We start from the raw sequence: 118,738 nt of genomic DNA, 5'->3' as shown, positions 1-118,738 counted from the left end.
AATCAAAAACATAAAAGATATTTATAGCAAAAACCATAAAAATATGAAAAGAGAAAGAGGACACTAGGAAATGGAAAGACCTTCCATACTCATGAATAGATGAAATCAATATCATGAAAATGGCCATACTGCCAAAAATGCTACACAAATCCAGTTCCATCCCCATCAAAAGCTCAATGCTGTTATTTACCAAGACAGAGAATACACTCCAAAAATTCATATGGAACAACAAAAGACCTACAATAGCCAAAGGAATTTTAGGTAAAAAAAAAAAAAAAAAAAAGCAAATGGTGGTGGTATCGCAATGCCAGGCTTCAAACTCTACTACTGAGCCATAATAAAAGCAGCTTGATACTAGCAAAAAAAAATTAAACCCAAAGATCAATAGAATATTGTTGAGAAGACCCAGACATAAAGCCCTACACTTATCTGATATTTAATAAAGGAGCCAAAGACATACAGTGGGGAGAAAATAGTCTCTTCAACAATGGGTTTGGAAAAACTAGGCAGCCATATGCAAAAAACTAAAGGCGGATCTCTGTTTGTCACCATGCACTAATATCAATTCAGAGTGAATCAAAGACCTCAGTGTCAGATCCAAAACAGAAACTACTACAAGCGAGAATAGGAAAGACACGAGAACTTATAGGTAGAAACTTCTTGAAGAGAGTCCCAGGGGCACAACAGATAGTGGAGACTTGACAAGTGGGATCACATCAAAGTAAAATGTTTCTGCACAGTTAAGGACATAGTTACTAAACTAGGAAGACAGCCAGCCAACTGGGAAAAGATGTGTATCAGCAATCTATCAGACAAAAGCCTAATGTCTAATATATACAAGAAGCTTAAGAAACTAACCTCTCTTACACCTAATAAACCACTAAAGGAAAGACTTCTCAGAAGAAGTTAAAAAAAAAAATGGCAAAGAAACCTGACGAAATGCTCAGCATTCTTGACCATAAAGAAAATGTAAGTCAAATGCAAAACCACTCTGAGATAGCCTATCCCAGTAAGACTGGTCAACTTTGTAAATGAAAACAACAACAAATGTTGGCAGGGATGGGGGAAAAAGGAACCCTACTGCCCTGTTGGTGGGAAGTAAACTAATACAACTACTCTGGAGAGCAATCTGAAGGTTCCTCAGGAAGCTAAACATATATATCTTTCTTATGACCCAGCCATAACCACTCCTGGGCACCTACCCTGAACATCATGAACCAGGGATATGATAAAGACACCTGCACATCCATGTTCATTGCCACACTATTCACACTAGCCAAGATATGTAAACAGCCCAGATGCCCCACAATAGGTGAGTGGATCCAAAAAAAAATCAAACAAAAAACAAAACAAAAACCCTATACACAATGGGATTTTACACAGCCATTAGATCTAGAATAAAATAATGTCATTTGCAGGGAAATGGATGGAACTAGAACAAATCATGTTAAGCCAAACTCAAAACAAACAGCCCATGTTCTCTAATGTGGAAATTAGATCTAAAATGCACTGGGATATGACAAATTATACAGGATTCTAGATAGACACACAGGGAGATCAAAAGAGGATATTCTTAGGAAAAAAATCACAAAGGTGTAATGTCAAATACTTATGTAAATAATATACATACTGAAATGAACTCCCAAAATATGAAGACCGCTTTTTTAAAGACCGCTTTTTAACGTTTGATTATTCTGTCTTTATGTATGGTATATTCAAGTGTACATCTTCAGAAGGGTTGGGGGAGGGCACAGAAGTCTACGCAGTCAGGTGGCTCACAGCTACTCATGAGGCTGAGACCTAAGGATTGTGGTTCAAAGCCATCCTAGGCAGGAAAGTCTATGAGACTCTTACCACCAATAAACCACTCTGAAAATCAGAAGTGGCACTGTAGTTCAAGTAGTAGAGCACTAGCCTTGAGCTGAAGAGCTGAGGGACAGCACCCAGGCCCAGAGTTCAAGCCCATGACCAAACAAAAAACAACAAACTATAGAAATGGTGAAAAGTGCAGCAGTGGAGTATACTGGACATTGATGAAAGTGACCTATACAATTCATAGGTGGAGACAGGAGGGAGGGACTGGGAGAGAATGAGGGAACAGAAGATACTAACTCATGTAATTGTGATTCCATTGTACATCACTATAATAACAATAAAGTAAATTTAAAGAAGTCATATATATATACTAGACCCCATAGCTGGAACAGGTGTCATGGAAGGCCGAGGCCAGCTAGGTTGGTTCTTGCTGGGCTCACAGCCTTGCCCACTCTGCAGTCCTGTGATTTTTTTTTTTTTTGTCCTCCCTCTGGTGTTTTCCCCTTCTCAGCACTGTCAGGGTACAAATGTGCATGGAACAACGTGGCTTTGTATTATCTTTCTCTGTAGTTACTGCTTGCTTTCTGGGCACCTGCACCCTGGTGATGGGGCATAGGCAGCCGTGATGTCCACAGAGGCTGTCCTGTTACATCCTTGGCCAGATTTGGCCTTGGTGAGCAGTCCTGGAGCAGAGGAGGTCTTGGGCTGTCTCTGGTTGGATTCTGCAATTTCCACTCAGATTCATGCATTGGGCACTGTGAATTAGATTATGGGACCATCTCTTATGCACCCACTGGCCTCAGCTCCAGGAACCTGAAGCTGGGATGGAGTTTCACAAAGTATACACAGCTAAAAGCAAGGACCAAGAGCAGCATCCACAGTGCCTGGTCCTGGGCCTGTGCATTTCTGCAGAAAACGGGAGAGCACTTATCTTCTTGGGCTCCACAGCCGCCACTATGGCTCCTCCAGGCAGGGATCTTGCAAAGAGCCCTAGGCTCCTGCAGCCCCAGGGTTGGGCTCTGAGAGTACCAAGCAAGACTTGCAGGCGCCACCTGCTGGGCATAGCACGCGCACAAGGCTCAGCTCGGCCCAGATGGCAGGAAGCCTCTGGCTGTCCTTCCTGTTCCCAGTACTCTTCCCACTTCTGAGTTCTTCCAGTATCTCAGTGTAGACCCTCTCTAACTGCAGTCGAGACCCTGTCCACTGCTCCAAGCATACATCCTGCAGCCTCCTGAAGAGACAGCTCCTGGAGGTGGTACATGAGGACTCCCTACATCCATCCACCCATGCATCTCTCTGTGCATGCATCCATCCACCCATGCATCCATGCATCCATCAATGGGTCCATAATGCGCAGCACCCAACCCTTGCTCCAGTGCAGCCACAGTTCTCATGGTAAGTCAGCTAAGCCTGCATCCTTATTGCCACATTTCAGATGAGACTGAGGAGTGATGAGGTGTTCTACCCCAGAGCATTGGAGACCTGCAGATCCCAGGCCTGCCTCCAGGCTTTGAACGTGGACAGACACGTTGAGTGGACCTTTTCCTGGTCCCTTTTGCCTGAGTGTGGATGTCCCCTTTCAACTTCACATTTTACACAAAACGTAGCTCAAAGTGGATCTCAGCCCCATGTACAAAATGAAAACTTGTACCAGGCTTCTAGAATATTCATAAGACATTTGTGACCTCGGTTAGGAAAGGAGGTTTTTTGATACCAAAGCGTACGTATGAAAGAAAAAAAATCATAATACAAACAAAATGCCTAAAGTTTCTTACACATGAAGCCCAATATAGAGGCTAGGAGGAAATACTTAAAAATCACATATTTGACAAAGGACATATTTCAGAATGTATAAAGAACTCAAGAATAAAAGAAATAGCCCATTTTAATGGGAAAAATATTTGAACAGATATTCTTTAAGGAAGAAACAGGCTTGCAATAACACATGAGCAGATGCTACCCATGGAAGTCTTGGAACGGCATGGATGAGAACCCCAAGGCCAACCAAGCATCCTTAACTACTCAGACATAAGGGATCAGCCAAATAATTGACCGTGCATTGGGCAGAGGTATAGCATCCATATAGCCAGTGGCTCATGACTGTAATCCCAGCTACTTAGGAAGTGGAGATCTCAGTTCAAAGTGGAGATCTTGGCCAAGCAGGAAAGTCCATGAAAGTCTTCAATAAATCAACAGAGCCATAAGTGGAGCTGTGGCTCAAGAGGTTGAGCACCAGCCTTAAGTGAAAAAGCTAAGGAACAACCCTCAGGGCCTGAGTTCAAGCCCCAGTATTGTCACACACACGTGCATGTGCATACACACAAACACACACACAAAGTGTGCAAAAGTATATTATCACAACTCAGCCCCCTGAGGAGTGCTGGAGGCCCCAGGGGGTGGAGGCAGTTTACATTTGAAACAGTTTCTGCTGAATTAGCATTAATTCCCCCCCCCCCCCCCCCATGAAATGGAAACATCTTAAGTGGTTCCATTGTGAATTGGAGATGGCCCCTGGCACTTAGCACAGCACCTCTCACAGCAGATTCTCATCAGGGATTTGCAGGAAGACTTGGAGGCATGAATGAATGAATAAATGAAGAAAAGCAGAGCTGGATGGAGCCTTTGTCCCCACCCAGTGAGGCCAGGCCCACCTGTACACATCTGACCTGCTCTGGGAACACGTGATGATTCTTCAAGTGGACAGAACCTGCAGGTAAGGTATAAGCAGAGGCTCTGGCAACTAGAGCAAGTGCTCTGCAGACACCCAAGCAGCCCCTCATGGAGGCTGGAAGGAGAGCATGATGTCTAGGTCTAGGTCACCCAAGAAACATGGATGTTGACTGAAGTCCTGGCTTCGCCAGTGCCAGTGTGTGAGCTTGGAGGGGCTCCCCAGCCTGGACAGGCGTGAATGCACTGGCCTGAGTGAGGAGGGAGGAGGATCCTACTGGAGGACTGAGGGGCTGGTGGGATGGAGCATGGGGAGGTGGGGACAGGGCAGGGTGTGTGCTCACTCACTCTTAGACTGCCCACTCATCAGCCACTGCTCCAGCCCACCGCCCTAGCCTGTGTGTGAGTTTGACTTCTAGGTGTGTGAGGTGCTGACTTTACTTGTGATCACAGAGGAACTGAGTTCACAGGAGGTAGAAGGCGATGGGTCCCCAAGGGCCTGGGTGTGGGGAGGTAGGTGGGGGGGGGAGAAAACTGGCTTCTGCTCTTCTGGTCTTGGTTCTTCATCTGTGGGTAGGAATTTATGATCTGCCCATGGCATGGATTTGGCCTTTGGTGGCCAGGGCATGTCAGGGAGGCATAGAGGGACACAAGGGACACTGTGGAAACGGGAGGAAGAAGCCCCAATTGTAGTCTTGGCATCCAGAGGGATTTTTTTTGGGGGGGTGTGCCAATACTGGGACATGAACTCAAGGCCTGGGCACTGTCCCTGAGCTTTTGTGCTCAAGGCCAATGCTTTTTACCACTTGAGGCACAGTTCTACTTCACACTTTTTGGTGGTTCATTGAAGGTAATAAGAGTCTCATGGACTTTCCTTTCCTGCTTCGAACCTCTATCTTCAGATCTTGGCCTCTTGAGTAGCTAGGATTGCAGGCATGACCAGCAATGCTTGGCTTTCAAAGCTATGCTTATGTGAGCAGGTGTATTCCAGGGCCTCCCCTGAACTCAACTGATAATATAAATTATTACGTTGCATCAAATATTTATTGCACAAAGATTGTTAAGAACATTTTAAAGTACCACCCATCATGCCTGACACCTATTTGAACAGGTGTTTCCATTTTCCCATAGCTGGGCTCGTGTCTGTCAGTGGAATTTGGTGCTCCACCCGCCTGGTACCCAGGTGCTCTGCTGGGCTTCAGTGGGCTCCCGTTAGCTTTCAGTGTGCACTGCTTCTCACTGGCCTCAGAGATGGACTCTTTGCCTTCTGTGTCCGTGTTCCACATCAGGCTATAACTTTGCTCAAAGCACTTGTCCTTTTTAAATTTTTTTTATTTTAAAAAATTTATTATGTGATTACCTAAATTGAACAAATTTCGTAATGTTGTGGGATAGTGATGGTTAAAGTCACAAACACATTTTAACCTTCACAAGGTGAATTGGCATGATCATGGTCTCGAAAGCTTGTGAACTCTACAAATTTTGACAATACAACTATTCCTTCCAAATAGAGTAATATGTGCATTTCTTTCCTTTGGCTTAGTGTAAGCTGTTCCCTCTTTCTCTCTCATTCCCTCCCTCCCATTGCTGCCCTTGAGTTGCCGAGTTCATTTTCATCGATGTCCAGTGTAGCTGATGGGCCCCTATGTTGTGTTTTTCCCCTATTTCCCTCTGATTCTGTGCCCTCCTCCTAGCTTCCCTCAGAGTGCAATGTATATACCATATATGAGGTCAAGAACATGGAGTCATCTAGAACTGATACGACAAATTAAGTAGAGGTTCTTTGTTTCTGGAGTCCTGTTTACTTTGTCATATCTCATTGCATTTTGCATTTAATATCCACATATCAGGGAGACCATGTGCTGTTTGCTGATCTTGGCTTACCTCGCTCAACATGATTTGTTCTAGTTCCATCCATTTCCCTGCAAATGCCATTAATCTGTCCTTTCTAATGGCTGCATAATATTCCATTGTATATAGGTACTACAATTTTTTGATTCATTCATCCGTAGTGAAGCATCTGGGTTGTTTCTATAGCACTTGTCCTATTGTGAGTGCTATTTCCTTGGTCCTCAGTGAAGGGTGCTGGGTGGGAGGGGATGAATATTTTTGCAGCTCTTGAAGCAGAGCTGAACATGGATTATGTCCAGGGTTGATGAACAGCTGGTACCTGGGGACTGTGAGGGAGCTGGGAACCTGGGGAAGCCTCTGGGCTCACTGGACCAGGCCAGTCCTGAAAAAGAGGCTGTCCCAAGAGAATAGCTTCCTGTCCATTTCCTGGGCTGACCTCAGCCCAGGCTGGGAAGAAGGAGACGCCCAGAAAGCAGCCAGCAGCATCAACAATAGCTGTAATTCAGTGAGTGCAGTTGTGGCTGCTGGGAAAATCCACTTGCCATTACTATGCATTAGAAGGAGCCGTGGGGTTCAACTTCGTTATTTGTATATGTATTCCAGCAGATGCTGGACCCAACCCAGGGTATTGTGGAGAGGGCAGAGGAAGCAGATGGGCCTCAGCTGTCCACGTGGCCCAACAATCAAACAGGCCAAGGTAGCTAGACTCCCTGCACATCAGAGTTCACAGAGAAGCTGGCCCAGCGTGGCAGTATACACCTGTAATCCCTGTGCTCAAGGAGCTGAGGCAGCAGAATCACAAACTGCGTACCAGCCTGGGCTACATCTTCAGACCTTGTCTCAACATTAAAAAGGAAAAACTCAAGCATCTTAAAGAAGGACTTGAGCCCAGCCCCAGGGACTAATAGCCAGCCTTGACCGAGGACTCCAGACTGGTGTATCTTGTTGAGGATGCTGTAGTTTGAGATCAGCTGAGTGTGACACCCCCTCACACACACACACACACACACATACACACACACACACACGGTTTGTGTGTGCATAGGAAGGTTGGTCCTCAGTGTGACAGGGTGGGGGTGTCAGGGACCTGGTGGGGGGATTCAGTACTAAGTGCTTCTCTGGGAGTGGTTCATGTTGTCTCCTGAGGTACTGGTTAGTTTCTGAGCGTGGTTGTTAGAAGACAGTGATTCTGACCTCTGAATGTCTCCCTGGCTTCCTGCCTCACCGTGATGGCCTCTAGCAATGCCCTGGCCGCTGTGACCTCAATAGCCATGAGGCCCCCACTGGAGGCCAAATCAATGGGATAGCCTAGTCCTCTAGCCTCCAAGCCTGTGGTACTGGAGTTTGAACTCAAGGCCTCATGCTTGTGTGACAGGTGCTCTACCGCCTGAACCATGCCTCCAGCCCTGTTTTGCTTTAGCTATTGTTCAGAAAAGGTGGTGAGTTTTTGCTCCTTGGCCAACCTCAGTCCATGATCCTCCCACTTAGCTGTGATGGCAGATGTATACCACGATACCCAGCTTACTGATTGAGATGGCGTCTCTCGGATGTTTTGCCAGGGCTGGCCTCAAACCTCATCCAGCTCTCTGCCTTTGGAGTAGCTGGGATTTTAGGTATGAGCCACTGTGGGCCAGGAAACTCATAAACTTCCCTGCTTTGGTTCTTTTGTTACAGCAATGAAAAGTGCACAGAGAACATTTTGGGGCAATCTGAGGCTAGAGAGAAAACGGAGGCCACTGTGAGTCACCAGTGCTACAGGTGTGTGTAATGGAGGGTGGGAAAGATCTTGGTAAGTGCTGAGCTGAAGCTTGCGGGGCACAGCCTCCCCCAAGCCCATCAGTTCCCTGGTGAGCGGGGCTCTCTGACTCCCGGCCCAGTGCCTGCTTTTCCCTTTGCAAGCAGGGGCCGCCCTCAGCACCTGAGGGTCCCGGCTGCCTTCAGGACCCTGTCTGGGCCAGGATGCCACAGGGGGCTGGGCCCTCTGGGTATCTTGGCTACTCCTGGGCCATCTTTAGTCTTTACATCAGAGTGCACAGCTCCGATGAGATGGGGTTGCGTGGCAGGGTGCATGGCTGCAGACTGGGGGTGCACATCTAAGCTGTATGTCTGCTTCTGCAGGAGGGGAGGTGAACTAGCCCTAGGCCTTGCTGCACAGAGTACCCCAGCATACCCTAGAATACCCCCATAGCATCCCAGAATATCCCAGCACCCCACAGAACACCCCAGCATCCCCTAGAATGCCCCAGAGCTTCTGAGCACACTCCAGAACACCCCAGCACAGGCGCATGACCTCTTCTGTCTCTAAAACCCATCTCTGCCCTGGTATCAGATGTCAGAAAGCCCACACCCCTTATGTCTGCTGTCTTGTGAGGACCCCTAATACCTTGGGAAAGAAGGTAGGGCTGCACCTCCATTTGGAGGATGGTGAGGGGGTCCCCAGGGCCAAGTGGAATTTGGAACTCAGTGCTCACTCTCACTCTGCTCTGCAGGGGACGGTGACCTGCCTGCCTGCATGCATGTATGTATGCATACCTGCATGACTACCACTTCCCCTTCCCTTGTAAGGAGTACACACAAACATCACACACACACACGCGTGTACACTCAGACATAACATGTATGCACTCAAAGGCACATGCATACATGCACATAAATGTGCAGATACATGTACTCAGAAATGTATGCATGCACTCATGCACACACAGATACACACTATACTCATGAACATATGTGCATGCACCACTACAGCCACAGAAGTTAGGAAGGTGCCAGAGCCAAACTCAGGATGCCTGAAGAGGCTTTAGATCATCCACTCCAACCTTTTTGCTGCCAACAGGGAAAGTGCCAAGGGGCAAAGCAGAGCCCAAGATCCCACCTGTGGGGATCTTGGCCAGGTGCCTGGACACCCAGGTTTGTTCTGTTCCCACAGTCTATGAATCCCCCAAACGGGGCAAGGCAGGGGCAGCTCAGGAGACAGAGGGCCTTTGTCAGAGGGAAGGATCTCCAGCTCCTGTGGAGGGGGTAAGAGGAGGCGTAAGCTGGCCCTCCCCTTCTGTACCTGGAGTAGCCCTATCTGGGTTGCTGCTAGGGTGTGTGTGTAGGGGCAGATATAGGCTGCAGGGGGGAGGGGTAAGGGGGAGGAGGACTAGGTGTGGGCTGCAGGGGGGAGGGGGGAGAGAAAGGCCAGTTGTAGGCTGCAGGGATGGGGGGGGGAGAAGGGCCAGGTGTGGGCTGCAGGAATGGGGGGGAGAAGGGCCAGGTGTGGGCTGCAGGGGTGTGGGGGGGAAGGGCCAGGTGTGGGCTGCAGGGGTGTGGGATGGAGGGGAAGGGCCGGGTGTGGGTTGCAGGGGTGTGGGATGGAGGGGAAGGGCCGGGTGTGGGTTGCAGGGGTGGAGGTGCAGGGGCAGAAGGGCCTGGGTGGGCGGGCCGCCTCTTGCTGTTGGAGACAGGCCGGTGCCCTGGCCAGGAGGCGGTGGCCCTGGAGATGCAGCTGGGGTTCAGGGCCCCTACCGCCCACTGCGCTCGGCTCCTCCCCGGGCAGCGCCCCGCCCGGCTCCCCAACGGGGCGGACCCAGGCGGGCCCTGGGCGGGACCCGGAGGGAGGCGCGGCCGCCGGCCAGGTGCCCGGGCCCAGGCCGCCTCGGAGCAGCGCCCGTCCCTGCGCCCCAGGACGCGAGACCCCGACAAGGTGACCGAGGGCGGACCCTGCTTGGACCCCTGTTCCCGCACCCCGTCCCCATACCCCTTCCTCGTTCCTGCACCCCGTCCCCGCGCCCCGTCCACGTGCCCTGTCCACGCGCCCCATCCCCATCCCCGCGCCCCGTCCTGGGAAGTTAGCGCCTGCCGCGCGCGGCACAGCCGCCTCCACCCGCACCCGGGCTCCCCGTTACTATGGGGCGCAGGTCGGAGCCCCCAACCCTTTAAAAACAAATGCTTGGATGGAGATAGTGTGGCTAGAGATTTTCTTAAGGGAAGTTTGCGTCTTCCGACTCTTGCCAAACCCAGCCAGAAGGGAGACAAGGCAGAGTGGGGGGTGGAGGTAGTTCGAGCCCCTGGCCTCCATCTCCCAGGCCTCCCTCCCTCACCTGTCCCTGGCCTCCACCTCTTGGGCCTCCATCTCCCCCCCTTCCCCAGCCTCCACCTTCCCCACCTTGCTCAGGGCTGAGCTCCCTGGTGATTGCCTCCCTGAGGGAGGAGGGGAGAATGGTTGGCGGGGACCCCTCAATTTGCTCTGGCTCTAAGGGGTGCAGAAAGGGCATCACCCTCCCCCTCCTTAGGCTGGGGAGGGCTCAGCTCCGCGGGGAGATGCACGGGGTGGGGGGATGATGGAGAAAGCCCCTTCCTCCAGGGGTAGAGAAGAAGTGGGGTGAATCTGGGGTACCAGTAGAAGGAGGTGGGAGGTGCAGGACCGTGGAAAGGAGACTCAGGTTAAGTCGGTGGTGGTCAGTGCTGGTGGAGTTTGCCAGTGTTGGACTCATCCTTCTGGACCATAGGACTTCTTCTGCACCTCCATGTCCACTTTCATCTGCAGGAACTCCCCCCGCCCTTCCCAGGGTTCTCCTGAGTGCAGGGCACAAGGAGAGACAGAGCAGGCACCTCTAGTACAGTGGGCGCCTCCTGGAGGAGTCAAATTCCCTTAGGAAGTTGGGCCCAGAACCCGCCAGCTCCCCTGCAGGTAGCCTTAGCGCTGACCTGGCACAAACGGGGCTCCCTGGACTGGGGGACATGAGCAATAGAGCACTTTCTGGCTACCAGGCCCCTGCCTTTTCAGGAAGGTCACTGAAAAGTAGGACCAGACAGGGCCCAACACCACTCTACTGAGTCCCTTCCGGCCCTCTGAGCCAGGATCCTGGGTGCTTTTCCAGCCAGAAGGTGGGCTTTCTGTACCCTTCCTCCACTTCCTGTCAGGCCAAGGAGAGTGGGTGCTGAGCATGGTGCCCAGGGCTATCCTGACCTGTTCCCCAGGATTGCTTTTGGAAACGCTGGTCTGCTTGGCTTGGTTCTCTCAATGCCATGTGGAGGTCACAGCTCAGGCAAAGAATTTGCTTTGCTTGCCTCAGTTTCCTCGCACACAACTCAGGGAGGAGAGAATCTGTATTTCTCTGCGTGCGTGCATGCGTGTGTGTGTGTGTGTGTGTGTGTGTGTGTGTGTGTGTGTGTGTGTGTTGGTATGAGGGCTTGAATTTAGAGCTTAGGTGCTGACACTGACCCTTTTCACTCAAGGCTGGTGCTCTACCATGTGAGTCAACAGCTCAACTTTTGGCTTTTGGGTGGGATTTTCCTGCCCAGGCTGTCTTTGAACTCTGGTCCATAGATTTCAGCCTCCTGAGTAGCTGGGGTTACAGGGAGGAGCCTCTGCCACTCAGAGCTGTATGGTTTTCTGAGAGATCCAAAGGAATCTGTGTTCTGAAAGACAAACCTGAGATGACTCTTTTGTGTGTGTGTGTGTGTGTGTGTGTGTGTGTGTGTGTGAGAGAGAGAGAGAGAGAGAGAGAGAGAGAGAGAGAGAGAGAGACAGACAGACAGACAGACAGACAGACAGACAGACACAGACAGACAGACAAACAGACAGGCAGGCAGGCAGGCAGGCAGACAGACAGACAGACAGACAGACAGACAGACAGAGTCAGAGAACACCTGGCTTCTCAGTTGGGTTGTGACCCCTCCAATTAACCAGCAAATAAAAAGCAGAAGTGGAGCTGTGGCTCAAGTGGTAGAGCACCAGCCTTGAATGAAAAAGCTCTGGGACAGTACCCAGACTCTGAGCTCAAGCCCTGATACATGCACACACAAATCAGGCCTTCATGAGAACAGGGCTTTTGTGCACGCCTCAGTTTCTGTGTAAGGAGAAGGCCACCCTATGGTGCAGGGAGGGGACAGGGCAGGAGGCATACAGTGTCACCCAAAGCTGGGCAGAAGGGAAGCAGTGCAGGAATGCAGATAGCTCCTCAGCCCTGCCCTGGTGCTGCCTACCCTGCTCAGGAGGAGGTCTTCAAACTCAGCCAGGACTTGAGGGTCCCGCTGCTGGTGGGCTCTATTCCCTAGTGGAGGACCCCGCTGGCTTTCAGTTGTTGGTGGGCTCAGTGCGGATCCCACAGAGGCCTGCGGTGGCGGGAGGAGGGGGTGGTTGTCAGGCTAGGATAAGCTTTGGTGGGAGCTGTATTCTCTGCTTCATCTTCCACAGCCTTTCTTGTATCTAAAATATATATATATATATGTATAATATATATAATATATATTTATTGTCAGTCCTAGGGCTTGAACGCAGGACCTTGAATGCTGTCCTTGAACTTTTTTGCTCAAGGCTTGCCTTCTACCACTTTGAGCCACAGCTCCACCTCCGGTTTTCTGGTAGTTAATCGGAGATAAGAGTCTCACAGACTTTCCTGCCTGAAATGGCTTTGAACCCCTATCTTCAAATCTTAGCCTCCTGAATAGCTAGGATTACAGGTGTGAACCTCTGGCGCCCGGCTTTCTGATATATTTTTAATTATGTTTAAAATCTGGCTTGTCAGCTCTTCTCCATGTTAGGAAGTAGGTTGTGTTAGGTAAGTGTGTTAAGGTACAGAGTAAATAGATCGGTCCACTCCACCCTTACTCATTGTCCAGGCTCTGAGAAGGACAAGGGTTTAAGGATGACTGGTGGAGGCAGAGCTGTTACTGATCCTGGCTAGATTCAAGTTAGTCAGAGCCAGGTCTCTGCTCCCCGCTGCCCCTCCCAGGTCTGCATGGCTAGGAAGGGATGAGGCTCCCTGGACTTCAGGACCAGAGAAGCAGTTCCTGGGCCAAGCACATGGCTGTCCCAGGAAGCAATGGAAGAGTCCCGGGGAATCCATGGGGGACTGCCCTGCCACTGGCCCCAAACTTCTTTTTCCATGCATTTATGGATTGCCAAAATAAGGGTTGGCGTGCACTTGCTGAGTCTCAGAGTTACAGGAGGGTATTGGAGAAGTTGGGCCTTGAAGGATGGGTAAGAGTTTTCAAAGCTGCTTGGGAAAGTTGAAGAAGGAGTCAGGGCAGGTAAGGAGCAATGATAATGCTTTTACTGAAAAACTAAGCTGGTGGTGCCTTCTCCTGTGTGTCTGAGATAGTGCTTCCTGCTGCACCCCTTCCCCTACCCCAGCCCTGTGTGGGCGTGCTTCTGGAATGAGGGAGGCCGCGACCTGAGCCATGGGTGGGGTCAGTGCATTCCGGTGCCTGCCCTTCTTATCATCGCCACCATCACTAGGACTCGGCTGGGTGACTGGGCCTCAGCTGTGGAAAAGTACCCATGTGAGTCAGTGCTCCTTAGTACCTGGTGACACCAGCAACTGGGGACCTGGGCCACTGTTTGAGGCTCCATTTTGGCTCCTCATCTGGACATTGATGAGATGATACAGCATAATAAGGGAGGCACCTGTAGATGAGAGAGAAAATCACAGATGCGGAGTGTCTCCCAATGCGGGACCCGAAGTTTCGCTCCCTCCCCGCTCAGCATCTTTAAGTGAGGTTTTTATCAGGACAAGTGTTCTGCCTCCTGACCTTGATGTAAGCCCAGAACCATCCCAGTGTTCCTGATGGTGTGGACTGGAGCCTCAAGCAGGGGCATTTTGTCTGGATGAACGTCACCTCTTAAGATTGTGTGTGTGTGTGTGTGCGCGCGTGCGCATGCGTGCACGCACAGTGTCTCGTGGACTTTCCTGTCCAGGCCAGCTTTGAACCGTGATCCTCAGATCTCAGCTTCCTGAGTGATTGGGATTACAGGTGTGAGCACCAGCACCCAGCTTGGGACAGGGGTTCTTTGAGTGTGGTGGGCATGGACCATGTGTTAATGAGGATCAGTGGATATGATCAAGTGGAGGAGGAAAACACAAGGCCCGCTGGTCCTTGCTGAGGGCCACGGCCAAGTTCTGGGCCATCCAGGCCTGGGGTTATGTAAGAAGGTGGGGATGGGAGGCAGGCCTGTGGTCTGGGCTCCCCCTGGGGTCAGTGGCTTCCAGGGCAGGGCAGTGTGGTGACAGATCCAGGGTCCCTGCCCAGCATGCAGTTTTGCCCCTACATTTGCCTTGCTCCCTGTCCTGGGAGTGGGGGACACAGGAAGTGAATCAGCTTAGAGATATGGCAAGCTGCTTGTTCTGTTTATATTCTTATTAATCCACGTCCACCGACCCAGTTCTGGCCTGTTGCTTCATGCTAGGGTGCGGGGTTGCTGAAGAATTTTGGAGAGAAGTCACCGTTCTGAGTCTAGGTTGGAATATTCCAGAAGGATCGGTTAGAAGAATTCATTCTTGGTTCTAGTGTAGGATATTGTGCTGTCCCCTGGGCCCGGTGTGTGCTATGGGGGACAGAAGGGGGACAGTTAATACCCAGAAGCTTCCTGTGGGAGAGGTAGATGTGCCGTGGTATTTTGCTTTGCTTTGTTGGCTGTTTTGTTATGGTGGTAAAATAGATAAAACATAAAATTTAGCCTTTGAACAGGTTTTCCAAGTGTAACTCATTGTCATAAAGCATACTTCTGTAAGAACTGCCATGTGGTGTCTTCTCAGTTTCCCCAAGCTGAGCCTGGTACCCCAAACACTAACTCACCCGGCAGCCCTGCTAACTAGCACTGTGCTCAGTCTCTGACCTTGACTCTATCTCTGACCAATCTCTGACCATGACTCCATCTCTGAACTTGACTCCATCTCTGAATTGGATTCTGTCTCTGAACTTGACTCTGTCTCTGAGCTTGACTCGTCTCTGAACTCAGGTGCCCTGTCATAGTCTGTATCAGTTATGAACAGAGACTTGCATTCGTTTAATCACACCCTAAAACTTGAGCGCATGGAACTTGGCCAGTGACTTTATAGTTAAAGCTTGGGTGGCAATGGGGTGTGGCAGAGAGGGGTGGATGTGTGTCACAGGGCATGGTGGCCCAAGGCTGGCATATCAATCTTGCTGTGACTGACATCCTAGAGCAAACAACTTTGTTGTAGGCCAGTTCTTCACTTACAGGGGGTTTGGGAGCTTACCAACATTCCTGGCTTTATACACTTAGAAGCCATTAGCCATGCCCTCACCTCTTCTCCTAGGGTGACAGTTAAAAATGTCCCCAGACATTATCCCCTGGGAGAATTCTTCTCATTGAAATCCATTGCTGCTGGGGGTCACGGCTTCCTGGAGGAAATGGCATCCATCTGGACTCCAGAAGACAGAAGGGAGGAAACTGAGGGAAGTGGGTAGAGAGGTGCTGGACAGCTTCCGGTCCCTGAGCAGGAAGGCACATCTCACCTCTGAGACAACTTGCAGGTCACTGGGACATCTTCAGGCTGGCTGGCAGTCCTGCAGACTCCAGCCTCTGTCCTGGGACCAGTTGCCCTGAGCCTGTGTGAGGCCGCACACATGGTGATGGGAGAGTGGGGTGGGACAAACTGTTCATCTCCTGGTGGCTGGGAAGCAAAGGGAGGGCCTGTGGGGTGCAAGGTCTATGGGCCCCACTTAAGGATGTGTCCCCATGCAGCCAGATGGCTTGTGGTTGGCAGAATGGACAGGGAAGGGGCAGAACTCAGCACACAGGAAGGTGGAGACAATGGGGAAGTAAGAAAGGAAGTCCGTCGGAGGCCCAGGGACACCTGACCCATGGAATCTTCAGAGTCTGGCCAAGGCCACCATGGGTGACGGCTGCTGAAAGGAAGGGACAGACAGGGCCTTCCTGCATACTTGCGCCCACAAAGCTGGACATGCTGTCTCTGTCAGAGAGGCGGCCTGGGGACCTGAGCTGGGGGGGGACAGGGGAACTGGCCATGGACTCTGGGTCTTGCATTCCTGTGGGGGATTATGGCTCCTTCAGGGCTGTCTCCTGAGTGCAAAAAAGGTAGCAGAAAGCACAAGGATCACCACCACCGACTGAGTCTCCCCTGGAGGCTCCACCCAGGTCCTGCAGCCCAACTCATTATCTTAATTATGCAGTCAATTTGTTTATCCACTTTTCCCAGGTCCCTCCCTCCCCTTAGCCCTTTTCCACCATGGCAGCTGGGCTTTCTGGGCAGGAAGGGGTGGGGGTTGGGGGGCAATGAGGATGAGAAGCCTTCAAACCCCACCCCCTTGCCACCTACTGACTGCAAAGTCTTCCTTCTTGGCCCTACCAGGTTCTAGGTGGACCTAGTCAGCATCCAAGGCCAGTGTGGGGCCAGCCCGTGGCCTTCTGGAAGCTCAAGAAGGTTGAGTTACTATCTTCACCTCCAGGCTCTATTCTGTGTGTTTTTCAGGGGGCTGATTTAGAGGGATCTACTCCTTGGATTTTTTTTTTTTTTGAAGAATGCATTTTGCTTCAGCCCTTAGGGAAACACTGGTGTTCAATGCTGGAAGTCTGACCTCATGTCATGTTAGCCACTGGGCTTTGTAATCTTTGGCTGCATTCAAACATGGTGAAATGTGTCACTAGTTAGCAGGATAATACGGTCAGTCCATCCTCACTATCAGAGGGGAGAATTAATTTTGCAGTGTATCCCATAGCCTGGGGCCAGCAGAAGAAGGCAGGGTGCCCTTAGTTGCACAGCTATTGGATGCTTATTTTTTTGGAGGGGGGGCTCCGGTCGTGGGGCCTGTACTCTGGGCCTGGGCGCTGTCCCTCAGCTCTTCAGCTCAAGGCTAGTGCTCTACCACTTGAGCCACAGTGCCATTTCCGGCTTTTTTCTTTTTGCTTATGTGGTGCTGAGGAATCAAACCCAGGGCCTCTGGCATGCAAGGCATTCGCTCTACCACTGAGCCACCTTCCCAGCCCTATTGGATGCTTATTGAAACCTACTGGGCACCAAGCACTGATGCACACAGGGCAGATACACTGGAAAGGCCTCTGCTTAAGCAGGGACCTCAGAGGAAAGCTGGGGAACTACACAGGATTTGAAGGCAGCACCACCTCAATTTTAGAGGAAAATGAGGATTAGAAAGTTCTTGCATCCAGAAGGAGCTGACTTCAAGGGACAGGGTGGGTAAAAGCTTAAGTCCTTTAGGGTGGGGGGGGGCGAGGGGGAGGTCCCTGTCCACTAGACCTGGCCCCTTATGCCAGGCCATGCCCCTTACCCAGGGCCCCGCCCCTACCCAGGGCTTTGCCCACAGGGTACCTTTCACCAGACCACCAGCCCTGCTCACCACAGGCTGCGCCCACCAGGCCCAAATTGGCAGTGGGGCCATCTGCCCTGCCCCCACTAGACCTGACCCCCCCCCCAGTGACCTCCCCTTCCCTCTGCCAGTTCCACCTCCCAGCTCCTTGCCTCCACATCTTTCCTCCTGGCCTGTGTAGTGTGATCTTTGGGTAATGATTACTTAAAATGGCTAATCCACTAGTTTATTGGTTGACGGTCACTGCACCCCTCCTTCCACTAGGCCTCCCTCCCCCCTAGGCCCAATGGATAAAGCTTGGTTAATGATCACCAAGGAAAACTGGGATGCAAATAGTCAGAGGAGAGCGGGGAAGGTGATTTCCCTGCACCCTCTGGAGTCCCCCTCCAAATCAGAATACATCTGGGAGTACTGCTTCCTGTACCCCCACCCCCACCAAACCATGCCCCCTCCCCATCTCCTGTCTGTCTGGAGCAGGGCCAGCCAGTCACCTGTCTACTGCCTGCCTGCGGGCTCCCAGCTCCCCCAGGAGACACTGCTTCCTCTCTGCCAAATACAGCCTTCACCTTCTTATGATCTGCTTCAAACTCTGCCTCCTCCACTGCCTTTCCCTGCCCTGCCTGCCCTTCTCGAACTCCTCAGAGGCACTGGGTAGGTCTTCTTTGAGGGAGAGGATGGGTTGAACAGTACTGGGGTTTTGAACTCAGGACCTTGTGCTTGAGATGTCTTTTCTGCCCCCCCCCCTCCCCGCCATGTCTGGGAGTGAGTGAAGCCCAGCCCTGCCATCTAGAGAGGCTTAGAGCACCAGCACAGGACCAGAGAGGGGAGGGGAGAGGAGGGCAAGGTGGAATTTGCCAGTAGGGAGGTAGGGGGGTGAGGGGGTGGTGGTGGTATAAAAATCTTCCACCTTCCTCCAGTCTCAACCACTCAAGGTAGTGACTAGAATGAGCCCCTGGACCTTCAATTTGATGGCTTTTCCAGATGTGTGGTAGGCTGCAGGATGTAGGCCTGGCTACCCTGAATAGGGGACCAGCAAGCAGGTTGGAGACATGCGCAGGAAGGTGTAGACATGTACTTCCTTCTCAGAGAAGTTACAAGGAAGCCCCATGTTTGCACCTCCTGGTTGACAGGCACAGGGTCGGAGGATCCTCACTGCGCCTGCTTGCTCCTGTTGTTGTTTTGGAGCATGACCACAGCCACCTCGTACTCATTATGGATCTCCTCTTGTGTCGAGGAAGTAGATAGAAGCTGGGGAAAGCAATCACTGAATTGGTTGGCCTGCTTCTGGCTACTTATTGAAAGCACTTTGGCCAACACTTGAGGGGCTGGGGATAGCTTTGTCAGTAAATACAAGCAGTAAAATGTAACAGTTTGATATGGCTGGTATTACTGCATGATTTGCTCAGCCCTGCAACCTGCTTTCTTTGACTGACAGCTATCCTGGATGCTGTTCTGCATTGGTTACTGCAGGTCTGTAACATTTTTACCAGCTCCACGGTGCAGAATTGCATGGAGCAAAGTCACTTCCCCAGCTGGCTTGGATCCTTTCCTGCTTTTCTCTGCTGTGTGCTCTGTCCAGATGTGTAGTGCTTGCCTGCCTGTAAATATTTACAGCAGCCTCCTCTCCACCCCCCAAAACCATTCAATTCCTTCACTGAGCTCTAATGTCATAGCAACCTGGCGCCAGCCAGTGGCTGGTCCTGAAAGAGCTTGAGAGAAATTATCCTTTTCTTGGCAGGTTTTGTTTTGGGGGTGGGTGGGGGAAAAGCAATACTGAGATTTGAACTCAGGGTCTTGTGCTTGCTCTGCCCGGCTCTGTACTGCTTTTCCCTTTCATCTGGCTGGCTCCCAAGCCCTGCCCACAACTTCTGCAACCAACTTCCATCTTCAAAAATGGAGGCCCAACCTCCATCTCTTCCCCCCCACCCCCAACACACAATTCCTTCCATGCCAAACCCACAAGAAATTGAGGCTCTGGGTGAATCTCCACCATCACACACACCCTGTTTTGCCCCATCTGTCCCTCATCCTGGGGTTCTCTGTCCTGTGTTTTTCTCTCTCAGGGGCTCTTTGGACTCTAAATATCACCTCCCTGTGGCCCTCACAGCTATCTGAAGCCTTAACTTTCCTCCTGAGATGGAGTCTCATATATTTTTTTTTTTGTTATTGTTGTTGGTTGTGGGGCTTGAACTCAGAGCCTGGACTCTGTCCTTGAGCCTCTTTGAGCGTAAGGCTAGCGCTCTACCACTTGAACCACTGTATTACTTCTGGCTTACTGGCAGTTACTTGGAAATGAGTCTCACGGACTTTACTGCCTGGCCTGGCTTCAAACCTGAATTCTTAGATCTCAGCTTCCTGAGTAGCTAGGATTACAGATGTGAGCCACCGGTGCCTGACCACAGTCTCATATTTTTAAATTGCAAAACTCAACTGGACACTGCCTTGTTTTCCCGACTTCCAACACTAGAGCCATTTCCCAGCTCATGGGAAATAGTGGTCGGGACGCGGGGTGCTCTGAGCCTGTGGCTAGAACCACCTGGTTCTCTCTCCTGTGATCAGCCGGACAAACATCAGGCTTGGGGTGTCCAGCGGAAGTGACAGGGCCAGGGGAGGGGATTTGTAGCTTCTGATGGATTCATTAGGAGAAAGAACCAGAAATCTTAGCGTGGGCCAGAGTTGTTTATTTGCCCTACTTTTTTTCTTAGTAGATTTTATTTAGAGAAGTTGTAGGTTTACAGAAAAGTTTTGCAAAACTTACAGAGAGCTCGAAACCCTCCCTCAGCACTCTGCCTCCAGTTCCCTCTGTGGTTACCATTTGGGGTTGGTGTCCTATCTTGTTAAAATTGAGGAGTGTTTGTTTGGTATTGGTCCTGGTTTTTGTCCCTTAGCTTTTTCACTCAAGGCTGGTGCTCTGCTACTTGACCAACACTTCCACATCTGGCTTTTTTGGCTTTTTGGTGATGAATTGGAGATAAGTCATCTGGACTTTCCTACTTAGGCTAGCTTTGAACCAGGATCCTCTGATCTCAGCCTCCTGAGTAGCTAGGATGACTAGATTTAAGTTTCTTATGTCAAGTGTCATCTCACAGGAATCTAAACTGTAGCTCTCAAAATGACTACCCCTGAAGATGCATAGAATGAAGTCAATCTAGTCTGACCATTTCTGTCCACCAAGTGGCTGGCTACGGGCTGTGTTCCAGGCAGAAAATGGGTGTGCGTGACTCACAAGGTACTTCTGAGGCAGGGTATAGACCAGGGTCCAGAGAACCAGAGAGCGTGGAGGAGCAGAGCCTGAAGCACTGATATGTGAGCCTGTGCAGCTCCAGGGTCCATGGAGGGAGAGCAAGCCGGTGAGTGTTCATCCTGGAGGAAGCAGAGTGTGGCGGGCCTGAAAGGCAGCAGAGACTGGATGGGAAGAGGACCTGAAGCTTGGGGTTAGGCCCAACGCCTGGCCAGGATGAAGTGATACCAGGGAAAGGTTGTGGGTATCTGTGTTCTGCCTGGGTGGCCCACAGTGACTGCTGGGTGAGGAGATTCCCCAGAGAAGGGCCAGGCCACCAGCCTGTTGAGCCGGCTTCTCCATCTGCAGATACCAGGCCCTGCCCAGCGGGCTGGGCCAGGTTCCAAGGCTGGCAGCAGGAAGGAACTGACATAAAGGAGAATGCCCTGCATTCATGGATGGGCACACCTGATTAGGGAGCCTGCTGCTACCCCTGCTTTGCCCTGCCAGGACTCCTCAGGGTGCCCCGGCACCTGGGTGTGGTTTTTACTTTGGCTGGTGGTACTTGTACATAACACTGAGCATTGGATGCAAGCTGTGGCCAGTCTTCAGTGACATCTGTGCGCATGTACAAGTGCGCATGTGCAAGTGCATGCGCGCGTGTGCGCACCCCCCCCACACACACACGAGGCCCATGCTTGCATCTCCATGGACCTCAGGTTAGGGACCCTCATCCTTGGAGCTACTGCAGCCCCTGGACCCTCTCCTGAATGGGTTTTGTGTGGTCCCGGCGCTGTGCTGGTCTACATCATGCTATTACCTCGAGGCATGTGTATAGCATTTAAGAGTTGATACTGTTCAATTTGGCCTCTCATAGAACTGCCCCAGCCCTGACCAATCAGATATTAATGCCGAAGATGAAAAACTGGTATACTTACTCGGCCAGGCCAAGTTCATCCCTCTGGGCTGCAAACTGCTTTAAGTCCAAGTCTTACCCTAAGTCCCTCCTGCCATACTTCTGCAGAGCCATCTCCAAGTTCAGCCTATCCAGGGTGCTTGTTAAGGTAAAAATGGATCAGGAGGGGCTTTGGGACGGCTGGCAGCCTTGGACCCTCGAGTCCCTTAGCCATATGGTGCCAAAGCCAGTACAGGTGACCTGTGACATTTGGTGTGTGTGTGTGTGTGTGTGTGTGTGTGTGTGTGTGTGTGTGTGTGTGTGTGTGTGTGTGTGTGTGTGTGTGTGTGTGTGTGCCAGTACAGGTGACCTGTGACATTTGGTGTGTGTGTGTGTGTGTGTGTGTGTGTGTGTGCGCGTGCGTGCTGGTACTGAGGATTAGACTCTGGTACTCAAGAGTCTAAAGCTCTCACTTGGCTTTTTTCACTGAAGTCTGGTGCTCTACCACTTGAGCCACAGCTCTGATTCTGGCTTTTTGGTGGCAAATGGAAGATAAAAGTCTCATAGATGTTCTTGCCTGGGCTGGCTTCTGCCATTATCAGGTCTCAGCTTCCTGAATAGCTAGGATTACAGGCATGAGCCACTAGTGCCAGGCCCCGTACATGTATTTTTTTCCGACTGTGGCCAGTAAGCAGTAAGCCTTTGATCATAATGCAGTCACGTAACAAGATCTACATAATAGGCAGAACCAATATCCCAAAGTGATGCTCACCTTGATGCCATGCCTCATTCTGGTTACATTGTGTTCTGTTGTTTCCCTGCGCTATTCTATTTTTAAACACTAGTCATGGCTCAGTGAATTAGCTTTGTGATGGTGAGACAGATTGTGAGCTGCAGTTTGGATAATACTAAGAAGAACCCTGGTCACTGTGCCAGGGCTGCCTGAAGGTGTTTGGAATTGTGCCGTGTCGGGCTTCTGACCCTGGCTGCAGCCAGACTGCTGGACATTTGGCCAAGGCATGGACTCCACTGCCCCAGCTCACTGCCTGTCTTTCTCTCCCTCTGGTGGACTCAGGCCTTGATCCGGCAGAGTGGGGCCGCTGGTCTTTCTGGTTCTGTGGCAGGGTGGTGTCCCATGGTTGCCTAGCAACCCTGTTTAATGTTGGCTTTGCCAGGTCCTGGCTGAGTGACCTTGTACAAGTCCTTTTCTATCTGGAACATTCATCTACAAGATAGGAGGAAGGGAGGGAGAACTACTTTGTGCTGTTCAGTGTAGGAAGGTTTTCATAGCTGTTATAATTTTCTTAGTGAAAAGTTTGAAGAAAAGAAAAGTTTTGTATTAAAACAGCCATAAGCTGGGCACTGGTATTTCACCCTTGTCATCCTAGCTACTCCTGAGGCTGAGATCTAAAGATGGATTGGGGTTCAAAGCCAGCCAGGGCAGGAAAGTCTGGATTGGCTTTCAAGTTGGGACCCTCAGATCTCAGCCTCCTGAGTAGCTAGGATGACAAGTGTGAACCCTGATGCCTGGCTTCAGTTCTCTTTTATAAGGGTGCTAACCCCACTCTTTCATGTCATGTAGGTTCCAGCAAAATCCTTAGGGATTTTGAAGGAGAAAACATTGCAGTTAAAGCAATCACCATACTAGGATGACTAGCTCTTGCCAGTGCTCTTGGGGTGAAGGTCTACCATATGGTGGGTTGAAAAGAAGCCCTATCTTCTGCCATCCTCTGTGGGCCTGTGTCTGATACTGAATAATGACTTACTGGATGCAGCTGGTGTTGGCAAAGGCTGACCTGATGTCTTCATGTTGACCTCTTCTAGGGAATCCAGGATGCCCAAGCCCTGAGGAGGCCTGGAGAGAGGCAGGGGCTGTCCCCCACCAGCCTGGCCCACCTGTCATCAAGATGCTGAGCCTGAAGCTCCCCAGGCTGTTTAGCATCGAGCAGGTGCCCCAGGTAGGTGCTTGGTTCCTTCTGGTCACCTCGAGGATGTGTCGAGGGCTTGCTCTGTGCCATGGGGTGGGGTGGGGGAGGCTGTGGGCAGCCTATCTGCTCTGCACAGGTCTTTTCTCCTTGTGCCCTCCCCTCCCTGATCTCCTTCTGGAAGCCTGTTTTGTTTCCTGTTTCATGAAGTCTGGAAAAGGCAGCGATCCTGGTACTCTTGAAGTCGCCCTTTCCTGTGGCATCTGTCTTCTTTTCCAAGGCAAAAATCCTTAGCTGGATCACAGATTCACACTGCCAAGAGGGGGCTGACAGCAGCTGGCTGGGCAGAGAGGTTTTTAGGGCCTCCTGTGGAATGTGGAAAGCAGGCCCCGTTCAGCTACCTCAACATGGCTTTGTTGGAAGCCTCACAGGAGGCCTCCTATTCCAGGTCAGGTGACAGGAAGGGCAGTCCCCTTCGATGTACTTCCAGGCCTCGGTAGCCATCCTGGGGTATGTGGGACCCACAGCCTGATTCCTCAGCCCAAGGAGACATCCTGGATATGTACTGTGATAAGCTGGGCACCCATTTCCTTGCAAAGAACAGATCCCTGGATCCATAGCTTCCTAAATTTGCATCCTTCCTTTGGGCTGAGGTGGAGTTATGTTCTTATGGTGAGAAGTCCCTGGGAGGTGACGACAGGACAGGAGAGAGCCCCTCCTCCTCAGCTCATTGCCACACATTTACAATTCCCCACAAGGAAAACAGTTCACCAAACTTAACATCAGGAGTGAAGTTCAGAGCCAGGTGCCGGTGGCTCACTCCTGTAATCCTAGCTATTCAAGAGGCTGAGATCTGAGGATCATGGTTCCAAGTCAGGCAGAAAAGTCCTTGAGACTATCATCTACAATTAACCACCAAAAAGCCAGAAGTGAAGGAGATATAGTTCAAGTGTAGAGTGCCAGCCTTGAGAAAGAAAAAAGCTAAGGTACAGTGCCCTGGCCCTGAGTTCATGAGTTCAAGCCCCCAGTACTGGCAGACACATGCACAAAAGGAATGGCAGTTGAAGAAGAGACATCTGCCCAGCCCTAACCTCAGCCTGCAATGAAGTTCTTGGAGAAAGTGGTCCAGGAGAAAAGGGGCACCACTTAGACTCAAGAGTAGGGATGAGACGAGGAAGGAGGCTGCCCCACCCCCAGTGTGGGCCAGGCTGGGATCTGAGCACATTGCTGGGGATGCAGCTCAGGAGAGAGAGATTCACACCCATTAGTAGTCACTGTGGTGTGCAGTCACTGGGATTCTGAAGGTTGGGACCAGCAGTGCCTGCACAGGCATGGGCTGCCCTTGACTGTGTCTTCTCTGCTTGTGCTCATAAATGATAGGACAGCAGTATCCTTCTGGGTGACAGGACACTGGCCCAAGGCAGAGGCCACATCAAAACAGCGCCTCTGCTGGCCCCGAGGGGAGTTTCACCGGGTGATTTGCTGGGGGAGATACAGGGGCAGGGGGAAGAAGAGAGGTATTTTTGAATTAACTAGCTGCAAACAGAGAAAAGATTAAAATGCACAATTTACTAGTGGTCTTGAGCATGTAGATGTGATACTTTCTGTCCTGAGCACTGTGAGTGCTGATCCTTGGTTTGCGGACTGAGCTCAGACAAAATACTCTTGGCAAGCTGGGCGCAATGGTAGTTCACACTTGTAATCCTAGCTACTCGGGAAGCTGAGATCTGAGGATCATGGTTCAAAACCAGCCTGGACAAGAAAGTCTGGAAGGGGGCTGGGAAAGTGGCTCAGTGGTAGAGTGCTTGCCTCGCATGCATGAGGCCCTGGGTTCAATTCCTCAGCACCACATAAATAGAAAAAGCTGGAAGTGGCACTGTGGCTCAAGTGGTAGAGCACTTGCCTTGAGCTAAAGAACTGAGGGACCCAGAGTTCAAGCCCCTGACAGACTTAAAAAAAAAGTCTGGAAGAAAACTAGAAGTGGTGCGGTGGCTCAAAGTGGTAGAGTGCTAGCCTTGAGCAAATATGCTCAGGGACAGTGCCCACGCCCTGAGTTTCAAGCCCCATGACTGACAAAAAAAAAAAAAAAGATTCTGCATCATGAATCCATTTGGCCTATATTCTTACTTGTACTCTCCTTGCTTGCTTGTGTTGAGTTTTGCATTCTTTCCTTTTTTCTTTTTCACACTCTATTTTCCCCTTGCATTTGTTTTATAATTGCTGTGAGTGATGTATGTTATCTCTGAGAGTTTAGAGGTTATTTCAGTTTTTGTGACATGAACAGCTGTACCTTAAGATAAGGCTAATACGTTTACCCCTGGTCCCTTGGTGATAGTTTAAATATTTCACTTCACATTTCATAGCTGCCAACAGGGGTGGTGGGAAGTGGAGGCCTGGGCAGGTGGAAGTCCTGCCATCTTCTGGCCACACCACATGGTACAGAGGGCCACCAAAGCTACCACACAACGGGAAGGGGAACAGCTGTGTTGGTTTGGGATCCTTAGAAACAGACTCAGCTCTAAAATTTTACATGCAGAAAGTTAACGGAGGCACCTTCTCAAACACAACATCTGTGAGGAAGTGAGGGGAACGAGGAGGGTAATGGAGATGTTGGATGGCAAGATGGCTGGACAGTGATTGTTCTTTCTGAGCAGTCCTGAATGAGAAAGGGGGGCCAGGAAACACAAAACAAGCAAAGCTCTTGATTGTATCTAGCTACACTCAACAAAATGCCAAAGATAAGTGAATTTAATTACTGCAATCATATCTTGAGTGTTATGTGGAGGATAAAAGATATCAGGAAGAGTCATAGGGCAAAAACATACATAATTCATAATTTATCGTGTTGATGCTGTAAAGTTTATTTATTTATTTCTGGTTGGTCGTGGGGCTTGAACTCTGGGCTTGGGCGCTGTCCCCGTGCTCTTCAGCTCAAGGCGAGCGCTCTACTGCTTGAACCACAGTGGCACTTTGGGTTTTCTAGTGGTTTATTGAAGATAAGAGTCTCGCCATGCTGTTGTGTTGCTCAAGTTCTTAGACAGGAAATTAAGAAATTAATTCAATTAGAGGAAACTCTGGCTAAGTTTGTGGTCAGTCCTGTTGAGGTAGAGCAGTAAGAATTACCGAAAGCATCATTAAATCCACACTTAGAACCAGAAGGGAATAAATAAATGTAACAGACTTTACCAGCCAAGTTCAAATGCTATAATGAGGCTGCAACAAGCAAGGATAATTATATAAAGCAAACGCAAAGAAAAAAAACATTAAAAATGTTTATTTCATGTGTCCCCATCTCATACAGTTGGCTATACTTTCTCAGGGTAATATCTGAGTTACTACAGCGATTGATTATTTTGCTTAAGTAAAGATAGAGTCCATATGAGGTGAGAGGACTGAGATTTGAGGCCAACCTGGGCAGAAAAGTTAGCAAGATGCCATCTCAATCACTAAGCCAGGTGTAGCGGTAGACTTTTGCCCTCCCAGCTATACAAGAAGCATTGGTAGGAGAATGTTGTTTATCTATCCCTCGGCAAAAAGTAAAACCCCATCTGAAAAATAACCTCATACCAGAAGGGTTGAGGCATAGCTAAAGCAGAGGGGCAGCACCTGCCTAACTAGTGGAGGTAAGCCCTTGAGTGCACACCTCCAGAGCCACCTCCCTTGCATACAATATGCATCTTATAAAGAAAACAGAAAATGGCAGGATTTTTGCTAGTTGAATAATAAAAATTATAGTTCAATCTACAGTGAACTTCATGAAAAAAAATCTCTGCAGAAATATTGATGTCAGGATTATGCATACATAAATCCCTTTTCTGCCTCGGTTGGCTTTGAACCATGATCCTCAGATCTCAGTCTCTGCAGGAGCTAGGATTACAGGTGTGAGCCACCGGCACCTGGCTGCCAACAACGTCTTCTAACAATGAGATCAGTGTTGCTTGCTCCCTATTGGCAATGAGGTGTATCTCAGTATCTTCTGCTTCACTGATTTTGTCTAGCCACTATGAACCTTGTCTGAACTGGACCCAAATTCTTAGCAGCTCTCCTTTGGCACTCACATTGGGTGACAAGGGTAATTTGATGTCAAGTGCAATGGGCATTTTTGCAAGATGTCTCATTTTAGGGAAGAGCTGAAAAGCAGCATGCATACTTTAGAATTATCTGAAAGAAAGCCATCAACGCTAGTTGGCCATCCACACCCTGTGCTGCCACCCCGAGCACTAGATTGTTGTTTTTATGACATTTGCTTCTTTGCTTTTCCTGCTTTGCTAATCTGTTCATCTACTGGGGTTTATTCTTTCCTCTCTGTTCTTGTTTTATTTATTTTCTTTTTCAGAGAGTAGGATGTACTGAAGCGTATCTTAAAGTGCTGGTTTAGTAGTTATGAATCCTTTAGCTCTGGTTTATCATGGAATGCTCTTTTTAAAAAAATGTACTGTATTTGTATTACAGTGGTGATGTACAGAGGTGTCACATACATAAGTCAGGTGATAAGTGCATTTCCTTTCATGCAGGGCATCTGTTCCCTCATTCTCTCCTAGCCTCTCTCTCTCATCTCCACCCATGAATTGCATAATTCACTTTCATCAATGTCCAGTGAGCTCCACTGCTGCATTTTTTCACCCTTAGAGTTCTGTGCTCTCACCTCAACCCTCCCAAAGATATATGTGTGAATACACCGTATATAAGGTAAAGAATACAGAATCATCAGAAAAAGAAAATAAAATTACAAAAAGGCTTTTGTTTCCATATCTTAGGAGTTTGTTTCAGTATGTGTATTATTTTATATAACTATGAAGAGGTGCTTAGGCTTTGCACCTTTGTGGTTCTCTCCTAAGACTATCCTCTTTTGGTCTCACTGTATGTGAGCATCTAGAATCCTGTGTAATTTGTCATGCCCCAGTGTGTTTTAGAGCTCACTTCCATATATCAGAACATGCACCATTTGTCTCTCTGCTCCTTGGCTTACCTTACTTAACATGATTTGTTCTAGTTCCATCCATTTCCCTGCAAATGACATTATCTTATTCTTTCTAATGGCTGTGTAAAATTCCATTGTATATAGGTACCACATTTTTTAGATCTACTCATTTAGGCTATTTCTATATCTCGGCTATTGTAAGTAATTGGGCAATAAATGCGGATTTGCAGGTGTCCTGGTTCATGATATTTAGGGTAGATGGCTAGGAGAATAGCCATGGGGAGATCTATGTTTAGTTTTTTGAGGAACCTCCAGACTGCTTTCCAGAGTGGTTACATTCCCACCAGCAGTGCAGTAGGGTTTCTTTTCCCCCACATCCCCACCAGCATTTGTTGTTTGAATTCAAAATGTTGGTCAATATAACTGGGGTGAGATGGAATCTCAGCATTGTTTCGATTTGCATTATGGACTGCTTTTATTTTTCCTTCAATTACGGAAGGGTAGCGTCAGTGAGTATAGTGATCTAGCTTGGTAATCATCTTTCAGGACTTGAATTATATCTTTCCATGCTCTCCTTGCATTTAGTGTTTGCTGAGAAATCTGCTGTTACTTTAATGGATCTGCCATTGTAAGTTACGTGTCTCTCCTCTTTTGCAGTTCTCAATATTGTTTCTTTATTTGATGTAATTAATGTTTTAGCTGTAATATATCTGAAGTGTTTGGAGTTCTGTAAGTGCCTGCCACACAGATAACTCTCTCAAGGTTGTGGAATTTTTCTGCTATTATTTTATTGAATAGGTTTTCTAAACCTTTAGCTGATATTTCTTCTCCTTCTATATCCACGATTGTAAGGTTTGATCTCGTGGTAACATCTAAGAGGCCTTGTAGATTCCCTTCATATCTTTTAAGTGTCTTCTTTGTTTTGGGGTTTTTTTTTTGAATTGTGGTTGAATTCTGCCCTCAAAGTTTTTTATTGTTTGTCTAACAAAGGATCAAATATTTAGGGGTTTAAAGGAAAGCTAAAAAGACAGTGGTATAGCACGAGATCGTACGCTCATCCTCGATGCAAAAGAAAAAAGATATGGGCAGGGAATGTGACTTAGTGATAGAGTGTTTGCCTAGCATGCATGAATCCCTTGGTTCAACTCCTCAGTACAACATAAACAGAAAAGTCTGGAAGTGGTAGATTGCTAGCCTTAAGCAAAAAACTCAGGGAGAGCACCCAGGCCCTGAGTTAAAACCCCCAGGATTGGCGAATAAAAAAAGATAATTATTTTGAATAATATTATTTTTCCTCTCTGCACCTCTCTGCACTTTCCCTGTGTAGACACTGTCGGACTGGATGAGGACCCACCTCTCATGTCCGCTCTTGAACTCAGTTGCCTCTTGGGAGATCTAAATCCAGGTGCAGTTGCATTCTGAGGGTTTGTAGGGTCAGGGCTCCAGTGTATGAATTTGAGGAGGAAGAAGCTGAGGCTTGGAGAAGCCCATGAGCCACCACAACCCAGGACATGAGCCATTCTATCACTCCAGAGACTCCTTGGCAGCTGCGAGGAACAGCAACATGAGCAGATGCATCCTGGCTCTGCGCCTGGCTTTCACCTTCACTTCTGCTGCTAGCGACTTAGCTAAGTGGCCTGACCTCCGCAGGACTCAGATCCCTTTTTTGCAAAGTATAGATAATGGACGCCTCTTCTTTACAGCGTGGTGCTCAGGATTCAGTGGGATTTGGACACTAATAGTACTTGCAGTCTACCTGTCCCCCTTCTTACCTTCCCCTGCACCTGCTGTCAAATTCTGCTGCTTACCAACCGGCAGAAATACTCTATTATTTTCCCTGGATGACTTTTAGTTTAATAGCCAGCAAAAACCAAAGAGTTTCAATTGCTGTGGTGGAATTCCAGGCATCAACCAGCAGGTGTGCAGGAGCTTTGCTCTGCCAGGCAGCCTGTCACAGGCTGAGCCTGTGGTGGGCACGAAAGACGGAGCCTGGCTGATGATCCCTTCCACCTAGAGTGCCGGCTTTCTTGCTGCTTAATGATAGGCTGCCCCAGATTTGATTTTCTCTCACTCCAAACTGCCCAGCCTGCGACCAGGAGTGCAAAGTGGGGTCTACAAATCAACCCCACTGTGCAAATAAGCAGGTACCTGCTAACGTTGGGGCACCTAGAGCTGAATTCTGGTTTCCCAGTGCTCGGGAGATGGTTGCCATTTGCCTTTGGGGTTTGAGCTGTTTTTCATGTGTGTCATTGTCGGGTGAGATGTGACTGTTGTTTGTGCAAGGTAATTTGTGCCGAGAACGTGGCTGTGACTGGCGGGGCAGGAGGAATAGACTTCATCTCCTTTTGCTCTGCTCGGAGCTCCTTAGACAGAGCAAACTAGATCTAAGTACTGGCAATTTGAGTTCGTAAACAGAGGTTTTGTAAAATGAAGGTTTATGTTGGAGGAAAGGCACCGGGCCATCTTTGTTATTGTTTTGTCTAGTGTGTATGTGTGTGCACACGTGCGTGTGAGCACACGTGTGCCAATCTTGGGCGCTGTCCCTCAGCTTTTGTGCTCAAGGCTAGCACTATACCACTTGAACCACTCCCAGGCTTGATTTTTTTGGTTTTTGGTGGTTTTTTTTGTGATTAATTGGAGATGAGAGTCTCACAAACTTTCCTGTCTGGGCTGGCTTTGAACCCCAATCCTCAGATCTCAGTCTGCTGAGTAGCAGGATTACAGCTGTGAGCACCAGTGCCTAGCTTCTTTTATGCACACAGGCAGTGTGAGGTGCCACACAGCACACCAGTGAACCAGCACATAGGCTGCTTCTGCACAATGAAGACAGAAACAGCCCCAAATGCCACCATCATGGTACAACCATGGCAGGAGTGGAGTTTCCACCCCATTTTTCTTCACCTAGTGTCTTACCTGAGCAATCCAATTTTCTTGCTGGGGGTGTTTTGGGGTGGACTGGCAGAGTAGGCTGCCAGGGTGGAGAGTCAGAGGTCACCGCCCTAGCTGGGACCAGTCTCTTGCTGCCTCAGTCCAAGCTGACAGCATCATGGGTCCGTGTCATCAAAGGCCTTTGTGAAGCATCTTGTGCATATACCTGGCCCCCGGGGCCTTCTTCTGCAGAGCTCGCCCCCTCTCCCACAGCCCCTGACATCTGGGGCTCACTGGCTCAGACAGACAACATCTATGTTATACAACCACAAAGGCATCTGAACACCGGGCTGTGGGCCCCAGGCAGAGGGGGCAACATTCATGCCGGGAGTGAATGAGCTGGGAATGCCAAGGCAGGCTGGGTTCCCTCCTCTGGCTGGCTGGAGACAGACTGCTCGGAGGACAGCAGGCTACAAAAGCTCCTCGAAGGGAAGAAGAGAGGTGAGGTGGGGTGGGGGTGGGAGGCTCCACGTTCCCCAGACCTCCGGCCACCTGCGGCTTACCCAGGGCCCTCTGGCATCTCCTTGCAGGTGTTTCATGAGCAGGGCATTCTCTTCGGCTACCGACACCCGCAGAGTTCTGCCACTGCCTGCATCCTCAGCCTCTTCCAAATGAACAATGAGACGCTCAACATCTGGACTCACTTGCTGCCTTTCTGGTAACCTCCTGCCCCACCCACCCCACCAGTCCCTCCCTCCCTCCTACCCCCAGATGAGGGTGGGGGAGGGAGCCCTGTGGTACTGCACTGGGATTGAGGGGTGTCCCTGCATGGGTGCTTGTGAGCATACTGTAGAGGGGGAGTGGTTGGGTCTGCCGGGGTAGGGTTGCCAAAGGTCTCCGGATTTTCATGGCTTCCTCTGGGTTGACAGCCTGCTCTCTCCCTTCCCCTTTGAGGCATGGCAGGCCTTTAGAGGCCCTGGCGACAAAGCCACCAGATCACTACACCTCTCTTCCTGCATCACCCACCCCGTGGAAGAGATAAAAGCTAGGGGGTGGAGTGGGGTGATTCTTTTAGGGAAGCTCAACAATTCCAGGGGCTATCGCCTGGGCAGGTTGGCATTGAAGTTCTGCTCAAGAAGGCCACTGGCTGTGTTAAATTTTGTTAACATAAAAAGTCTGCTTGCGGGGCTTAGTAGTAGAGTGCTTGCCTAGCATGCATGAAGCCCTGGGTTCAATTCCTCAGTACCACATACACAGAAAAGGCCGCAAGTGATGCTGTGATGCAAGTAGTGGAATGCTAGCCTTGAGTGCAGAGAGGCTCAGGGACAGAGCCCAGGCTCTGCATTCAAGGCCCACGACTGCCTAGTATGGCAGTACATACCTGTAATCCCAGCACTAGGGAAGCTGAGGCAGGAGAACTGATTGTTGAGAGACAGCTTGGACAATATGGCTACATCTTGTACAAATAGTTTAAGCTGTGGGGTCCAGTGATGTCCTCCAGCCTTTGGTGAGAAAAGGAGCAGTTCGTAGCCGGACCCCATATACATGGGGGTCATAGGTTGGAAGATCTGAGACAGAACTGGAGAAGCTCTGACTGCTCCAGACTCTTACTTCTGAGGAGGCCGTGAGCGTCTCCATCCTCGGAGTTCCGGAAGCTAGTGGAGACTGAGTGAGCACTGGAAAGATGCGTTAGGAGAGACGCCAGCATGGTGGCTCGGGAGGGGACTGGATTCGATGAACCTAAAGGCTCTGCCCCACGCTGCCTGCCCACTCCCAGCTCACTGCCACTCGGGTCAGACCAGGCTCCTCATGCCATCTCGGCATGTGGCATTTTTACCATCCTGAGAACTGGGGATTGACGATCACCGCAGTGGAGGTGGAGGTGATGGGCAGAGGTCCGGGGAGGCTGAGGCCCACACTGGGTTCCAGGTTCTTCATGTGGAGGTTTGTGACCATGCTGTGGATGACAGACATCCAGAATGACAGCTACTCGTGGCCCGTGCTCGTGTACATGTGCACCAGCTGCGTGTACCCGCTGGCATCCAGCTGCGCCCACACCTTCAGCTCCATGTCCAAGAACGCCCGGCACATCTGCTACTTCCTAGACTACGGTGCTGTCAACCTTTTCAGCCTGGGTAGGTGGATCCAGAGCAGCCCTGGGACCTGCCTTGTGTCCTGCCCACTGGCCCTCGGTCAGTGCACCAGAGGCTTTGCTGGGTTTGCAGAAGAGTCATGAGGACCCCCTGGGCCCTGTGGGGACCTCATCCTCCATGACACCAGGGCCCATGTCCAGCTTCCTCAGGGCCCTGTCAAGAGCTTGTCTATTATGGGCTGGTAGAGTCAGCAGCCTGGGCTGTGGGCACTGTCTGCCAATTTCTAAGGTGTAAATGCTCCTTTGGGGCCGCCCTCCAGTTCCCAGCATGAGGTCACAGGGTGCAGAGGTTGGCAGGGGTGTGCCACGATGTAGTAGTTGCACGGAAGTCTTAAGACTGCTGTCGTGATTTGGTTCATCGCAAGGTCATGGAGGGTTCATTTGTAACCGTGGCTGGGTTTAATGTAGGCTTACAAGAACTCTGAAACTTTTCACAGTCAACTCTTACAGGCCAGGACGGGATAATCTTGCACTTGGGGCTGGCCCGTCCCACCTGGTAGAACAGGATGGGGGTCACAAACAACCCACTGAAGTGTGAGGAACCAGCTTGGGGACAGTCTTTCCCAGGGTGTCTCCGGTGCCTGGGCCCAGCTCTGTTCCTGAAGCCAGTCTTCCTCTCCCAGGCTCAGCCATTGCATACTCGGCCTACACGTTCCCAGACGGGCTGGTCCGCACCACCTTCCATGAGTATTACGTGGCCTTGGCTGTGCTGAACACCATCCTGAGCACCGGCCTTTCCTGCTACTCCAGGTACTGGGGTGTTGAGCTTGGGCAGGACGGGAGGAAGGTGAGCCAGGCTTGGGACTCTATGTGAGGTCTGCAGAAGAGGCAAGCTTGGTGTAAAGCTTCCCGGGAGCCTGGGACTCAGTTTCCCCTACTGACAGATACCATGGGTGTCATCTGTTCAACCACGTACCATCTTCTGCTTGGAAAAAAATCCCACGTTTGGTCAAATGCTCTGAAATTCTTCTTTTTCAGTAGTCCTGGGGTTTGAACTCAGGGCCTTACACTTCCTAGGCTGGCACTCTACCACAGAGACATGCCTCTCTCCCTGTTTGTTTCTTCACTGGTTATTGTAAATAACCACACATGCACCTGGACTATGATCCACCTATTTTAGGCTTCCCTGGGAACACAGGTTCATAATCACCACCTCCAGCCTCCCTCCATGGAGTCAGAGACTCGGAAATTTTTCTGCCCAGGATGGTCTGGCACCAGGATCCTCCCGATCTTGGCCTCTTACACAACTTGGGATGGCAGGAAAATGCCACTGTGCCCAGCTACGCATTAGGAAAGAGTCTTGAGAACTTTTCTGCCTGGGCTGACCTTGAACCACAATCCTCCTGTTTTCCAAGTAGCTAGGATTACAGGTGAAGGCCATTGGTGCTCAGCCTTAATTCCTTTTGAGTAAAAGTGTCCTGAACTTTGGCCTGGACAAGTCAACTTTCTGGCTGTATCTAGCCCAGTCCCTCACCTTCCTGGAACTTGAACTTGGGTCTTGACATTGACCTCTGAGAAGGGGAACAAGGGCAGTATGCCTGGCACACGCATGGCAGGGTTGTGATGTGTAGGCAGAGATGTTGCCAGTAAATAAGATGTGCTCTTCCAAGTGCTTGGTGGGCATATTCAGATGTCTGCCTCCACCTCAAGGTCAATGAGTTGAGTCACTGTCTCAGCTTCCTACTGTTCATCCTTTCACTCAGGAAAACGTGGGGCGTGGGTGATAGGTTTTGTGGGACTGAGGAGCAGTTGGGAAGTTTCACAAACCTGACAAACTGGTTTTGGGGAGGAGAGTGAACCTTAAACAGCTCTGGGAACGCTGGCCCCAACCTGCCTATAGCCACCCAGAGGAAACAGAAGAGGGGAGAAGAGGAAAGGTTTACATGAGAGTAGATTCCAGGCCTAGGTGGCACAGTGCTGGAGTTTGTGAAGCTTTGTCCTCAGGCTCACAAGGACCAGACACTACTCTGTCTGTTTGGCAACCCAGGACCACGAGGCCCTGGTGTCTGGAATTGAGGCTTAGGGAGCTGGACTGGTGAAGGAGCAGAGGAATTAATGGGTGTGGAAGAAACATCTTGGAATGCAAAGTCTTGGATATTTGCTACTTTCTGTTAAGTCCTGTGAATCACCTGTAAGCCACCAGGGTTGCTGGAGGCCTCCCTGATTGGGCAGGGATGGAAAGTATTCTGAGTTTGGCATGCCTGGTGCATTTTGACAAATTTGTTTGACAGCTGGGCCAGGAATCTCCTGCATGCCTACAATTGGGGGCTCCCCTACCTTGACAATCAAAGAGGTTATTTCTGTTTATGTGTAGAGCACCCCTGTGGCTGTTTGTCCATCCAACCATCCATCATCCATCTACCCACCTCCATCCATCAATTATCCATCTATCATCTACCTGGTCCATCCAACCATCCATTAATCATCCATCCTTTTACCTCCATCCATCCATCAATCATCCATCCACCCATCTATCCATCCATCCATCCATCCATCCATCTATCCATCTATCCATCTACCTTCACCCACCCATCCATCCATCCATCCATCATCTACCTCTATCTGTCCATCAGTCATCCATCTGTCAATATCCATCATCTATCTAATCATCCACTCACCCCTTATCCATCCATCCATTATCTACCCATCATCTACCTCCATCCACTTACCCATTCATCATCCATCCCTATCAACTTCCACCCATCACTTATCCATCCATCTATCCATCCATGCACCAATTATCTATCAATTACCTACCTACCCAATCACTCCATCCATCATCCATACACACACACACACACACACACACACACACACACACACACACACACACACACACACACACACACACACACACACACACACACACACACACACACACACACACACCCAACATTCCTCACAGGTCTACCAGGCTCCAGGTACCAAATGAAGGGTGGGAATTAAAAGAGTGAATTGCTACCCTGGCCCTCAGATTCCAGAGCCCTTTCCTAGAGGGTGTGGCAGGACATAAGTGCAAGCAGGTGATGCCAATGCAGAACAACTCCTGCTTAGACTCACAGGGACCTGGGAAGTGGTCTCAGGAGAAGATAGGGAGATGTAGGCATCCACTGTAGTGGCCTCCTGGGTGGAGTGAGCAGTCTGGACAAGGGTGACCATGCCTGTATATGAGATGCTCTCAAAGAGCCAGGAGCTGCTAGAAAATGTGTAAGGCAGCAGGAGAGCAGCCCAAGGGTTGACTGGGGTGTTGGAGTATCCTGTAGTCCTCTAAGTACCACCCTTTGCTCATGAAAAACAGTAATCTCCCTCTCCTCATCCCTACCACTAGAAGAGAATTCCCTGGGCTTGACTTCTGCCCTGTCCATGCTCCACACTGAGGAAGGGGTTGTTCCATGCTGTGACTTGAGAGGGGAGTCCAGAAGAGCTCATATCCTCTCTTGTGTGGTGGGTGACCCTGGCCTTGGCCTCTGTGTCCGTCGTCCTGAAGCCCAGCAAGGCATCCTCGCTCCCTTAGCCATGCTGTCTCCACATTGCCTGTCAGCATGTGCCATCTGTCTGGCACCTGGGTTGCTGAGTGAAACATCCTGGTCATTGCTGTCAGGAGAAAGATTGACCTTCATCCAGGTAGAGAGTGGACTTCCTGAGAGAGTCATGTCAGAGGGCGAAAAGGGTCCCAGCTGGCACAGTGTGGGCTGGGGGCTGGCACTGGAGGAGAGGCTCAGTGATGTGGTTCCTAAATACTGGATTTGGGGGAGCCTGAGCCACCTGGGCCTTGGGCTGGCATGTGGAAATGCAAGGTCACTGCCCCACACAATCACAAAACAACACACACATGCACATTCGTGCGTGCACATGCATACACACATACACCTGCACTCATACAGTGCACACCTGTGCACTTCTAGTAAGAATTCCCTTTCCAAGTGGCCTGTAGTTTCTGTCAATAGATCCAGAACCCCCTTTCTAATCTGTCCAGCTTGTTGCAGATTTACCGAAGTGACTCGCTGTTAAGGGGGCTTCTCTCCAAGTCCAGCTTTCCTCACTCTGGTTCTGGCAGAGAGCTCCTAGCTCCCTGTCACCTTGCTGGGCCTTTACACACAGCCCGGCCTGTTGCTCCGCCCTGGCCCCTGGCTCCTGGACTCTCTGGCTGTGGCGACATCTTGTGGCTGGATGCTGAAGTGGGTCCTGGTTGTGGCAGCCTCGTTAATGTCTCTTCTGCCTTTTTTGCCTCTGTTGGCTGTTTTGCCTCTGTTGCTGTCTCTCTCCTGTTCTGCTTTTCTCTCCTTTCCTCCCCCATGTAGACTCGGCTTTGCAGCTGGGAAGGCTGGTCTCTTTTCCCCTGGGGAAGCACTTTTTCAGGCTGGGCGACATGTTGTATGCATTGCAGAAAGCCTGTGCTTTGGAAGATGGCCCTCGCTGGCCAGAGCCAGGTCTCTTCGTGTGCAAGCAGCCACCAGGACAGCACATATAAGAGTGAGCTTCTGTCCCTGGAAATGGCAGGTGGTGTCTGTGCATGGGGGCTGCTGCAGGTGGCTGCATCCATCAGCTAGACCAGGAGAGTGGAGGCAGAGAGCATGGAGGCAGGTCCTGGGGCAGAGGCAAGGCCATCCCTTCCTGCTCCTACCTAGCTGTGAGGTGCGAATGGGCTGCTCCACATGTACTGTCTTCAAAGCTGTCCTGTTAGCTGGGCTTCAACCAGTGTCAAACTCCTGGGCCTTGTGTCATCAAAGCCACCACCTGGCAAGGAAGGACAGCCACTGGGCTTCACGGCTGAGGATGCTGAAGTGACCTATCCAGGCCTATTGGGTGTGAGGGGAAAGGCAGAGGCGGGATCCAAACACATGTTTTCCTCCCTGTAAAATCCAGAACCACACTGCCTTGCCTGTGTCTGGCTGGATGGTTTAATCAAGGCTGTGGGAGGGACAGGTGGAGGACCTGCAACTCCTCCCTTGAGCCTTGCTCTGCCTGTACACACACCCTGTCCATTTGTCCTGACAGATGGAGAGGGAAGAAGCAGCAGCTGTGTTCACCCCAGAGCCCATAGCAGCCCCACTTCCACAGCAGCCTCCTCTTTACAGCAGCGTCTGTTCCCCAGCTGCCTCCCGTTCTGGTTACCAGGTCTTCCCACAGGCTGGCTTTCCCTGGTGACTGGGCAAAGCACCCTAGTTTGGATACTGGCCCTCAAACCTATGTCTGGTCTGTGTTTGGGGGTCTTTGAACCTGACCAGACCTGACTTCTGCCCTTCAGGAAGTTCTCCATCTGTCCAGCTGTGAGTCTTGGCCAGCTCCCTTGCTGAGGGTTGTAGACCAAGGCAGGTGCACAGTTAGGTGCCTGTCCCAGCGACTTGAGCAACCTGGCCAGGACAGGATCCTGAGCTGGAGCAGCAGATGGGGTTTGCAGGAGAGAGGGCTGGCTTGGGCCAGATGTGGTGGTACAAGGCTGTAATCCCAGCACTTAGGAAGTAGAGGCAAGAAGATCTTGAAGTTGAGGCCAGCATGGAGTATGTAGTGAGACCAGTCAGGAAGCAAAGAAGGAAGGAAAGAGAGTACAACCTGCCTCAAGCTGGGCCTCTGGCGTGCTGAGGGTGGAGCCAGCCCTGCGTACTGCACCACTGATGTGGGTGCTGTCCCTGACACATGGGGTAGCATCTGGCAGTTCCACTAGGCGTGTGAGGCCTTCCTTGAGCCTGGACCTCCATTCAGAACGGTAGCATCTTTGTGGGGCGTCTCCTGGTCCATCTGTGTCCTCCTGGTGTTCACTTTGCCATCCATGCTACTTGGCTCCCATGCCCTCAGCTGCTGCCCTCCTCTAGCCCAGCGGGGTACCACAGTGCCCTGTGCTGAAGTCCCTGCCTCTCTTTGCCAGGCTTCTCAGTGCTGGCTCCCTGTGCCCCTGAGTGGGAGGTAGATGGGGAAGTAAGAGGAAAGGCCCCAGCTTTCCTTGTTTCCCCAGCTGGCATCTCTGTGTGGACATGATGGTTAGTTGGTCCCCATCTCTGGGGAGTATGCTCCCTGGGGTCCATACTCCCCCCAGCCCCCTGTTCCCATGATTACTGTATCTCAAAAGCTCCTTGCAAGGGCTCAGGCACTTGGTCCTTGCAATTTCTGCCCAGCATGCATCCCCCTGAATTAGTCTGGGCAATGTTTCTTCTCCTGGCGCCAGGACCTGGTTCTCCAGGCATCAAGAGTCTGGCCATTTCCCCAGGGCAGGGGAGTGGAAGAGGCAGGCTGGGCAGGCTGCTGGCCATGGGAGATTGTGGGAAAGTGCTTGTCCTCTGTTGTTCCCAGCGTGTGCATGTACACAGATGTGTATATGTATATATGTGCGTGTGCATGTGCATGCACATATAACTTCCTGCAACTTACCTCACTTCTGTTTCTCTCACTTACAGGTTCCTTGAGATCCAGAAACCCCGGCTCTGCAAGCTACTTCGCATCCTGGCCTTTGCATTTCCCTATACCTGGGACTCCCTCCCCATCCTCTACCGGGTAAGGACAAGGACAGGGCTTGGAGGATGGTGCTGGGCACATAGGGGTCAGGCCCAGGTGCTGCCTGATGGCACCAGCAAGGTGGTTAGAGACAGGGTGGACTCAGAAGCCCCGGAAGGGAGAACACTCAGCGGGCTGGGCAGGGTGGGCAGCATGGAGCTCCATGGTATGCTCTGGAGACAGATCCCTAGTGCACACTGCTCATTATTGGGCCAGGACAGTCACACCCCCCCCCCCCCAGGGCTGTGAGAACTGCCTGGAGTGACAAGGTCACATTGTGCAGCATCAATCCACCAACCCACATGTTGCACTGAAGAAGATGTGAAGGAAAGTCATGAAAGATAGGTGGGGGCCTGTGGCAGTGGCTCACACCTGTAATCCTAGCTACACAGGAGGTTGAGATCTGAGATCTGAGAGCTGTGTGTGTGTGTGTGTGTGTGTGTGTGTGTGTGTGTGTGTGTGTGTGTGTGTGTGTGTGTGTGTGTGTGTGTGTGTGTGTGTGTGTGTGTGTGTGTGTGTACCAGTACTGGGGCTTGAGCTCAGGGCTTAGGTGCTGTCCCTTAGCTTTTTTGCTCAAGCTGGTGCTCTACCACTTAAAACACAGCTCTACTTCTGGCTTTTTGCTGGTTAATTGGAGATGAGTCTCACAGGTTTTCCTGCCTGGCTCTGAGCAAACTCCCACTCCAGGCCTCAGACCTGTGGTAGAGTTGGTATCCATGTACCGAGCTGGGGGGTGGGGGTATGCATACTGAGAAAGGAGGGGCTTGGTGAAGCCTGCCCTTTTCTCAACACTTCTGTTTCCTTCCCCCCACTCCACAGCTCTTCCTGTTCCCGGGGGAGAGTGCCCAAAATGAAGCTGTCTTGTACCACCAGAAGCACATGCTCATGACTCTCCTGGCCTCTTTCTTCTATTCTGCACACCTGCCAGAGCGCCTGGCCCCAGGTCGCTTTGACTACATTGGTGAGGCGGGGTGGTAGGGTGTATGTGGGTGGTTCCTGGTGGGGGAGAGGGCTCCTGGTGGGGGAGGGGCTGGCTGGTGGCTGGTGGTGGCAGGGTGGCCAGGAAGAGCAGGCAGAGGCTCTCCTGAGGACTTCTCCCCTGGCATGTGAGGACAGGGTATGTTGGCAGAGGCCAGGAGGTACTCCTAGTGCACCTAGGGGAGGAGGGAGAGCCAGGGGAAGAGAGAGCCAGTGGGGGAGCCAGGGGGCCATGCACTCCGGAGCACTCTGATGCGCTCCCTAGGTTAGAACCCCAATCATTGTTATTTAAAGGCTATCTTCTTGGTCACATTCTGACAAATTGGGAGTAGGACTTCAGCAAGCATGGCCCTGTGGCTTTCGCCTAGAATCCTTGCTTCTTAGGAGGTTGAGAATGGGAAGACCATGGTTCAAGGCCAGCAGGGGCAGCAAAGTCAGAGAATCCCTTCCACCCTAAACTCAGGTCATGGGCCTATGATCTTAGCACTTACAGGAAGCTTAAAGCAGGGGAGGGAATCACTGCTAAAGTGTACACCTGGGCAGGAAGTGAGACCCTCTCTCAAAATAGCCAGTGAAAAAGCAGGACTAGAGGTATAGCTCTGTGGTAGAATACCCATTTAGTAAGCACAAGGCACTGAGTTCAAACTCCTGTATTACAAAGAATATAGGAATTTTGCAGAGATATAGTATGGCCCGTAATGTGGAAGGCTTCTTTATCCTACATCTGGTTATCACCCAATATGATCTCTCAGCCTGGGATCTTGGGCTTTTCTCACAGCCACAAAACCCTCACGTCCCTGCTTGCTCCCAACCCCTCTGTGGACGAAGAGTGAGCTGGGTCCAACATGTCACGTGATATAATGACCATGTCACGTGACACATTGAACATGTCAGTGTAGATAGAAGAGTCAAGAGTCATGTAATATCTGAAAACGAATACTTCGAGTGTTAAGTGTAATGTAAATGTTTAGTAACTAGATACTTTTCATTGCTTGTTTAATTGGCAGTTTGTTAAATGAGTCTCTTCCCTCTATGGCTTTGCCTGTTCTGAGCATTTTGTTTGAGCTGTACTGGGGCTTGAACTCATGATTTTCGCTAAGCTTCCCCCCCTGCACCCCCCTCGCTCAAGCCTGGCACACCTCCAGTTCTAGCTCTTTCTTTCTTTTTTTTCTGGTTAATTGGAGATGAGTCTCATGGATTTGTCTGTCTGGGCTAGTTTTGAACCATGATGCTTAGATCTCAGCCTCTTGAGTAGCTAGGATTACAGGCGTGTACTCGGTTCCTTTCTTTTTGGATGGTGACCTCCAAGGCCTTCTCTGTCTTTGACGCAGGGCACAGTCACCAGCTGTTTCACGTGTGTGCAATCCTGGCCACACACATGCAGATGGAAGCCATCCTGCTGGACAAGAACCTAAGGAAGGAGTGGCTCCTGGCTTCCTCCAGGCCTCTCTCCTTCCCACAGATAGCTGGAGCTCTGCTTCTGTGTGTCATCTTCTGCCTCAGCAACATAATTTATTTCTCAGCTGCTCTGTATCGGAATCCCGAGCCAGAATTACATACAAAAGAAACATGATTCAGCCGTACGCTGTCTATGGCATGCACTACAGTGAACTGGCAACACCCCAGCCACCAAAAACTGTGCCTTACAATGGCAAAAATGTGGTCCTTGTGATTGATGCCTTGGTAGTTGTTTTTTTTTCCAGTTGTGGGGCTTCAACTCTGGGCCTGGATGCTGTCCCTGAGCTCTTCAGCTCAAGGCAAGCACGCTACTACTTGAGCCAGAGCGCCACTTCTGGTTTTCTGGTGGTTAATTGGAGATAAAAGTCCCACGGACTTACCTGCCTGGGCTGGCTTTGAATTGCCATCCTCAGATCTCAACCTCCTGAGTAGCTAGGATTACAGGTATGAGCCACCAGCACCCGGCTGCCTTGGTAGTTTTGAAGTGGGTTTGTGCTAAGCAGGTGTTTAGGGGGAGAGATTTCTCTAGGTGTGCACTGATTCTGTAAATGTAATTTTAAAGGGGAACTGGGTTCAGGTTGTCTTGGACAGACAGATGTTACTATTTCAATAAGGGTTAAATTGATCTGAAACAGTTTAAGGGTGCTGTCATTGGGGGTTTTATACTACTCTTTAGAAGTAGAAATGGATGGCTGGGAATGTGGCTTAGTGGTAGAGTGCTTGCCCAGTATGCATGAAGCCCTGGCTTTGATTCCTCAGCACTAGATAAACAGAAAAGGCCAGAAGTAGTGCTATGGCTCAAGTGGTTAGAATGCTAGCCTTGAGCAAAAAGAAGCTCAGGGACAGTGCCCAAGCCCTGAGTTCAAGCCCCAGGACTGACCAAAAAAAAAAAAAAAAAAAGAGGGGCTGGGAAGGTGGCTCAGTGATAGAGCGCTTACCTTGCATGACTGAGGCTCTGGGTTGGATTCCTCAGCACCACAGAAGCAAAAAAGAAAAAAGCCAGAAGTGGCGCTGTGGCTCAAGTGGTAGAGCACTAGCCTTGAGCTGAAGAGCTGAGGGACAGCGCCCAGGCCCAGAGTTCAGGCCCCACGACCAGACTCCCCCCCCCCAAAAAAAAGAAATGAATGCAGCCAAGTTTCCCCCAAGAGCTTTCCTAGGAGCCTGGATTCTGCTTCAGGAGACTTGAGAAAGCACACGTGGGGGATCTCAAGCCTGGGGAAGGGGAAGTGCTGGGTACACATTCAGAATGATGGGCCTCCTGCCTAGGGAAGGGAAAGAGCAGGGCAGGCTTCCATTCACAGTTCACTCTGTCTTCAAAGTGCCCCTCCCGTATCATTATGGATTTTGAATTTCTAGTCAGATAGATAAATAGATAGATAGATAGATAGATAAGATAGCCAGGTGTCAACGGCACATTCCTGTAATCCTAGTTACTCAGGAGGCTGAGATCTGAGGATTGCAATTCAAAGCCAACCAGGGCAGGAAAGTCCATGAGACTCAATCTCCAATGAACCACCAAAAAGCTGGAAGTGGAGCTGTAGTTCAAGTGGTAGAGTGTCAACCTTGAGTGCAAAAGCCATCCAAGAATGTGAGGCCCAGAGTTCAAGTTCCAGTCTCACCAAAATGGTGGAAAGGGAAGAAAGGAAGGAAAGGAGGGAGGATGAAGAAAAAGGAGGAAGAAAAAAGGAGGCAGGGAGGGAGGAAGGAAGGAAGGAAAAGGGAAGGAAGGAAGGAGGGAACAAAGGAAGAACAGTGCTGCTACCACAACTTGACATCTTCCATCACAGGCTGGTTGATTGTCAGCCTGATTTCCTCACCCAGCCCTGGTGGCACACACCACTGCCACATGTCTGACGTATTCCTCTGGCGCCCACTAATGTCCACTTTTCCTCAACTGAGAGAAACAACAGCGAAGATTATTTATTATCCTGTGTTTGTCTTGTTTCACTTGTCACAAGGCCAACGCACTCCTGTACTGGTGGGAGACACCGGCCCATGCATTTTAGTGCTTGGCCAGTGGAAGATGGATATCCTTGGAGGAAGCAGGGATGCGGGACTGAACAAACCTGGAATGGTCTCTCTTGTGGGACCAGCTTTTGGGCTGGACAGACAGCAGTCGTGACAAATAAATTCAGCCACAGTAAGGGCCATGCGGGTGGCTGGCTGAGTCCATGGCAGCCTGGAGAGCTGACTTGGGAGAAGAGGCTGGATGGCTGGGAGAGAAGCCAGGCTGGTTGGTGTGGGAGGAAGGTGACAGTAAGCAACAAGGTCCTAAGGCCAGCAGGTGCTGGTCCCACTGGAGGATTAGGAATCCGGCCACTTGCTCCTGTGGTGTTTAGCCCTAGAAGACATAGAGATGATTCAACTGCTGAAGAATTCTGGAATTTTCCTGAAATTCCTTTCTGAATAATTGCAGAAGGGCTGCCCTGGATCCCTTTGTAACTGTGTGGGAAGCTTTAACTCAGTCATGTGTGCTTCCGGCAAGACAGTGGTCACTCTGTGGTCTCAAGTCAGCAGGTCTCTGCAAGTTTACTTTTGCTTCTTCCCAAGCACAGAACAGAAGGACCTCAAAAAATAATTTTCAGCTTAAAGTTTGCTCACATAACATTGCTGAAACTTGGTGGCACTTAACAGCCAAAGGCAGATGGGGGTGGGGGAAATATCAGAGGCCCCAGGTGATTATTTTTCTAAGACAAGAGCTCCACATATAGCCTAGGCTAGCCTCAAACTCGTGATCCCCCAATCTCAGAGTGGAATGCTACTCAGCAAAGAAAAGGAAGAGACATTCTGGAAAGACTGTAGGGTCAGAGCAGCAGTTGTCAAAGCCCGGAAGGAGGGAAGGTGACTGATAGGATCCACACAAGGACATAGTTTTTTATTTTTTCCATGCTAGAAATATTTGTGAGCTGGGTGCCGGTGGCTCACACAGTAATCCTAACTACTCAGGATGCTGAGATCTGAGACTGAGGATCCAGCCCTGGCAGGAAAGTCCATGAGAAAACCAGAAGTGGATTGCTAGCCTTGGGCAAAAAAAGCTCAGGGGCAGTGAGCAGGCCCTGAGTTCAAGTCCCACAACCACCACCAACAAATGTCATTTCAGTTCACAATAGAAAAGAACATGATTGAAAAAAAAGCATATATTTGTATTGAGACATATGAATATAAGAAGGTGTGTGACCCACTTGGAATATGGAATAAGGTTTTTTTGTTCCCACTAGGTGGGGTTCAAGTTTTATTATTTAGACCCCTGTGGTTTACTCCCACTAAAAAATCCAAACTAAAAGAAGGGTCCTGAAATCACCTCTATGGGTCAATAGTCCTCCAAATGAAATCTAGGAACTTCTGGAGTCTATGAATATTCTTCCAATTGTTCCATGTGCTGGGTCAAAATGCAAGACACACAACTGTGTCAGCCTTCCTTCCACTGAAACTTTCTTTTTTTTTTTAGCCAGTCCTGGGGCTTGAACTCAGGGCCTGAGCACTGTCCCTAAGCTTCTTTGGCTCAAGGCTAGCACTGTACCACATGAGCCATAGTGCCACTTTCAGCTTTTTCTGTTTATGTGGGCTTTATGCATGCTAGGCAAGCACTCTACTGCCAAGCCGCATTCCCAGCCCGTTGAAACATTTTTTATTGATTTGAGTCAAAAATTTACAATACCAGATTTTCTTTGGGGGGTGGGGTGGGGAGGATAAGGGAGTTATGAATAATCTGAAAGAATCCAATAAAACACCTCAAAAGTGTGTGTGTGTGTGTGTGTGTGTGTGTAAAGGCCAAACCTTTTCCAAGTTCTACTCCCTGCCAACGTGTCCCTTCCCCGAATCCCATCTCTAATTCTACAGGGAACTACAAATCTTTTGCCGCTTTGGGAGCACTTGGCCATTTTGCAATAGAGAAAAGTCATTATGCGTGGTGCTGGTGGCTGGCTCCCTAGTGAAAGTAATCCTAGCTACTCAGGAGGCTGAGCTCTGAGGATCCCTGTTCGAAACCAGCCTGGGCAGGAAAGTCCGGGAGACTCTCATCGCCAATAAACTACTCAGAGAAGTTGGAAGTGGTGCTTGAGCAAAAGAGCTCAGGGACATTGCCCAGGCCCTGAGTTCAAGCCCCACCACCACCACCGACAACAACAACAACAACAACAACAGTAACAACAGGAATGGGAGGGAAGGCGGGATCCTCTGGAGGCTGCCGGGGATTCTCAGGGGGGCGAGAAGTGATGAAACAGTCCAAGAACGTGCTCCAGAGCTATAACACGGCTTCCAGGGAGCGACTAGGGACGGATCGGAGCCCTCGGCGTCCCCGCCGGGATTCCAGGGCTTGGCTCCGCTGTCTCCCATCACTCGCGTCACTCGGGTTTCCGACATCTCCCGTTAGCCCCGCCCCCACGGTCGCCTAGGAGACCAGCGCCCTTTTCCGGGTCTGCTCGCGCCTCCTCCAAGGCCCCGCCCCTCCCCGAGGGCGGGCGCTGATTGGTCCGTTTGAATTGCGCCGGGCGGGCGCTCACCTGGGCTAGCAGCGTCGCCGCCGGGCTTTTCCGGAGCTCAGCGCCTCAGCCGTAGACCCGCATCCCGCGGCGTTGCGGTCCCTCGTCAGCCCTCCTGGCCCAGCCTGGCGTCCTGTCCCGCGTGTGCATTGGGCCCGCCTTGAGCCTGCTGCCATGAAGCCAGCGTGAGTACCGGGCGTCCGGCCGGCGGGGGGGGTCCCAGAGGGGGGCGGGGGTTCAGCGGGGGTGGGACCCCGGGCTGGCAGGGGTCAGGGGTCGCGGGAGGCCCCAGGCCGGCGGGGAGACTCGGGGGTCGCGGGGAGGGACAGGGGTTACGGAGGATCCCAGGCCGGTGAGGGATTCAGGAGACCCGAGGGGTCGCGGGGGACCCTAGGCTGGCAGGGGCCAGGGGTTACGGGGGCCCTCCTCAGGGGTCGCGGGGTCCTTTCCCACAGCCCCTCAGTCGGAACCTCGGCGCAGGTTCGAGCCCCGGCCGCGTCGTCCCCGCCGCCTGCCTCGGCCTTGCGGGCGGGGAAACGTGGCCCGAAGTCGGGGTCCCCGCGGTCGCCCGGGTCCCGCCTGGGGCCTCCCCGCCTCCTCCTCCTGCCTCCCGCTCTATTGGGGTGCAGGCCGGGGTCCGGTCCTCGGCCCTACCCAGGGTCGTCGCCTCCCGCCGGCTCCCCGCGTGCGGCCCCTCCTGGGCGCCCCGGCCCACGCCCACGCCCACGGCCTGGCCTACACTAATTCCGAGCCCTCCGCCCTCGTCTAAGATCGACTTCATTCTGCTGGCGATGCCACTGGCAACTGAGGTCAACGTCAAAATCCCTTTAGTTTTACAAGAAGAAAGCAAAAAAAAAAGGGCGAATTTACCCAAATCCACCCAGTATCTTACACCTAAGCTAATTGGCTTCTGTTTCCCCTAGGAATATATCGGGAGAATTATTTGAGTAATGTGCTGTCTAAGCCAATAATTGTACCCCATTTTTGTGTTACATGTTCACCCAACCTGTAGATAAATAGGAAAGGAAAATGGTGAAATAAGTCAGTGTCTTTTTCTGTTGCTTCTCTTTACAAGAGCAAGATACTGACAGTTTGGGCCCATATTTCCTTTGGGGTTGAACATTGGATGACCTCATACAATACACACAAAGCCATTAAATTTTAATTTAGTTATGTAGCCCTGGGGATGGGACCCAGACGTGCCTGCTGGGCAAGGGCTGTTGAAATGAACATCTGGCCTTTAGACAAATCTTGATGGAAGATGTCACTCACATGTATGTCTGCGTGCATGTCTGTAATTTATTGAGATTGATTGTCAGCCTACCTTGGTAAAGACTGAGACGCAATGTGTGTGCTCCTGTAGTTAGATCAGATTTGTCCTGACTATAAAATTGTTGCTCATGAAAATGTACAAGCTAAAGTGGCTTATGCCTGTAATCTTAGCTACTCTGGAGGCTGTGATCTGAGGATTGCAGTTCAAAGCCAGCCTGGGCAGGAAAGCCTGAAAGACTCTTACCTCCACCTAACTACCAAAATGCTGGAAGTAGTGGTGTGGCTCAATTGCTAGAGCTGCAGCTCAAGTGAAAAGACAAACAAGAGTCCTGAGGGCTCTGGGTTCAGGCTCCAGTAGGAAAAGAAAACAAAAAAACACGTACAAGCTATTTATAACCTAGGATTAATAAAATGACTGGGTACATTGAATACCAAAAGTATATTCTAAACCAAATTTTAATTACTTTTGGGTGCCATGTTCTTCTAACACAGTTTATTATTATTCATGTTGTTTATAGTGCAGTGATTTGGACTTGCTAAGGAGATATTTTGTAAGTCCTAAGAAGGTTGACTGTATAAATTATGTGAGGTTTTGCATGTTAGTGTTGAACTGGAATATTTTTTTATTTATGACCAGGCGAGCTAAAACACCCCGGAAACCTCTAGTGAAAAAAGGATCCCAAACTAACCTGAAAGACCCAGTTGGGGTAAGGTCTCCCTGGGGGTTTATCTTTCCTAAGTTCTTTTCTGTCTAAAGTATGTGCTTGATTTGTTTGTGTATGTATGTATGCACGGTGGTGCTGGGGTTTGAGCCCAGCCTCACACTTGCTAGATAGGTGCTCTCACCTAACCAGCCCTGCATGCTTGGAAGGGAAGAAAAAGAGATTGGAAGTAGATTTGAGTAGATTGGAAGAGATTGGAGTCTTCAGTACAGTTAGCTGGTTAAATTTCCTCAGTAAGTTATGAAAGACTGATGTTAGCTGGGAAATTTGGTTCCACTATAGGATTAATTAGTCCTGTAAAAGCTAATTTGATTGTGAAAACTGTAAACCTGTAACTGATTATAATCTGAGAGAGTAGATAGTCTAAAATCTTCAGCTGGGCTCATGTCTTTCTGAACAAGGAGAATGTTTGTTGAGCTATGCGTTCTCTTCCACCTGTGCATGGAGCTGAAAGGTGTTTCTCCAGGAGAGCACCCACTCCAGCTTTCATAAAGTCTGATATATGAGTGCAGTTTGGCTTATGCCTTCTCATAATTGCAAGTCCTTCACTAATCTCAGACTTGGGAACTTGCTTTCAAGTTGAAAGACGGCTGAGCTGATCCCCTTCCCTCTGCATGCTAGGGTGTGTCTTTAACACACCTGAGGTGTTCTGTGCTCTGTGAAATGGCAGATAGGAGGGTTGGTTTGTTTGGAGGAAGCATTGTAATTGCCACCCCTACCCCGCTGCACACAACAGTGGTTTCTGCTTAAGGAAGAAGTGGAGTCACCAGGTGCAATACACAGCTAGAAGGCTTTTCTCAAATCTCCACTCCCTTTATTACTTCTTTTATTTTAAGTGGTAGGTTCAGCCAACAGTTTCACAGTTGGCATCCAATACCAAAGAATGCTAACAGGTTTTATTTTATTTTTAAAGGATGACTTTATTATTTGTGCACAATAAAATAGTGAAGAGAAGCTTTGCCATTTGATGCTTTATGAAAATTGATTTTATGTTTATTCAGTGTTTTCCTTATCGCTAATGCCTTTGATAATTTTTGAGTGGCATTTTGCTGCTGGCAACTTGTTTCTATAACTCTGTTAAGTGGAAAAACTGAATGTTTATTGAATGAATGAATGAGTGAGTGATGGGCATCATAAGTATAGTCAGGCAAATGCCAGCCTTCCCCAAGTGCCTTTGTGGATTTTGCAGGTGTACTGTAGGGTGCGTCCACTGAGCTTTCCGGATCATGAGTGCTGCATAGAAGTAATCAACAACACCACCGTGCAGCTTCATACCCCTGAGGGCTACAGACTCATCAGAAGTGGAGACTACAAGGAGGTAAGTCATCCCTACTGGAACCAACTTGTCTCTACCCCATTGTGGGGTCCTCAATGGGTTTCCATGTGGAGCTTTGCAGCCAGTCTTCATTACCAAGGCTAGCCACCATGTCTGGGGCGGTGTTGGGTTCTGCCATGTGCGGATGCTCTTCTGGTGTGCTGGAGTTGGAAGTGGCTTTCTGGGCAGTTCTCACACTGAGTCTTTTTCAGAGCTGCTGTTAGAAGCAGTTTGATGTGGAATAATGTGATTATCTTGTGTGATTTCATACATGTGGATATTGGAATAACTTTTGATAGGAGGCATTATATATTAGCTTAGGAAGTGGGTTTTTTTTTCTTTTTTTGAGACAGGTTCTTGCTATGTAGCCCAAGCTGGCCTAAAATGCACTATATAGCTCAGGTTGGTCTCTCTGCCTCAGGCTCCCAACTGCGGGGATGCTAGGCTTTTGCTACCACACCCAGAACATGTTTTTGTATTTAGCAAAATATTGAGCAAACTGAATAAACAGTTGAGTTCAAACTGGGGACAGTGGCCCCATATTTGTAATCTTGCACGTGGGAGTCTAACTCAGGGAGTTTGTGAGTTTAAGGCCAGCCTGGATACATACTGAGAGACTGTCTCAACAAAAAGTGTGTGTGTGTGTGTGTGTGTGTGTGTGTGTGTGTGTATAGAATTCACTCAATGCAGTGTAATATATGTTACCCTAACCTATTGGTAGGATAAAGAGTTTAAGCAACGATTCATTAAGACAATGCCTTTATGGACCTTCACTGGGACTAGTAGACCTCATATCTAGTAATGTGAAAGTCAGGTATGCTAAAGAGAATAAGACCGTGGGAATGGGGAGGGAAGTAGACTGAGGCTGCCATTCATATTCTCTACCTTTTTTGTTTTGCTGATATTGGGGTTTGAACTCAAGAGTATTGCACTTGCTCAGCTGGTGCTCTACCACTTGAGCTTTGCTTTTCTACCCTGGCTTTTTGCTGGATATTTTGGATATAGCTTCGGGACCTTGATCTGGATCTCAGCCTCCTCAGTAGCTTGGATTACAGGCATGAGCCGCTAGACCACTGCAATGTTCTTCAAAAGAACACTGGGGCCTGTGGCCCCTTTGATGCTTTGATAAGACCTCATTGTCTTCCTCAGCAGGACCCCCTTCCTGAAGCTCTCCTGCTTGTTCATCCCTCCAATGTCCTTGTTCTTTCACTGCCCCACAACTAGCTTTTCCTCCTGTCCAAACTGTAAATACTGAGCCAGACTACTATGGCTGGGATTTCCTTCTATATCTACTTCCCATGGCTTCAAGTGTTGATTATGCGGAAAAGTCTCCGGAGTTTTTATCTTCAGGCCAGACTCTTCCTCTAGCCCTAAACGTGGACATCCAGCCACTTACTTGATAATATCTGCTGGCATCTCAAACTCTACCTATCCAAAAGGGAGATCTTGACTATTTTTTCCCTTTGATTAAAAAAAATTAAATATTGTTTTATTATTATAAAGATGATGTAAAGAGGGGTTACAGTTACATAAGTCAGTTAATGAATACATTTGTTTTTGGACAATGTTATCTCCTTCTCTGCTCTTTCCTAGTTTTTCCCTCCCATTTCCACCCACAACTTGTACAGTTCATTTTAAACACAGTTTCTCGGGAGTACCACTGCTGTGTTTGTTCACCCTTTATCCCTCCATCCTTTTACCTTTTCAACTGATGATAGCATCATTATGCAATTGCTTTGGCCAGACCTGGAATCTGTTTTCCACCAGCTCTTCTCATATCCAGGTCATTAGTAGATACTATCAGGTTAACTCCAAAGTTTATCTGGAAGCATTCCTTTCCTATCTCTACTACCACTAGCTTACTGGAGCCCAGTTATTAATCACTGAGACCAATGATTCTACACTATCTGTAGGGAAAGAGCAGGTGCTTATTTTTGGTGCTCAGCCCTGGATACTGTGCAGCCTGTCCTAGATGGAGCCAACCGTGACATTAGATAACAGAGAATAGCTTTATAATCTGATCACATGACAGTAGGTAACAGTAGTAACTCATGGCTTTATGATCCTACCATAAAGCCATGAGTTCACTAACACAGGCTGGGCAGTAGCAGCAATGTTTCTAAATGCCTAAGGGATAGTAAACTACCAGATCTCTGGCAGTGCCATCAGCAACACTGCCTGAGCCTGCTTGGACTGCTTGTACCCAGTCTGGTCATTTCTACACAGCTGCCAGAATAATCTTGCAGGAGTATAAATGAGATCTTATCCTTCCCATGTCCCAAACCTTTCAAGGCAGCAGTCTTTACATGGGCAAATTCCTGTTCAACCTGTCTTCTGTTTATCTCTACCTTCATCTTTTAGTATTGTTCCAATTTTTTTTTTTTTTGGTTCCAATTCTGGGGCTTGAACTCAAATCCTTGTCTTGGATTTTTTCACTCACTGGCATTGTACTAATTGAGCTGGGCCTCCAGTTCTGGCTTTTTTGTTGGTTAATTGGAGATAAGTCTCATGACTAGACTGGCTTCAAACCACCTCAGATTCTAGCCTTCTGTTAGCTAGGATTACAGATAGGCAGAAGCCATCAGCACCCAGCTCTCATCCAATCTTTTAACATCCTTGGATACACCAGAACTCTGGGACAGTAGCTGGGACTAATCTTTCCCTTGGATATTAGCGTGGGCAGCTCCTCACCCTTGGGTTTCAGCTTACCTATCACATCCTCAGAGGTCCAGCCTACCCCACCTGGGTGTCTCTTGTTCCATGCACTAGCCCACCTCCTTTTAGAGCTACCCCATCTATTTCTTTACAGTTATATGGGAAATGCATTACTGGACACTTTGTCCCATGTGAACATCACAGAACATACTTAGACAAACCTGTATGGGCTGATTGCTGTAGAGCTATAGCCTTGTGCTGCTGTACTGAATACTGTAGGCAGTTGTAGCACGATGGTCATTGTCTGTATCACACATAGCTAAACAGATTCCTTCACACCAAAATCATCAGACACCTGAGTGCATGGCACTTCCTTGTAATTTCATTAGCTGACAGGGATGTTTGGGGTTCACTATTGTATGTTGGTGTGTGGTATAGATAACGTCATTGAAAAGCTGTTTGAGCTGCACCAACTGTACTTAGTTCAGTGTCTTACTTGTCAAATGGTAAATTTGAATTGAGCATGAAGGCATGGTCTGGCAAGGCTTTATGGAACAGTGGGTCTTTGAGGATGTAGAATCGTTTCTTTTTGTTGTTGTTTTCTGTGTGTGTGTGTGTGTGTGTGTGTGTGTGTGTGTGTGTGTGTGTGTGTGTGTGTGTGTAAACTCAGGGTCTAGGTGCTGTCCCTTAGCTTCTTCATTCAAGGCTAATCTGTAGCACTTGAGCCACAGCTCCACTTGTGTTTTTATTTTTTGTTTTTGCTGGCTAATTGGAGGTAAGTTTCATGGACTTTCATAACTAGGCTGGCTTCAAATTGCCGTCCTCAGATATGAGCCTTCTGAGTAGTTAGGATTATAGGCGTGATCTACCAGAGCCAGGTAAACTGATACCCAACTAGACTTGTTGACTTAACCGCATTAAAAAGGTTTCAGGTATGTGCAAATAAGTATGTATACATGAGAAGTTTGGTAGAAAAGAAAAATTGTCACTGCCTCCTGACAGAAGGTAATGTTTATAATCGAAAGAGCATTGCACTGGAAATAGCTTTGCCACTTATCAGTCCAGGGGCTTAGTTTAGGCTGAGTTGAAAGTTCTCTAACTTGAGGACTGTGAAGCCATCTGTGCTTGGCACCCTCCTGAGATCATTTGTGTGGCTGTGAAGTAGACTGGAAACTTCCACAGAGGGAATCTTGATTTCTCATTAGTGAAAGGAACAGTCAGTCCTCTGGATCCACACCACCATACTTGATCACTTCGAAGTTGAAAGAGCTTCATTTTTCCTTCCTTGTGTGTGGACATGGGAAATGTTCCTGCAGAAACATTGTAGCCATAATAGTGCTCCTTGTCTAGACACAAGAAGTCCACAGATTGAGTACAATACTCATTTAAGCAAGTCCTTTCTCTCTCTCTCTCTCTCTCTCTCTCTCTCTCTCTCTCTCTCTCTCTCTCTCTCTCTCCCTCTCCCCCTCCCTCCCTCCTCCCACATCCCTCTCCCCTCCTCCCCGTCCCCCTTGTCTCCTCTCCCCAGACTCAGTACTCATTTAAGCAGGTATTTGGCACTCATACCACCCAGAAGGAGCTTTTCGATGTTGTGGCAAGTCCCTTGGTGGATGACCTCATTCATGGCAAGAATGGTAGGATTCTTGGGAGCTGAGTTGGCTTCCTTTTTACTTTTTAAAATCTCCTATACAGGGGCTGGGAAGGTGGCTCAGTGGTAGAGTGCATGCCTTGCATGCCAGAGGCCCTGGGTTCGATTCCTCAGCACCACATAAGCAAAAAGAAAAAAGCCGGAAGTGGGACTGTGGCTCAAGTGGTAGAGCGCTAGCCTTGAGCTGAAGAGCTGAGGGACAGCACCCAGGCCCAGAGTTCAGGCCCCATGATCGGACCCAAACAAAACAAAACAAAACAAAAAATCTCCTATACAAATTTCTTGATGTTTATATGTCTGGTTTTTGTTTGGCATTAGATTCAGGCTTAATTATTTAGATAAGTTAAAACTTATTTCTCTATGCCTTGAGAATGCATAAAGATGTGTGTTGGTGCTCTCATGGCAGAATGTGCCTCTTTGGATTAGTTGTCATAGACTCACTGTGGGAGGAGCATTACCAGTGCAGGACTTTAAGCTGTTACTCATTGTTGCTTGCTGTAGGTCTGCTTTTCACCTATGGTGTGACAGGAAGTGGAAAAACTCATACCATGATTGGCTCTCCAGGGGAAGGAGGGCTGCTTCCTCGCTGTTTGAACATGATCTTCAACAGCATAGGGTCATTCCAAGCTAAACGATATGTAAGTACAACTTATTACATTACAGCTGTGTCTCACTGCACATACCCATAATGCTGGAGGATCAGGAGAGAGCCAGCGCAGTGGCTCTTGTTTAAACGTTCTGGGCATAGGCATGGTGGTGTATACCTGTAGTGTTTGGGAGGCAGGAGACCTTCTAGTTCCAGCCAGCCCAGCCTATGCTATATGACCCTGTCTCAAAAAAAAGAAAGAAAAATATTAAATGTTTAAAAAAATTAAAAAAATTCAGATATGTTTATTGCTAAGTTATATTCTAAAACAAAACCAAAACCTTGGTGTGACCTTGTCCCCTCAGGTTTTCAAGTCTAATGACAGGAACAGTATGGACATACAGTGTGAGGTGGATGCCTTGCTAGAGCGGCAGAAAAGGGAAGCCGCGCCTATTCCCAAGACTCCCTCTAGCAAGTAAGTGAACTTGTCTGCATGGCACTGGCCCAGGGGGACAAAGACCAGCTGTGGTTTCCCTGGGCCTGGAGAGTAGAGACATGCTGTAGAGAAGCTGGCCTGAAGGTAAATGGTGGTGGGGTCAAGGTTGAGAACTCCAGTTGGTGACATGTTCAGCCCTTCTTCTGAGTTGGGAAGTAGCTTTGGGGGTGGAGAGGGTGTGAGGCCTGTGCTAGGAAGTCCAAGGGCAGTGGTGGCCAGCCACCATGGCTAGATTGTGTATCTCTGCTTAAAGGCAGTTTGTCTGTGTCAGATGTTTTTGTTTCCTTGGGATTACTTTTCATAGTAACTGACAATAAATAAAGTCAGACTTCTCTTTGGTTTTGTTTTTTAGACGACAAGTGGATCCAGAGTTTGCTGATATGATAAATGTACAAGAATTCTGTAAAGCTGAAGAAGTTGATGAAGACAGTGTCTATGGTGCCTTTGTCTCTTACTTTGAGATTTACAATAATTACATATATGATCTACTGGAAGAGGTGCCGTTTGATCCTATAAAGCCCAAGTAAGTAGAGAAGAGGCTCTTGTTAGCTGTTAGTCCTGGAGGATCTCTTCACTCCAGAGAGCTTTTGATTCTTCAGCCATGGTGGCGATTTGCTTTCAGAATGCCATGAGGCCACATGTGTATCATGTAATTAATGTTCAGTGAGAGTTTTTACTATTAACTAGATTATAAACTGGACAGGGAAACTAGAAGGTTAAGGCTTATAAATGATTGGTTTGAATTTTCATCTTATGGAGAAAATGATGTGTGTGTTATATACATACATATATGTATATATATAAACATATATGTGTGTGTATGTATGTATGCTTATGTAGCCCAAGTGTGTGTGTGTGTGTGTGTGTGTGTGTGTGTGTGTGTGTGTGTGTGCGCGTGTGTGTGCTTATGTAGCCCAAGCTGTCCTTGAGCTCTGGATCTTCCTACCTCAGCCTCCTGAGTGCTGGGAATATAAGGGAGCCTGGCTGGGAGATTACGTTAGAAAATTCTTGGCTCGGAGCTGGGCTTTGAGAAGAACTTGAATTTAATTGTATAAGGAATTGTACCCCTTTTGGTGTGGCCTGGTGTTGCCTTACTAGAAACTAGTCGTGCTGGGAGATTTGTAGCCTCTTATCTGTGTCTGAGTGGTTGCTAAAGCTGTTGTCTATTCAATTAGTGCTCTGACCACTCACCACTGACTCAGGAAGTGATGTTACACTGTCATTCTGCCAGAGTTTGCACTCCTTACGTTTCCTTGTGTTGCACACTGAGACTACAGACCAGTTAACACCAGATATTGCAAATCCATCCCATTCTGGGATTTTAAGTCTGATGCTTAGTATGTTGTTCTTGAGTCTTTCTTGCTGACTTCATTAGAGCCTTTCAGAATACGTTTTATAAACTTAACTCCTGTGTAGATGTTTAATGGAACAATGGAGAAACAGCTGGACTTTTGGAATGGTTAGATTGAGATGGATGTTGGTGTATGTATTTACTTGTATGAAAAGTATGTGGACTCCAGTGAGGCCGGACTTGATAAAAGTATTTCTGTGGTTCTTGGCCCCATCTCTATAGATCATCACTCAGAGTCCTTAAATCTGCCAAGGATTGGTAAAATAATCACAAAGTTGCTAAGCAAATTAAATGTGAAAGTATTCATTCTAGAAGCTTATGTGAAGGAAGACTGTTCTTTTTTGTTTTGTTCTACTTAATTGTTTTTCAAATGGGAACTGGCTTTTTTTTAGACAGTGTTTTACTGTGTAGTCCAGGCTGGCCTTGAACTCTTGAATCCCCTACCTCTGTCCTCTAGATGTTGAGATTATAGGCATGTGCCACCGTCTTCAGCTTCAGATGAAAACTTAAAGGGTTTACAAGGGCCTTGTTTCTGGGGTCACTTGTCTAAGTGCCCTTGAGATGTATTAAAGAGATCTTGGGTAGTGTTATTGTGTATACTTAAGGCAATGGCTTCTCATATCCCATTTTACTAACTTTTCTCCTTTGTTCTAAACTCTCAGTTGTGTTGAGTCACAATTCCGTGGGTACCCAGTTTCCTAAACTTTGGTGAGGTCATTCATTGCTACTGATTACTTTAATGTTTGCTTAAGTTCTAAGTGTTTGGTTTTAAAATAAAACTGTTTTCAGAGGATTCTGTCTTAGTTTAACTTAGTTAAGAAAAGAGACCTACAAAAATGTTCTATGTGCTTCATAACCTTTCTTGCTTTAACTTACAAGGGTATTTGTTTGGCCCTGAATTTGTTAGGGTGGTATAGACTTACTTTCTTGAACTGCTAACTTGTAGTTAGCAGGGTACTGGGGACTCATGCCTATGATCCTAGCTACTGAGGAGGATCAATGCTCATAGCCAGCCCAAGCAGATAAATCTGAGAGACTCTTGTCACCACTTAATCAACAAGATGCTGGAAGTGGAAGTGTGGCTCAAGTAATATATCACCAGCCTAGGGCAAGAAGCTAAGGAAGAACATGAAGCCAGTACTGGCACGATAAATGGTTGGATGCATGGATGCAAGGGAGACATTTTACAAGTAGAGTTGTTTCTAGTCCTGACTTATTGTGGCTTGGTGTTGGTGTGAGGTGGTGGCTATGAGCAGTAATGTCACCTTACTCCTTTACCAGGTGGAACAGTTGCAGCACCCCTGCGAAGAACACAGATTTTGTGTATGTGATACTGTGGGCTTTTTGTTGGGAAAGGACGTGGCATCTGTAGCATGCTGCACATAGCTACCTCTAAGCCTTACTTGCTTCTGGAAAAATGTTGGTGATGATGGTAGCTACTAAATCTCTCTATTCTCACCAGTTACAAGAATGGGTCTGAGCAGGCAGCTTCCTCATCCAGCAGCACTCACCTGCCTTGCAGCACTCACCCACCTTGAAGACTAAAGCTCCTTCTGAAATTTTTTGTGCTACTGCTGTGATGCTCAGAACAGGTCTATGGGTAGACCTTGCAGCATGAGGACAATGCTAAATTGTGGTAGTGAATCTGTGTGTGTGACACTGTTAATAATACTACTTGGTCTCTAATTATGTATTTGGTGAATTTCATGTGCTTCTGTATGGCAGATAAGAACAAAGCTTTTTAAAGCCATTAGCTCCTGTTATACTGCCATGCGCCTAATCTTGCAAGCTTGTCCAAGTAGACAGTCCTCTGGGTCCTTACAGAAGCTTATTCTCCATTAAAGAATGGGTGTCAGGTTGCCTGAAGCATCTTCATGATTTAAGAAACTAATCTGTTCTCTTTGTCACAGACTTCCACAATCTAAAATGCTTCGCGAAGACAAGAATCATAACATGTACGTTGCAGGATGTACAGAAGTAGAAGTGAAGTCCACAGAGGAGGCTTTTGAAGTTTTCTGGAGAGGTCAGACACAGAACTGGAATTGAGAACCATACGATGATGGGTTTGACTATAAAAATGCAGAGTAGCTGCAGAGTAGCATGTGTGATGATAATCAGTGGCTTTCTTGTCATTGTAGGGCAGAAAAAGAGACGTATTGCTAACACCCACTTGAACCGGGAGTCCAGCCGTTCTCACAGTGTGTTCAACATCAAACTTGTCCAGGCCCCCTTGGATGCAGATGGAGACAATGTCTTACAGGTAAATGGTAGTGTGGGGTACTTTAGTTCCAACTTGGGCCTTAATTTTTATAGCTAAATGAGGGAGCAGGTGTTGAAATAAAGATAGCTTTAGAATATGTGTGGTGTGTGTACACACACACACACACACACACACACACACACACACACACACACACACACACACACACACACACACACACACACACACACACACACACACACACACACACACACACACACACACACACACACACACACCTGATGAAGTCACAGTTTAAAAAATTTTATTAGAAAGTATAGTTTGGGGCAGCTGACTATTCAATCTGTGATACTGAAATTTAAAGATCTCTTTAAGAGTGTGTGATTTATTGTTTCATCTGTGCTGACTTAATTTTGTATGTGGAAATTTATGAATTGGCTATCAGCAGTTGGCTTTCCAAGGTAGGCACAGTTCAGATGGTGGCTAGTATTGGAAATTGGTCATCTCTTGTCAGGGAGCCCATAAGCTGATTGGTACTCACTGCTGGTCCTGTCCTACTGTGGTGCTGTATATCAGTTATCAACAGCATTTGAGCCCAAGTGTATATAACTTAATAGCTGTAGCCGTTAATCTATAATGTATTAAAAGTGTACAGTAAAGGTGTGGCATTGTGCAGGTTTGTGGATGTCAAGAAGGGCATGGTTCTGAAGACTGGCAGGATTTCGAATTCCAACTCCTCATGAGGGTGTAATAATGAAAGGAGGCTGGTCTATACTCTTTTTTTTTTTGTCTTTCATGGAGCTTGAACTCTGGGCCTGGGTGCTGGCCCTGAGCTCTTCAGCTCAAGGCGAGCACTCTACCACTTGAGCCACAGCGCCACTTCTGGTTTTCTGGTGGTTAATTGGAGATGAGAGTCTCATGGACTTTCCTGCCCTGGCTGGCTTTGAACCATGATCCTCAGATCTCAGCTTCCTAAGTAGCTAGGATTATAGGCATGAGCCATTGCCTATGGAATAGGATTACAGGTGAGAGCCACCGGCTTCTACTCTGTAAATACTAGTCAGAGATACGGCTTCTACTCTGTAAATACTAGTCAGAGATACGGTGGCTAGAAGTTAGCTTTCGATGTCACTTGATTCTTTAATCACATCTTTTATTTATTTATTTATTTTTATTTATTGGTATTAAGGTTTGACTTGACTTTTTTGTTTTGGTCCTGGAGTTTGAACTCTGTGTCTGAATGCTGCCCTGAGCTTTTGTCCTCAAGGTTAATGCTCTATTACTTGAGCCATAGTTACACTTCTGATTTTTTTTTTTATGGTTAATTAGAGGTAAAAGTCTCACAGACTTTGCTACCTGGGCTGGATTCAAACTGAGATCCTTAGATCTCAGCCTTCTAAATAGCTAAGATTACAGGCCTGAGCCACCCACACACCTGGCTTGAATTAATTTTAGTATTATGATACCATTTAGTCACCTTAACCTTCATGTTTTGTAATAGAGTGCTCTAAAATTATTAGGTCTTTCCTCCTTCCCTGCCTGTCTTCCTTTCCTCCCTCTCTCCTTCCTTCTTCCCCTCCTTCCTTCCCTCCCTTTTTTTCATTTTTTCCATGTGGTGTTTGTGGTATTGGGATGGAAGCTGGAGCTTTGTACATGTCAAGCAAGTGCTGTTCTACTGAGTTACATCCCCAGCCCCAATCTAGGTCCCTACACTAGACTCAACTTTTATTTAGCATATTGAGTTCCTACTAAATGCTTGGCACTATAGGGTGCTGGAGACAAAGTATAAGTGAAGAAGTCCTGCTTTTTAGGGAGTGCACAGTCTAATGTCTGGTCTGAGGAGGAATATTCTGTATATTCTGTATGTGTATAAAACATGTATGTGTATATACACATACATGTATCTTACAGATCCATATGTTATTATTTTCTTCTGAGACTTGAACTTGCAGTCCTATTTGTCATATGCTTTCAGCAAGCTCTTAAACAAGTATTCTCCGCCCCTCCCTGGTGGAGGCTGGGCTTACAGACATGTGCCATCATACCCAGCAGTTAATTTGATTTTATAGAGGAGCATGGTAAAGCAGTATAATTTATTTTAGCTTGTTGGCTTTGTCCTTTTCAGGAGAAAGAACAAATCACTATAAGCCAGTTATCCCTGGTTGATCTTGCTGGAAGTGAAAGAACTAACCGGACCAAAGCAGAAGGGAACAGATTACGAGAAGCAGGTGAGTATTCACTTATTGCTAAAGTTTTTTAAAAACTGGCACAGCTGGGCTGGGAATGTGGTTTAGTGGTAGAGTGCTTGCTTAGCATGCATGAAGGCCTGGGTTCAGTTCCTCAGCACCATATAAACAAAAAGCCAGAAGTGGCGCTGTGGCTTAAGTGATAGAACACTAGCCTTGAGCACAGAGAAGCTCAGGGCCATGCCCAAGGCCCTGAGTTCAAGCCCCACAAGTGACCAAAAACAAACAAAAAAAACAAACCACAAGTGGCACAGCTAGTTGTATGCTTATAATTTAGTGACTTAAGCATACTTGTCTTTAGTTTAGATGAATTATCAATCCAGCACAAGTAAAGAGCACTGACCATTAAATAGCCTCTTTTTTTTTTTTCCCTTGGATGTGGGGTTTGAACTCGGCCTGAGCACTGTCCCTCAGCTCTTCAGCTCAAGGTGAGCACTCTTATCACTTGAGCCACACCGCCACTTCCGGTTTTCTGGTGGTTTATTGGAGATAAGAGTCTCATGGACAGACTTTCCTGCCTGGGCTGGCTTTGTGATCCTCAGATCTCAGCCTCCTGAGTATCTAGGATTACAGGCATGAGCCACCAGTGTCCAGCTTAAATAGCCTCTTATCCCCTAAATCATATAGTTGGTAGACCAGTGATAGAAGCATAGTGGATTAGCTGACCTTATGTGCTTTCCTAATCAGGTGAGATCTGCATTCTTAAGGGCTTGATTAATTTATCAGACTTGTGTTGGGTCTGAAATTCAAAGAAGATATCAGATTGGTCAGAAATAGCAAGTACATTGCCTGAGAAACCCTTGTTAAGAGTTAACCCTTGTTAAGGGGACAGAGTTAGCTGGTTCTCATGTGACTGAGCATGCAGCCCTTGGTACAGGGGTCACATCAAATTCCAGATGGAACCAGCTGTAACCCTGAAGTGGTGTGCTTTAGAGAAAATGCTTTAATGTGACCATTATTAAACATTTGTGTAAGACTGGTACCTGTGGCTCATGCTATGATCATGGCTACTCAGGAGCCTGGGTAGAAAAGTCTGAAATTCTGTATCTAGTTAATCAGCAAAATGCTGGGCTGGAGATGTGGCTCATGTGGTAGAATACCTGCTGTGAGCAAGCAAGCTAAGCAAGTGTAAGTTCAATCCCCAGCACTGGGAAACACAAAAACCATAAACAAGCATCTGCATCTAATAAACTTTAAAAAATTAAAAAAAATGTTATTATAAAGGTAATATACAGGACTGGGAAAGTGGCTCAGTGGTAGAGTGCTTGCCTCCCATGCATGAGGCCCTGGGTTCGATTCCTCAGCACCACATAAGCAGAAAAAGCCGGAAGTGGCGCTGTGGCTCCAGTGATAGAGCGTAGCCTTGAGCTGAAGAGCTGAGGGACAGCACCCAGGCCCAGAGTTCAGGCCAAATGACCGGCAAAAAAAAACAAAAACAAAAAAAAGGTAATATACATAAGTCAGATAATAGTACATTTCTTTTTAGACAATGTCACTTCTTCCCTGGCTCTCTCCTACTTATTCTCTCCCATTCCTACCTACAAGTTCTGTAGTTCATTTTCAACATAGTGTCCAGTGAGTACCATTGCTGCATTTGTTTACCCTTTGTCCTTTCATGTCTGTGCCTCCCCTTCCCAACGACATGTAAATTAACAATAGGACAAAAAGAAAAGAAAGCCAAAATAGCAAAAAAGTAAAAAAAAATCTTGGTTCCATTTTCTGGAGTTCATTTTGGTATTTTGTATGATCAGATGTACACAGGCATTGTGCCTTTGTGTTCCTCTCCTGAATGTGTATCTTCCTTTGGTCTCATTGTGTGTGAATGTCTAGAAACCTATATAATTTATTATGTTCCCAGTGTATTTTAGATCTGGCTTCCACTTATGAGAGAGAACATGCACCATTTGTCTCTCTAAGCTTGGCTTACCTCACTTAACATGATTTGTTCTAAGTCCATCTTCTAATAAACTTTTTTTATAGGATTTGGGAGCAACTTTTGGGGTCATCAAGTGTAGTGTTGCATGGTAGAGAATTCCTCCTGGAGACCCTGAAGTATGGCTACTGAAGCCACATAGAGGGAACACTGGAAAAGATGCTTGACTGGGCATGGTCAGAGCTTTACAGTGAGCCAGGAAAACTTGTGTATGACTTCCAGGTTATGTTTTAAAGCTGAGCTTTTATAGGCTCATAGAGTATACCTTGCTGCTATGTCATTGTTTTCAAGTGCCTCTGTATGCTTCTTCTCAGGTAACATAAACCAGTCACTGATGACACTAAGAACATGTATAGAAGTCCTGAGGGAGAACCAGATGTATGGGACTAACAAGGTAGGAAGCCACCATTGCTACATGTGTGGAGTTGTGTTTGTGTTTCTGCCCTGTGTGCTTAGATCTTGAATATCTTTTAGATGGTTCCATATCGAGATTCAAAGTTAACCCATCTGTTCAAGAACTACTTCGATGGGGAAGGAAAAGTGCGAATGATTGTGTGTGTGAACCCAAAGGCTGAAGATTATGAAGAAAGCTTGGTAATTTTAATTTATTTGTCCTGTAAAGTTAACTTTCTCTAGGGAAAATGGTTAGAATCAGGTGCCAGTGGCTTATGTATATAATTCCTAGCTACTCAGGAAGCTGAGCTCTAAGGATTGAGGTTTGAAGCAAGCTTGGGCAGAAAAAATATTCAGAATTTCATCTCCAATTAACCAGAAAAAAAAAAAGCCAGCAATGGAGGCATGGCTCAAGTAGTACATTCCAAGCTGTGTGCAAAAAAGCTGGGAGAAAGCAACAAACCCTGAGTTCAAGCCCCACTATCAGCACAAAAAAATCAAAAAGCTGTTTGTTGTTTGGATATTAACAATGAAATGCTGATCATTTTATGAATTGATACAGAGCTGTTGGGTTGGATATGAAAGTGAACAGATAATTTATCAGTATCTCATTGCTTATTTAGTTCACATCAATAGAAGGATTTTGGATACTTTTTTTTTTTTGCAATTTTTTATTGTGATTAAATGATTACATAAATTTCAAAATTTCACAGTATTGTAGGATAGTGATACTTAAAGTCACAAACACATTCTAACCTTCATGAGGCAAATTGTCTTTATCATGGTCTGTAAAGTTTATGAGTTCAATGAGCTTTGACAATACAATTATTTCTTTCATATCTGGTGATATGTACATTTCTTTCCTTTGGCTCATTCCCTCCTTCCCATCACTGCCATTTAGTTGCTTAGTTCGTTTTGTTCAATGTCCAGTGCAGCTGATGGTCTTGCTGTTGTATGTTTTCCCGTTTCCCTCTGTTTCTGTGTCCTCCTCCTAGTTTTCCTCTGATGTGGACATATATACCATATATGTGGTCAGCAGCCTGGGGTCATTTAGTAATGATTCAACCAGATGAGTGGAGGTCCTTTGTTTCTCAAGTCTTGTTTACTTTGTCATATCTCCTTATGTTTTGGATTTAACATCCACTTATCAGGGAGACCATGTGCCCTTTGTCTCTTTGCTCTTGGCTTACCTCACTCAACATGGTTTCTTCTAGGATACAGTTATTTTTGACAAAAGTAATCTAATAAAGTAATAGTAAAAGAGAACAAAAAATAAGAATAATATAATCATTTGTATTTTAGCAAGTTATGAGATTTGCAGAAGTAACACAAGAAGTTGAAGTAGCGAGGCCGGTAGAGAAGGTGATCTGCGGCTTAACGCCTGGGAGGCGATACAGAAATCAGGCTCGAGGAGGCCCGATTGGAGACGGTAGGACTGGATGGCATCACTGCACACTTCTTGCTCTGTCTCTAAACACATCCATTTGTAGAAGAGAATTGTCCACATCTCCTTTAACATCAAATGCAAAATTTTGATTTTGCTCTTTGAATTGTATTTTAAGACAATATAAATGAGAAATGAGATTTCTTTTCTTTCTTCCTTTTTTTTTTTTTGCCAGTCCTGGGGCTTGAACTCAGGGCCTGGGGACTGTCCCTGAGCTGCTTCTGCTCAAGGCTGGCACTCTACCACGTGAGCCATAGCACCACTTCTGGCTTTTTCTGTTTATGTGGTTCTGAGGAATTGAACTGTGGGCTTCATGCATGCTAGGCAAGCACTCTACCACTAAGCCACATTCCCAGCCCCAAATGAAATTTCTTTAGTTGCAGACTATACCTCTAGCTTTTAAAGGAAGAAGGGTTATGACAGCAGAAATTCCATGGTTGATTATTTGCTGATATCAGAGCCTCAAACTTGTTTAAGCGGTTTGTCTCTTGTATAACTTGGCTTTTCTGTAATTCCATACAGAGCTATTGGTTGCCGACGTGGTTTTACAGAGCTTTCCACCTTTGCCATCGTGTGAGATTTTGGATATCAATGATGAGCAGACCCTCCCGAAGCTCATTGAAGCCTTAGAAAAGCGGCATGACCTTCGACAGATGATGATTGACGAGTTTAACAAGCAGTGTAAGGGAAAAACTTCTTTTTAGCTTCAGGAAATAATTTGTAGTGGATCTCCAAGAAGAGTTATTTTGTGTCTGTATTTTGTAGTACTCGGGTATTGTTGAGTTGAAATGGAAAATTGTCTTTTCCTTCAGTTCTTTTTTATTCTAGGAAAGTCAGGAGAAAATCAAAGTGGGTTCTCTGTACGTTTTGTTTTTTATTTTTAACAGTGATGGATGGAATAGGTCTCCTTTCTGTTTGTAGAATGGGGGTGTGATTGCTGAGAGTTAGGTGATGTTTGAGGCTCCTAGGCAACAGTGGACAGCCTGGCGGCATCTCGTGCCTGGCTCTGAGGTATTCCTGGGGTTTCAGATTGGCTCCAGTTGATCAAAGATCTGGTGCTTTCTGTTCTTGTATATTATAGTACTGAAGACTATAAGCATTGTTTTTATTTGTTGGTTTTGTTTTTCCATTATGAAACTTTGAATGTTCCTTATAGATTTGAGAATCAAACTCCTGATTTTCTTTTCTTTTTTTCCTTTTGTTGTCAGTCCTAGGGCGTGAACTAGGATCTGGTTGCTGTCTTTGAGCTTTTTTTGCTCAAGACTAGTGTTTTACCACTTGAACCACAGCTCCACTTCCAGCTTTCTACAGGCTAATTAGAGACAGATAATCATGCATCTTCCTCCCCAAGCTGGTTTTCCCTTTCTTGAGTGATCCTGGGGACCATATTCAAGGCCTTGTACTTACTAGGGAAGTACTCTACCCACTTAGCTAAATCCCCAACTCCAGACTCCTGAGTCCTTTTCAGACTTGTTTCTCCTCACCCACTGATTGTCACAGAGACTTGCTGAGTAGTTGTTCTCAGTGTCTGCTCATGAAAGTTGTTTTCATCTTTTTTTTCTTACAATGTAGTAATATGGCCTGCCTGTGTGCTTTTGTTTCAGCTAATACTTTTAAAGCTTTGTTACAAGAATTTGACAATGCTGTTGCAAATAAAGAAAACTACATCCAAGGAAAACTAAATGAAAAAGAAAAGCTGATCTCAGGACAGAAACTTGAAATAGAACGGCTGGAAAAGAAAAACAAAACTTTAGAATATAAGGTTCGTTTAGGTGTTCTTACATCTGTGGAATGTTAGCCGTTTCCTGTTTGTCTCAGATAGGTGTCTGCTCCTTGCACTTGTTATCACCTGGTTAGTTACTGTTTTTACCCCACCTGAGGAATGTCAGTGAAAAGCAATTGGAGAAAAGGGGACAGTAGTCTTTCATTTTATGAGTTAGAGCTTAACAGTTGAAGAGAGTGTTCTCTGGCCCCCAAAAGAGAGCTTGCATCTACTATATCCCCCTTCTCCTCCTGCCTTCTTTTTTGAGAGAGGGTCTTGGACTGGCAGTGAATTTAACATCTTCCTGTTTCAGTCTCCTGCATGGGAGTATTAAAAAGTTTGTGTAGCCAACCCTAGGTCATAAAGTGGGCTTTCTAGAAGACTTTTGAGTTTAGCTTTGGTGGTAAGGCCTGGTACCTGTAACTGGTATTGAGTCAGTGCTAATTAGATCCAATTTGAGCTTATAAATCATCTTATAAGATTACACACATAGCAGCTGGGTGGGGTGGTTCACACTTGCAATCCTAGCTATTCAAGAGGCTGAGATCCAAGGATAAAGGTTTGAAGCCAGCCTGGGCATGAAAGTCTGTGAGACTCTTAATTCCAATTAACCAGCAAAAAGCCAGCAGTAGAGGCAAGGCTACAACTTGGTAACTGTTCTCCTCCTGGGTGGATGAAGTATTGCTTTTGGGGAGCAGGACAGCACTGTTGTCTCATTTCAAGGCTGTCTGAGGCTGTGGGGGGAGTTGCAGTCACTAGAGAGAAGTGGAACCCAACCAGTACAGTCTTCTCCTTTCTGAAAAGGTCCTGATAATTAGTTTTAGGTTTTCAGTTTTAAGGGAAAGGAGTTTTCACACAAAATCATTCCTACTTTTGTATTTTAGAGGCTTATTTAATACATTTTTATTTTGGGGAAGCAAACAGGAATTTAGATGAAATCTTAAGAGGAAAAGTGCTTTCTATTGTCTTTCCACAAATGTACTTTCGTGAGCAAATTCAGGAAGGTTTCTTTACAGCTGTGGGAGGTGATTGCATGCCGGTTATTTATTACTCTTAAAAAAAATCCCTAATTGTACAAAGGAGCTTCAATTTGGCATGTTAGTTTATGAGTAAAATGCATCTCAATCTATTTCACCCCTTACATCATTCTTCCCCCTCTCTCCTGACCCCACCCACCCCCTCAAGTTGCCTTGTTCCATTTTAGCAAGTATACATTGGATCTTATGACTACATTTGCCTGCCCTTCCTCTTGCGTTTGTTTGCCCTCCCTCCTGCATACCAATTACTGAGCACACTGTTCTCCCTTTGCAGATTGAGATTCTGGAGAAAACAACCACAATCTATGAAGAAGACAAGCGCAATCTACAGCAGGAACTAGAAACCCAGAACCAGAAACTCCAGCGGCAGTTCTCGGACAAGCGCAGATTGGAAGCTCGTTTGCAAGGCATGGTGACAGAAACATCAATGAAGTGGCAGAAGGAGTGTGTGAGTGTCTTGTCTCCCCTGCTTCCCTCAGAGCTGTGACCAGCCTAGATAGGCTGAGCTCTGATACTGAATTGGTGGAAAAATGTTGTTTTAAGGAAACAAAGCTGAGTTTGGTGAATTGTTCTGTATGACTGAGTTGTTACTCTGCAGGAGCGTCGGGTGGCAGCCACCCAGCTGGAGATGCAGAATAAACTCTGGGTCAAAGATGAGAAACTGAAACAGCTAAAAGCGATCGTGACTGAACCCAAAACGGGAAAACCAGAGAGACCTTCCCGGGAGCGGGACCGAGAAAAAGTTACCCAAAGATCAGTATCTCCAGCACCTGTGCCAGTAAGTTATTGGTAGCAGCTCAGTACTAGGGAGAATCTGTGGAGATGAGGTGAATGTGTATTTTCTTGGGTAGTAAGGGGTTAGAACTTGGGGCCTTGCACTTTCTAGGCAAGCAATCTACCACCTGGGCTAAATCTCCAACCCTTTAGATGATCATTTCTGTGAAAATATGTTTTAAAAAATTATATATTTTAAACTTGTATTTAAAACTTTTTTTAAGCCAGCATAAACAAAAACTTTAATACAAAAACTTGGTAACTTAGTACAAATAATTATAATATAAAATCTTCATGTGCTAGAATTATAGAAAAGTAATGAATTGTTCTCTCAGTTTTCCAGTATTACTCATTATTAATTTTTCTCCAATTTTTTTAGCTTTCTAGTAACTATATTGCTCAGATTCCCAACGGCCAGCAGCTCATGAGCCAGCCACAGCTACATAGGCGCTCTAACTCTTGCAGCAGCATTTCCGTAGCTTCCTGCATTTCGGAATGGGAGCAGAAAGTTCCTTCATACAACACTCCTGGCAATGTGACATCTATTGCAAGGCGTAGGCAGCAGGAGCCAGGACAAAGTAAAAGTTGTATCGTGTCAGACAGAAGGCGAGGGATGTGCTGGACTGAAGGCAGGGAGGTGGTTCCTACCCTCAGAGATGAGCTAGACGTAGAAGAGGACCACTGCTGCAGGGTCGGTGCATTGTAGTAATAGATTTCTATCTGCTTTGCCTTCTGTAACTTGGTTCCAAAAATTCAATGGAAAGATGTGTGGGCTCCCATATGAACATGGCCTTCTTTTCCTGACAATGGGAAAGATTGAGTCACCCTGAAATTAAGGCCTAGTTCTTCATCGGAAACATGTAACCTTACCTGGTAACAGAAGGAACACATCCCTGAGCAGATTGCTTGGCAGCTATAGAGCCGCAATCTGAGCGGAGGGGCCCGGCTTTTCCTCCTTGGTGTAAGGGATAGAACCCTGGGCCTTTCACATGCTGAGTACATGTTCTGCCACATGCCTACACCCAAACCCAAATAGGACGGTCTGAGGTCACACCTTCTTTTTTTATCCCCCCCCCTTTTTTTTTTCTTCTTGGTTTCCCTTCCCCAGATTTAGTTTCAAATCTTTTTTTTCTTACTAATTTTGAAGAAAAAGTATTTTTTAAAAAGCTTTTCTCAGACTCTCAATTTGGAAAGTTTCAACCCCAAGCAAAGCTGAAAACTCTTACCTAGACTTACCCATTGGTACTTTTCCCTGAGTTTTTCTCCCCCTACAAGTAAGGATATTGTCCTACAGGACCACAATGTTGGTCATGTCCGAAGAAATTGTTAACTGAGCAAAGAGCCTCTGAGTTTCCCATCCGTCCCAACTATGGCTTTTCACCTTTCACCTTTTCAATCTGGGATACTATCAAGGGCAATGTGTTACATATGGTAATTATGACATTGACTGTTGTGAAGAGTCTAGGTCCCTCTTTTAAAACTACGGATGGTAATTCATGTCTGATAAATTGCTTTTAGTCTTGAGACCTTTATCTGAAACTACAAGGGCTTTACTTCATCCAGGGGAACTTAAATTTGCTTCCATATTTTTTTTCTTGAAGATTAAGCTTTCCATTGAATAAATCACCAAGTACCATCCAAAATTTTATCCTAGTAAAATCTTAACATAGCTCTTTTAGAATTGTTATTGTAAGCAGATGAATCTTATGGTAAATGTTTGCTGAAGATTCTCTTCTAGTTGAAGATGTAGTGTGGCCTGCATTCATCCCCGATTACTGAGGGATAGTGATGAATCCCTAGGTGTTCAAGTGGACGATGATGCTAAGGCTTACCTTCTTACTCTGCAGATTTGCCTTAAGCCTTTTAGGGAGCAAATCATGGTGATTGGTCTTTCTATCAACTCTAGTCAATCCCCTTATTCGGTGAAGGATTAGACTAAAAACAGTTCAAGTTCTGTTTATCCCTGGCCAGCAGTAATGACATACCTAAGTTGGCCTTGAGATATTTAAGAGGATTTACTAGAGGTACTTTAATTTCTCCCTTGAAATCAAAATCTCTTTAGAAGTGCAGCAGAAAAGTTACTGTAAGATCACTATTTGCATCCATGTGTGTCCCACAAGAATTGTCAGATAGACTAAATTTTAGAACTTCAGTGAAGAAAAAAAATGTTAAGTATTATGTCATGAATGCTAGTAGCTCTATGCAGACTGTCAGCTTTCAAAAGATGGATCCTAAGAACCAACCTTGTTCCACATCAGTGAGACTAAGACTAGAAGTTTTAAGCCTGCCTTGAAATGCTGAGTCTTTAATGCTAAATTATATTGAGAAAGTTTCTTAAAGATCTGAGCTATCACTAGTCCTTTATTTGTCCCTTGTAATTTTAGTGGGAAAGTGATTTAGCTCTCCAAATGTTGTATTGGGATCTTTATATAACCTGTGGCAATTTTTTTCATTTTTGCTCAGTTTTATCAATGACATGTTTACTAAGTTGATTCAAACTTCATCACAAGTATGCTTAGGCTGAATGTTAAAAGTTTAATTTTATATGCCATTTGACTGGAAACAACCAGTTCTTTTTATTGTATAATAGACGCTGGTTTGGCCCTATATTCTTTATATGATTCTTGGAACATTTTAAAAAATGTATGGGAAAAATAGTTGTCATATTTTAGCCATTTGTTATATTTGAACTTTTTATAAAATTGTTTTGAGATTTAAAAATCTTAAAGTGTTCAAAAGAACTTTATATTGTTTTAATCATATTATACATGGATATTCTTTAGTATTTTTGTACTGTATTGTTTTAACAGCTGTTAAGATTTATTTATTGTCTGTCTTTGAATAAGGAGTGGCTTTTTCTTTTTTCTTTTTTGTGTGTGCATATATTGGATGCCTAGGCATGTTTAGTGCTCTAGCAGAATTGTGATCTACAATTACCTCATAAAAGCAGGATTTATTGTTGACTTTAGTATAGATGATGAATGACTGGTCCACCCCTAAAGAGGGAGAATTGGCAGCAGGGCTAGAACCTTTGCTTCCTTCCTTTGTTAAAAGGAAGTTCCCAGGCAGGATATATGATATGTGAGCTGATGTTCAAAGATGTCTGTTCTGGCTCATTAGGAAGAGAACATTTATGTTACTTCAGTAGCATTTAGCTTTGTCTTGGTATTGTCAAGTGCTACCTTAGCCAAACCTGCTGCACTTCTAATAATTCTTAAATTAATTCTGGCTTGTTTCTTAATTCCTTCTCCAACCTGATCAGACCGCACCACCAATCCGTGTCCGACACAGACGATCCCGCTCTGCAGGGGACAGATGGGTAGATCATAAGCCTGCCTCTAACGTGCAGACTGAGACAGTCATGCAGCCACATGTCCCTCACGCCATCACAGTGTCTGTTGCCAATGAAAAGGCGCTGGCTAAGTGTGAGAAGTACATGCTTACTCACCAGGAACTAGCCTCCGATGGGGAGATTGAGACTAAGCTAATTAAGGTAAAAGCACATTTGCACAGGACAAAGAAGTATGTTAGAAATCAACTTGACAACAAACCATTGACCTAGAACATTTAAAAAAAAAAAATCACACTGGTCACTGGTGGCTCCTAGGTACTCAGGAGTCTAAGATCTGAGGATCACGGTTCAAAGCCAACCCGAGCAGAAAAGTAACTTTGAGATTCTTATCTCTAGTAAACTACTCAGAAAAGGCTGGAAGTGGTGCTGTGGCTCAAGTGGTAGAGTGCTGTCCTTAAGCACAAAGAGGCTCAGGGACAATGTCCAGGCCTTGAGTTCAAGCACCAGGACTGGCAAAAAAAAAAAAAAAAAAAAAAACCAAAAAACAAGAATCAGTTTTTTTCATATAGGGTCTTGCATTTTTTTGCCTAAGCCTGCCTAAGCCTTACTTTAGGCATCTTGAGTACCTTGGATGACAGGTGCATACCACCATGACCAGCTTTATTCTTTGAGATGGGTTCTCACTATCATTCTGCTTGCCAGGCCTTAAACCATGATCCCCTAGATCTCTGCTTTCCAAGTTGCTGTGATTATAGGCATATATCTCCATGGCTAGTCTTGTGTAACTTTTTTCTTTGTGAATCTGATAAATTGGGACTAACTCTGTTTTAATAGGCTTAATTCCCTTAAAGCTCACAATCCATAATGGACTTTAGTTCTGGTACATTCAGCTTCAACTTCTACTTTAAATCTAGCTGGGTGTTATGGCATATATGGTTTGTAATCCCAGCACTGGGGAGGCTGAAGTAGGAGGATCAAGATTATGAGGCTAGCCTGAACTACATAGATAGCTCAAGGCCAGCTTCAGTTACATAGTGAAGACTCAAAAACCATAGACAACTCTACCTATCTGTCTCCTAATTGTTTTGGCCTCACCTTTACAAAAACAAAAACCCCCAAAAAACAAAAGGAAGGAAACTAGGAAACTCTTCAGCATGGTGACTTATGCTTGTAATCCCAGTGCTTGGAAATCTAAGGCAGGAGGATCACCAATTTAAGGCTGGTCTTAGCTTCATAGCCAAACCCTATCTTAAGAAAAAGAGCATGTAGAAATTTCTAGTGGTTTTTTTTCCTTCTTTCTTTAAATCCACTGTACAATTTAGTGTTTAAATTGCAGCAGACCAAGAATGACCACATCTCCATTAGGACAGTTACTCATCCATTTGTATTTGGTTTAGTGAGAGACAGGGATGTGCTCACCTTTCCAGTGTTTTGATTAGTACAGACTCAGCAATCCAAGCACTGTTTGGTTTTGGGGTGGAAGTTTGCATGAAGGAGGCCAGTCTTGAGATGAATTCAAAATGTGTTTATCACTTGGATGCATCAGTGTGTAATGGTGACTTTTTCTCTTGGCTTTAGGGTGATGTTTTTAAAACAAGAGGTGGTGGACAATCAGTGCAGTTTACTGATATTGAGACTTTAAAACAAGAATTACCAAATGGGTGAGTGACCCTCTCGAACATCTCAAGGACTATTGCTTTTTTAGCTGCTTGCTTGAGGAAAAGAACATGCCGTGAAGTCGTCTTCGTTCCCAAAGGGTGTACATGGTCTCCCCACTCTAACGTTTTCATTGTTCATAGATGCAAAAGTAATCCTTGCATCGTGTTTCCCCTTTTGCAGTAGTCGAAAACGAAGATCGGCCACAGTAGCACCTGCTCAACCAGATGGTACAGAGTCTGAATGGACCGATGTAGAAACAAGGGTATGGGTTAAATTAAATAAATACTTGCTTGCTGGAAATTAGGTGTGTCATGCTTAAATGCCACAGCTGTAGCTCTTCCCGTTTTCAGAAGGTGCTAAGGAAGAATTCATATGGCCAGGGAAGCCTTGAGGCCTGTGTTCCTGTGGTCTGTGTACAGTGCTCAGTTTAGAGCCCATATTTTCCCTGTAGGGGGACAGGGCTCAAGAATGACAAGAATGCAAGTAGGTGGGAATCTTGGGGCAGCTCTCCAGTTGTTGCCTCCTGCCTATTATGCCTGAGGAGATTCTAGAGAAAGAAGAAGGGGTATAGGTAGAAGTTTTTCAAAAACTCCCCTTAACCTAAAAGGGAAGTTACCTGGATGACCCTCCAGTCCTGTGACCTATCCCAGAAATAAACCGAGTGTCTGACTGGTGTTTTTGCTGAACTAGAGAGCAATACTGGCTTTTTATTTTGGTTGGAGCCTGTCTGAAGTGTCTGTGGACTGTTGGAAAGCTGGCCATTCTCTCTCTTTCTTCTAGTGCTCTGTGGCTGTGGAGATGAGAGCAGGGTCACAGTTGGGACCCGGATACCAGCACCATGCACAGCCCAAGTGAGTACTGCAGCAGCTGCTGGCTATGTGCATGTGTGTGTCCCCTCCCCCACCTCCCTTCTCCAGTGTTTTGACGTGTACAAGCAGCCCAGCTGTTTTGAGGTCTGGTGAAAGCCACCAGAACTGCAGAAGCGAGGTGATGAGGCCTGGTGGCTGTTCTGAATTTGTATACTTGTGAAGCTTTCTGAGGCTGAGCTGAGGGCAGATGGTAGGGAAGGCTGAGGGTGCTAGCTGTCCTCAGTTGCTTGGTGTGGCTTATTTTTCCTGAGTGGTCTGTTTTGGGTCTTGGTGGTAAAGGAGTAAGCACTTACAAATAAAGTGGGAAATGGAGCTGTGGCTTAAGTGGTAGAGCACCAGGCTTGCGTGGAAAAAGTTAAAGAAAAGCCCCAAAACCGTTATCAAAATAAAACTGACACTGTAAATGGCAGGCTGAAGAGGACTAGAACACTATATAACCTCTATACAAATAAAGTGGATGCCAGAATGGAGACATACCTCTTCTCTTCTACTAAACCCATACTTGAATTTGACCTGTTCTTTTCCCACTTTTTAGTAAAGCCCCTTGGCTTGGATTGCTGAGGCCACCTGGAAAAATGGTTGCAATAGGATAAGGATGAGGTCCTTATGTTCGCTAACAGTTCTTTGCTTTCTCTGAAGACCATGCATTATGGCTGGGTCACTAGCTGCAGAATTGAACTTTACATGCTGCTTTTATGTTTTAGGCGCAAGAAGCCATGACCTGACAGTCCCTGTAGCAACAGAGCAGTTTTGTTGGCATTGGTGATTTCTGCAAAGCCACAGCAGAAGTGTCATCTTGTACAGCACCCACCTTGTGCAACATGACAGACCTCAGCCAAGTCACACACTGGCCTAGAACAAAGCTTCCTCCACAGCTCCAAAGATACCTAGGACTCGACCTTTGTGTATTATATGCATTGCCATATTTAATATTATCCCAGAGGAAGTCACTCCTCCTTTTTTTGCTCTCTGAATGTTTTTTATAATATTGATTTTTTTGTATATTTCTTGTATACTTATAAACTAACTCAACCAAGTGTCTGTCTTGGGTAATTAAGGAAGAATATACCTAGCTCACTTTTTTTTTTTTTATTGTGACTTTTCCAGGTCTGGTTTTATAAACAAAACAAATGCAGCTATTGATTAGCTGCAAGAATGCACTTTACACATATTTTCACAATGCAAAGTTTCAAAATAAAGAGGTCAGTGACCAATGATAAAATGTTTTAGAAAGTGTTTTTTAGAAATTTGTATGTATATATTCACTAATGACATTTAGCTATGCCAAAAAAAATAAAAATAAAAATCACTAAGACATAGTTTGTGTGGTGGCCCCTCCTATATACCCAGCATGGAGCACAGTGCAGTGTGACCAAGTTCACTATTTAAGGTATGAATGAAAAGAGAAATGGGAAGCAGTGTCATATTAAGTGGATAACATCTGCTTGTATTTTATTTAAATAAAATAGCCCAGCCTAGGCTGACCACTTTACTCTGCCGCAGCTTCCTGAGTGCTGGGATTACAGCTGTGGTTGTCACGGCCTTAGAGTACTTTTTTTTTTGGCGTTAACCAAAATGATAGTTTAATCTTTTTTTTGGGGGGGGGAGGAGAGGGGAAGGGATATTAGTTCTGGTATACAGCTGATTCAGACTAAGGAAATTGGCAAAATCTGGCACTCGTGGCTCACGCGTGTGATGCTAGCTCCTCAGGAGGCTGAGCGCTAAGGATCGCCGTTCCTAGTCAGTCCGTGGGACTCTTACCTGCAATTCACCACCAAAAGGCGGAGCTGTGGCTCAGGCGGTGGAGCGCCAGCCTCGGGCACAAAAGCTCAAGGCCTGGTTTTGAACGGCGACGCTCCGATCGCAGCCTCCTGAGTAGCCAGAATGTCGGGCAGGAGCTACCGGCTTCCGCCTGATTTTTTTTTAACTAAGCAGTGTACGAAGGGGTTTCAACTCTACACGGCAACCCAGGAATGCAGCGCCCGCCTCGCTTTCCATCCCGACACCCTCGAGCGCTCGGACACTAGCGCCCGGTGCTAACCCCAGACCGTACGAAAGCTCCGAGGTCGATTCCGAGTTCCCCAACTATTCCTTCCGGTGGACGGCGCCGGACGTGCAATGCAGTTCCGGGTTCAGTCAGACGTCACTAGACCCCTGACTCTCACATTTACCTGGGAGACCTTGGGGCCTCCCTTTAGGGGACCAGGCCGATGCCGGGTCCTGACCCGGTCATCGCCCGACGACTGTGCGGCGTCCGTCCCAAGAACCTCTGAGTATCCCCGCCGAACCGCGAAACCACTTCCCGGAAATACGTAATCATCCGGGCGTCCCGCACTCCAATCACTGGAGCCCGAGCCCCGAAGTGCTGGGAGACCCGCGCGCAGGGCGAGGAGCGCCAATGCGCAGGCGTCACTAGTCGTTCCTGGCTCCGCCTCTTCCGCCAGTAGCGGGCTCCGATTGGCTCGTGTGTTTGTATAAGAGGGTGCGCGCAGGCGCGTGTTTCCCTTTCCTCAGCTGCCGCCAAGGTGCTCGGTCCTTCCGAGGGAGCTAAGGCCGCGTTGGGGTGAGGCCCTCACTTCTTCCGGCGACTAGCACCGCGCCCGGCAGTCCGCGCTATGGCTTCCGTCTCCGAACTCGCCTGTATCTACTCCGCTCTCATCCTGCACGACGACGAAGTCACCGTCACGGTGAGTTGGGCGGGGAGGCCGGGCTGAGGCGGGGAGGCCGGGCGGGGAGGGCGCGTGCGGGCCCGGGAAGTGAGGAGGCTCGCGAGGTGTAAGGCCTGCCCGACCCAGGACTCCCGTTCCGTCTGGTACTTTTGGCCCTGGTCGGCTAGGGTCGGAGGGAGGCGCTCGAGCCCCGGGCGCCCCCTCCCTGCGCCCCTAACTTAAAATAGACACGCAGACAACTGAGCTGGCAGGCCGGGCCCACGGCCGAGTCCCGTGTGAGGCCTCGTGCCCAAGTACGTGTCCTGGGCCAGAACTTGGTTCAGGCCCGGAGCTGGCGGGCCGGGTCCCGCCCCACGTCCGTGTTCTGGGTGACTGCACCCTGTGGCCTGCTGTTGGAGAGCTAACCGTGGCGCTCTGCTGGGTTTACTGCAGGAGGATAAAATCAACGCCCTCATCAAAGCAGCCGGGGTGAATGTGGAGCCTTTCTGGCCGGGCCTGTTCGCAAAGGTAAGGTGATTGGGGGGCGACTGTAGTTTGGAATGGGGTGTGACTGCCGCCTGCGCCTCCTCTGTCGTAGTTAGGGGGTGCCACTGGTTGGTGCCTTATTTGGTTTTGGACATTGTCCCATTATTGTCTGCCCTCTCTTTAATGTAACAATAGGATTCAGATAATCGTGTCGGGTTGAGCACATCTCTTGATCATTTTCATCCCTCTTTCCATTCCTCCTAAACCAGACAATTTTAGGCATGTTATGTCAACCCCCTCCCATTGTGGCACTAATAGATTTTGGGGATTGAATTTAGTGGCCCTTTTGGCCGTTTTCTGAATGAAAAGCTAATACAGGCAAGTTTCTGCCCAAGAGTTCACACTGGCCATCTTGCCTTGGACAGGCTAGTTTGACAAGTGAAGCTAGTAACATCTAACTTCATGCTGGGTCCTGGGTCTTCCAGGAACCTTGTAGTTTCACCCCAACTAGTTATTGTGGGCTGTTTCTTCTCATTTGTCAAGGAAAAGTGGCTGTGAAGCTGTTCTCATTGGTTAAGCCTGACCATCAGCACAGGATGAAAGCCATCCTGGCAGGCACCCTACGAGGCATCTCCAGCACTGGCATGTTAGGAGTTGGTCCTTGCATTGGGAGAGGAAGAGGCACTTTGTGCTTGGGGGAGGCTCTATAAAGAACAACACCAGGATGGGCTGCATCTTCACCTATGGCCCATGTGTTACAGGCCTTGGCCAATGTCAACATCGGAAGCCTCATCTGCAATGTAGGGGCTGGGGGCCCTGCACCAGCTGCGGGTGCTGCTCCAGCCGGAGGTCCTGCCCCAGTCGCCGCCGCTGCCCCAGCCGAGGAGAAGAAAGTGGAGGCAAAGAAGGAAGAATCCGAGGAGTCTGACGATGACATGGGCTTCGGTCTTTTTGACTAAACCCTTTTGCAACTATTCAATAAAAGCTGGACTCTGCTGCTGTTCTGGCCATAGTTTGGGAGTGGTTTGCAATGCTGATAATACCCAGTGCTTATACAGTTTGTCAGAGCATGTGTGTTTAGTTGAAGGTCACTAGGGTGAAAGTTCCCCACAGGTCTGACCTAGTAAGTGCCTTCTGTGCATCACAAGTGGAGGTCAGAGCAGATGCTTCTTCCTCTGGGTCTGCTGTGTGCCTCTTTGGTTACAAGGTTTATCTGTACAGTGTAGTAGATCTCAGCTTCAGAAAGCTTGCTCTTGCAGGCTGGGTCTGCCAGCTAGCGCAGTGCAGCTGAAATTCAAACCCTGGGTTTGGGGAATTAGCAGTTTTAGAGTACCTCACAAGTAGGTTATTAGAAACATGAGCATTGTGTCTGGGGACATTGACAGTAGATAGGACAGCACCTAGAAGAACTAATTGTAAGTTGGTGCCAAGCAGTATGATCAGCTAGAACTTTTGCTGTAAGCAAGACTAATGCTGGCCTAGCTTTTTAAGGAAATGGCTAAAGTGTTGGACCTCCAGCAAGAAAGCTAGACATCTGTGACAAGCAGCAGCCTAGGGTGGTTTCCTCTACTGCAAGTTGAGGGTGAATGGTAACATTCATTGCAGTGCATCTGGCTCACACACCTTTTATCTAATCCATAGGGAATAGCAGCCTTTGGCCCAGCCATGTAGTTCTGAGTCACAGTATCAGAAGGCTGAGATTTGAGATCTCAGTTCAGAGCTAGCCTGCGTTGGAAAGTTGCTGAGACTAGATGGCATCCAAGCCCTGAGTTTGAGCCCCAGAGCTGGCACCAAAATGAAAAAGGGAGTGTAGCCATAGTTCTCAAAGTGGGTAATTTGGGATGATTGCCCCTTCTGGGGGGAAGGGGGAATCCTCTTCTGGGCTGATCTGTTGGCAGATCCTACAGGGTTTAGGGCAATGATTGGTAGTCATTGTTATGGCTACTCCAGAATGGGAAGCCAGTGAGGAAGATCTGTTTGAACCTTTTTATTCTGACCTTGCTGCTTGCACCCCTCCAAGAGGAAATCTTTTTAGGTGGCCCCTCAGACAACATACCTACAAGCACAGACTGATAAAGGAGGCAGAAGGTGGAAACAAGGCTGCTGTTGGCTTATACCTGCAATTCTGGTTTCTCAGTAAACAGGTCTGAAAGATCCTGGTTCAAGTCCAGGCCAGGTAGGAAAATTAGGCTTCCAGTTAGCAAAAATATGGAGGTGGAGCTGGGTTAAGGAAGATAGAATACCAGCCTTGAGTGGGAAATCCAGGCAAGAGTACAAGGCCCTGGGTTAAGTGGCACACACAGAACAGGTTGATATTTTGAAGGGAATTATGAGGCCTTAAAGAGGATTGTGGCTTGGTATTGTCCCACAGTGGCCAGCCTTGGGAATAATTACGAAGACCTGCCCAGCTGAGAAAGAACCCACAGGGAATTAGCCCAGCCCTCTAATGTGCATTGCACACTTGGCCTTCCACTCCCAAATTCTGGTCTAGATTGAAAGTGGGAGCTACTGTGGCTGCCCCCTGGGCTTTCCACACAAGGAAACAAGAAAAGCACTTGCATTTTAATCAGAATCCAGGGAGGTGCTGTTGCCCTGTGAATGAGTATATACTGAGACAGGACCCCTCCTTTCTGCTAACAATAGCTCTGTGACTTAGTTGCTTAGATTTTGTTTTTGTGGTACTAGAGGCTTGGACTCTTGTTTGGCCTTCAGCCTGAGGTTGCTGTCATTTCTGGACCTACCATCATAGGGCTTCCTTTTTCTTGTAGCCTTTGTTTTTGGTGATCATAGGAGATGAGCCCAGAGTCTTGTGGCCTGGGCCCCTCTTATTTCTGCTATTTTTTTAGTGGTCACCCCTCCGTCCCCCCCCCCCCAGGCTGGCTTTGGACTATGGTTCTACTTAGGTTTTCTATATAGATGGGCTGACAGGTTTGTCACCATGATTTTTATTGGCAGAGATGGAGTTTCTTGAACTTTTCCTGGTGTAGCCTAGAATCAGGATCATCCTGATATCAGCTTCCCTTGTAGTTAAGATTACAGGAAGGAACGACTATACACAGCTCTTCTAGCCTTTAAAAAAATGTCTTAAAACCTTAGAACATGAGATGCCCGCTGGGTCCTCTGTACCTTGTAGAGTCTCCCCAGAGGGGAGGGTGCTTCGAGGGAGGGTAGGTGGGCAGGCAGGGAAAATCCATGTTGAAAAGAAACTGCTTTCTGTTAAGAGCAAGCTGTGTGGCCTCAGACCTGCCCTGGCCCTCTAATCCCAGCTTCCTCGCCTGCCCTTGGCATTCAGGGTTCCCAAGATGGCACCAGGCCAGACCTGGCCTCCCTTTGGTCTGGTGGTGGAGTCACCTTCCCACCCCGGCTGCCAAAGCAGCTCCAGCTCTGTTTACTCTCAAGCAAAGCCTCCTTGTGTTTACTCAGCAAAGATTCTCCTAAGACAGGCTAAGCACACGGTTTACTCTGCTAACAAGCCGTGGCATTTACGAGAGACCCGTGTTGACATTCACTGAGAAATGTTAGCACAGACATGGAGCCAGCCTGGAGCGCAAGACAGGCCTGGCACAGGGCCGTCTAGATAGTACCTTTGTAGGGGTTTGGTTATCATCCCCTTGAGAGGTAAAAGCAATCACGTGTGCACCACAAGAAATCCCAATTGTCTGCATTTCACATTAGTATTTGATACCTGAGTGCTATTGCTACAGGACTTGAGTCTGTTGATTCCAGACCTGACCACATCCATGCCAGCCACACCACAAGCTGCCTTCCACACACAGGGCTGTGGGTTCAAGTACAGCAGGGTCTGATGTGGCTGTGTGATCTTGAATGGTTCTTCCACTGATTTTCAGTTCCTCAACCTTAGGGTGGGGGTGAGGGAATAGTTAATGTACTCAATCTCCCCAACTGGCCTGGGCCTCAGGCCTGAACCTATTCCCTACCAAACCCCAAGAAGTATCTGTACAGACTGGTGCTAGGGCTTACACCTGTAATCCTAGCTATTCAGGAGGCTGAGAGCTGGAGGATTTGGTGCAAAGCCAACTTGGATAGAAGACTCTACAAGGCTCTTTCGTCAAAAAAGCCAGAGTGGAGATGTGGACCAAATGGCTGAGCTAAAAAGCCAAGTGCAAGGCCCTGAGTTCAAACCTCACTTTTTTTTTTTTTTTTTTTAAAGCATTTGTTTCATCAGTGAGTATGCATGGCCTGACCTCCCCAATCACACTCTGACAGTGCTGTGTCGAGTCTGCAGTCATGGACAAGCATAGTCCCCAGGGGCTGGATCGGACCAGCACAGCAGCTGCACCTGCCTGGCCTGCCCTCCCCCACCCAGCAGGAGCTTGGGCAGGAAGCACCTTTTCTGCCAGGGCTTGTCTTGTGCATTCAGCTTGTCCTTGTTGCTGGGAAACTGTTGACATTTGAGGCATTCTGCTACTTTGTCAACAGTGCCAAGCCCTTCACCTTGGCGGGAGAATAGGAAGTGCTTGCTAGCCTGATAGGAAGTGCTTGCTAGCCTGCAGGTGTTTGCTTTCTTTACAGGAGTTGGATCTGCTTCAGACAGAAGTGGTGGCAGGGCCCAGGGACCCCCTCCCTGTGGGGATTCCTCCCTGCAGGAGGCTCTCCTGTCCCTGGGGCCCCCATCCTCCACCTTCTCCCACAGCCTCCTCACTGCCTGCCCTGTCCAGCCTCCTCTGGTCCCCCCAGGCCTAGGTCTGGCTCTGCTGCATCCCTGGGGTCAGCCTGTGACTCCCAGTCACTCCAGTCTACCTCCTGGTGTGCATTGGCCTGGCTTCCTCACCGAGGGCAGCGGCAGATCTTTCTAGAGAAGCAGAGATTGCTAGACCTAGAAGGGACCTCTCAGCATCCAGCGCTGTCATCTTTACACATGCAGAAGAGGCTCAGAGGGATGCGGGTGCAGAAGAGGTGGGTGTAGTGGCATTGGGAGTGGGCTGCGGGGGACGGTGGCCTGGCAGCAGGGAGGGAGAGGACAGCTTAGGTTTGTGCTTAATGTCTGTGGTGTGATGAATATTTAATTGGATGGACTCTCTGCACATTGTGTGCATTATTCACATCACACACCCCACAATAGTCACAACTGTCAATAAGGACAAAAATAGCCTGGGCAGTGGCTGCGGAAACCCAAGCTCTGAGACAGACCCGTGGATTCCTGGGAAGTTCTCCTCTTGGCCAGCAGGGGGCAGCAGATACCAATCCTTTGGAGCAGGACGGGGTTCTATCCGGGCAGCATTTCTTTGGCACCTGGGGGCCTGGGCCTGGGGACTTGAGACTTTGCTTCCTTCCCCTGATTTCACTCCAGTTAGAACAGCCTTGCCAGTAAAAGTGCCGCGTGGACCCGGCTGCCGATGGCATCCTGCAGCTGCAGCTCGGGCGAAGGAGCCAAGGCACTGACAGCATCTGCCTGGGTCCCATCCTGGCTCTTGCTTCAGCTGCTGGGGGCTGAGGTGGGCCCATCAAAGCCTGGCTTCCTCAGGTGGAATGGGGCTCTGCTAACTGATGGGCGCTGCCCTGCAGAGCTCTTAGGGTTCCTGGGAGGCCATGGGGTTATATAGAATGCTTAGTGCTGTGCCTGGCTGGGGGGCAGCCTGCTGTGTTTCGGCCCCTGTGACATTGGGGACAGCCACCTTGCCCACTCAGGCACATTGCCCAGGAGCAGCCAGTTCTACCTGCTACTGACTGCCGGACCTGTGACAAGCCAAAGTGTGGTCTTGTTCCTGTCTCCTCCAGGAAGTCTTCCAGGATGGACCCAGTAGCTTTCTCTCCCTGGCCTCACTGTTTTAAATGGCTGCAAGGTCCCTAGTTGTTCAAACATCTTCCTCTATGCCTCCCCACCCTGGGCAGACTATTTCCTAGTATCCGGGGTGTTGTCATCTACTTCATTGCTGGTACAGGTGTCGGGCTGCCCCAGCTGGAGCCTTGTCTATATTTTGCTTGCTGTGTGACTTGGTGTGAATTGCCTGGCTTCCTTGAGCCTCAGTTTCCCCATTGTACCTTATATCTTGCTGTAAGTGATTGAGGAGGGAATCTGAATGGAGGCCAGAGCCTGCCCTGAGTAAGCACCTTACAACCATCATCAGAAGAGGAAACTAGGGCTCGAGGAGAGGGGCTCATCTGATCCCCGAAAGCATGTGCTTGCACCTGCTACGTTGTAAGGCCCAGGCAATGGGGACAGCAGGGCAGAGGGGCAGCAGGTAGCTGTAGCCCAGTTCCCAAGTCCCCCTTCCCTTTTCTGAGGTGTCGGGTATTTGGGCCTCTTCTAGACCTAGAATGCCAGGCAGAAGCACATTTTTCTTTATATGGCTTGGGCCATATAAAGCTCAAGGGGGCTGGCTAGTGAGAACAGAACCTCCTCTTGCCTTCACCCTCCGTGGGACCTGCAGGAGAGGTGCATGGGCAGCAGGGGGCGCTGTTCCACCGGCAGAGACATGCTGTTCCTGGGAAAGCACTACTTGTGTAAGACCCATGAAGGCTCCTGGGCCAGAGGGCCTTCCGACAGTGGAGACCAGTGGTCCTCCCACAGTGGGGACAGTATGCACATGATGAGCATGGGCTTTGCAGTGTGTGGCCTGGGTGTGAACACCTGCTCAGATGTCCTTGCTGTGTGTCCCTGGGTCATTCACTTCATGGTTTGGAGCCCTGTGCCTAGGCTATCAGGAGGCCTTGCACTATGAGTATGGAGAGACCACTGTTATGTTATGGAGGGCCACACCTACAAGGTGACCCTGCTGTCTCTGCGTGCTGCTCTGGGCTCTCCATGGATGGAGACCATTGGCTGGAGGCCATCTGCCTGGTGGACCTGAGATGGTTTTCTGAGCATGGGCGACAGCATAGTGCTGTGGTCTGATATGAGCCTGAAGAACCTTGGAGAATGTGTACCCTTGATTCTCCTCCCAGGGAGGGGGATGAGGCCTGGGCTGTCCCAGGGTCACACTGCCACAGGCATCTGGTGGTGTGCTGGGCTCTAGACTAGGACCTCAAGCAGATGCACTGAGGGGGAAAGCAAGGAGGGGAGGGCTGCATGAGCCCCCTGGGATTCAGGATGCTCTGATCCGCCCCCTGTCCCCCGCCCCCATAGCATTTTCCCAGAGGCCTCTCTGCTTCTCTCTGACTCCTCCATCAACTCCATGGGACCTGGCACAGCGTCGCCCTGTGGGTTTGGATTCAGATCTGAAACAGACCGCTTTTCTCAGGGAGACAGGCACCCCGGAACCCACTAATCTCCTCCTCCAGAGGCATCGGGTTGCTATTTGTGGTCTTAATCTCTCCTGGCAGGCCACACTGGAAAAAGTGTCCAGGGGAAACTGGATCATTCCGAGCAAAGCTGGGGCTGTCCCCCTCCTCTCCCTCCCACTGCGGTGGGGTGTGCCAGGTCCAGGGAGGCCTCCTCCCCTGCCAGTCCCCAGGCAGGTGGTGCTGGGCTCCGAGGCCTTCAGGATGAAACCTACTCCCAGCCCTCTGCCTAGAGAGAAAGTGAGGGCTGGAGGCCTGGTATTGCAAATGCCTGACATGGAGCTCATAGGAAGCTGGCACGTGGCCATGTCTTCCAATGGCTCTGGCCTTGGTTACTGTTCAGGGGACATGGCTGTAACCCAGGCATGATAGCACCTGCAAGTCAGGACCCCACTCACTCGGAGGAGGTCAGGAGAGCAGCCTAGGAGCTGGCAGTCATCACTCCCCATGACCTTGACCATGGCACAGCCTCAGCCCTCTGTGCATCCATGCAAGAGTGACCTTGGGTGATGAGGAAGGATTCTTTTTTTTTTGTTGGGGGGAGGGGAGGGCAATACTGCACTTTGAACTCAGGACCTTGAACATATTAGGCAGGTGCTCTGCTCCTGAACCATGTCTCCAGCCCCATTTTTTCTGTAGTTACCTTTGAGATAAGGTCTTGATTTTTTTCACCCCAGCAAAACAGAGGATTTCTCCACAGTTTCAGAGCTGGTGGTTGAGGTGAGTGGGGACCAGGCACTCAGGGCCAAGTCACAGGAAATCAGAGCTTCTGGGGCTGGAGGAGAGAGAGGCCTGCAGATGTCTGATGGGCCTGAGGAATGCAAAGGCGCTCTGGCTCCTCAGCCGCCTCCCCACCAAAGGCCCTGCCTGGGTCAGCCCAATTGGCTGTGTTTGTGGTTAAACAAAGGTGGGGGTGCTGGGCCTCACAGGTCGAGCTTTGGACAGCTTGCAGGACTCAATGTCGTAAAAGAGAAAAGGCTCCGTTGATGGCCTGCAGAACAGAAGGGCTGTCCAGAACACTGCCTGGGCTGGCCTTGAGCCACAGTCCTCCCTACCTCCCATGTAACTAGGATGACAGGCATGAGCCACCAGTGCCTAGTGAAGAGATGGAGTCTTGATGAGTTGGATAAACTGGATATTTTGCAAAACATTGAATGCAATTCACTTAATTTTTATGAGTGTTTTTGTCTGACGAGGGAAGTTAAAAGAAAAAAGAAAAAAAAGACTTAAAAATGACACCCATGTGTGGACACACACTTGTCATCTGCCTTTGGAACTTGAAAGGTACTTTGGCAGGGAGTTGGGATTCCTAGGCTTTAGCGGCGTCTGGCTGGAGAGACACCCCAGGAGTTGATCTCTTGCAGGCCTGACATTCTGTGGTTCTCTTATCTGCAGAGAGAAAAAGCCATTTATAACTTTGCTAGTCTGGCCCCAACTGTGGGTGGCAGAGGTTCAGGAATGTGTTTGCTTGGAGCTGGTCGCCCTCGGAACAAGGCCTTGCTGTCTCCTCTTCGGACTCCCAGGAACCTGGGGCTGGGGGGGGCGGGGTAGGGAGGTGGAGTGTCTTCAGACCACAGGGGCCTGGCTTCCAGCAGCTGCAGTGGTCTGGGAACCCCGCCAGGACTCGGGGTCAAGAATGTGGATTTGTGCTTGCTGAGCCGGGGGATCTTGAGGTTGCTTTCCTGCTCTGTGCCTCCATTGTTGGTCTGCAAGCAGGGCTCTCCTGGGTCTAATGTGAGGGCGCTTCCAGCTCTGGTTGCACTGGCTGCACGCGTGACCTAGCTCGATGTGTGCATGCCTTCCCTCGTCCTTAAGGACGTGACCTGCCAGAGGGCTTCAAGGTTCATGGCTTCCTCCGGGTTATTAGATTTACACGAGCGACCACACTTAAGATCTGCATCAGGGCCAGGCCTAGTGCCTCACTCCTGTAATCTTAGCTGCTGAAGAGGCTGAGAGGCGAGAGATCAAAGTTCCAGGCTAGACTGGGCCAAAAAGTTCTTCAGGCACCATCTCAACCAATAGCTGGATGAGATGGTGTGTCTGCAGTCTCAGTGATGTGGAAAGGGCAGATAGGAAGATTTCTGTCCTAGCTGGCCCTGGGGAAAAAGTAAGTGAGACTTCATTAAAAATAAAAGCAGCTGGGTGCAGGTGGCATGCAGTTCATCCTAGGTACTCAGGAGGCTGAGATCTGAGGGTCATGGTTCAAAACCAGCCTGGGCAGGAAAGTCTGTGACAGTCTTTTCTCCAAATAACCACCAAAAGGCCACACACACACACACACACACACACACACACACACACACACACACACACACACACACACACACACACACACACACACACACACACACACACACACACACACACACACACACACACACACACACACACGTGTGCTATGAAACATTCTCATCCACAACCTCTTTTTTTTTTGTTGGCCATGGGTCTTGACCTCAGGTCCTGGGCACTGTCCCTGAGCTCTTTCAATCAAGGCTACCCCTCTGTCACTTTGAGCCACAACACCACTTCCAGTTCTCTGGTGGTTCATTGGACATAAAGAGTCTCATGGCCTTTTCTTCCTTGGGCTGGCTTTGAACCACGATCCTCAGAGCTTAGCCTCCTGAGTAGCTAGGATTACAGGTGTGAGCCACTGGTGCCCAGCTCCCACTTGTTTCTATTTAAGTCTATCTGTCACTTCCTCTTGTTCTTTCTTTGTCACACTTGTCAGAGCACTAATTATTTGTTTTTAGAGAACACTAAAAATTCTTTTGGTTTCCTTGTCTTTTATGTAATTAATTTATTCCCTGTTACTTCTAATTGTGAAATAAATCACACACACACACATACACACACGATTGCACTTAGAGTATATATGCATCAGGAATAATAATAATAATAATAATAATAATAATAAGCACCAAGTCTCCACAGCTGGGTTTAGAACCTTCAGAGCCAAGACATTGGAAGCTCTGAGCTCACCTCTCACCTCTCACCTTTCATCTCAGCCCAGAGTAATCCTCACTCCAACCTCTGTGGTAATCATAGATTTTTACCTGTGAGAATCTATATATCAATATACCACTATATCTATCTATCTCTATCTCTATCTATTTGTATATCAATATATTGTTTACCTTACCTTTTTTGGGGTGACAGTAATGGGCTTTGGGGTAGCAGTAATGGTCCACACATGCTAGGCAGACACTCTACCACTGAGCCATGCCAAAGTTCACAGCATAATGTTTTGCCATTTTCCTCTTGTTTTTTTGTGGTGTGTGTGTGTGTGTGTGTATGTGTGTGTGCGCGCGCGCGCGCGCGTGTGTGCATGCACAGTAGTACTGGGGTTTGAACTTCTGGCCTGGGCACTGTCCGTTAGCTTTTCACTCAAGGCTGGTGCTCTACCATCTGCACCACACCTCCACTTCTGGCTTCTTACCAGGTTATTGGATCTCAGCCTCCCGAGTAGCTGGGATTACAGGTGTGAGCCACTGGTGCTGGCTTTAATGCTATTGTAAAGGAAGGAAAGGAGCACAGGGAGGGAGTCAGAGCTGGGAAAAGCAACATGGTAGCTGGGTGCTCTGCTGCCTGGACCACCATGCAGCCAGGCCTGGTGGGACTTACTGGAAGTGGTCTTTCAAAAATCGGCTTGAGCACGAACATGCCAGAAAACCAAGTTGTTTTCCTAGGCTGACCAACAGCCAGAGTCACTTTCTGTCATTGGTGACCAGAAACTGGTACAGGATGCCATGACCCTTGTACTTCCCCAAGGAAAGGAGAAGAGGGAAGGGGAAGAGACGGGAAGAGAGTGGGGAGGAGGAGGAGAGAGAAGGGAAGGGTAGGGAAAGGAAGAGGAAGGAAGGAAAGGAGCTAGGAAGGTAGCTCAGTGGTAGAGCGCTTGCCTTGTGTGCATGAGGCCCTGGGTTTGATTCCTCAGCACCACATAAGCAGAAAAAGCTGGAAGTGGCCCTGTGGCTTAAGTGGTAGAATGCTATCCTTGAGTTGAAGAGCTGAGGGACAGCACCCAGGCCCAGAGTTCAAGCCCCACAGACCACAAAAAGGGGGGGGGGGAGAAAGAAGGGACAGGGACCGAAGGGAAGAGGAGAAGGGAAAAAGGGAAGGGAAGGGAGCATTCTTTAATCCCACGTGTTATAGGTGACATTTTCACCGCTGTGTCTGCGGCTCTGGTCAGCAAAGTCGCTATCATTTTTTGAGCAATAAACAAAAGACTGCTTTTAATTACTTCTGTGAAATTGCTGGGTCCCTGTGTGATTAAATATTCATTCTGTAGAATGAGGCATTTTCTTTGTATATAGATCCATATTAAATTTAGTTGGCAACCCGCTGACCGAACAGCATAAATACATTTCCTGTAATGAGCTGCAGTTTTTCCTGCCTGCTCTGTCTCATCTCGGCCTCTCTGTTCCATCCCTGTTGATGGCGCCTGCTATTTCTCTGTCACTTCTTGCTTTTAGGAAATTGAGCTGGAACTCACAGGGCCTACAATCAACCATCATTAACGCACAATCCGGTAGTGTTCGGAGTGTTCAAATTCTGCGTAACAGCCATCTCTCTGTAGTGTGAATACTTTCTCATAGCAGCGGAATCCAGCCTGTGATCTCACCCCAGCTCTCCCTGCCCCCCTTTCCTGGCACCTGGTGATCACGTTTTCTGTCCCTGTGGATTTGTGATTTCTGCACTTTTACAAGTGTCTGATTTCTTTGTGTGTGTGTGTGTGTGTGTGTGTGTGTCTGTGTGTGTGTGTGTGTGTGTGTGTGTGTGTGAGAGAGAGAGAGAGAGAGAGAGAGAGAGAGAGAGAGAGAGAAATGATGGATGAGTCTATGTGGTTATGGTGTGTATATGTGTGTATATGGTGTGTGTAGGGTGGGGTGTATTATTTGTGCTTGTCCTGGGGTTTGAACTCAGGGCCTGAACACTGCCCTGAAGGTTTTTGCTCAAGGCTAGCACTCTATCACTTGAGGCACAATTCTACTTGAAGCTTTTTGCTGGTACATTGGAGACAAGATTCTAACAGAGTTTTCAAAGCCCAGGCTGCCTTCAAACCATGATCTTCAGATCTCAGATTCCTGAGTAGCTAAGGTGACAGGCATGAGCCCCCAGCAGAGTGTCACTTACATAATGACCTCATTGTGCAGTGGTGGCCAGCTTTTGAGGCAGCTGAGCCATACGCCGAGACCCTTGGTGCTGTCCAGACCCTGGCGGTTCCATCTACTCGCTTTGGCCTGCTCAGCCTCCTTCAGATTTCCCTTATGCCCACAGACCTTGGGAGCCTACAGAAAAGGAGAGGAAAAGCCCATCTCCAAAATAGAGCCTGTCCTACAGTGCTCTTCTTCAGGTGCTGGTGGGTGTGAGCATGTGTACTTGAGTCTGTGGACACTGTGGGGAAGAAGGGGAACAGGGCACTGCAGGCCTAGGGTTCTGTGGGCTCCAGAAGACTGCAGGGGGCAGGGTATGGTGACCATGACCACACCTTGGGGCTGGCTAACTACCCCAAGGGTTTTGCCAGAAGCTAGTGCCTTTCCAGGCTTGAGGAGCCTGCTGGAAGGCATTGCAGGGATTGTGGGGGCAATTGCTAGTAAAATCGTGGTCCTTAGAGCTCCCAGACACTTTCCTCTGTGGCCCAGCAAGCACCTCTTCCTTGATCATTTAGGCTCTAAAGCTGAGATCACACAGTGGTAATCTAACCCTTACCTTGCACTTTGCAAGGGATGTATGTGTCACAGAGGGAAACTGAGTCACTGAGCACAGGTGACGTTTCCTATGGAAAAGAAATGATGTCATAGCCAAGGTTTTTTGTGTGAAGCCGGCAGATGCGTAGCCAGCTAAGCAAAGGAGAGGTGGGTGGGGGGGGGGGTCCCTGGCACCTCATAGAATGGCAGAAAGCTGGCCAGCTTCTTTGGACAAGTGGGGCCTGGCAGCCGGAGGCTGGGAGGAACGCTGTATGGTGCTTGCTGCCCCAGAGTACCAGTCTGAATGAGCTATGGTCCCTACTCTGCCAGGCTTTGTGTTGCTTGATCTAAAAGTCAGGTTCTCTGGAGAAGGTTCTTGAGACAGCTGGTACCACACACCGGGGGGATGAAGAGGAGTTATTCTGAGAGTTGTAGGGGAGCTCAGACACACCCATTCGGCTCACACGTGGCTGTGAGTCTCCTGATGTCCTACCAGGGCCTCATACAGCCCTGGGGATAGAGCTCCCTGGCCAGCTGGGAGCCCAGAGGTGCCATTTACATTTAATAAGGAATCCATGGCACCAAAGGCTTCGGGATCCCCCTGGACTGACTTTTCTCAAATGGCAGAAAGTCTGGGCCTGTAATGGATGGGGCAGGGGACCAGGGAACCCTGTTTCCCCTCTAAACCCACAGGTACCTTCAAGGGTCATGACCCCACAGAGGTGCCTGCAGCTGATGAGTTTCCCCTGTTCTCCTGTGCACCTCCTCCCCTATTCACCTCCTTCTCTGGGCCGCAGCTGCTCCCCACTGCCCTCCCCGAGGATTGGCTGCTGTGTTGTCAGGACGAGGCCTCCGCGTTTCTCCTCCATTCGTCCGTTTTAATTGGAAAGTTATTGTGATGGGAACTCTCTTCGGTATTATTTGCAGCTTGCCATTATTAGAACTCCACCACCTTGCATTCCCAGCAAATTAAAACTTGCTGTGGAGGCAATGAGATCACTGCTCGCAGGAAGTGAGGCGTGGGCTGCTGCTAAGCAGGGCTGGGTGCCACCTCCCGGGGTGCTGACAGTGGGGCTGGGGTGTCACCTCCCGGGGTGCTGACAGTGGGCCCTAGGGGGGCTCCCTTACTGACACTGGGCACTGGGGTGCCCCCCATGCTGACAGTGGGTGCTGGGGTGTCCTGCCCATATGCTGACAATAGGGAGATGTTTCTAGGCTGGGGATTTAGCTGCAGAGTTAAGCTTTTTGTGACACCATGTGTGGGAAGAAAGGGGAAAATGTGAAGCTCTCTTGGCATCTGCCCCCCCACCCATTCCCAGCATGCAAGTGGACAAGCACCTGCCCCTCCTCAGTTCCCAGCATGCAAATAGGCAAGTATCTGCCCCTCCCCAGTTCCCAGCATGCAAGTGGACAAGCACCTGCCCCTCCCCAGTTCCCAGCATGCAAATGGACAAGCACCTCCCCCTCCCCAGTTCCCAGCATGCAAGTGGACAAGCACCTTGCTGTTTCCTAATGGGGCCTTGTGGCCACTGGGAAAAAGAGTATCATCACTCTGCTGGAGTAGTACTGGTAACTGAGGCCCAGAGAAGTAACAGCTTTTGTTGGGTTTGCTTAGGAATGTTTAGTGGAACAGAGACTCCAAGCGGGTCCTGTGAGGCTAAAATCCTGCCACAGGAGGAAACTCTAACCCAGACAAGCTGATCCTGGAAGGATTCATTTGTGATTGACAGCATGGAAAACAGTTAATAAAACACTGGATTTCCTGTATCGCCCCAGGGGCTAACTCTCCCAGTCATCCAATTATTAGAAAAAAAATTTTTTTCTTCAGTAGTGAGGATTGAACCTAGGGACTAAAGCTAGTTAAACAAGAGCTCTAACAATTGAGCCACAGCTCTAACAATCGAGCCACAGCTAGCTTTTACAAAAATGAGTTTGTTTTATTGTGTATCTTTTCCCTGGCTGGCCTTGAACCCAAGACCCTCCTGCCTCTGCTTCCAGAGGAGGTGGTATTAGATGACCATTTGTACTTCAATTTAAGCCACTGGCTGGAGTCAGGAGTCTCTCAGATTTGTCTTCCCAGGCTGGCTTTGAACCTCAGATCTCATGAACCATTGGGACCCAGCATAGCAGGTATCCTGCTTTTTTTTTTCTTCTTAACCACCACAGCACTCAGTAGGTTGAGGCAGGAGGATTTCAAGTTCTAGGCCAGCCTGGGCTATGGAGAAAAATCGCATCTCAAATAACAATAATAATGCCACAAGCAGCGCCTAGGAGAGGAAAGCACCTTCCCTTTCCCCCATCCCAGAGGAAGATCCTACCAGAAAGCCCTGGGCAATCTTTCCCTTACATTTCATTGGCCAGCACAGAGTCACATGTTTTCCTCTAGACCAATCAGACAAAAAAAGAGCAGAATCTCATGACTAGCTTAAACCAATCACGAATCTTACTCTGGGCAATTTTCTGCAGAACAAAATTAGGTTTCTAGTAGCAGAGGAGAACCGCTGATGGGTTGAAATACAAGTTGGAAACTGAGGCACATAGGCAGTGCTGGGTAGGGACAGCTCAGAGGGAGAAGGGAAGGCAGGTGTCCAGTGTCCAGCCTGAGCCTGGGCCTGCCCACCCGCTGGACTGCCTTCCTCAGAGGGCGCCCCTGGGCTCGGTAGCTACGGGCTCATTACCAGCTCTACAAATTGAATGAAATAGCTGCTTGGTTACAAATTAATAACAGATTTGTTTGTCACGAAGCAGCATTGTTTAATAAAATTAGTTCGGCTGAGAATAATTATCTTCATATAAAATTCCCCCCCCTTTAAAAATTACTTTGATAAATCCAAACCAATTAAGGCGGGCAAGGGGTTTGGCTTGGAGTTTTGTTTGGGTCTCTGCTGTTGGTGCCCTGGTCAGGAGTTCAGTTCCCAAAGCTGTCGGGTCATCCTGAGTACACGAGAAGCCCAGTGGCTCACCCGAAACGCCCCTTCTCTGAGGCTCCGCTTCGAAAGCCAAGCACTGACCCTTTGGCTGAACTTGGAATTATATCTCTGCAACCAGGCCCTAGCCTCCCGGCTGCTTTCTAGCTCATTCTGTAGCCTCTGTGTTTCTAAGCTCCCTGCTTGAAGACTTCTAGGGAATGCTCTCCTTTTTTTTTTTCTTCTTCAGGACTGGGGTTTGAACTCAGGGCCTTGTGCTTGTTAGATGGAATCTCTACCATTTGAGCTACATCCTTAGCCCTTATTCCTTTAGTTATTTTTCAGTTATGGTCTCATACTTTTTGCCAAGGGCTTGGACTGTGATCCTCCTACATATACCTCTTACATAGCTGGGATGACAGGCATGCAGTGCCATGCCCAACTTCTTTGTTGAGATGAGGGTTTCACTAGCCTTTTTCTGGGTTGGCCTTGAACTGTGATCCTCCTGATCTCTGCCATCTGAGCACCTGGGATTATAGGTGTGTACCACTGTGCCCAGGTTCAAATCTTGATCTTATTGTTCCAAGATCCTTCAAAAGTGGCCTGTGGTAATTTGGCAAAGATGAGAATCATATTGTGGGGGGTGTCAGGAGGTTGAGGTGCTAGCCCCAGGGCATGCTGGGTATCCTTACACCTATTACTTCTCTAGACTTCCATTTATTCTGCGGTGAAACAGGAAGCAGTGCACTTCCTCTCTGAGGAACCAGGAAGTCACAGTGGGTGCTTGTGGCCCCAGGCCACTGCTTCTCACCATGATTATCTGGGCAAATAGAATCAGCTGCCTATCCCAGATAGAGACTCAAGGTCAGTGCTCCTTGTTCCTTATTTGCAGGTAGGGAAGCTGAGGCACAAGGCTGTTGGGTGGCAGCTCTGGGTCTTGCTCTTCCCTCGGGGCTGGAATGTCCTCCTGTGTTCCCTCAGTGGCCTGGCCAGCTTATTGGTCAGGACCAGGAGCCTGGTTTCAGCCCTAAGGACATGATGAAAGGAGGTGGTCCTTGGGACTAACTCATCTTCCCTGCACAATTTATAGGCACATGGTCCCCACATGGCCCTGCAAGAGGCCTGTCGGAGGGAGGATTGCTGTAGGAGGCCCATGGCAGGGAGGCTGCTGCAGGAGTCAGTGGGTGGGGAGACTGCTGAGCTGAGCTAAATGCAGTGGTGCCCACCTCCAGGGCACCGTGTGCAGGTAGATGACCTGGTCCCATTTCTGGGTGAGATTACTAGCATCCACTGGGGAGCTGAGAGCCTGGCTGGGGTCTTGCTTCCTCTTGCCTCAGTTTCCCCTGATTCCCAGGGCTCAGACTCCCGAAGGCCTGGCTATCCTCAGCCAGAGCAACACACCCACACTGGAAAGCTCTCGTTGCTCCAGGGCCCCGCCCCTCCGCGCCCCCTGCCTCCCTCCTGGGCCCCCTTTGAAGGGGGACCTCCGTGTGCTTTAATGAGCTGAGAGCTTTTACGGGAGCCCAGGCAAACCAATTAAGTTTGCTTAAAAATATTGTATTCATTAGCATGAAAATAAAGCCGAACTTTTTAGAGATAATTGCATCTTTTAAAAAACGTGGCCGTCTTTGTCTGGGCTTGTCTCATAAATATGGATGCTGCATAATCGTTTTTGGAACCCTGGTCGCAATCACAGCGTTGCACAAATGCATCCCGGGTGTTAATATTCTGACAAGGGCCCTGCTTCCCAGGCAGGCGCGGCCCCCAGACGCCCTGCAACCCCCAGCTGGGGGCCTTGGGTAGGATGGTGTGGCTATGGGGTACAGAGGAAGAACTCCGTTCACAGCTGGGGTAGGGATCACAGGGGTGAGAGAGAGGGGTGAAGCCTTCAATGATGGATGCTCAATTATTCCCAGATCACCAAGCAAGGATGGTATTTGGAGGCAGCCAGAAGGGCAGTTGCAGAATGAAGGCCACCAGGTTGGTTGGCATGGGTGGCTGGGGAAGGGCCAACATCTCTCACCTCCTACCAGTCCTGTCCAAATCAGCTTTATTTGTTTTCTGCAAGTAGTGGGGCTTGAACTTAGGTCCTAGACGCTGTTCTTTAGCTGTTTTATTTTTTTCTTTCTTAAAGCTAGCACTCTACAACTTGTGCCATAGCCCCACTTACAGCTTTTTTTTTTGGTGGTGGTTGGTTATTAAAGATAACAGTCTCACAATGTTGTTCTGGCTGGCTTTCAACCTCAGTCCTCACATCTCAGCCTCCTGACTAGCTGGGATTACAGGCGGGAGCACCAGCTCCAGTTCCTACTGGGCTTCTTTTATCCCCTGTCCTGTCCCAGCCTTCACCTATGTTCAGCAGCCAGTGTTCTAAGATGGATACTCTGTCCTTTGGTGGTTTTCGTTCCAGGAGAGGCAGGAGCACTCAGAAATTGCAAACATTATCTAAATCCTTCCTCTGTCCAGGCCCTGGCTAGGCGTGCTGGGCTCTTCTGGTGGTCAGGCAAGATGGAAGATAAAGCCATGCTGGGCCATCGGATCAAAGACCGCTCCAGCAGAACCCAGGAAGACCTAAAAACAACGCGTGTCCCCTTGTGGTCAAGTGTGGCCAGGGTCCTTGCATCATGAATGGGCCTCCCAGTGGCACAGTCCTGCAAGCAAGCCTCCCATGGGCCCTGTGGAGAGGATGCAGGTTCAGTGCTAAGGTCATTCATGTGTATCGTTTCCCCCTGCTCCCCATCCCAGGCTGCTTGTAGAGCTGGGCCTGTGCTGGGGCCGGCCGGCATCTCCAGGCCTGGGAGGAGAGCGAAGGCTGTTCTTGGCCAAGTTTCACTGCATTTTCCGTCAGTAGGTGTCAACTGTGAACGAGTCGGAGATGCTAAAATAACAGCTTAAAAACATGGGAACCGAAATGGAAGTGTAATTTTCGTGTGCCTTGCCAGGCCCTCCTAAGTCTGTTACTTACGGAGATGTAACACTTAGGGCTAAATCACTGGAGCTGCCGGCGACGGCAGTTTAGCAACGTGGGCTGTGAAAGGAGAAGGCGGGGAGTGGGGGCGAGGGGAGAATTCCAAAGGCAGAAAATGGGAAACAAAAGGAAATGGAGGAAAAAGGCACATCGCGTGTTCCTCCCTCTGCCTGCGGGGCCTCTTGCTGGCTAGGGAAGCTTTTGTCAGGTCAAAAAGGCCTTCCTGCAGGAAATGTAAGCTCAGACCTGGCCCCTTGGATGGGAAGTGGGGGGACCATTTGCAAATTGGGGGCCTTTGGTGACTCTGCACCCATTCAGACCAATGACTGGATGTCACAAGTATAGGAGAAGAAACAGCCTTGTGTGGCTGGGTTTGGTGCTTCATGCCTGTAATCTGAGCTTTTTGGGAGGCAGAGATGGGGGAGGATTGAGGTTCAAAGCTAGCTGGGAAAAAAGTTATGAAGATTCTCCCTCTATCTTGATAAGTAAGCCAGGCATGGTGGCAAAAGTCACCCATATAGATCACAACTCTATGGGAAGTTGAAATAGGAGGATTGAAGTTCGATGCTGGCCCAGGCCAAACATTGAGATCCAACTTGAAAAGCAAATAAAGGAAAAGAGAGCTGGTGTGGTTTAAAGAATAGAGTGCTAGCTTAGCAGGTATTGGGTCCTGAGGTCAAGCCCCATACCACTAGAAAAACAAAACCAGAAGGAAAGAAGAAAGGAGGAAGGATGGAAGGAAAGAGCAAGAAAGGAAGAAGGGAGGACCAGAGGAAGAAAGAAAGGAGGGAAGAAGAAAGAGAGGAAGGAGCTCTGTAGGATTGAAGCTCTCAGTGTTGCTGGGAGGGTGGGGTGCTGCTCTAGTCCGAGTGTGCTAAGGAAAGAGACATGGAGCAGGAGCATAGGGCCATTGCATCGTGACAAACTGTCCATGGAGCTGTCCAGGTTATACCCACCCACTAACCTAATCCACCAAGCAACACCTAGCCATCAACCCAATCAACCAATTGATACCCACTCACCAACCCAATCAGCCAATTAAAACCCACATACCTACACGTCAACTCTAATCAGCCAGCCAAACTACCAACCCAATCAACCAATCAAAACCCACCCATCAAGCTCTCACAGTGGCTGCTGGGAGAAGGCAGGGAACCCAGATGTACATATCAGTGGCTTGGCTCACTTGTCTGCTGTTGAGTGGCTCTGGGGGGTAGTTGGGGTGGGGGGACTAGAGTTGCATGATAGAAAACCAGACCACCTTGTCATCTGCAGCAGTGGATACAGTTAATGCTATAACCCTGTTGGAGTCCAAAGAATTGAGTTTGGAAGAACCAAAGATGACCTGAGAGGAGTGGAGGGAAAAGAAAGAGCTAGAAGAACAGCAAAAAACTGGGCAATGCTCCTGCAGAAGTGGATGAAAGAGATCAAGGAGATCAACTGGCAAGTCCCTCAGTATATTTCTTGGATTCCGTGGTACATTGATCCATTGCAAAGACCCACCTTAAAGCATCAGAGGCCATAACCAGAGAAGCAAGAGCAGTTCAGTTCATCTGAAAAAGGGCACAAGAAGGGTGTCAAAGACAATTCCGTAGACACCAAGTACTGCAAAAGCATCTGCCAGAACTATGACTGCTTTGAGAGACCCAGGCAAGTTGGTGTCAAGTTTCCCAGTATTAACATAACCCAAGATGCTCATGTCCTGCCTCCGCTGATGTTTGACTACGACGGGAAGAAAGATCACTGGAATGGCTGCAATCCAGAGGGACACATGAAAATTGAGGAAGCATATGACAAAATGAATGCCCAGAGCCCAGAAACTATGAGAAGAATTAGCCTCAAGAAAATTAGTGGGACAAGTGAATTTTCCCAAACACCAATGGGGAGATGGGGAACCAAATTCTCAGATGGAAAAAGATCACCCAACAGCAAAGATGAGGAGGAAGGTAAACATGCAGACAGTATCGATATGACTGGGCAGAATTTTGACTCTAAGAGACGAATTACATTCTGGAATCTGAGGATTTGAGAAGATATTGCAAAATATTTGAGAAATTTAGATCCAAATTCTGCCTACTATGATCCAAAAACTAGAGCAACGAGGGAAAATCCTCATGCCACTGTGGGGAAGCATCCAGATGAAGAGAGTAAAGCGGGAGATCACGTCGTTGGAGACGCAGGAGATACCACTGCGATGGCTCACACACAGCTGCTTCCCGGGAGGCCTCTGACAAGGGCTCAGACGCCCATCTGCAGGCAGATCCTACAACACTAGAACGGTTGTATAAATCCTTCAAAGTTGAAAAAAAAGAAGACTCCAAAGAACAGCAGAAAGAAAGCATCCTGGGAAAGTATGGCAGCCAAGAGCCCCTGGAGGCTCCTCCAGCTGAGTCGAAGTCCAGATGGAATGCTACGTGGAGTACTCGAGGCACAGGGAGGTCATCAAGGGGCGGGAGTGGGCTGTGGCCTGCTCCACGTATGAAGGGGACATGCAGATCCACAGCCTCACGCACACCTGGGATCTGACTGGACAGAAGGATGGGGAAGCAAATGCTGTCACTCTTCCCCTTCCCCCCAAGCCCCCCAAGTATTTCTATTGTGCTGCAGAAGCTGGGAAGGAGACTGCTAACTCTGAGCAGTGTCTGATAAATGATGAGGCTGGAGGAGAGTCAGTGAAGAAACCACAGACACTCGTGGAGATGCATCCAGAAAAACCAAAGGAAGAGAAGGAAGAAGAGAGGGAGGAAGGAGGATGAGGAGGAGGAAGAGAAGGAAGAAAGAGGAGGAGGAAGAAAGAAGAGGCGGAAGAAAGAGGAGGAGGAGGAGGAGGACCATAAGAGCAGTTCTGGCAGTGATAATGAAGAGAAGACACATGACAAATTGAAAAGGACACTGAATGCTGCAGAGGCCCGCCTGCTCCGTGTCAAGATCATGCAGACGGGTGGAAGAAAGCAGCTGTACAGCAGCATCGATGAAACTTGGGAGCCCACGGAGGAGGAAGTGGAGGCCTGCAGGATGAGGCACCAGAGGCTGGGTGACCCATGGCCTCTTTCCTTGGTCAGCAGTAACTAATAACAGAAGGTCATCTAGGATGCAGTCCAGCATACTCCCGTGGCTTCCCACTGATCATCAGAGATAGAAAAACCCTCTGTCTCTCCTTGCTGCCTGACTTCTTGCTTTCAGAAATCTCAAAGTAATTTCATTCCTTTCCACAGTAAGGAGCAAAGGGAAGGGGTTGGAAATGGGGGTGTGGAAAGAAGCTTTGGTGCTCTCTCTCTCTCTCTCGAGTGTTTTCTTCAGGCTGAGTGTGGTGATTCTTGCTTGTAATCCTGGTAAGGTAGGAAGATTTGAAAGTTCAAGGCCAGCATGGGCTACACAGGGAGACCCTATCTTACAAAAGCAAATACAAAATGAAAAAACAAAGTTGTGAACTCAACAGTCTAATCTCAAACTTTATTTCTAGCTTAAAAAAATCTAACATTAACATATATTTTAAAGGCAGATTATGCTCTCTTAAAAACCAGGGCTTCAAGGTTTGTTTTTTTTTTTTTTAAAGTAATTTAATAATTGACTAGAATTACTGTTATTTCATAGTATTCTTAGTCTTTGGTTCACCAAAAGGAAATCAATGGAATGTGTAAATAACTTTGATCTCCCAAATCTGTGAAATCATAAACCTGGTTTTCATTTGATTGGCAAGTTTGGTTCCTCAAAGCATTTCCTTTTATCTTAAATCCAGAACTACATTAGCCTTGAGTGGATAATTGGCTGTCTTTGCATCCTTGAGTCAGGACAGACTGACTGGTGGGCACTATGTCCCCTGCGCCTGTGGACAGAAACCAAAGGATTTCTACAACATTACAGAGGGTGTTGTTTTCTGTTGGGGATATTTGGGGGACGTGTGGGCTTGAACTCGGTGCTCGTGCTGAGCCTTGCCTCCAACACAACAGGAGATTCCCCTCATTTTGAATTAGCATCAATTAGTTGTACAAGGAGATTTCAATATGACGTGTCCTTCTATGCATTCAATGTATGCTGATCACTCTGCATCATTTTTCCTCCTCCCCGACAAAAGGACAGTGTTTAACATACTGTTTATTGGTCTAGCAGTGATGGCTTTTATGTAACTCTCATGCTACAAGACTGTATTTTACAATATCATACATTAGCCAGTGCACCTAATCTCCGTAGCCAGCACGTGTCACTTTGTAAAATTTACAGAGAGCAAAGCCCCACAACCAACAAAACAAACAAAAAATCCACCCATCTACCCATTAACCATTCATTCCATTGACCAACCCACACACCAACCCAATCAGCCAACCAAACCACCAACCAAACAACCCTCCCATCCACCAAAAACAAGAAGAACAAACAACAAAATCAGCTACCCAAAGGGGGCCTCAACAAAATCCAAAGTTTAGTAGGCTGGGTCCCACAGACCCTGGTTGTAGGGGCCCAGAAAGGCCTGCTCTCCCCATTCCCTGGGTGGCACATGTACCCTGCTCCCTCATGTCCCCTCTCATGGACTTTGCAAAAGTCAAGCATGGTGAAAGGGTGTGTGACTCAGAGCTGGCATGATCCAGGCCAGTGTGGGAGTGACTGGGAGCTGGGTTGACCTCAGGGGGCAGTACTGACCGTGGGGACTGGCCAGAGGCCTCTGCCACCAATCAAACTGGCAGCCATCCTCTCCTACATCAAGTCCCAGACTTAGAACAGAAGCACATATCTCCCTCCTCCTCTGCCACTCCTCCCTCCTCTCCCTCAAAAAAAAAAAAAAAAAACCCACGTCTGTGAGGACAGATGGCCCCGTGTCACGTCCCGTGTGATGTTGATTGAGCGGCGGGGAGAGGCGCTGAGTCTCGTGGCTGTAAAAATAGACGCGCATTAGAAATGCACGAAGTCAGACCCCTCCTCCGGCCACGCCAGACGTGATGCTAAACCCAGCTCCACGCGTTTGGTGTCTAACCACCCGCGAGGCAGTGGTCTGGAACTTGACATTTAAAGGCTCTGGAGGAAATAGAAGGCAGCTCAGAGAGTTCTTTTTTAAGTCAGTCTGGCTATTTCTGAACGGGACAAGCCAACGCAGCAGGAGATCAGATTGGCCGCAGTTTTGAAGCAGAGCGTCTGAGAGACGTTTGGGGCTATGGGAGCCATTGGTTCCACTCTCCTGCCACCGGGCCTCTAGAATACTTGTCCAGTTTCTGCTTGGCTACCTTGAATGACAGGATGCTCTCTACCTTGCTTTTCTGGTGGTGTTTCCTTGCTGTGTGACGATGGGTACCCATCTCTCCTCGATGCTCCTCCACCTTGCTGTTTCTGGCCATTATATGTTCTTGCGATTTCTAGATCGCACTTAGCTATTCCTTTGATTCCCACTAAGTGCTTGGCCCCGCACAACACTCTGCAGAGCCTTAAAATAGAAGATGGAGTTTGTAAAAGTCAGAGAGCACACACGCAGCCTGGGGATTCTCATGAACAGTGTTCATCCAGGAGGTGATTGAACTTGACATTGTAGGATAGTGTCTGCTGCCTTCCCAGTCCAAAGCAGTGATTTGTGTGTGTGTGCGTGTGCCAGTTCTGGGTCTTGAACTCAGGGCCTAGGCTCTGTCCCTTAGCTTTTTTTTTTTTTTTTTCAAGGCTGGCACTTTTCCACTTGAGTCACAGCTCCACTTCTGGTTTTTTGGTGGTTCATTGGAGATAAGAGTCTCATGGACTTTCCTGCCCAGAACTGTAATCCTCAGATCTCAGCCTCCTGAGTAGTTAGGATGACAGGTGCCAGCCATTGGCGCCTGGACAGCAGAGGTGAATTTCGTTCCCTCTGTTGGTTAAGGACAGCTGCACATTAGCCGTCTCTGTGGCTTGGGGACTGAGGATGACCCTGACTTGTCCTTGCCTCCCTCTTCCCCTGTCCCTTGCCCCGTTCTGTGAGGCGCTGTTCCCACGGGACTCCTGTCCTCTATCACACCGCACTGCTCATGCCATAATCACTGTCCTCAGCGTGGGACTTGGGGTGTAACTTTGTGGCTTGGTGCAAGCTTACACCCTCCTGGCTTTGCTGCTAGTTGCTCCCAGTGCCCATGGGGCTTGGCCCTCGGCTCCAGGCTTCCTCCATGTTTCTCTCTCCTGCTTCTCTCCCCCATTGCTTTTCCAAGGCCCTGGGCTTCTCTGTCCTCTCGGAATCAACAAGTTGCTGATTTCCTGATTCTCGCAGTTTTCTCCCCACCTGAGTAAAGGTTTTGCTTCTCCTAAAACTGCTCTTTGAAGACAGACTCCATGAGTGCTGGGAGCTGGGGGGGTTGGCCGGGGGAGATGTGTGTGTGTGTGTGTGTGTGTGTGTGTGTGTGTGTGTGTGTGTGTGTGTGTGTGTGTGTGTGTGACTATTTGAAAGATTCCTAGGGGGTGATGTACAGTGGCGCACACCTGTAATTCTCTGCTGGTCAGGAGGTGGAGATTGGGTCATTTTCAAAGTCAGCCTGAGCAAAAAAATGCTGGGAACATCTCCATCTCAATAAAATGCTGGGTGTATTGGCATGCACCTATAATCCCAGCTACATCAATAGGAGGATTGAGGTCTGGACTGGCCTGGGCATAAGCATGAGACCCTATTAGAAAAATAACTAAAAGGGCTGGGAAGGTGGCTCAGTGGTAGAGCACTTGCCTTGCATGCCTGAGGCCCTGGGTTCTATTCCTCAGCACCACATAAGCAAAAGAAAAAAGCCAGAAGTGGTGCTGTGGCTCAAGTGGTAGAGTGCTAGCCTTGAGCTGAAGAGCTGAGGGACAGCGCCCAGGCCCAGAGTTCAGGCTCCACGACTGGACCAAAAAAGAAAAAAAGAAAACTAACTAAAACAAGAAAAAGACTAGAGTTGTGGCTCATTGGGTAGAGCCACCTGCCTAGCACATTGGAGCTCCTGAGTTCAAACCTCAGGATCACCAGAAATGCATAATACATAAATTCTTAAAAAAAAAAAAAGATTCCTGAGGACTAGGAATGAAGAATCCACACTGCCTGCCCTTCCTTCTTTTCTTCTTCAGTTTGTTGTAAGAACACGGCTGTATATTGGTAGTTATTCCTCTGTCTGTGGCCAACCCCACCCTCCCTGGACTCCTGCTTGGGGCTAAGCACTGTCAGGAGGAGGCCATGGGAATGGGGAGCTCTCGGGGGACTGGGAAGGGATGGCGGTACCCTTGTAGTGGTCAGAAGGCAGTGAGGTGAGGGGTAGAGAGTGATGTTTGCAGGTGTGGACTGTATTTCACATAAGAAGAGCTATAATTTGGACTTAGCACACTCTGGTTATCTTCTAGCTTCCTGGGGCCTCTGAAATCATTGTACCCTTGGTGTGGCCCAGGGAGGAATGGGTGTCAGGAGCTGCAGAGCAGACACTAGAGAGGAGGCCTGGGGTGGGACTGTGTGGGTGACGCAACAGCACAGGGCACTGGATAATATCCAGATGGTGACCAGGCTCCATGCCCAAGGTGGCCTCTGGAGGTTTTCAGCTCCACACATTTTACTGAGTGAGACATTCACTGACTGATCATTTCTCCTCTCTAGAGAAGAGAAATAAGAACACAGGACTTCCTCTTTCCTTCCAGCACCTGCTACTGCGCAGAATCACCTCCTACAGTCCATTCTTGACAGCCAACTAAGGCCAGGTGGTTTATGTAAATAAGGTTTTATTGACACACACTACACTTGTGTTCTATCTTTTGTGTCTGGCTGCTCTTGTGCTTACAAGGTCAGAGTTGGGTTATTGCAACAGAAATGGCATGATGCCAGAAGTATTTACTCCCTGGCAGGAAAAGCTTGTTGACTCCTGATTGGAATATGCTGGTAGAGGACCGGGATTGGCTGGTGTTCATTCTTCAACTTGACTGACTCTTCTTCACGCTTCAATTTGATTGGCTTTTCTTCCTACTTTAATATGATTGGCTCTACTTCATACTTCAATTTGATAGGCTCTACTTCACATTTCAGTTTGATTGGCTCCTATTCATACTTCAGTTTGATTGGCTCTTCATACTTGAATTTGATTTGTTCTTCATACTTCGGTTTGATTGACTCTCCTTCATACTTCAGTCTGATTGGCTCTTATTTGTACTTCAGCCCCTGGGGTACAGTCCTGTATGGAAGATGGGCTTCTATAAATGCTTAATTAGGGAAGGAACTGTCCAGGCCTAAGAGAACGAGAGGTATCCAGGGGGAAACAGCTAAATTAGTTAAGAGCTGGAACTGATTTCAAGGACTTTAAAAGCAGTCATTTACATATGCAGAGTTGATAAGCTAATTACACAACAATCTTGTCCTAACCAGGAGAGCAGACCCCTAAGGCCTTGTTAGATAACACCTTGTTAACCTACTGCTTAGAAACCGGCTGTTTTTGTTTTGTTTTGTGTTAGCCCTGAGGCTTGAATGTGGGAACTGGGTACAGTAACTAAACTATTGTGCTTATGGCTAGGACTCTACCACCTGGGCCATAGCTCTACTTCTGGCTTTTTGGTGGTTAATTGGAAATAGGAGTCTCACGGTTCCAGGGCTGGTTTTGAATGGAAATACTCAGATCTCAGCCTCTTGTGTAGATAGGATTACAGGCGTGGGCCACCCGTGCCTGGCTCCATTTTGTTGTTGTTGTTGTTGTTTTTAATAATAAAGGTTCAAGTATTGTACTCCACACTTGACTCTCTCTGCTACTCCAATCTCTCTTCAGTCAGAATCAGACTTGAAACTGACATTTCTGCTGAATTGGAAACAACTGCTGATCATCCGTAGGGCTCTATGAGCAAGGGTTTTCTTCTCAAGTTGTGGAGCCGGTAGAGATCAGCCCGGCCCTGCCGCCCTGCCTCTGGCACCCACAGCTACTACTAGGGTCCTGGGAAATGAATGAGTCGTGGAAATTCCAAATACCAAAAAGTTAATCCCTAAACCCCATGTTCTTTGCAGCTGACCAGAACCAATATGGTGAAGTCAGAGGCTCCTAGCAGAGTCCAGATCTTAAGCCTGGGCAGTATGTGCTGGCCATGGACAGCATTCCCACCTCTCATGAGCTAAGCCTGAGTGTGCTCAGCACAGACTGCATCTGGAACTTCCTGACAAGGAGATGAGGCCCAAGGAGGGGAGGCTCCAGGAGAGGAGGCCCGAGGAAGGTCAGGCAGAGCTTCTGGCTGAGCAAAGCCCCTGGGTCTCTTGGCTCTGATTCTGGGATTCTTTCTACTCTGCCAGCTTTTGTCCATGAATAGCTCAGGGCTCAGACAAGTGACCTCTGGATTTTGTTCTCTCCAGTACAGAACTCAGGTTCTCGCTTCCTGGCATGAGATTTGCACCCACAAACTACCCATGCAAAGCAGCTGCCTCTACGAAAAGAAAAGAAAAGAAAAGAAAAGGGGGAAAAAAAACCAACCAACAACCCCAAACTGAAGGTCCCAGTTGGATTTATGAAGAATGAAATCAGTCCCCAGCCCCCATCTCTCTGAAAAGATGTTATTAAATTCTGAGCCTGGTCCTGACCTGGATTTAAAGATTTGCAAGAAGACAAATTCCAAACAGATGCCCATTAGAGCCCTGACAGCAGCAGCTTAAAAATAACATTTACATTCTAGCGGGGTCTGCGTCTCTGTTCCCCACCCGGACCCTCGCCTGCATCCGTGGGGATCCATACCTCGGCTGAGGTTATGTGGAGGGGGCCACATTCTTCTAAGCTGTTTGCTCAGTGCTTGGTTTGCTCTGCTAACAGCCTGGCCACTTCTTCCAACAGGCCTGTTTGCCCAGCATTAGGCCTGTTTGCCCAAACACCTAGCCCAATCCGAGGGGGCTCAGCTTTCTAAACAGTTGGTCCCCGAGTCTGTCAATCAATAACGCCAATTGGGTTCCTGATATGGATGGCGAGTGTGGCCAAATCTAATATTTGCCTAAACTCTGTCTCCTTCCCCCACCCCGCCTGCACCTGACTGTCCCTAGCTGGACAAAGGGGACATTCGCTAGGCACACAGGCTTCTGGGGAGACAGGGCGTAGGCAAGCAGGGAGTGAATTCTGGGAAGAAAGCCACAGAGGCTAACACGATGCCCCCATTGTGAGAAGTAATTTGCTGAGATGCCTGGCTGTTGCCTGCTCATCTGCCCGGTGTGATTAAAACCGGCAGGTGCAGGCTCAGAGCCGGGGCTGGAACTTGGCTCCAGGGGTTGGCCCAGTGTCATAGGTAACCAGAGGGGTTATTAGGATGCTAACAAGCCCAGTAAGATCCATGGAGAGCTGGAGAGAGCTTCTCTCAAAAGAAGGTGATGGTTAGCAGCAGTCTTTTGTTTTGGAGTGATGAGCATGTTTTGGAACTTGATGGAGGTGTCAGTTGCACACTGAGCTGTTCACTTTAAAATGGTTTGTTTACATTGTGTAAATTTCACCTTAAATAAAGGAAGCCAGATGCTGGTGGCTCAAGCCTTGTCATCCTAGCTGCTCAGGAGGCTGAGATTGGAGGATCATGGTTTGATGCTAGCCCAGGCAGAAAAGTCCATGAATCTCTTACCTCTAATCACCAAAAAACTGAAGTGAAACTGTGGCTCAAGTGGTAGAGCAAACACAAAAGCTCAGAGATAGCACTCCAGCCCTGAGTTCAAGCCCCAGGACTAGCATCAAAAAGGAAGAAAAAAAGGTGAATTCAGTGAACTGAGGAGTTATGCCTGAGAGGCTCTCATGTCTAAGTCAGGGCTTGGCCCAGAGTCCGAGCCTAATAACTGTTTATTGAAAGAACAAGCTAACATTTGCACAGCCAACAAAGCCCTTTGTTATACATTAGCTCATTTCATCCTTAAAGGACTCTTGGCGGTGGTCGGTTGTTGGAGTGAGCCTTGCCTTCCTCACCCCATGAAGGAGAAACAAGGCTTCTAGCCCCAGCCGGCAGAAGGCCCCACAGCAGCCAGGGGATGGATTCCAGTCCCAGAGCACCAGACTCTACACGGGCTGTATGTGTGCCACCAAAGTCTGCCTCCCTCTGGTGTCCAGGATGAGAAGTGGGGTCTCATGCATTCTCTTGCCCCTTCTTTTAGGGACAGGGACTATTTGAAAACAGGACTCCTCCCCACGCCCCTCCCATCCCCAGCTCTATGCTTGCTAACTCTGGCTGACTGGTTCATTGGTATTTCAGGGACTTTAGGTGGATCACCCAATGTACTCTGTCGGCACCCCCGGAAAGGGCTCACCCTGTCTCCACTGTCCCTCAGAGAAGGTAAGTGGCATGCTCATGTTCATGTGGCTTGTAAGATGTGAGCCCAGAGCTGGTACCTGTGGCTCACCCCCGTCATCCTAAACTACTCAGGAAGCTGCGATCTGAGGGTTGAGGCTTGAAGCCAGCCCAGACAGGAAATTCCTGGACTCTTATATTCAATGAGCCACCCAAAAGCCAGAAGTGGAGGCATGGCTCAAGTGGTGGAGCACCAGTTTTGAGTGAAAAACTAAGGAACAGCACCCAGGTGCTGAGTTCAAGCCCTGGTTCCAGTGTGCACACCCACACAGAGATGAAAGGCAGGTCTGCTTGGGCCCCAGCTTCTAAGTCTGGGCTCTCAGAGAACCTCCACGCCCATGACGACCACCTTACAATAGGCTTGTAAAGAGGAAAGAACATGAAATCATGTCTGGAGTTAACTCACTGACATGTCCTCTGTGCACAGATCACTGTGTGGAGATGGGGTCAGCGCAGCGTTGGAGGTGCCCAGGAGCCCCCAGGGGTGGGAGCTACTGACTGGACACGGGGCGGGCATGAAAGTGTGGCAGGCAGGGGCTCAGCCAGAGGACGCTTGGTGTCTGTGTTCGGAAACGGCCCTTTCCACTCTATTCACAGATGAAGTAGCCTTGAGTTGTTCCTGCTGCTTGTTTATGAACGGGAGCTCCCCACGGGCCCATGGTGCAACACTTTATTAAGGCCAATAATGGACTCATATATTTTAAAGTAATAAAAGGACATTATTTTGAAATTATTTTTTAATGTGGACTTTGTTGCCCCTGACTGCCCTCTCTGATAGGTCTGAATTAGTGAGTTTTAATTGTGTGTAAAAGGCAATAAAATCACCATTACTGGGAAGACGGGGCGTCTCGCTCCCTTGCTTGCTCACTCACTCAGGCTCATGGTGGGCAGCGAGAGCTCATGGCTTACCACGGGGACACCTGGGGTCCTGGCTTCTCTCTACCCAGGCTGGATCCAGCCAGTCCAGATTCCCAGGCCAGGAAATAGCATGGAGACTGATTTCAAAGGCAGGACTTTTTTTTTTTTGGTTGGTTGTGGGGCTTGACCTCTGGACCTGGGCGCTGTCCCTCAGCTTTTCAGCTCAAGGCTCGTGCTCTACCACTTGAGCCACAGCTCCACTTCTGGTTTTCTGAGTGGTTTATTGGAGATAATTTTCCTGCCTGGCCTGGCTTTGAACCATGATCCTCAGATCTCAGCCTCCTGAGTGGCTAGGATGACAGGCATGAGCCATCGGTGCCCCGCCAGAGTTAGGACTTTTTTTCCTCTGCACAGTGCTGATGTGTGTATTGGGGTCTGTCAGTGTTGGCATGGAGACCCCAGTACCCCACAATGCCCTGTCCTGAGACAGTCTCTGGAGGGTCTCTGGCAGGTTCCGGCTTCTGGGTGGGGTCTGGGAGGGATGGGGCCCTTTGTGTTGTGGGGGGCAGTTTAGTGATCTACTCAGTGCCTTCAGACTCCTGACGTCTGTCCCTTGGGGGGCTGCTTCCTCACCCTGGGGAGCAGAGCAGCAGGCACCTATGATGGGCGCCAAGTCCCTCGGGGGTTGGTGCCGCCATGCATTCCTCCAGTGTGTTCTGATCAGGACGCTGAGCTTCTAGGGCCCTGCCCTTCTTGGCGTCTCCAGATCGTTTGGGAGAGGGAGGTGAGGGCACTAGGAACGGGGCACCCCTGGCATGGGTGGGCTCCGAGGCTTCTCCCTCAGCCACAGGACCATGGTCTGCCCGTGGCACAGGAATGCCAAACAGCAGAGGGCACCAGAGGTCTGTCTCGGGCCCCTGTCTTGCTGGCATCTGGAGGGTGCTGATGTGGGTGGTGCCAGGCTGTGGTGGCCCTCATCCTAAGCAAGGAGCTCTGGGCACCTCTCTGTGGCCCCATACATGCAGACAAGTGATTGCGGGAGGAGAGTCAGCCCCGGATTCTGGGAGAACATGGGGGAGCATCCCTCTAGGCTGAGGGGGGCTGGAGTGCAGGACCCACCTGCTTCTTTCCTGGAGTGTTGGTGTGTGGCTCAGGTTGATGTTTTTCCCATCAAGGTCAGACCAAGGTCAGGTTAAGTCTAACCCCTGTCCCTACTTGGGCCCAAGTCGACAGGAGGGGTTGCAAATGGCCTGGGCCTCCACCTCACGGTCTCTGCCAGAAATCATGTGCACACAGAGGCCTTGGTGGGCTGTCGGCCTTCCCCTCTGTCTGCAGTTCCCCAGCCCAAGGTGCCAGGGTCACCCGAAGGCCAGGCCTGGCCTGGGTCCCCTACCTGGCAGTGGGCAGCTGTGGACTCTGAGACCTCCGGCAGGGCTGGGTTTCTGAGCCTGACCCAGGCTCTCCTTACAGCTCATGGCATCCATGAGCCCCAGAGCGGGGGCTGTGGAGAGGTGCAGCCTTCCCTTACCCCGGCCTGGCCTTGTCAATATTTCATGGGGTCTCAGAGCAAGGCTCACTTTACAGCAGAGGCTTTGAAAGATGAGATGCCCCAGCAGGGTCAGGTGAGGTTGGGCTTAGCTCCCTGGCCTAGTCAGCCTCCCACAGAGCTGTCCCCACCCAAATCCACCTCCCCCCACCTGGTCTGGACCCCATATCCCCCATCCCCCAGCCTTCAGGTCCAGCCCTAGCTCCTGACACACCACCCTGACCTGAATTCCCTGTGCTTTGTGCTCATACCTTTCCTGGGCAGAGATTGCTGCTCCTTCCTGGAGTCCATGATCCATCTCCATCCCCCCACCGCCCTACAGGACCATACATCACACCGTCCCTGGCAGCTACGAGGTTGCTGGTAGGGAGAGATGGAAAAGGAATTGATTGATTTATGTCTTCTTTTTTCTGTTAGGATTTGGCTCTTTGTACCCCTCACATCTCTGGCTTGGAGCACAGATGGAATGGCTGAGCACCAGCACCAATTTAGGGCCTGCGGGCTCAGGGCAGGCCCCTGAGGGCCATGGGCGCCACCATTCCCTCCCTAGGCTGGAGGCCTTCACTTGAGTCCATCACAGAAGTCAGATTCCTGTACCGTTGGCGAAACCCATGCATGATCCGCAGTGCTTTCCTGTAGCTCTTCTCTGTCTGTGATGAATGGATGCACAGCGGTGTGATATATCGGTCTCTGGACTGTATACTCGTGGAAGGCAGGGACCTCATCTGCCTGGTTCATGCCTGCCGCCCACACGTGCTCCCACGGGTCTCGCATTGCATTCTCTGTTTCGCCTCTTTTGAGGTTGAAAAGCTTGCCTCCATCTGGATGTGGCCTCTCAGGGTGTGGGTGTAACACTCACAGTCCAGACCTAGATCTCAGAAGGAGGGGTCTGCTCAGCCAGTGGGGGACCCCCAACCCCGGTTCACTGCCTACGGGTTCCAGCCATCTCTCCCTCACTCTAACCATACTCGCGGTTGCCAGCTTATAAAGAGAAAAGCTTGCCTCAGTTATGGAGTTTCAGCCCAGGACGGCTTGGCCCTGCTGCTTCGGCCTGCTTCGGTGTGGAGGCAAAGCCAGACCACCACAGACAGGAGGAGGGGGGAGCAGGTGTCCCAACTTTCCTTCAAGGACCCCAGTAACCTAAGCACCCCCTTCTGGGCTCTTTGTCTCCACAACCCCCAACACCTACCCATGCTAGGGAGCAGGCCTTTACGTTTGGCCTTTAAGGAGATATTTAAACCCCAAACTACAGCAGCACCTCTGTTTCCCATGAGTGGGAGGGGGTCCTCAGAGAAGGTTTCCCAAGGGAAAATGGACAGCTTCATGGTTGGATGAACCACATGTTTTAAAAAATGCCTACCATGTAGTGTATGTGTAAGTGTGTGTGTGTGTGTGTGAGCACATTTGTATGTGCGTGTGCTGGTCCTGGGGCTTGAACTCAGGGCTAGCACTCTATCACTTTGAGCCACAGCCACACTTCCAGCTTTTTGGTGGTTAATTGGAGATAAGAGTCTCACAGTCCTTCCTACTCAGGTTGGCTTGGAACTGTGACCCTCAGCTCTCGGCCTCCTGTGTTGCTAAGATGACAGGTGTGAGCCACCAGTGCTTGGATCTACCACGAGTTCTTAAGGCCAAAGTGCTTGTGAGGCCCAGAGTCCAGGTTGTCACATAATGCCGATCCCCTTCACTTCCCGAGTCTTTAGAGAGAGCCATTAGTAGGAAATGTTAATGCCCAATTTTAGCAAACGACCGTTTTGGCACTCCCAGGCCAGCAGAGCTGGCTACAGCTAATTTTTCAAATGCTCCTTTGATGATTCTGGCAACTTCTTTTTCATGTTGACCTAGAGATGCCATGGGCCAGGATCCGATCGGGCAGCCAGGCTGTCCAGGCTTTCCCGTGGTCAGGGAAAGTGGTCACTGCTGGTCTGGACACAGTGGCCTGCTATACATGGCTGGGCGGTGGGGGGTGGAGGAGTGGCTGCTAGAGGGTCTTGGTTGGAACTTTCTGGACCTCGATCTGGCTCTACAGCTGGTTTCTGCACTCCTGGGCTCTCACTCTGGCCTGTGAGCTCTGGGACACAGGAGTTGCGCTGCTGGGGGCAAGGCTGTGTTTCCCCCTTCCCCCCTGTCCTGCCTCTGGGTGGCCCTCAGGAAGTCCCTGACATGCATCCTCACCACCTAGAAGTGGGTGGAAGTCATGGGGGCCTGCCGGGTCTCGCTTAGCGGCACACTCAGCATTCAGACTGTGGCCCAGCCAGTGTGGAGTGTGGAGAGTGGGCTGTGCCTCCACCCAGCAGCCTCTCACCCTGGGGGAAGGGGGTGTTTCTAGGATCTTCATCACTGAGTTCAGTGATGGAGCTCCTCAAGGAAATTGCAACACTGCCAGCCCGCCCACACCCCATCCTGCCAGGCTGCTCGTGTAGATTGAGGTCCCAGGGGATTCAAGGTACAAGGAAGGCCTGGCCTGATCAACCCCAGGCCATGGGTGACCCCTCATTTCCACTGGCTCTACTCCCAGGGTCACCCCAGCCTCCTTGGGGTGTTGACTTCGCTGGAGCCCTCGCTCCTCTGGCTCTGAGTGTGTTTGCTCAGCAAGGAGAGCGGGGGCCACAGCCGGGAGTACTTGGTCCATCTGTCCTTACAGGAGTATCCCACAGATGGGGTGCGGGGTGCGGGGTGCGGGGAGCAGCTTCCTGCTCTACTGCGTTGCCACAGGCTGTTGTAACGCTGCTCAAACAATATTGAGAATAACCCTGGCCCCAGCACAGTGTTAGGCTGTGCAGCGTCAATATTGGCTGAGCAAACAGAGAAGAAGGAGTTGCTATTTGTGTAGCTATGAGTGCTTGTGTGCAGGAGGCTCAGCAGGGCCCTGGAAGGGCAGACAGGAGGTGGGGGTCTGAGGAGAGGTCCTTCAGTCCCCCTCATGTCCCCAGTGATCGGATCCCTCTTTGTAGCATCTGTGTGTGTGTGTGCGCACACGTGTGTGAGTGTGCACATATGTACATGCCTGTCACTGTGTGTCTGTGCATACATGTGTATTGTGTGTATGCATGTCTTTTGGTGTATATATGTGTGTGGGAATGCATGCATCATTTGTGTGCATGTGTACGTGTCTTCGGAATAGGGGGCAGACACATGGTAGGACTGACGCCTGTCTACTCACCTGGAAAGGCTGGCAGCTCTGACTGGGCCAGGGTAGTGAATGATGGTTCTCATCATGGGCTCTTCGCTCACCCCAGTCTTCCTCGTGGAAGCTTCTGTCTGCCATGGCCTGAAATTCAGGCTGTCTGTCCACCTTGTTACCATGTTCTAGATCTTAGCTCCTGACTACAAGCTCCCCAAGCCTCATCTGTAGAACCTCCATCTGGAGGTCTCTGAATCCTCATGGTTGTTCATTGGGGCTCTGCCATTAGCTCATAAACACTGTGGCCCCCCCACCCCTGAAAGTGATGTATCCACATTTAGTGTGGGGCCTTAGTGTCTTCCAGAAGGAAGCAGATGAGATCTTTCTGAGCCCTCCCCCTCACCAACCTCCGTAACTCACCGCCTCCCTGCAGTTTTTCTGTGGTGGCTGCCATCTTCAGTGTGGGGACACTGGGGCTGGGAGACACTGGGGCTCGGGGGTCTGGTGCTGGGGTCACCACACTGGGTCAGGAGTGGCGCCAGTGCGTGGATGTAGGAGTATTGTCATCAGACACATGACAGACATTTGAACGTGGAGCCCACTCTCCACCGTGCCTTCCATTCCCTGTTGAGGCCTGGTTCCTGTACTGTATATTTAGATACTTCAAGAGCCACCATTCTCCCCGATCTTTCCCCAGCTCTGGGTGACGTGCTTGGTCTGCATCCCCAGTGAAATGTAGCACCCAGGCCTGGCATCTTTCCAAAGGAAGCCTGAGCCCTATGCCTATCACCTGCGGTGCCCTGAACATTATACCTGTGGCTCTGACCCCAGCATCACGTTCACTCCTGATACAGCTGCGGCCCTATGGGGCCCCCTATGGAGCTCTGGAGCTCTGGGGTCACCTAAAACTGCCGGGTCATTTTCACATGGACTATTGCCAACTCAGGATGCTCCTGGGGCAATGAGTGATTTCCACCGCAGACGCAGGCCCTGACGTATCACCTGCCAGGCCTGTGCCTTCTGTTGCTTTCATGGTGTGGGCTGGCATTCTAGTACTGACTTCTCTTTATGGTCATGTCCTGATGATTCTGGGCTTTTCCCAAATCAATGGTGCATTCTTTGGTGGGGGGGGGGGCAGGAACATGCTGTTTCTCTTTTGCTTTGAGCAGAGAGCCTGGCACAAAGGTTTGCAAACCATAGCTGCTCTGCAAAGACTTAAATTGCCTAACTGTGAAATGAGGGTTTCCACTCTGAGGTCCTGGGCAACCCCAGCAGCGAGCTGACTCTGGGCTCTAAGCCCCCTATTTGAACCACAACAGTCACATGGCTTCTTCTGGTAGCAATGGTGGGCAGCAGGGTGGTGCCCAGGAAAGAGCACTTGCTCTGGAGCTGAGACATTTGGTCTGAATCCAGGCTCCAAGACATGGCTGTGTTATGAATGGATGGATGGATGGATGGATGGATAGATGGATAAAGGAGTGAATGGACAGATGGATGGACACATGAGTGAATGAAGAAAGGAATGAATGGATAACTGAGTGATTGACTGGATGGATGAATGTATGGATGAAGGAATGGATGGATGAATAAAAAATGGATGAATGAATGATGAATGGGGGATATACTCGTCCATTATTTATTGACTCATCCATTCACCTATTAATTTATGAGAAAAGACTACATGAATGACTAATTGAATAAATAGATGAATGACTGGATGGATTGATTGATAGATGAATGAAGGAATAAATGGATAGATGGATTGATGAGGAGATGGGTGAATGAATGAGTAGATAGATAAAGAATAGGTGGATGAATGCAAGAGTGAATGGGTGGATGAATGGATGGATGAGTGGATAGACAGAGGATAGATGGATGAATGAATGAGCAGATAGACAGGATTGATGGATGAATGAATGGATGAGTGGATGGATGAATGAATGGTGGATGGATGAATGGATAGATGGACAGATGTATGAATGGATAGATGATGGATGAATGGATGGACAGATGGATGAGTGGATGGATGAGTGGATGGATGAATGGATGAGTGGATGGACGAGTGGATGGATGGATGGACAGGTGATAGAATGCCAGCCCCCAAACATCTGTTTTTCAGCTCCCACTCTGCCTGTCTCGTGCTACATTGCTGGAATTCTCTCCATCTTGGAGACCGTCAGTCTTTCAATGGCAAGGAAGATGGACACCTTCCCCTCCACCTTGGGCCTCATATGCTAGGTCCTTGAGCCCCCATCGACTCCAAGCCCAGTGCCCCTGTGCATCTCCAATGTCCTCACACATTCCCAGGGGCCTGCATGGGTCCCCTGACTCCCCTTAGCCACTCACCCTGCACGATGACTCTCTGCAGGAGCCTTAGCCCAGCCTCCTGCAGCCCTCCAAACCAGGAGCTCAAAGGTTCCACACTTCCTCCCTTCTGGAATCTTCCCTGACTGTTCCTGGGGCATCTCCATACCAGCTGTATGCTGGTAGGCACTGTTTGCTTTTCCAGTCTCAAGTTTTTTTTGTTTTTTTTTTTTATCATTTTCTCCAGGAAAATATTTGTCTTCCCATTACTTTAATCATGCCTCTCGGGTCGGTGGGGGAGGTCTTGGAGGAGAATTAGTTCTGTTTCTTATTTGCTGTGCTAGGAGAACAAACAGGCTTGTTTGATTTACCTGTGTTTTCCCAGTAGGTGGACCCCGTGCAGCAAGCTCTGAGCAGACCTCCTGCCCTTTCACCCGGAGTCCCCAGCAGACCATGGAAAAGAGCTTGAACCGCAGCCAGGCTGGGGTGGGAGCAGACCGGCCTGCAGCAGGTGCTACACCCCAGGCGGCTGCACTGGAGCTGAGCTTCTGTTTTGTGAAATCTATGATGCATCCAGATTTCCCGTGTCAGGGTGCAAAGGGCTGTGGCTTTGGAGCCAAACAGCCATTCAAGTTCCTTTGTGTTGTCAGAGCTGGAACGGTTTCTTCAGTGTATTTCTACAGCGCAGGGGGAGCCCTCCTCCCCCAACTCTGTTGTAAACTATCATAGTGGGGGTGTTAGGGTACATCCGTGGGCCAGAGATGCTCTCATATCTGCTCTTTGGGGTTTATAATCCAAGCCAGTGACTCAGGAGGCACTTGAGGAAGGGGTGGGAATGGCAGACTGGGGTAGCTGAGCAGGGATGTGCAGAGGGTGGGTACTGGGTAGTGTGCTGCAGATGGGGGTCATGGCGGACCCCATAAAGCTGACGCCTCAGAGGAGGGAGGGGACTTAATTCTAGGCCCACCCGATCCCACACAGGCTTGCTATACCCCTCTCCCCACTGAATGAGACCAAACTGGCCACATGATCATGTTCAACAATGACTCTTCTCCTCTCCCTTCTCCTGGGCATTCATCAGCCAGAGATGCAGTCAGGGTGTGGGGCTTGTGGGGGGGCCTCATTTCTCCATGATCCCCCAAACACACCCCAGGGAGGCCTGCGGGGGGGGGGGCAAGGACCACGGCCTTTGGATTCCTGTTTAGCACAGAAGGAAGTGGAACTCTAGAGACAGAGCCCTCATGCGTGGTGGGGGCGGGGGGAGGGAGGGCATCTGTGGGATGCTTTTTTTTTTCCCCGGGACTCGAAACAGTGCTCCTTTGGGGGTTGGTGCTTCTGCCCCCACACCGGGGGCCCATTCTGAGACAGATGGTCCCCGTGGGGCTGTTCTCACACAGGAGCAAGAAGAATCAGTTTGGAGCGTTCTGGATCGGGTGCCAGGGGAAGCAGATTGCCAGCCCTTATTCTGGGGCTGTGGGTGGATGGGTGGTTTGGGAGCGGAGCTCTTCCAAGAATGTGTTTTCCCTTCCATGTTCGGAGCCGCTGCACTCTCCTCTCTGCTCTTTTGGGGCTGGCAGGAAGAAGTGTGAGAGTTGCTTTGCCTCTGCCTAGCTGCTCAGGCCAAGCAGGGGGGTGGGTGGGGATGGGGGAGTTGCATTTGGTGAGGGCCTGGGTGTCCTTCCTACCCAAAGGGTAAAACCATGGCCTGCTTGCTCCCCGTGCCTAGTTCATAGGCCAGCTTGGTGATCGGCCCCATTCTTGCCCTGCAAGGCTGCAGGATCGAGTCCCAAGCTTGGGTGGCACGCTCAAGATCCCTTCAGAGTGCCCTCGACTGACTCCTAACCACCCTCCTGGACCTCCAGTGCCGCCCGCACAGGGCACAGCTCCATGGCTGTGCCCACGTGGTGGGCTCCTGGTTAGAACCCTCCCCTCCTCCCCGCCTGGGCAGGCCTCCCTCCCTCCTGGGAGGCTTCCTCTATCCCTTCACCTCTGGCCCCCTGTGGCCACCCCCTGTGTCCTCCTGTAGGAGGACTGCCCCTTGGTGGTGGGAGGAAGCAGGAAGCCAGCACATTGCATAGTGAGCCAGGCCTGAGGAAACCGAGCTGTCTCCTGTCCCCCAGGCCTAGCAAAACCTGAGGAGAAAGTCATAGAGAAGGCCCTGCGTGGATAGAGACGCAGTCTGTTTGGGGAGAACATTCTGGAAGGGAGTCAAAGGCACTCCCAGCTTCTTCCTCCCCTCTTTTGCTTGTCCTTGCTGTTGGCTGAGAGCACTCAGAAGGAGTCAGGGGACACTCTATGCAGATCTGAGGTCCCACTGGGGCAGAGGGAGGGCTGGGGGAAGGGTCAGGTCTGAACCCTGAAGGGAGGTAGAGTTACAGACAGCTCACTAGATTGGTTCTTTGGGACAGGCTACTCAGTCACACAGCAGGAATCTAAGCTCTGGTGTTCCTGCTGTGGCACTGGCCATGCTTGCTCATTGGGGAGCAGTCTAGAGTGGTCACCTGGCTTACCTGGCCTCCTGGGAGGCCATCTTGCCGGGAGAAGTAGGAGGCACTGTGCATACATGTGCATGTGTGCACATGCACACATGCATGCATGTGCTCATGTGTGTGTGGCGCGTGTGTGTACGCTCATGAGTGTGCATGTGTGTGGTATTTAAGGGCAGAGACCTAGGAGAGATGGAAGAGCTGTGGGCCCTGGGTCAGGGAACACCCACACAGACCTTGCTTTACACCCAAACCTACCTCAGTTCCTTCTCTCTTTTCTGGAAAATTCAGGCGCTCATTTTGTGTTCTATAATTTCAAATGTCCCCGTGTGTCACGGTTTCTATCTTGGAGCCAGGCTGTGGAAGAGCCAGGGGAAGATGTCTCCTGGCTGCTGTCACAGTCATGGAATCTCAGCGAGGTCCCGCCAGTAGAGACCGGAGTGGCCCAAGGTGGACCTGATGTGGAAGTCTCTCCCCCTCCCCCCCAGCCCCGTGAATCTGACTGCCCTGCACGCCTCAAGATCTCCCCACAAACCTTCCCTTCCCAGGCCTTTGCCTTTTCTCTTTCCCATCCGCCCTCCTCGGCCCCCATCTCCATCCTTGCCAGTCTTTATCTCCATTTCCCCACCCTGCTTGGAAAAGCAGCAGCTTCTGTTTTGTTAAAGCATTCGCGGAAACCCTGTTCCAGGAGATTCTCACTTACTCCTTCTGTTTTGTTTTGTTTTTTTTGTCTTGTTTTGAGACAAGCTCTTGCTGCAGAGCTGGAGCTCGGCTCACACT

The 118,738-nt window shown here is 48.9% G+C and overlaps 3 protein-coding genes, 1 long non-coding RNA gene and 1 pseudogene across 10 annotated transcripts; all 5 read left to right on the top strand.

The window, feature by feature from the left end:
• The first annotated feature begins 9,918 nt into the window (after window positions 1-9,918).
• Window positions 9,919-44,244, top strand: Paqr5 (progestin and adipoQ receptor family member 5). Of its 3 annotated transcripts, none has more exons than XM_070043012.1 (8): window positions 9,919-10,021; window positions 23,352-23,485; window positions 31,832-31,959; window positions 33,171-33,376; window positions 34,017-34,143; window positions 39,786-39,882; window positions 40,702-40,843; window positions 42,192-44,244. In XM_070043012.1, the coding sequence occupies exons 2-8, from the start codon at window positions 23,435-23,437 to the stop codon at window positions 42,431-42,433; spliced, it is 993 nt and encodes a 330-aa protein (XP_069899113.1). In that variant the 5' UTR covers window positions 9,919-10,021; window positions 23,352-23,434; the 3' UTR covers window positions 42,434-44,244. The 3 variants fall into 3 exon arrangements, with proteins under 3 accessions (XP_069899113.1, XP_069899114.1, XP_069899112.1); XM_070043013.1 differs by lacking the exon at window positions 9,919-10,021 and adding an exon at window positions 18,044-18,063; XM_070043011.1 differs by lacking the exons at window positions 9,919-10,021; window positions 23,352-23,485 and adding an exon at window positions 31,502-31,742.
• Window positions 44,245-46,838: 2,594 nt separating this feature from the next.
• Kif23 (kinesin family member 23) lies at window positions 46,839-75,773 on the top strand. 5 transcript variants are annotated; one of them, XM_070043006.1, is made up of 23 exons: window positions 46,839-46,984; window positions 48,709-48,778; window positions 49,983-50,111; window positions 54,292-54,397; window positions 54,913-55,049; window positions 55,363-55,472; window positions 55,846-56,016; window positions 58,755-58,867; window positions 58,983-59,104; window positions 61,191-61,293; window positions 63,559-63,638; window positions 63,719-63,838; window positions 64,940-65,066; window positions 65,604-65,762; window positions 66,686-66,843; window positions 68,155-68,328; window positions 68,479-68,658; window positions 69,034-69,345; window positions 71,917-72,147; window positions 73,525-73,607; window positions 73,786-73,867; window positions 74,386-74,456; window positions 75,179-75,773. In XM_070043006.1, exons 1-23 carry the CDS (start codon window positions 46,974-46,976, stop codon window positions 75,192-75,194), a joined length of 2,865 nt encoding a protein of 954 aa, XP_069899107.1. In that variant the 5' UTR covers window positions 46,839-46,973; the 3' UTR covers window positions 75,195-75,773. The 5 variants fall into 5 exon arrangements, with proteins under 5 accessions (XP_069899107.1, XP_069899109.1, XP_069899108.1 ...); XM_070043008.1 differs by lacking the exon at window positions 71,917-72,147; XM_070043007.1 differs by lacking the exon at window positions 73,786-73,867.
• Window positions 75,774-76,967: 1,194 nt separating this feature from the next.
• On the top strand, window positions 76,968-78,620 carry Rplp1 (ribosomal protein lateral stalk subunit P1). Its single transcript, XM_070043005.1, has 3 exons — window positions 76,968-77,161; window positions 77,576-77,650; window positions 78,370-78,620. Exons 1-3 carry the CDS (start codon window positions 77,090-77,092, stop codon window positions 78,565-78,567), a joined length of 345 nt encoding a protein of 114 aa, XP_069899106.1. The 5' UTR covers window positions 76,968-77,089; the 3' UTR covers window positions 78,568-78,620.
• A 19,032-nt stretch (window positions 78,621-97,652) lies between these two features.
• Window positions 97,653-99,479, top strand: LOC138842143 (pre-mRNA-splicing factor SLU7 pseudogene; annotated as a pseudogene).
• A 7,794-nt stretch (window positions 99,480-107,273) lies between these two features.
• On the top strand, window positions 107,274-108,348 carry LOC138841820 (uncharacterized). The gene is made up of 3 exons (XR_011376510.1): window positions 107,274-107,362; window positions 107,545-107,625; window positions 108,238-108,348. It is a non-coding gene; the product is annotated as an uncharacterized lncRNA (long non-coding RNA).
• Window positions 108,349-118,738: the final 10,390 nt, after the last annotated feature.

Source organism: Dipodomys merriami, unplaced genomic scaffold (assembly GCF_024711535.1).
Source record: "Dipodomys merriami isolate MVZ:Mamm:240054 unplaced genomic scaffold, mDipMer1.0.p SCAF_33, whole genome shotgun sequence".
NCBI lineage: Eukaryota > Metazoa > Chordata > Mammalia > Rodentia > Heteromyidae > Dipodomys > Dipodomys merriami.
Note: the sequence above shows the minus strand (reverse complement) of the source record. Positions and strands in the feature narration are given on the sequence as shown.

Coding starts and splice junctions, on each gene's coding strand:
- Paqr5 (XM_070043011.1), top strand. CDS start 31,623: ATGCCGGGAGTGAATGAGCTGGGAATGCCAAGGCAGGCTGGGTTCCCT. Junction 33,377..34,016: donor TGTCAACCTTTTCAGCCTGG/GTAGGTGGATCC, acceptor TTCCTCTCCCAG/GCTCAGCCATTGCATACTCG. Junction 39,883..40,701: donor CCCTCCCCATCCTCTACCGG/GTAAGGACAAGG, acceptor CCCACTCCACAG/CTCTTCCTGTTCCCGGGGGA.
- Kif23 (XM_070043006.1), top strand. Junction 59,105..61,190: donor ATGGAGACAATGTCTTACAG/GTAAATGGTAGT, acceptor TGTCCTTTTCAG/GAGAAAGAACAAATCACTAT. Junction 73,608..73,785: donor AAACAAGAATTACCAAATGG/GTGAGTGACCCT, acceptor CCCCTTTTGCAG/TAGTCGAAAACGAAGATCGG.
- Rplp1 (XM_070043005.1), top strand. CDS start 77,090: ATGGCTTCCGTCTCCGAACTCGCCTGTATCTACTCCGCTCTCATCCTG. Junction 77,162..77,575: donor ACGACGAAGTCACCGTCACG/GTGAGTTGGGCG, acceptor GGTTTACTGCAG/GAGGATAAAATCAACGCCCT. Junction 77,651..78,369: donor GGCCGGGCCTGTTCGCAAAG/GTAAGGTGATTG, acceptor CATGTGTTACAG/GCCTTGGCCAATGTCAACAT.